General features: G+C 47.3%; 8 protein-coding genes and 1 long non-coding RNA gene across 15 annotated transcripts in view; 4 read left to right on the top strand and 5 right to left on the bottom strand.

The window, feature by feature from the left end:
- Positions 1 to 22,238: 22,238 nt before the first annotated feature.
- Positions 22,239 to 27,002, bottom strand: LOC124474728. Its single transcript, XR_006956853.1, has 3 exons — positions 24,133 to 27,002; positions 23,332 to 23,382; positions 22,239 to 22,368 (listed from the first exon to the last, which is right to left on the bottom strand). It is a non-coding gene; the product is annotated as an uncharacterized LOC124474728 (long non-coding RNA).
- Positions 27,003 to 28,684: 1,682 nt separating this feature from the next.
- Positions 28,685 to 35,380, top strand: marchf7 (membrane-associated ring finger (C3HC4) 7). Of its 2 annotated transcripts, XM_047030490.1 has the most exons (11): positions 28,685 to 28,760; positions 30,650 to 30,864; positions 31,725 to 31,850; positions 31,965 to 32,142; positions 32,312 to 32,470; positions 32,657 to 33,743; positions 33,889 to 34,058; positions 34,243 to 34,346; positions 34,497 to 34,598; positions 34,949 to 34,997; positions 35,135 to 35,380. In XM_047030490.1, exons 1-11 carry the CDS (start codon positions 28,739 to 28,741, stop codon positions 35,221 to 35,223), a joined length of 2,301 nt encoding a protein of 766 aa, XP_046886446.1. In that variant the 5' UTR covers positions 28,685 to 28,738; the 3' UTR covers positions 35,224 to 35,380. The 2 variants fall into 2 exon arrangements, with proteins under 2 accessions (XP_046886446.1, XP_046886447.1); XM_047030491.1 differs by lacking the exon at positions 34,949 to 34,997.
- Positions 35,381 to 35,441: 61 nt separating this feature from the next.
- On the bottom strand, positions 35,442 to 50,121 carry ly75 (lymphocyte antigen 75). The gene is made up of 35 exons (XM_047030485.1): positions 49,915 to 50,121; positions 48,710 to 49,078; positions 48,032 to 48,202; positions 47,589 to 47,744; positions 46,917 to 47,036; positions 46,610 to 46,744; positions 45,863 to 46,048; positions 45,599 to 45,753; positions 45,321 to 45,419; positions 45,093 to 45,181; positions 44,716 to 44,888; positions 44,233 to 44,432; positions 43,978 to 44,120; positions 43,812 to 43,890; positions 43,579 to 43,650; positions 42,957 to 43,080; positions 42,697 to 42,732; positions 42,299 to 42,468; positions 42,131 to 42,189; positions 41,973 to 42,049; positions 41,614 to 41,750; positions 41,379 to 41,484; positions 40,889 to 41,043; positions 40,563 to 40,692; positions 40,139 to 40,359; positions 39,899 to 40,061; positions 39,633 to 39,797; positions 39,368 to 39,490; positions 39,106 to 39,291; positions 38,793 to 39,016; positions 37,936 to 38,113; positions 37,631 to 37,792; positions 37,413 to 37,529; positions 36,947 to 37,150; positions 35,442 to 36,708 (listed from the first exon to the last, which is right to left on the bottom strand). Exons 1-35 carry the CDS (start codon positions 50,012 to 50,014, stop codon positions 36,533 to 36,535), a joined length of 5,160 nt encoding a protein of 1,719 aa, XP_046886441.1. The 5' UTR covers positions 50,015 to 50,121; the 3' UTR covers positions 35,442 to 36,532.
- Positions 50,122 to 52,914: 2,793 nt separating this feature from the next.
- On the bottom strand, positions 52,915 to 68,861 carry pla2r1 (phospholipase A2 receptor 1). Its single transcript, XM_047030496.1, has 30 exons — positions 68,475 to 68,861; positions 67,167 to 67,547; positions 65,979 to 66,146; positions 65,372 to 65,536; positions 65,114 to 65,230; positions 64,706 to 64,858; positions 64,408 to 64,613; positions 64,117 to 64,260; positions 63,647 to 63,757; positions 61,229 to 61,341; positions 60,919 to 61,088; positions 60,097 to 60,305; positions 59,298 to 59,443; positions 59,110 to 59,191; positions 58,854 to 58,989; positions 58,715 to 58,750; positions 58,430 to 58,590; positions 58,285 to 58,343; positions 58,100 to 58,203; positions 57,888 to 58,024; positions 57,595 to 57,712; positions 57,250 to 57,389; positions 56,980 to 57,127; positions 56,055 to 56,290; positions 55,543 to 55,720; positions 55,120 to 55,257; positions 54,293 to 54,430; positions 53,667 to 53,843; positions 53,411 to 53,446; positions 52,915 to 53,207 (listed from the first exon to the last, which is right to left on the bottom strand). The coding sequence occupies exons 1-30, from the start codon at positions 68,608 to 68,610 to the stop codon at positions 52,990 to 52,992; spliced, it is 4,461 nt and encodes a 1,486-aa protein (XP_046886452.1). The 5' UTR covers positions 68,611 to 68,861; the 3' UTR covers positions 52,915 to 52,989.
- Positions 68,862 to 68,928: 67 nt separating this feature from the next.
- On the bottom strand, positions 68,929 to 83,135 carry itgb6 (integrin, beta 6). Of its 3 annotated transcripts, none has more exons than XM_047030487.1 (16): positions 83,004 to 83,135; positions 80,987 to 81,059; positions 80,458 to 80,537; positions 79,681 to 79,879; positions 79,129 to 79,375; positions 78,190 to 78,355; positions 77,799 to 77,960; positions 77,509 to 77,604; positions 77,137 to 77,226; positions 75,438 to 75,572; positions 73,215 to 73,632; positions 72,887 to 73,109; positions 72,043 to 72,137; positions 70,998 to 71,114; positions 70,550 to 70,716; positions 68,929 to 69,568 (listed from the first exon to the last, which is right to left on the bottom strand). In XM_047030487.1, exons 2-16 carry the CDS (start codon positions 81,039 to 81,041, stop codon positions 69,470 to 69,472), a joined length of 2,349 nt encoding a protein of 782 aa, XP_046886443.1. In that variant the 5' UTR covers positions 81,042 to 81,059; positions 83,004 to 83,135; the 3' UTR covers positions 68,929 to 69,469. The 3 variants fall into 3 exon arrangements, with proteins under 3 accessions (XP_046886443.1, XP_046886445.1, XP_046886442.1); XM_047030489.1 differs by lacking the exon at positions 83,004 to 83,135 and adding an exon at positions 81,229 to 81,272; XM_047030486.1 differs by lacking the exon at positions 83,004 to 83,135 and adding an exon at positions 81,153 to 81,268.
- Positions 83,136 to 83,723: 588 nt separating this feature from the next.
- Positions 83,724 to 96,733, bottom strand: rbms1a (RNA binding motif, single stranded interacting protein 1a). Of its 4 annotated transcripts, none has more exons than XM_047030493.1 (14): positions 96,194 to 96,733; positions 93,743 to 93,891; positions 92,780 to 92,838; positions 92,576 to 92,667; positions 91,298 to 91,449; positions 90,905 to 90,984; positions 89,382 to 89,494; positions 88,966 to 89,012; positions 88,645 to 88,732; positions 88,271 to 88,321; positions 87,099 to 87,200; positions 86,823 to 86,888; positions 86,677 to 86,737; positions 83,724 to 86,090 (listed from the first exon to the last, which is right to left on the bottom strand). In XM_047030493.1, the coding sequence occupies exons 1-14, from the start codon at positions 96,242 to 96,244 to the stop codon at positions 85,966 to 85,968; spliced, it is 1,236 nt and encodes a 411-aa protein (XP_046886449.1). In that variant the 5' UTR covers positions 96,245 to 96,733; the 3' UTR covers positions 83,724 to 85,965. The 4 variants fall into 4 exon arrangements, with proteins under 4 accessions (XP_046886449.1, XP_046886448.1, XP_046886451.1 ...); XM_047030492.1 differs by having other exon boundaries at positions 91,298 to 91,455; positions 96,194 to 96,730; XM_047030495.1 differs by having other exon boundaries at positions 86,662 to 86,737; positions 91,298 to 91,455; positions 96,194 to 96,729.
- A 6,292-nt stretch (positions 96,734 to 103,025) lies between these two features.
- On the top strand, positions 103,026 to 109,138 carry psmd14 (proteasome 26S subunit, non-ATPase 14). The gene is made up of 11 exons (XM_047031543.1): positions 103,026 to 103,129; positions 103,685 to 103,734; positions 103,954 to 104,025; positions 104,725 to 104,844; positions 104,963 to 105,033; positions 105,193 to 105,343; positions 107,560 to 107,667; positions 107,799 to 107,873; positions 108,129 to 108,254; positions 108,380 to 108,442; positions 108,964 to 109,138. The coding sequence occupies exons 2-11, from the start codon at positions 103,687 to 103,689 to the stop codon at positions 109,060 to 109,062; spliced, it is 933 nt and encodes a 310-aa protein (XP_046887499.1). The 5' UTR covers positions 103,026 to 103,129; positions 103,685 to 103,686; the 3' UTR covers positions 109,063 to 109,138.
- An 86-nt stretch (positions 109,139 to 109,224) lies between these two features.
- tbr1a (T-box brain transcription factor 1a) lies at positions 109,225 to 112,319 on the top strand. The gene is given in 7 exon segments (XM_047031542.1): positions 109,225 to 110,215; positions 110,353 to 110,507; positions 110,602 to 110,723; positions 110,892 to 111,050; positions 111,143 to 111,204; positions 111,626 to 111,708; positions 111,711 to 112,319. Coding segments are annotated over 7 exon segments (1,419 nt in total). The 5' UTR covers positions 109,225 to 109,907; the 3' UTR covers positions 112,241 to 112,319.
- A 933-nt stretch (positions 112,320 to 113,252) lies between these two features.
- Positions 113,253 to 131,823, top strand: part of slc4a10a (solute carrier family 4 member 10a) — a 28,715-nt gene continuing 10,144 nt past the window's right edge. The window contains exons 1-11 of the mRNA XM_047031256.1: positions 113,253 to 113,511; positions 115,797 to 115,826; positions 125,656 to 125,737; positions 127,440 to 127,583; positions 127,861 to 128,002; positions 128,242 to 128,402; positions 128,616 to 128,804; positions 129,986 to 130,074; positions 130,420 to 130,577; positions 131,013 to 131,100; positions 131,212 to 131,358. Coding sequence (XP_046887212.1) covers positions 113,464 to 113,511; positions 115,797 to 115,826; positions 125,656 to 125,737; positions 127,440 to 127,583; positions 127,861 to 128,002; positions 128,242 to 128,402; positions 128,616 to 128,804; positions 129,986 to 130,074; positions 130,420 to 130,577; positions 131,013 to 131,100; positions 131,212 to 131,358 — 1,278 coding nt within the window. The 5' untranslated portion in view covers positions 113,253 to 113,463. The remainder of the gene's footprint in view (positions 113,512 to 115,796; positions 115,827 to 125,655; positions 125,738 to 127,439; positions 127,584 to 127,860; positions 128,003 to 128,241; positions 128,403 to 128,615; positions 128,805 to 129,985; positions 130,075 to 130,419; positions 130,578 to 131,012; positions 131,101 to 131,211; positions 131,359 to 131,823) is intronic.

Here is a 131,823-nt window from a genome sequence, read left to right as displayed (position 1 = left end):
AGAGATCTCTTCCCCAGGCTGCAGGATCTCTGTGCTGTAATGAGGATCCAGTGAGCAGTCCTCCCTGGCTGCAGGGAGCTCTCCACCACCACCCTCTCACTGAAACACAGCTCCACCTCAAGTCCAAGTTTGGGAAATGACTAAACAGGTGTCACATGACAGACGTTCCCATGCTGAGCTCAGACACAGCCCACCAGGAAGCAGCAATCCTCAACACTAAACACTAGAAACATACAGACTGGCTGGCTGGTTCACTGGCTGGCTGGCTGACTGACTGGCTGGCTGGCTGACTGGCTGACTGGCTGACTGACTGGCTGACTGGCTGACTGGCTGACTGGCTGACTGCCTGGCTTACTGGCTGACTGGCTGACTGGCTGACTGGTTGGCTGACTGGCTTGCACAGTGGGAGGGGAATAAAAATGCTGGCCCCACAGGACACACATGCTTTCACACACACTATCTTTCTGTCTCCCTCCCACACGCTAGCACTCACACACACACACACACACTCTGTCACACTCGCTAGCACACACACACACTCACACACTCTGTCTCTCTCACGGCTGCTGCGGGCTGATGCAAGACAATCTCAGCCTCACGTGTCTCTCCCCTACGGCCGCCTGCTGCTCCTGACCTTCCACAGGCTTCTCCCTCCCTGCCCCCTCCCTCTCTGCCCCCTCCCTCCCTGCACCCCCTCTCAGCTCTCCCTCCCTCATCCTTTCCATCTCTCCTTCCCCCAATATCCTTCCCCTCTCTCTTTCCCTCCTTCCCCCTCTCCCTATCGATATCTCTACTCTCTCCTGTCTCCCTTTTTCTCCCTCTTTCACACACACTCCTTCCTTCTGTCAGCACCTCCCTGTGACTGTGTTAGTCATTAAAAGGCGTAGCATTTCAAGCTGGCTAAGTCAGGTGGATGAGGCAGTGTAAGCACTACACACCTACACACACAGACTCACACGCATACACACGTACACACACAGAGAGACACACACGCACAGTCCAAAGAGCAGAAATTGAGTTTTAACAAGAATGCATGTCTGACACAACACCAGACAGAAAGAAACCGCAGCCCTCGCAGTGAGACAGGTGGAGACATCGTGAAACCACAGCCCTCACAGTGAGACAGGTGGAGACATTGTGAAACCACAGCCCTCACAGTGAGATAGGTGGAGACATCGTGAAACCACAGCCCTCACAGTGAGACAGGTGGGGACATCGTGAAACCACAGCCCTGACAGTGAGACAGGTGGGGACATCGTGAAACCACAGCCCTCACAGTGAGACAGGTGGGGACATCGTGAAACCACAGCCCTCACAGTGAGACATCATCAACTTCTCTGTCAACAACATCAAAACACGTTGACAATCAACAGCAAGCCTATCTTCTTTGGGGGTAGGTAGTTAGTCGGACGCAGAGAGGACCACGCAGAGAGGACCACGCAGAGAGGACCACGCAGAGAGGACCACGCAGAGAGGACCCCGCAGAGAGGACCACGCAGAGAGACCCCACAAGCCAGAGCTGTGAGACAGGGCAGGAGCGAGACACTATAGTACACAAGGAGAGCAGGGTGGAGAGAGAGACACTATAGTACACAAGGAGAGCAGGGTGGAGAGAGAGACACTATAGTACACAAGGAGAGCAGGGTGGAGAGAGAGACACTATAGTACACAAGGAGAGCAGGGCAGAGAGAGAGACACCATAGTACACAAGGAGAGCAGGGTGGAGAGAGAGACACTATAGTACACAAGGAGAGCAGGGCTGAGAGAGAGACACCATAGTACACAAGGAGAGCAGGGTGGAGAGAGAGACACTATAGTACACAAGGAGAGCAGGGCAGAGAGAGAGACACCATAGTACACAAGGAGAGCAGGGTGGAGAGAGAGAAACCATAGTACACAAGGAGAGCAGGGTGGAGAGAGAGACACCATAGTACACAAGGAGAGCAGGGTGGAGAGAGAGACACCATAGTACACAAGGAGAGCAGGGTGGAGAGAGAGGGCCAGAGGACCCAGGGCAACTGATACTTGATCAATTCTCACCGCTGTCTGTCCATGGGAATTCAAACAGGTACACACACTCACACACACACACTCACATACTTACACTACAGACATGCACGCGCACACACACACTGTTAAAGAAGGTTCCTCAGGATGAGAACTGAAGGAAGGTTCCTCAGGATGGGAGTTCTAACTGTGAGCACCAACAGCCGCCTCAAACCCTTTAGAAGATCTTTCCAGGACCCGTGCATACGCTCGCTCTCTCCCAATGTGTCTCTCTCTCTGTCTCTCTCTCAATGTCTCTTTCTCAATGTCTCTGTCTCTCTCTCAATGTCTCTGTCTCTCTCTCAATGTCTCTGTCTCTCTCTCAATGTCTCTTTCTGTCTCTCTCTATGTCTCTCTCTATGTCTCTCTCTATGTCTCTCTATCCCTTCCTGCCTCTCTCTCTCATTTGCTGGCTCCCTCTGTGTCTCACTCGCTCTATCTCCCCCTCTCTCATCGCTTGCTCTCTCTCTCAAAGACACATTCACTTACACACCTGGATACACTCCAGCACGTATACAAACTGACGTACACAACACGTGCACAGAGGATACACTCCAGCACGTATACAAACTGACGTACACAACACGTGCACAGAGGCACAAACGAACGCGCGCACAAATCAGCTCATAATCAACACCTTGAACGCTTAACCATCGTTTAACCAGGAGCATTATAACCGGTGGTCTCTCCCTCTTTCCCCTCTCAGTCTGTTTGCTTGTATTTCCCTCTGGATGTGAAAGCAGCGCTCCCTTCTAGTCCTCCCCGCCTTGCAAGGAACAAATGTCAGCTAATACCAGCGTAGCTGTTTGAACTGCGTCCATGAGCCCAAACATTCCTCTTGTTCTCTGTGGCTTACTAATAATAACCTGTGTGTGTGTATGTGTGTGTGTGTGTGTGTGTGTGTGTGTGTGTGTGTGTGTGTGTGTGTGTGTGTGTACAAGTGTTGCAGAAGACAGCTAACTCTACCATAATCCTCCTGTACAAGTCTTTGTTTATATAGAAAAAAAGAATCGATACAAAACGTAGACATTATTATGATTGCAATAAATGACTGCTGTGGCCAATGTTGAACATCAATTTTATAGGAACATATTAAAAACGTTTCACAGTTCCTTGTGCTCCATGTACTTAAGGTACTGAATTAGTGACCAACTCATTCCCGTTAAGAAGACAAATTAAAGTCTCCACCTTCACCTTCAAGTTACATCCAAAAACACACCTGCCTCTCTCGGTACGCTCCCCAAATAGACCAAACCGTTTATAAAGTGTGAGATGAGATCAGATGACTACATGTCTGCACAAGGCCATAAAAGTTGAGAAGACGGAGGAAAAAATAGTGCAAGTCATTGTCTGTGCTCGGAGCGAGCGACAAGGCAATACTTTAGTCCCCAAGAAACCTTGAGAGGCTCTGAGTGAAGATCCAGCTGGGTAAAAACAGTCAACAACAAGGAAGCATTGAAACCAAGGAAAAGCAAGCAGGAAAAAAACATCTTAACCCGAAGACACAAAGTCTCTGCACTCACAAATAACCGCTTTTAAACCCTACACATCTTCAATAGATGGTAAACACTGCTAATGCTTATTAACCGTGTTTTCTGAGTCGCATATATTTTGATCAAAATGGGAGAAATGTAATTAATTGCGCGATTCATTGAGTGAACCCCGCGAATTTGTAATGTAATCAAAACAACTGCTTTTCAAGCAGCCCTTGTTAAATTTAATTGGGAGGAGAGGAAAAAAAAACCTCTAGCGACGAAAGAATGAAATCTAATTAAGCCTGAAATCCCAAGCTTTCTGTTGCTCCAAACAAATGTCAGAGACAAATACATTAAAAAGAAGTATTTTATAACAACAGTGATGAGCAACTGCATCTAGCCACAAGAAGGGAAGAACAGACGATAATTGTAGATGTCCTCACAAGATAATGACTGGCGCACAAATGACTACTTACTTTTTGGAATTGTCTTCAACTCTTAGACATCACTGCTTTGACACCTGACAAAAAAAAACAAAAATCGCTATAATAAATCAGATGCATTTGTTTCCGTTTAAAATAAATGTTTTCAGATCATCGACATTGATTCTTTGACCTCGAAACCAGGGCCGTAACTACCATTGAGGACACCGAGGTTGTGTCCTCGGTATTTTTTTTCGTATTTCAGTTTTTTTTTGTGCTTAAATCGTGGTATATAAACTCAAAATAAAGTACACGTGAAACTTACTGCAGGACGATGATCTTGGTCTCCCACAAACCGTAACGTGATTTTATACTTGAAGAGCCGAGTAGCTCAAGAGTTTGGACATACGTGCTGCGCGTCATCAACAAAACGTACTGTCGTTATGGTAACCACCAAACACAAGTCGGATGCTGATGTTACCGCCATAGACATACCGCTACTGTTAGTGAATAGCCTATGTTAGTTACAGTCACTGGAAGAGGAGCGCAGCAAACTAAACATGTAGGTTAAGAGAAGTTTAAGTGGCAGATGACTGTGAGAAGAAAGATTCATTTTCATGTGGAAATATTTGTATTGCAGCAGCGTACTACTCAGATAAGGAAACATCAAATCAAAGTTTGGTTAACTCCGTCAGTACCGGTTGTCAATCAATTTCCACCGGTTGAATCAACATTCATTTTGCGATTGATATGTCATTGATGTGATTGATTGAAAATGAAATTCAGTGGCAATTGGGAAATATCAAACTGACTCGCTATCGCTCGGTCGATACGTTCCAGCCTCAGTTTGATATTTCCCGGCATGACCGAACGGTCGAGGTTAGTAAGTAGTTTATTATATGGCAAGTTTAGATTATTTTCGTTTTGTAAACGAATATAAATGGTACCTTTAGGCTAATTGTAGCTAGCTCTCAAGTCTTCTCACGGTGTGTTTCATGTGTTGCCAAGCAACTCATTACTTTTGATAGAAAGCGGACAACATGGTTCTGCTAAAATGGCTTTAATTTCATCACAAAATAACGACACAAGTGATTCAAAGAGTCTGGTCTTCATCCTCACTTTCGATGACAAAGCTTTTCAGCATCATCTGGATAGTAAAACTCAGCAGCTGATTCGTCGATATCGCTCATTTTGAAGCTGACGTCAGAGGGCAATACGGATCCGTATTGACCGGCGAGGAGGGCAATACGCGGCTGGGGTGACTACTCATTATCCAATCAGAACGCTCGTACCGTCGTTGCCATATAATAATAAAAATGAAAATGAAAATGGCCATATTTAAATAATGTAATTTAAAAAAATTCCGGGGGAGCATGCCCCGAACCCGCCTAGAAGTTCTGACTCATGACCTCAGTATTTTTTGGGCCCTGCGTACGGCCCTGCTCGAAACCCTTTTTTTTATATATATAAAAAAAATGTAAGGTAAGCTTTCACTGATGTTGAATGTTTTAACATTTAATGTTAAAGAACGTGAAATTAATGTGCTAATGCAAATGAGTCAGGCCTTATGGGGAAATGTTGTTAGTGTGAATAAAAACAGGTATCAAAGCCCTCAGCACCAACACACATCAATACAACGGACATACACATGACGTCTGAAACACAGCTAGCTGGACTGTTCAAGTGTACACACACATACACTCATAACAAAACAAAAGGCCATGTTCCCTCAATAGAGACAATCCACCCATGATCGCACACACAAATACACACAAACACACACACATTTTTCTTGCTAAACCTGTTAGAGTGAAAGCCAGAAATTGGGGCTTTGGTGTGAGGGAGGATGTTTTCCCTAAACACAAGACGCTTCTTGCAGAGTATCAAGCCCAGGCAGCCTTCTCACGCCTGCCTCCCTGTTCTCCCTGTCCTCTCTGTTCCCCCTCAGAGAGAGCGTTCTCAGAGAGAGCGTTCTCAGAGAGCGCGTTCTCAGAGAGAGTGTTCTCAGAGAGAGTGTTCTCAGCCATGTTCTCTTCCCAGGGTGACAAGCGAGGCTGAGGCTGGCTGGGTTAGTCACACAGATGTCATGGCTACTATCTCTCTCACTGCAGCAATAGTGTCACCACACACTACTCTCACACACACAGAGACGTGCACCCTAACACACCACACACACACACCGTTTCCCACTGTATTTCATCATTTCACACAGCAGCAACAGACACCTTACTGCACCTGCATCAAGCAAGCAACACTATCCTATAGTCAGGTGTGTACACACACACACACATCCGAAATACACATACATACACATCTGGTACACACACACACACACACAAACACACGTGAACCAACACACAGACAGATCCTCTAGATTCCACAGGGCTGTGATATTGCCTTAGTGATGGGGCAGGGAGGGGTTCACCCACTAACCGAGGAACAACATGACCATCAGCACAAAGTCAACGCTGTTTTACACCGTTTGTCTACCTGGGAAAACAGGAGTTTGTGTGTACGTTCATAAGTGTGTGTCTAACTGCGTGTGTGTGTGTGTGTGTGTGTGTGGTAATTCGTCAGATGGGAGAACAGGACCTCCACACCCTCGCTGGGGGAGCCGTTATACAGGACAGGAATGAGTCACATCTTACTGAACCAAACACTTGGGCTGTGGAATGATTGTACAGCGTATTTAGTGAATGGAGAATATACTGAATGTGTAGGGAGAGCTTTTCAGTGGAAGGTGATGCCAAAGAAAAATTCTCATCCTGGACGGACTATAATGTTATATTCCGTTCTAGTTAAAACCGTCTCGTTATTTATTATTATCTGGAAAAGCATCAGCCTGTATAAATGATTCAGCATAAATAAAAACATTGCACAAGACCTGTGGAATCCCTGATCTTCTAAAGAAGAGCTTACTCTGAGTACAGTGCATCACAAGTCAAATGTATTATTATTATTGAGACCAACACTGTGCTCAAAAGATTTCACAAACAGAGGGCACACATCTGCCACACCTAGCCCAGATAAATAAACTAAAATCCATAAACATAAGTAATCCACAAGTAGTGCTGTGTGTCTGCTGTGTGTGTGAACCAGCGAGGGCATGTCACCCTGTGTCAGCGCGGGGAGGAGGAAGAGCTGACCCCAGCATGATGAACCACGCTGAGAAATCTGAGCGTCCTTGAAACCAGCATTGTTGGTCTTCTGTCACACACAACAGAGAGGGGGTTGTTAGAGCCTCTCCTCTCTGGTGTGTGTGTGTGTTTGTGTGAAGAGGGGGGGGGGGGGTTCTCTAGGGTGTGTGTGTGTGTCTCTGAGAGAGCACCAGTCAGAGTTTGGCTGCAGACATGTTCCTGAAACCTTCCTGAACCAAACATCATGGCCTGACAACTCTGCCACAGAGTCGTCACACCATCAGACACAGGAAACCGATCCCTAAATAGCAATGATTCATCAGTTCATCTGTTCATCGCTCACAATGCAAGTACAGAGAACACAAAGAGCCTCTATTTCTCTCTCTTTTTTGCTGTTCCTCCCCTTTACATCTCTCTCTCTCCACTATCTTTCTGGTTCTCAGGTCCTTTTTTCCCCCCTCCCTCTCTCCCTTCCTCCATCCCTCCCTCCCTCCCTCTCCCTCTCTCTAGCTGTTTAAAGGTTCTCCCTATACTCTGTGATTTACTGGCACTGTTTAACTCCAGGGCAGCATCTTTTATCGTTACATGATCTGGAGCTGAAAGCTGACAAAATGGAACCTGTGCGAGTGTGTGTGTGAGGATGTAAGTGTGTGTGAGAGAGTGTGTGTGTGTGTGTGGGGGGGGGGGGGTTAAGCCGGGAAGGAGGAGAATAAAAAAAAACTGAAACGTTTGTCTAACAGCAATTGAAATACTCTCAGCTTATTCAAAGTGTGTGTGTGTGTGTTTGTGTTTGTGCGTGTGAGTGTTTTTTGCGTGTGTGTTAAATGGCTTCTTCCTTGATGGAGCTAGCCTCATCACTAGGGAATGGGTTACACAGCACAATGTAAAGCTCTTAGCAGACATGCTGAAGAGTCCAGCACATCTGAATGGGTAGGGGTAGGGTTAGCACAGCAGACCCAGGTAAAAAAAATATATGCTAAGTATACTAAATCTTAGCATACTTGAGTATACTTGAAGAGTGATTAATCACCAGTATACTTCAAGTTATTGAATGATTAGTTAATTTGAAGTGTGCTATTTTGGAACAACTTATTTTGTACTTAATATATTTAAGTTGTAATTAAATTGTACTAAAGCACAATTTAAAGTATATTAAGTGCACTTTTACGTGCTAAAGTGGAACAACTTCAAGTATACTTAGTACACTTTAAGTATACGGCTATGTCCATATACTTAAAGTGTACTAAGTATACTTGAAGTTGTTCCTAAAACTGGCTGAATGAGGCGTAGTGGTTGTCTCCGACGGTAGACTACCCTATGTTATTCAATATTTAATTAAGGCTACATGTGTTCATTTTGATCTGATATTAGTTCTCACACATTAAAATGTTGTGATACATCCGTAGGCCTTTAGAATTATGTCATTTTCTCACAGTAAAAGTTAAAGAACGTCGTACAAGGGTCCCTGAATTGGGGCGCGAACTCAGGATTCCAGATTCCAGAATGTTGACGTACAATGCTTTAACCAACTACACCACCGAAGACATCATTCCGTTTTGTTGCGGGTGGACGGACTTTACACGATATGGTCTTTATATCAATTAAACTAGATAACACCGATTGTTTCTTAACATTTGTGATATGTAGGTCTATTGTGAACTGGGGGAACTTTATTTTTACAAATTATTATTACTGTTGACAATGTTAACGAATCATCAACATTTGTTTTCTGGGCACTGTATAGACCTACCTAGTCCTATCATGTTACTTTCATTTCAATAAAATAACACAACACAAATGCACGGATTTATAATTATTACTATACGGATTTGGCTAAATAATAATGACTGATGGAAGAAACTCTAGCGATGCCTGGTGCTGCTTCTCTGACAATGTGAGATTTGTCTTTAACAAGAAGCGGTGGCTTCGTTCCTTCCATGGCTCTGGTTCAGAAGAGCGGCTAAACTTCGAACCAGTTCGTGACGTTTGAAGCATTGAACGTCATCTGTCACGTGGTTTCGTAATTTGATACAAGCTCCAAAACACTTTTTCGAAACTGTGCGTATTGGTTTTGCGACACAAGCATCGATGCGTCAGTGCCATACGTCCCATCCCTAAAAGATACCGCGTCCGTGTCTCATGGTCCACACGATCATATACAATTATATCTAAAACGAGCTTACAAAGAGCTTGTTTACACTACCAAAGTTGAATTAGTAATGTTAGCGATGCTAGCGTTAGCTTGCTAGCTAGCCTATAACATTTCACTGGGTCTTGCAGCTGTTTGATTAACTGAAATTATTATGAAATGTTATGTTCTACTAGCCATTTGCCTACTTTAGCAAGTCACTGTATTTCCAAGCCCTGAAAATAATTCCTCAAGTAATAAGCACCCGTTCAAGTGTTGAGCATTAAATAGAGATCTTGAAAGACGCCACTTTTTTGTTCTAAAACCGGACTATGAGCCACTTCGAAATAGAAGCCGTACAAGCACAATAAAACTGTAAAAAAAAAAAAAGAGGTACTTTACTCTACTACACACTACAGTACAGCAAATATATACCAGTACACTGAAGGCTGAATTGATCAAGGGACTTCGAAAGTAACTTAAAATATCCTAACATTTCAGCATATTAAAATGTTTATTTTTAAAGTAAGCTTTAAGTGCATTGTTACAAAGTACATTTTTAGCATGCATTTTAAAATATACAAATAATATGTTTAAACACAAAGTTCCAGTTGTACACTTTAGAAATTACATATACGTTTTACTTAAAGTATATTTTTTTATAATATAGTTACTAAAAGTGTACTTCAGTACAATTTTTTTAAAGTGTGTTCAACTTATAACGTTAAAATTGGTAAAAGCATGATGGTAGTGTACTTTTTATATATTCACAGATAGTACACTTTTTCTTAGTATATTTAAAATGTACTATTGATACTTTTTTTTCACCTGGGGATACTGACACAGACTCTCTTCAACCACTCTCTGTACATCCCTCGGTCTGTTTTCTTATGTGCGTGTGCATGTTTTGTGTGTGTGTGTGTGTGCGTGTGTGTGTGAGTAAGTGTATGTGTGTGATGTGGAGGGAGATGAAAGACAAAGAGAGCATGTGTGTGTGTTTGCGATGTGTATGTGCCATTAAGCAGACTGTCATGTTTCACTCAACATGGCTGAAAACCTCTCTTCAAGTCTGAGCTGCCCTCCTCCCCAACACCAGCTAGGACTCTCTCTCTCTCTCTTTCTCCCTCCCTCTCTCCCTCTCTCCCACCCTCTCTCCAACCCTCCCCCCCCCCCCCCTCACCTCGCATTTACATTAACAATATATCTCCGTAAAATAGTGTGACCTAAATATCAACGCCGTTCAACAAACTATGGAGATTAAACGGTATATCGTTGATCTGTTTCTGGAAGGATCCGGCTCACTGGAACAGGCAATGTGCAACTTCAGATACAAGCTACCATTGAGCGGTACATGAACGTCATTTTTGTGCTCTTCCAAAGACCAAACGCTGGGTAGAATGTGTGTGTCGGAGGTAAATGACCGTCCGATCAAATGTGACTTCAGTCCTGGGGGGTTTCCAGTTAGAGCCTACTAGGAGCCTAACAGATGAGGACTGGGTCCTGATGGGATTCTCTAAACATTTACATTTAGTCATTTAGCAGACGCTCTTATCCAGAGCGACTTACAGTAAGTACAGGGACATTCCCCCCGAGGCAAGTAGGGTGAAGTGCCTTGCCCAAGGACACAACGTCATTTGGCTTAGCGGGGAATCGATCCGGCAACCTTCTGATTATTAGTCCGACTCCCTCACCGCTCAGCCATCTGACTCCCTAAACAAGCCTCCTCTCTTCGTTGGTGAAAATGTTATTCAAATAAATGTTCTTGACTTGCAGGGGCGAATCTAGGTTCCCACTTTTGGGGGGACTAAGCCTCTTGATAAAACCTATCATTTTTCCTGTGACCCAGCAAAACTAGGGGGTATGGGTTTCACCAGAAGACATTTATGAAAATATCATTTTAAATAGTGTCCTCTAGTGGGTCTTAGGAAGTGAAATTTAGATTAAAGATTAGATATATATATTTTTTTTTTTTTTGGGGGGGGGGCCATGTTGACTTGAATAACTCATGTTTGGAACAGAGATGAACACATATTCGAAAAACTACCGCTCTTAACCAAACCAACATCGACTAATGGGATCTGTGATACGTACGCTAGCCTCTGAACTACACCTCCGCTGGACATGGTCCATCCTGATAGGCCGGACGCTCATAGGAGCTACACGTCAGTCAGCAGAACCACTGTCACGACTGTCCAATCACCCTCGACTCAGTCGTCAGGGCGGTGTGTTTGAGACCAGGAACCCTTTACTACTCCAACATTGCTGCTACACTTGTTGCAAATGTTCTTAATTTTCTTTTTCAGAACGCTAAAACGCTACCGAGTCTCATGACGAAACAGTAGATCGGCCACCATAAACTGTGTTTCGTAAGCTTTAGCCAGCTAGCTGAGCCGTAGCCTGTTAGTCCAACTTTAGCCTGTTAGCTTGGCCTTAGCCTGTTCGTCTTGCTTTAGCCTGTTAACTTAGCCTCAGCCCATTAATCTAGCTTTAGCCTGACAGTGTTGCTTTAGCCTGTTAGCTACTAAGCTAGTCTGTTAGTCTCCGTTTGGCATTCCTCTTCAAAGGTAGCATGTGTGAGTCGCGCCCACGGGTCAAACTATGAGTCTCAAATGTGTTCCGGAACACAGCAGGAGAGGAGAGGATGGAGCTCCAATGTTTTAGCGGTTAGAGTCTCCATTAAATGGATCTCCTGTCTCAATCAGGGAGTCAATAAAGACCCAGTACAGTCCAACCCTTAGGGATGTGTGTGTGTGTGAAGGGGGGGGGGGGGGGGGGTTGAAGTGCTCTGACAGGTGAGTGATTGAGTGCTTTCATTTTCCCCCAGCATCAAGATGAGCCACAAACATACACATCCAGAGAGCAGAGGGAGAGAAGGAGAGAGAAAGAGAGGAGAGGGAGAGAGACAGGTGGATAGAGATAAGGAGGAAGAGAGAGAGGTATAGAGGGAGAAATACAAGGGGAGGGAGAGAGGGGAGGGAGGGAGAGGAGGGGACGTGTGGTTTTCTAAAGGATGTTGCTGAATGCTTAAATTAGCTCTAAATGTTTGGATTCCAGCCGGGAGCTCTGACTGAGGATTTACCAGAGGTAGGACCAGAACCATGAGTGTGTATTTCCATCTCCGTATGCATGGTCACGCAGTCACACACACACACCCGCACAAACACGCATCCGCACGCACACACATGCCCACACACGCACATACACACAAAAACTTGTATTCCACACACACATACCTGTCTGCACTCCGCATCAGTAGCTCCCCCTCACCTATAGACCCCACACAGCAACACAACCCTCCCTGCCCCGATCAGAGCTCCTGTACCCAGCCAGATGCCCTGACCAGCCAGCAGCCCTTCCCCTGGAAGGAGAGGGGGAGGAGACAGTCCTCACAGACAACACTGATGTTCCCGGACCGACAGCAGCGAGGGAAGAGGTCAGTCACCCATCCCCCCATTCCCCCTCCTCCCATCCCCCAGTCTCTGATAAAGGCCTCTCTCCTTCCTTCGCTCTCTCCCTCCATCTCACTCCATCTCTCCCCCCACTCCCTCCCTCCCTCTCTCTCTCTGCCTGGTGTGAGGGGCGTCTCATGTTACAGCTGTCTCTCAGTGTCATCGTTTAGACGGGAAGAGGGACAATGGCTGAGCGCCGGGGAGCGAGCTAGCCTTTCATGGCTGCCTGGAGGAGAAACAAGAGAAAGAGGCAGCAGTCTGAGGAGGAGGGCAGCCATTCTGCAGCCAGACAGCAGGAAACACCTCCATTTCAGCTCCCAGGAAGAGATGGACTAGAAAACAGCTTATCTCTTCTCTGAGAGAGAAGTGGAAAGAGAGAGAGAGAGGGGGGGGGGGAATAAAAGAGCGATTTGCACCCTCTTCATGCCCCCCTATTGTAACTTCTATAAGGAATTGTAAACAATGTGATTTATTCTTTACAGTCACACTTGTCATGGGGATTCAAAACAAACACAAAAAAGCCACACACAAACAGAGGAGGCGGTAGAACGTCTTCCCCAGCGGAGGAGTGTGAATCCTGGTTCTGGAAGAGAGGCAGAGCAGCCCGGATATTCTCACACCAGCGTAGATTACCTGAATCCCTGTCTCAGTAGAGGTGAGGCTCACTCCCTGACCTCGCTGGCTATAAACAGACGCACCAGTAATGGCTAATCCAATGGAGGATGGTGTATTTGGCTGCTCCGTTACAAGCCAAGCTTGTGTAAATACCCTGCCATGCTGAGAGGATGGCACAGCAAGACTATTTCCTCCTTGGGGACTCAAGTTGGAGTTCAAGTTAAACACTCATATTTAATGATCGGAAGTTTGAGCGAACGTGTTGACGCTTGCGTGAAAAGTATTTCGAACGTGCACATAACTCTCACGGCGCGGGTTAAATGTCAGGAGGGTGTTTTTCAGAGAAGGTGATCGTACACACAGGCCTGGGATGCGTCTGACTGCTGCAGCCCTGCAGAGCACATCCTCTCGTTTTTACACTCCTCACTTCTCCTTGTCATCTCTCGCAGCGCTCACTCAGAATTAAATATTGAAATTCTGGCGTGGTTGCAGCAGTCTTTGCCAGCGCAGCTAAAATGAAAAGGCTTTGTGGCAGCAGTGACCAGATTTTAAATGCTGGAGAGGATCAATACATAAAAGAAGGCTGCAGAGGCGCAATCTCACTGTGTGTGTGTGTGTGACTGTGTGTGTGAGTGTGGCTGGCCATACCCATGTTTGTGTGTGTGTTTGTGCCTCTGCAATTCTGTGTGTGCTCGAGTGTGTGTGCTCGAGTGTGTGTGTTTGTGAGCAGTCACCAAGGCCTCATCTTTCCCTGGTCCAGTATCTCTACAGTCACCCCTGAATCTCCGCAGCAAGACAACACAAACCACTTCATGTCCACATCTGTACGCCTCTCCCAGTGAGCATCCCCTGCATACCAGCTATCTGCTGTTTCAGCTTAGGAATGTAAAAGAGTCGATAAGCAACGAAAACCAAGCAGGCCAGGGGTAGACGCGTCCAGAAACCCGTCTCCATTATCACAGCGGGGGAGGCTGGAGAGAGCTGAGCGGCCGTGCGCCTGCTCACACAACGTGACAGCCCTTCTCAGAGGGACGGAGGGACGGAGGAGGAGGTGCGTGACGTGTTGGTCTCGCGGGGGTGGAGACGGAGGAGAGGATGCTAGCGAGGCCTGGACAGAAGCTCTCACTCTGTCTCTCTCCCTCCATCTCTCTCTCTTCATCGTCTGGACACAGAGAACCTCTGGACTTTGGTCACAGAGAGGAGACAGCTCACACTGTCTGACGGGTGCAGCTCAGCGGTTAGAGCGTTCGACTGCAGATCGAGAGATTGCAGGTTCAAATCCACCCCTGTGTGTTTCTGCAGCTTTTGGTTCTCATCAGCTTCTTTCGTGTCTGCGTGTTTGTACGTGAAGACACTGTGAAGGTAATAATGTAATGTCTCCGTCCCCCCCCCCCCAGAGTCGCTGCATCTCAGAGGGATAACACGTGGTTTTCTAGTGACTGTCCCCCACAACCACACCAAGGTCAGTAATATGCTAATTGTCAGTTGAAGAAGAACATGAAGATGATGCGAATAGTTTCTTAATAGCTACGAAGAGATAACATTTCTATGGATTTATGTGTTTATCTGTTCATGGATCTATCTGTGGCATACCAGACAAATCCTTTCTTCACAGGCAAATCAACCTTTTCTCCTTGCTGGGTAAGGATGGAAACGGCCCTCTAGGCAGACAGCACAACACACAAATAACCTTGAGTTTCATCAAGGAACATTCTCACAGCCAATGATAATAGACGCTGGTGGGACGACCAGCAAATAAGCAGCTAATCGTCCCCCGACTAACATCAGCACGCCAACAGAGGGGAACCTGTGATTAGCCTGAGCATGTGGCCATGTTGAGTCTACATGCTAGTTTCTACACGCCAAACGACTGTGAGGCCGTGATATGGGCTGTTAAGGTAAGCCACTATCCGCCTCGCGATTATCAGGTCAACCTAAAGTACAGTGTGACTAAAATAGCCCAGTAAAGCAAGGTGAAGTAGATCATCTTAGGACAAACTGAACAGCCAAGGACATTAACCTTCAAGACACAGTTGGCAGTTCCTGTGTATGCTGGTGACAGTAATAAAGCAGTTTTGTCTGCAGAGCTTGGCCACCAGGAGCAGTATTGCGAGGCAGGCCAGAGGCCGGGGTCAGGTCTTGTTGAAGCTTTGAAAACACCTATCATGCATAGTTGCAGAACCTCTGTTCTCAGTCCTTGAATGCAATTGGTAAGGGTGAGTGTGTGTGTGTGTGTATGCATGAGAGACAGAAGAGAGAGAGAGAGAGAGAGAGAGAGAGAGAGAGAGAGAGAGAGAGAGAGAGAGAGAGAGAGAGAGAGAGGGAGGGAGGGAGGGAGACTGTTTTTGTGTGCATGTGAGGCACCCATTGTGATGATTCAAAAATAATACAGCTCAAGTATGGCAGTTGGTTGACTCACTCAGTGGGAACACAAAACACAGTACTTCCCATCTACCATTGACAGCTGTATTCCTGCCCTTTCATAGAGCTGAGATTTCCTTGTGTCTAACTAGTCATTATTAACCATTACAGTGTACTCCCTGTTCAGAGACACAACATTGAGCGAGAAAGTCAATATCGCTCAGGTCGACTTAAGAGTAATAAATACGTCTTTCTCTCATGTACAACAACAACAATAGTATGCCTATCTCATTAATCTCATACTCGCTATAGAAGCAAATAAAAAGGGTCTCTGACTCTCATCTGTGATTATACGGTACAGATAAACTGTTCGCGTGACGGCAGTTATTTTACCGTAGACTGGATCATATCAGAGAGACAACAATAACACCAAAAAAACACCAGTCAGTCCCCCTTCTCTCCTCGATCTCCTCGACACCATTTTAACAGTGAAAGATTAAGCAGGGGCCCGGTGAATCGTACGCTCCAAACCTGTCCAAGTTTCGTTCGTTTCAGCAACCCCCAGACACCAGGCTCCTGAACCTAGCTTCAACTAATCAGCTTAGTCAATAGTTAGCATTTGGTGCGACATTTGTAGACATGCAAATAGGGCTTAACTATGTCTATCCTTAATTCCTGAATGTTCGAGTCAAGCGGAAGTCAGATCTTTTTTTTCTTTTTTGTTATCTCCTAGGGAGAAGTAAAACAGACATCTAAAAAAGAATAAAAGAAAGAGAACGAGAAAGAGAGCGAAAGAGAGAGGGCAAGAGAGAGAGCAAGAGAGCAAGACAGAGAGAGAAAGAGAGAAAGAGAGAAAGAGAGAGAGAGAGAGAGGGGAGGAACAAAAACAAAGTCTAACCCATGGTGTTTTTTTTCCTTTTCCTCCTGGCCAGGCACAGGGAGACATCTCTGATTTGAGAGTGCTTGAGGTAGCACAATGTGCCTTCAAACCAACATCACAAACAAGCCCTGACAGATTTGTTCTCTCTCTCTCTCTCCCCCCCTCTCTCTATCTCCCTCTCTCTCTCTCCCCCTCTCTCTATCTCTCTCTCTATCTCTCTCTCTCTCTCCCCCCCTCTCCATATCTCTCTCTCTCCCACTTTCTCTATCTCACCCTGTCTCTGTCCCTCTCTCTCTTTCTCTCCTACGTGCATTAAGGGGAAACACAACACACAAGTATATTAGAGCTTCTCTCTAGTCTCTCCGGTTGTGTGTTCAGCTGCAGAGCACACACGCACGCACACACAGAGGCAGGAAGGAGGAAACTAACAATAGACATTTGTGGAAAACTGGGAGAGACTGTTCCGTTTCAATCCACTGATAGCACTAATGGCTTCTTAGCGGCTCCATGAAATCAAGCAGCTGTCATGTGGAGGCATCAGCAGGGAGAGGATGTGTGGTGGGTCCCTGAAGGCCAGGGGCTCCACTGCATGTTCAGCTAAACATCTGCTCCTGAACACTCCTGCTTTGCAGCAATACATAGACAAACAAAGAGGTGGGAGGTGAAATGATTAGAATGTTCTATCTCAAGCACTCCCAAATGTTTTCTCTAAACAAAGCAGCCAGGATCACATTCTAGATTGGCCTGAGTGGCTCCAGTTGGGTGCTTTGGAGCAGAATCTTCATTCAAACCGACAGAAACTCAGTAGAGGGATTTCATTTCTTTAGTCAGGCTTATCTAATCTCAACTCTGACATATGAGGAACGTATGCTTATGATGACATACACCTACTTTAACAGGGCTACTGGTTATCAATACAAATGTGGTGCAAAAGGTATCTGGACTTTAAGGCAGATCTGATGTATCGTACTTTGTTATAAGAAATGAGCTTTGGGAGAATAAGACCACACTGGTAAACTCCACACCCTGGAAATGTAATCCTATGTGATCATGTTATTTAACACGTATGGCATGACAGGCAGTCCGCACCTCAAGGAAAAGCCGAGTCTGTTACAGTGAGACTATGTTTAACATAAACGCCAACAACTGGCAGAAAATGCACATATGAAACTGTTTACTTCTACTGCACAGTTTGATAAAAATGAAACAAGATTTGTATGAGCAATCCTACGGTAGATTATCAATCTGTATTAATCCAGCTATTATTCGTGTTAATTACATTAGGATGGTGTAAACCATGATAATATATCATATTCATGTCGTATATAGTCAATGCTATGTCTCTTAGTTAGATCCAATAGTTAAGACACAATAATAAATTGTTAAAAAAAAACATTGTCATATTCAAAGGCATATTCTGAAAATAAATAAGACAATTCGCCGATAGCTAGTGAAAAGTTTGTAAAAATATAAATCAAAAGGAAGTTTGCATTCCATTTACATCTGTCATATAGCCTACAGTTATAAAAACAAAATTATATAGTCTACGTCACTTCAGGGATATATTTACTGTGCCCGAACAATGTATATATGTATTTGACAAAATTATTCCATTAACTGCTACATTGAGACCATTTCCCTCCCCTCGGAATTGACATCAACAAATTGCTTCAATTGACAATCGTGCATTGGCTACATTTTTCTTAAACTTCATATGACGTCATGATAGTAGTCTAACATTTCTTTCCGAGGTAAACTTTCTGTAGCCTGTGTAGCCTAAAACATGGGATGCGTTTTCCTTCAAGAGTAAGGTGCTTGGGGAATTTAAATCAACCAAGATGGCGAAAGGCTTGTTGTTTGGAAGGGCAGAAAAATGGAGGATATTGTAATGTACACAAAGGGATAAATTTCAACAACTCGACCAAGCAGCAGCTGCTCCTCGTTTGAGGAAGCAACAAAGATGTCGCGCGGACCAGTTGTAAAGAAGCCTCGAACTCGGCGGAAAATACCCCACCGCTCAAAAGTGTTTGACCAATTCCATACACAATCTGTTGAAAAGGAAGAAGAGTGTATTTGTCCTTACTAATTATTTTATTTTCGCATTGAGGAACTATTAGCTGGCTGGATTTTGCCCTGTCTGTAAACGGACAGCTAAGTAGACCAAAGGTAGCTGTGTGTTTCCCACCTTCATTGACTCCCACAATATTGTGTCTTTACGATTCCGGTCAAAAATTAATAACCGGATACAACAGCGCTTTATAACAGCAGTATTTCACCACAAAGTTAACAATCTGAACTTGATACAACTGTTTATTTTGAGGCATAACTGTTCAATTTAACAGCACAAGAGAGGACACAAAGACGGTTCCGACTATCAGGTCACCACTGGCATGATCCGAAGAACGACAAGCACTTCGCTTTTTAATCTAGCAAAACTTTGTATTATTCCACAATCGTAGAGTATATAAACAGCATGGTTGCTTGGATTATCACTCTAACTGTGATAACTTTCTATCAATCTGCAATTGACGATTGAGGGACACACGCAGAAGGCAACGAAACTACAGATCGCACTCGAAAGAAATCAAGCCAGCTACACACACATCGCTTGTTCTATGATATAACAGAACGTCTTTACCCGACCTCGAAATAAACAGACACCTACCTTTACTTTCGACACTTCTACTTATTTCCAACTGGATTTTAGTTCAAGTAATACTTCGGAGAGCCTTCTGGTCTCTTTTCCTTAGCGATTTCGTTTTGGTAGAGGTCGGTAAGAGATGATAAAGAAGGGAATTGGGCAGTAATTGAGTCGCGGTGTGAGTGAGTGTGTGTGTTAGTTACTAAGAGCAGATTGAAGCGGACTCTTCTCAAGGTTTATTCAGCTCCACTTCAAGGAACCTAAGTGACGTCAGCCTACAAGCTGCCACAAAGAAAACTTAAATCTGTGCCTAATATATGATATTACAGCACATGGAAAAATGCCAAATAGTTTAAATTAGACTTGAGTCAATATGTATACAGTGAGTATAACTCAGTAGAAGTCATGTAGCGTGAGTAAAACCAAAACAAACAGAATCATCCTCTTTTAACTATACTGTATTTGGGGAGATAGTTGCCCTAATATATCTATATTTAGTAATAACTCTAACGGACATGTTCTTGTCCCAGAAACCTGTTGTTCTAAAATTAGAATGATTCGATTTAGATATGTTTCTTAAATAAACTCATTATTTTAGTGTCTCTTGTTGGTTTAGGTTATTATTTAGATCCCAAATCCCAGATAAGGATGAATAAATGTATACATGTTTTCTGCATGTAATTAATTAATCTTTTTCTGATTTTTCTTTTTTTTGGGACTGCCAAGCTTTCTGGATTGTGGTTCCTTAAAAATACTTCCTTTTACATGTTAAAACAAACAACTAAAATGTTGAGTGTGAGTTATAAAAGTTTATCATCTTCAAATATTTTGACACATGTGCAACTCCTGCAGAATTTCATTAGAGTTGTGATAGAACAAGCAAAACTGTAATCTCTCTATATGTTTGTGTGCCCCCAGAGAGTATTGTGATCAAAGGGTCCTCAACCCATCCATATCATTGAAATGAAGGCACTTACAGCAAGAACCAAAAGCCCTTGGGTTTCTATTACAATGCATTAGCCTCCCCCCTCCTAAAAAACAGAAAAGAAAAAAAAGAATACAGCATAAATAATCAGGATAGTAGAGACAGATCTCTCTCTAAGCTAGAGATCAATACACTGCCTGGCTAAGTCGCCATCTGTGTCTAATTCTATCTTGTATTCTACCTCCTTCTCTGGAAACACAATCAGCAACAGGCTGAACACAGGATCCATGACCCAGACTGGGCTCTAGACATGGCTGCAGATTATTGTCATTCAACTGGAAAACAACAAGGGGGCAGGGTGTGTGTGTATGTGGTGTGTGTGGGTGTGTGTGTGGTGTATGTGTGTATGTGTGTGTGTGTGGTGTGTATGTGTGGTGTGTGTGAGAGAGAGAGACAGAGAGGGGGTTGAACATGGACTGGACAACTGTTTGCCCGCCCCACCCTTGAAAAGATAACCAGTCCAAAGATGAGCTTGCTGAGTGTAGGACTGCCCTGCTAACTGCTGTCTGGACAGTTGACTAATCATAGTTTTATTCTGTATGCTTCATGAAGGGTTATTACAGGACTTATGAACTTATAGTCACAGCCTGACAGACCACCGATGATTGAGTAATAAACCAATATTACTCACTGGTAAATCCATACAAGTGCCTCATAAAGAAGGTTATTTATGTATATACTGTACTGTATGTTTTCTTGTTTTGTTATGTTATTTATTTCACTGTAGGCATTTAATAAAAATGTGATTACAAATTAAAAGGACAAATCATGTTGGTTGATGGGTGCATTATCTCTGAACAACACTAGGCCTTTAAGTAACCGATATATTTAAATTATGCATACATATTATCTCTCAAGGCTGCAAACGTATATATATATTTCTTAAGTCATAGAAACATAGCTTTCCCAGTGTTTTTCAGACACCAGTCCTTGTTCAGCTGTCTGGTGCGTAAAAAGGCATTTTATACAAGCTTGTTCTCCATGTTCTTTGGACATTGATTTTTCTTCATCCCCCCCTTCCATTACCCAACAGGTTCCTGTCCTCTCTCTTCCTGTCCCTCCCTCCTTCTGCCCTCTCTCCTCCTGCCCTCTCTCTTCCTGTCCTCTCTCTTCCTGTCCTCTCTCTTCCTGTCCTCTCTCTTCCAGTCCTCTCTTCCTGTCCCTCTCTCTTCCTGTCCTCTCTCTTCCTGTCCTCTCTCTTCCAGTCCTCTCTTCCTGTCCCTCTCTCTTCCTGTCCTCTCTCTTCCTGTCCTCTCTCTTCCAGTCCTCTCTTCCTGTCCCTCTCTCTTCCTGTCCTCTCTCTTCCTGTCCTCTCTCTTCCAGTCCTCTCTTCCTGTCCCTCTCTCTTCCTGTCCTCTCTCTTCCTGTCCTCTGTTCCTGTCCTCTCTCCCTCAGTCCTCTCCATTCCTGTCCCTCTCTCCTCCTGTCCTCTCTTCCTGTCCTCTCTCTTCCTGTCCTCTCTCTTCCTGTCCTCTCTCTTCCTGTCCTCTCTCTTCCTGTCCTCTCTCCCTCAGTCCTCTCTCTCCCTCAGTCCTCTCTCTTCCTGTCCTCTCTCTTCCTGTCCTCTCTTCCTGTCCTCTCTCCCTCAGTCCTCTCTCTTCCTGTCCCTCTCTCCTCCTGTCCTCTCTTCCTGTCCTCTCTCTTCCTGTCCTCTCTCTTCCTCTTTTTATGATGTGGCTGAGAGCAGAGCCAGTGTCTTCACCCTCCCCCAGCAGGACCAGAGATGAGCCAGGAGAGAAAACTGTGTCTGTGTTTGTCATCCAGTAACAGGAGGGATGACTGTGGTTGTGTTTGTCATCCAGTAACAGGAGGGATGACTGAAGCTGTGTTTGTCATCCAGTAACAGTGAGGCGCAGGGATTTTTAATTGTGTTGGAGAATCTTCATTAAAGAGAGCGCATGGGGGCGAGTTAAAAAAAAGCGGGGGTGGGTTGAGGTGGGGGGGAGGTGCTGGTGTGTGTGTGAGGGGGGTTGTGTGTGTGACAGGGGGATGCTGGTTGTGTGTGTGGGGTGTGTGTGTGTGTGTGGGGGGGGTGTGTGTGTGTGGTGTGTGTGTGCTCTTAGCAGTGTCATTAAATGAAGAAGGCACTTGCAGCCAGACCCTCTTTGCATGCACAGCGAGAGTGGCGGCCGTACCTTGGTCATTTGTAACATAATAAGTGCCTCCACAATGACTGCAACACCAACACGCCCGCCACAGGGAACACAGGAGGGGGGAAACACAGTCCATCTAAAAAGGATTTTTTAAGAGTCTTGATTAGAAAGTATAATGAGACCCTAAGAACTGGTAAAAAGAAGATATCCCCCGAGACTGATGGAAAACAAATTAATGTGGTGATTTGGATTTAATTATTATTTTCTATTAGTCCACGGCAAGACAAGGGCAGCCATCAGTACAGGGAGCCGTGCTTGCATTTATTGATTTTTTGACACATTCAGGGAAAACAGATTCATCTATCCCCACACAAGCAGTAACAACACGTCGACCTTCCAGCATCTCTGAGACCTTTCATTTGAGCTCACATTTCAGTTACAGACTAAAATAGGCTTCTCACAGAAAAAGAAAACTGGCCTTAGGTTGTCTCTTAATATAATTGAATTAAAATCCGCTCTTGTAATGCCCTATAAAGTACCAACTGAACAGCAAATTCTTCAATTAGGATTAAGATAAAGACTATTCCTCTGACGTTATATTTGGTCATTCTGTGATTATCTTTGTGAAATTATTACATTAAGCTATTATGTACAAATCTTCATCTGAGGCATGTCTTATGTCATCTCTACAAAATTACACTGGATAAGATAGGACGGATACTCTAAGCAACAATTCACAAAGTCAATTAATTGCACTGCCTGCAATTCTAACACCAGGGACCAATTGCCTACAATTATACACTATGAGTGCTACATTACTATAACCAATACATTTAGATGCCTTGACACTCTGCAATTAAGGCAAGATGAACTTAGCTATTGATCACTGTCGTCCATCCCTGGCTGAAAGAAATGTGTAATAAATATGGCCGCCAGTGTTCCCCTCCCCTGTTCCTGAATGGCCCACAGAAGTGGAGCCAGCCTAAGTGGCTCATGGGAATTCATTGTGACAGTGAAGAATGTATTGACCTTTGACCTCAGCACAAGGCCATCTACAGGAGGCGGGTCAGAGGATGTTAGAGGAGAGATGCCTTTGTACCTTAAGTGTTTTTGGACCCAGCAAGCACTTTTTAGTCGTCCGTCACAATGCCTGTGGAGAATATATAGAGTGAGTTTGGTCATGATGCAAACATGCAGTGGTCAGAGTAATACAGTAGTTATCTGCTGCCTCATGGAAGGAATTATTATTGTAGTTTCTTCCTGTGAAGGGTAAGCCCAAGAGAACAAATAATCATCATTTAAGAATCCTTACAAAGTGTAAGCATGTGAATTTACAAAAGCAGTACATTCTAAGTGGACTTTCATTTGTGTAGAAAATGACAAATGAAGATATATTAAGCTCTCATTTAAAACATTTAAATTATATTTAAGTATACTATTTTTCCACTTGTGAGTGTTAATGCAGGGCAAGATGGATAGAGAAGTTAAGCTGTTTGTTGCATGATGTAATAGCCAGAAAGGAGAAATCATGTAATCATGGTAGCAGAGTTGTAGTGAATGATTCACTGATGAGACACTCAAAGACACAGGCAGAAAGATAGTGCAAGAGAGGGGGAAAGAGAACTAGGAGATAGATAATGCTAGTGTTTGTGTGTGTGTGTGTGTGTGTTTGAGTGCAAGAAAGAGGGAGAAAGAGAGAGGGAGAGGAGCAAGAAAACATATTGTCGCACTTCTTTTTCTGGGAAAGCAGAGTCATTAAATTGGCAAGCCGGGAAAGTATAGAAGCCAGACCCTGAGCCGAGAGTGAAACATCTCCTCAGAGGATGAGATCACAGCTCGTCACCATGACCTCCACTGAGACAAGCGCCCAAGAAGACAAAACAGACAAACACATCTTTACCCCGATCAAAGGTAGACAGCATGGCAGAAGATCCTCCATTTGTCAAACTTGTTCCTGACAGACTGGCCAAGAAAAGACAGATGTGTGTAGAAGACTATGTCTATACTAACCGATGCAAATCACAGGCCATTGTCCATATGACATACACTTAGCATGTTGAGAAGACAACTGGGGGATAATAATTGTTGGCCAATGCTCGCATGTGCATTGTTCTCACTGAGGGAAGAGGAACTTGTCCATTGAGGCAACATTAGCAAGATTGAAATGGAGAGAGAGCTGGCTGAGTATGGATTGAATACTCTGAGAGGGATAGTGAAACTAAATCTATGAGGACAACTAGAGTTCTGGATCTTGGCAGATAAAACACATAGTAATATGTCACCGGATGGTTAGGGGGGTCTTTAAACTACAGAAACATTCTTCCAAGATTGGCTTTCACTTTCAGTGCCCGCCAACATATGTTAGGTTAATTTAATTTGATGGTCGGTTCATATGGTTTTAAACTTTTGTTTTTTTTCAAGAAAAGTGTTTGCCTGAAGCATTTTTTTCCTTCAGGTAATCACCACTATGCCGCCAAGCACACAGGAAGACATTGACACAAGTTGATAACATTAAGATTGGCTTAGGGCATTCTTTAGGACAAAGACTGTCTTTTGTTATGTAAAGTGGTTCCGGTGTGTGGGGGCCAAACTCTTGTAGAATAAATACCGCGCAGCTATGACATCTATTTCAATTATTCAAACAGTACAGCACCTCCGTTTAAGACATCTTTAGTACAATACATCTGTGCAGTTAGAATTCAGTGCTCTCCTCGATGGTCGTTTTTCTGCCTTTTTGACAGCTCCCCTTCTTGATGTAAAATGACACATAATTTACGGCTGGTGGATCCACAAGTCTCCCTCAACTGTGAGTTTTTGTCATTGTTTCTAAAGCAGTGTTACACAGTCTTTTGTGTCAGCCTGTCTTAGTGCTTGTGCAAATTGGGCCTGTTTTAATTCAAAGTGGCAGGTCGCTGCTTCCACAGGCAGAGCTGAAGCGTTCTAGACGGCCCCTCTGTGATGCCTGGTCAGAAATAGGCCACCACAGCACCCAGTAATGATCACCACGGTGACATCACCGCTCTCGAAATGTACGCTCTCCTTTTTCCTGCGAGCTCAAGTGAACAAAGAGGAGCAGGGAGGGTCTGAGTGGGAGAGGCAGATGTCAGGAGACGAGGGCATATGGGTTTCAGCAAAACGAACACAAACAAACGTTTCAGCTTGGAGACTCACGCCAACTCAAACTTGATTAGAGGTGAAGAGCTAATGTTTCACAAGTGCCCCTGGTGAGATTTCACCTGACAAGATACAAGGTTGTAAAGATACAACGGCTGGAAGTGAAAAGTTGTTTTAAAAAACAGCACAGCTAATCGTGATTAAGCAGATCTTCTCAGATCTTTATCTACATTCTTGATGAAGGATTGGCTTCAAGCAAGCAAACAAAAAAAAGGAATCAAATAAGGTTCTGGTGAACTGAAACACTGTCGACACATGCCGACGACCTCTGTGTTCTGGACTGTGCCCCTTCAAGATGTGGTCCCAAGTGTTAACACATGTGTCTGTGGTTCAGACATTTTCCTGACTGATCTGTAAGTGTGTCTGAAGCAGGTCTGTTAACTCTGTTCAAGTTTGCTGCAGCAAGGTAACACGGTTGGTCTTATTAAACAATTTAATATTAAAGGACTATCTCTCTGTTCAATAGAATACCTGGGAATTCAAGTAAGCTGCTCAAACTACTTTGCCCAAATCACAAGTAACCTCATCTCATTTCCTGTATCCTCAAGGATAGCGTTTCAAGAATTCCACTCATGTGATTCACACCAGTTTCAAACCAGGAAATAAAAAAATTCTCCTAGAATTCCTTGTTTTTGTGCTCCTTTCTCCAAGGTTAGACTTAAGGCATCCGTTCCGTGCGCTGGGGACTCTTCCATGGTATTGTCTTCTCCACTGATAAATTAACCTTTGTAGTATATTCATGTGTCTTTGGGAACTGAAAAGGGAAATAGTTTTTTCGGGTCCCAGAGAAACCGTGGGAAAATACGGGGCTGTGGAATAGGAAAAGCAGAAATGTCCCAGGGCATTCCTGTGTGATTACACATAGCTGGAGAAATCCAGACATTCTTGGAAAACGTTCAGTGTCTTTAGAACTCTTTCCATCGCCAAGCCCGATACAAAGTCTACTCTAAAAGTCATAGGCACAGTTGTTTACAGTTGCTAACACGACACGTTTCCTCATGCTCGAGGAGGAACTAGCTCGGCCGTTCATTCACAGACTACGGGTTCACACGCGAGGTGGAAAACTCCATCTTGACGTCTTCGTGTCGGCAAGATTTCTATTCTATTTTGAAAGAGATGGTACCCCCTGATGGACAATGTCACTCCCTGTTCCCTGTTAAACATTCTGAGAAGCAGTTCTCAGGAACGCTCCTTTGTTGTCCAATCAGCACAATTGGGGGAGGAGAGTGCAGTGAATAGAGACATCGGCCTCCGAGACCTGTAATGGTTTCAGACTACTTTTCATTTGTGATGGATCCAGTGAAGAGAAACGTCCACATCGTGCCCGACAGAATGAACAGTTTCACTTGTCTTTCAGCAATCACGCTTTCTCAGGTTATCGTGTCTCCAGAACATTTCAATCTCCAGAGAAGCCAAACAGAGAATGATCCACCAGCCATCGCCCCCCAGCAACGCTTCCCAGGTCACGAGGTGTCCTTTTTGTCAGCAATTAATCAGTGGCACAACACACTCTCTCCTTCACCTCTCGTTCGCCTTCGCTGGATATACGCCTGCCGGCGGCCCCACTATGTCCATGGGGTTAATAAGGCCTGTCTCAGCCAGCCCATGTGTGAGCTGTGTTGAGCAAGCACGATGAGTATCTTGTTGACCTTGCACTGTAGACTACAAATCCAGTTGTTGTTCTACACCTATGTTCACCCTTTGAGACGAAAGTGATTTCTGAACCGCATAGGTGTAATGCGTTAAAATCATGAAATCGCACCACACGGCACACAGCTTTGTACATTTCATTAATATAAAGTTATATTGGTATTATAAGGCTACAAAAAGGTATCACACTTTAAAATTGTCAATGTGCCACAGGGAAAAAGTGATGACTTGTTAATTTGTTGTGTTCAAATATGCAGAATTGGCTGAAATACTGCCAAGATTCTTTTTATTTACCGTGATTGAAGAAAAAGCGCACCATATGAATTGTATTATAAATACACAAAACAAATATTAAGCATGAAAGCGTAGGAAGCTAATATCCTTCCTCTTATTACTTTAAACAGGATTTACTGTCATTACAGGGTCAAAAAATACTTTTATATCAATGATTGAAATTAATCTAATTAGTGCTGTTGGCAATGGCTTTAATTACCTCTCTGCCAACACAAACATGAAGCTCCATAATGCAAATAATGGAAGAGCACGATCTGTTTTCCTAAGTGCTCGTGCAAAGTGTGAAGTACTGCGCCCTCTAGCGACCTGTCTATGAACAACCGGACAATGCAATGGGTTTTTCCAGTCTTGGGTACATTGGAGTCATTTAATTGATCACATTAATGTAGTCTTTAAGTTATTGTGTTTATTTCATTTTAATTTAAATTATTTCTGAAAGCATTTTTAATTTACTGTTGTTTTTGTTCTCGTGCCTAAGACTTTTGCACAGTACAGTGTTTTTCATGGTGATCCAAATCACCAAATCACCTTTAACACCATGTCATCCTCTTCATCGTGATCATCATTTTCTACACATACATTTTCTCAACGTCTTCTTAAATTAAATCGCCAATAAGCTTGTTAACTGATCAACCTCCACTGGTCCATATGTAAGAGGCGGGTTCAAGGTGGCTAACACAAATGTTATTGGCTAGAGCAAATGCCAATAACGTAACCTTTTACGTATTTCCTTTTGGTGTCTGGTTCCATTGTTGTCACATGGCCTTCTCTGTCAGGGACAGCTAGAATCGTCCCTTCATGGATGGCGAAAATCACTGATACACTGTGACAGGGACGATTTTATATTAATAAAAAAGGCCAAAGCGTAAATACATATGCAAATACTAGCCTGCATGAAGTTGAAGTGTGTTGTTTATTGGTTACAATAACGAGTTACACCAAAAAGTGTCATAGGTCTACTATCATGATAATTAAGTAAACATTGAAAATGTAAGAAATAATTGTGCCAGTCTTCAACACAGTTGCATTTTGAATTTTAATCACAACGTTTTGCAAGCCAGGTGCTATGTCGGCCTACTGTTAAGAAGACTAGATTTAAAGACACGCGATATCCAGGTACCTGGATTCGTCAGTTTTAATTCGATTATGGACATGCCGATAACATCAAAATAACATTCTCAGATGAGCGCAAAATCAAAGATCTAACCTTATTGTTAAGTTTAGAGTGTACATTTTTTTGGTACTTTTTATGTACTTTAAGCGCTATTTTGCAATATTTACAAAACAACAGCCCAAAATACAGTTTCCGGGTCCGTATAGCAGGAGACGAGGAGGCGGATCTTCAGTGCTCTATATAAACACACAGACGCCATCGTTGTAAATTTTCAATGCAGAATCGTGGAAGTAAAGGTGAGATTGTGTGTTCATGATGACTTATTTAGGCATCATACTGTGTTCAGAATTTCGACGTAACTAGACTGCTACAAACATATTTACACGTCGAATTTACTTGACACTTGCACGATTTCTTTTTTTTTTGCATCGCACAAGCTTCTTTGCTAGAACAGTGACATTGTAGCAAACTGCACGTCTGCTGTCAACATAAAGACATGAACACGGGCTGCTTCTGTTTTCGCTAACCTAATTTTAGGCGTGCTTAAATTAGAATAATCTAGCTATATGTCGTTGGACTACAATAGTATGTTTAATTTTAGGACTATGTCTGGAAGTGTTATTCCGTTTAGTCGTTTTTGCTAGCAAACTAGCTTTGTAACATTGTGTTGAGGGCCAGAGCAGAGCAGATAACAGCTCACTGCAGCCAGATACTTCCTGTTTGTGTAATTTATCTATCTAGTTGTTCTCCTACAATCACGCTGGAACATAAACATTGATTTGGTTGTCACTTGGATTACTGTTAATAAACAACGCTTTGGGGCTAGGTCTTGTCAACAGGACACTTCACACAGCCACGTTATCGCTAGTACAGGACATTTTTACGGAGTTGTCCGTGTTGGTTGGGCGTCTTCCAGGCCAAGTGCTGTACAGAGTCAAACGCAGTCGTACATGGGGATTGCATTAGCCTAAAACGCACCGCACATTTTGTAAAAACACGTTGTAGTGAAAACAGGCGTTGGTCAGATCCTTCTGAGGTGACATCGCAAGGCCTTGCTGACAAGCCTTGTTACGTTTTCGTTTAAAGGCTCCAAAGTTTCTCAGAATTTTGCCCCCAACCCTGAAGTAGATAACTTGCCAATCACCTTTCAACATGACTGTGTGTGTGTGTGTGTGTGTGAGAGTGTATATATAAGGGGTTGTGTTTTTTGATGGGTTCCAAGGAGAAAAGTACAATTTAAGTCTTCTGCAACCAGCTGCAACTCTGATCAATCCTGTTTACAGCTAACCCTGAGTGTTGTAGCTGAGCTGGCAACTTTAAGGTTTGGAGTCGCCAGCTACACTGTTGGCAGACCTGGTTTGCGCAGGTGCACTCTGATTCGCCAGCCTTAACGGTTTGACCAAGTTTAGCATCGCCTAGGTTTTATAACGTTTTGAGTTCAGCCCAGCTCGCGCCCCTTACTCACAACGACAGTGGTCTATTTTAGGGCAGTTGTGGGCAGCAATACTATTTAAAGCAGAGCACCTCGGCCCCTTAACTAGGTCGTCTATCAGACGTCTCTGAGCCACCAGCAAAGAAAACACAAGCAACACAAGCAAGCTAATGAAACTTCGCTTGTTTTCCTGAGCAGGATCTGGGTGTGGCAGGCTTCATAAGAGGAGAGATTTGTTTCTCCCTGCCTCTCCCTGCCTCTCCCTGCCTCTCCCTGCCTCTCCCTGCCTGGTGCTTCTGTGGTCCTGCCTGGCACAGGAATGTAGCGTTAATAAATGATGTTGCTGTAGCTGTCTCACGTCCAGTCCCCTCTCTCTTTCTCTGGAAATGTCGAAATCAACTTCTCCAATCCGGTTCCAAGGACATGCATGTGACACTGAGGTGTGCGTGCGTGCGTGTGAGGAGAGCCTGCTGGAGGTGTGTGTGTTCTGACAGTGTATGAACACGCTGCTATGTGCGACCTCAGCACTCCTGCCTTGACTACCAGAGCCAGCAGACCTTACCTGACTCTGGTGTCTTCCTGGTATCAGCTGGAGGTGACACTGAGTCACATTCTGAAGCGGGTTTAAAGGTGCCGTCAGTGACACATGCAGGACTTGGTCAGGATTGCCTGAATGTGTCATGTGCCTAATTGGAAGTCATTAATGTACTTTTTGGTGGTAAAATGTTCTCTCCCTTTCTGTTGTGTGTTCAGCAGTTGGATCAGTGATGGATTCCAAACCTCGCAGACTTCCCTTCAAGGTGTCCAGCTCGTCTTCCTACTCTCCGTCTTCCTCCTCCTCCTCCTCTTCCTCCGCCTCTTCCCTGAGGTCCAGCAGGCTGTTTGGGAGCAGCAGCATCCCCAGCAGAGACGGCTACACCCACAGCTACACCCACGCCAAAAACCTCAAACTAGATGCAGACTACAAGGTGAGGAAGCACCCTTCAACCTAAACAAGGCTTTTAATGAGGTGCAATGATCTGTATTTTTGAAGACCGATATAAGTACCAAGTATTTTGTTTAGAATGTGTTTACTTAAATGTCATGCATCGTCAGAAGAAGCATTATCTTACCTCCTGGCTGCTGTCGATGGCATGCAAGGTTAGGAACACCAAGAACAGAAAAAACAACCTTTTCTTTAGTCTGACAGGAGGGGAGGGCTGGATCTATTAGTTGGCGACCCTTTCGACTCATTAGATTTCTTTTTGAGTTGTTCCCTTCCGGCGTCACTGTGGCTTCATGGTGGAATAAAACCCCTGACCTTTCGTTGTGACGCAGGCCGGTGCCCTCATTAGGCCCTGCCTTGTCTAAGGCCCTCCCCTCTCCCAACGTGGCTTGTTTTCCACGTGGCTCTTGTCTACGTGAGGGCCTGTTGTTTAAGACTCCAGGTCGTTCTAGTGAGTTCTCCATGACGGGGCCCCTCTGTCGGGCCCCAGCGCGGCGCTCACCTCCCTCGCAGGTCTTTTTATAGGCCGGGCCCAGATTCCTGGGAGAGCAGCCGGGGGCTGCTATCAGTCTGCTCGTCAAGGACGCTCCTTAGATAGGGTTACCTCCGCCCTCGCTCAGCTGGGCTCTCCAGGAGGGGAAAACAAACAGGCTGTGATGTCGGTGCACGTGTGGTAAACAGACCTGGAACTCCAGTTCTGTTCTCTCTGCAGCGTGGTGTGACTGACCTGTCAGCATGGGGTGCACACACACACACACACACACACACACACACATACTGTGCCTGCATAGACCACATACCTGTACATCCCATGACTCTCCTCTCTCTGTCCCCCCCCACCAGAGCTCCTGGCTTCAGCTCCCGTCTCGAGACTACACCCCGTCTGATGTCCGTCCCTCCTGGAAGACCCCCTCCACGACGCGTGACACCCCCTGGTCTCAGAGCTCCCTGTCCAGCCGAAGCAAGCTGGTGGGTACTGACGGACCTCCAGGGTCTGAGGAGAGGAACACAACTGAAACCCTTAAAGATCAGTTCCTGTGGTTGAGTTTGGTGGAGCAGCACATGACTGTGTCCCTCATGCAGACGGAGTCAGAGCACAGGCTGGGGACTTACTCTGGCCTGGTGGGCTCAGCTGACGATGGAGACACCAAGAGAGCCAAGCTGTCCTACATGAGCAGGACGTCAGCGTACACCAGAAGCCCTTCCTCCTCTCTGAGCAGCTCCTCCTACTGCACCCCCTCCCCCCTCACCAGCACCTCAGGTACACCTCCCCCCTCACCACCAGTCAGTAGAATCAGTCTCCTCATGTTTTGAATGCTGCTGTAGATCGGGATATTCATGGAATATGACATTTAAAAGTCTTGTTTACTCACTCCACTGTCTGTTTCCACCACAGAGGTGAATAACAAATTGTTAAACTTGTGTTTTAGATTCCTCCTGGAGGACATACCGGCCTTCATCGCACACCTCGTCTTCCTCCTCTTCCTCGGAGGCGCTGCGCTCGTGGCGGGAGCGGGAGCAGAGGGCAGACGGAGCCCTGAAGGAGAGCAGCTACAGGAGTAGCAGCCTGGGGCTGGGCTCCTCTCTGTGTAGGCCTCTACCATGCACCACCCCTCACACACACACACTGGATCTCTGGCTCTACTTAACATCCACTATCCTCACGTCACTTTGCTCCAAAGCCAGCAGAATGCTGTGTGAGGACGTTCCGTCAGACGTTCTGTCAGACGTTCTGTCAGAGCAGCAGACGTCCTCACTCTCCTCTCTCCTTTCAGATCGTCCCGACCGCCTGTCCTCCAGCTACGCCCAGGGTGCCAGACCCAAAGAGCCCCTCTACTCCTCCTCCACCACCTCCTCCTCGGCCCGTGAGGTCTCCTCCCTGAGCCGCCACCTCTCCTCGGCCTACCAGCCGTCCCCCCCGGCCCGGGACCCCCGCCCCCCTGCCCGCTCCTCCTCCTCCCTCTCCTCCTCCTCCTCCTCCTCCCTCTCCTCCTCCTCCACCCTTCGCTCCTCCCTGCAGCAGGTCAAAGAGGAGCAGCCCCCCACTCCGGCTGTCTCCTCCTCCTCCCAGACCACCTCCTTCTGGTATTCCCCGGCCTCCAGCCCCCCTCCCCCGCCCTCCAGCCCCCCGGCCCCCCGCCCAGCCCCTGAGGGTGGCGACTCTGACGGCCGTCGTTCCACGCGCCGCCTTCTCTCCCGCCTCTTCTCCCGGCGCTCCAGCCAGGACACTGCCCCCCCTCCCCTTCCATCAACTCCTCCCCCTGCCCCCCCACTCCTCCCCTCCTCTCCTTCTCCCGCACCCCCATCCCTCCCCCACTCCTCCTCCACGGATACAGCTCAGGCCTTTGCCTTCCTTCGGCGTAGCTGCCAGGGCCTCTCCCCCGCCCAGGAGAGAGAGTCCCCGCGTGGAGGAGCCAGCCAGCCCAGCCAGGAGGCCTGGGGCTCGGGCAGCCAAGGCCCCGGGGCTCCCTCCTGGCTCCGCTCGCGCTGCACTCCTCTCTTCTCCCGCCACAGGAGGGAGGGGCGTGACGAGAGCGCCCTATTGGCCAGCAGCAGTTCGGCGGAGGAGGGCCCCCGAGGTGCCCACTATCCAACCAGGAGACGGAATGAGCCTGAGCCAGAAGAGGAGGAAGATGGTGAGGGTGCCGCGGGGGTGATGGCCGCTAGCGCCGTCCTGCAGGAGGAGTTGAGGGTGGCGGGGAGGAGTCAGAGACTGGCCAGGGTCATGAGCAGCCCACTCACCCTGCGAGGCATGATGGCCATTGACATGATGGGCGTGGCCAGGAGCCAACCAGAGGGCCAGGAGAAGGAGAAGCCCGCCCCTTCCAGAGATCCAGAGAAACTGCGCAAGATCCAGGAGAGGTGAAGGATCGGTGATCTGACAGGGTTGGATGGGTGTAACACCCCCATCCTCAGTCACATTTAGATCTTCTCAATGATCCATTTATAGGAAAATTTCAGGTGACTCTTTCAATCGTTAATTGTCTAACTCCTCCTCCCCTCCCAGCCTGCTGCTGGAGGACAGTGACGAGGAGGAGGGAGATCTGTGTCGGATCTGCCAGATGAAGGAGGAGTCTCCGGCTAACCCCCTGATGGTGCCCTGCCACTGCACTGGCAGTCTGCAGTTTGTCCACCAGGACTGCATCAAGCAGTGGCTCTGCTCCAAGATCAGCTCTGGTACACCCCCCCCCCCCCCCCCCCCCCCCCCCCCACCCCCCTCTGTTATCGCCCAGTCCACAGTGTTAAACTACATTAGATGTTTTATTACCTTGAAGTGACAAACGGTGCATGTGGTAAAAGAACCAGGTGTAGGGTTGATGGGCTCAGCAGGTGATTGGTGTTGTGGTGTGTTCTGGAACAGGAAGTGATCTGGAAGCCATCACCACCTGTGAACTGTGCAAGAAGAAGCTGCAACTCAACATCGAGAACTTTGACATCAACGAGCTGTACAGGACCCATGGCAGGGTAGGCCCGCTACACACACCCACACACACACCTAAAACGACTTGTTTTAAACCTAATAGTTTGTGCATATACCAGCAAGTCAGTGTTTCCTTACTGACTATCATATTGTCTGAACTCCTTCTCTCTGCTGTCCCTTCCTCCCCCCTCCAGTCAGAGTATGAGTTCATCTCCTGTGGGCTGTACCTGGTGGTTCTCCTACACCTGTGTGAGCAGAGGTTCTCTGATGTTCTGGGAGCCGCCAATGATGCAGGGGTAGGAGAACATCTGCACTGCCTCCATCACACAACTGTCTGTTTGTTTGTTTAGGGGGGATTTGAACCTGCAACCTCTTGATGCTGTCTAATGCTCTACCCCTGAAGCTGGGTAATGCATGTAGACACCATCTGGATACAAGGACACCGGCCTGAACAGCCACATACTGCTACTGTAGATATGACACATTTTGATCAATTCTAGTAGCAATAGGATTGTTTGCCTACATTCATGACCCTCAGAAAAGGGGCCAAAGAACGGAATCACACTGGTTGAAATGCAACCAGACATGTTTGATACCCAGTGTGGCAGGTGTCCTTGTTCTGAAACTATTCTCCCCTCTCGCTCAGTTTTTCAACCTGGCGAGAACCCTCCACGAACACATGGACAATCTGGAAAGTATGTTTCTAAACCCATTCTCCCTCGTGTGTGTGATACTAACGGTAGTGAGTTAGCCGAGCGGTTGTGATGCTAGTGGTAGTGAGTTAGCCAGTGTTGTGGGCGCCAGCTGATCATGACGCTGCTTCCTGTCCCAGGTTCCTATAGCGACTCGGACGAGGAAGAAACCCATGACACCCGGCCCTCTATCGACTTCTGTGACCTTGACGACGACCTGGAGGATTGATTAGGGGAGGTGTGGGAAATGTGCTGTTTTCTAGGTGAATGGTTGTCTTTGTTTTGTCTCTCTAATTTCAATGTAGCAGATTTGTTTTTTTTGTTGCTTGGCCCTAAACAATGGTTTTCTTTATTTTACTTATTGCAATAAAGTTTTGAATGTATAACTAACATGTCTTGTTTATATAACCTAGATTTGATTGTGTCTACACCAAATGAAGACAATGATTTTCAGTGAAAGACAAACCAGTTTATTGAAGAAAATGCCAGCAAGGTTGCACTTTTGGATTTATTGAAACATTTTGCGGGTTCACCTTTTTGATATGATTTGGTTAAGAAGCAACGGGTATGTCCAAAGCATCTTTGGTTTAAGTTTAGAAAACAAATTTATATCTACAAAGCCTTTTACAGCAGTTTCAAGCCTCGTAGTGTGCTTGGCTCAGGAAGCTGAAGTCCTAGTTGGCTCTTGACCAGAACTATAGTGCATGAAGACGGCAGGAACGGCTTGTAAGGCAACACTTGTAGGAACACAACCTTTTTTTTTTTTTTTTTAAAGTGCATCATTATCAGTAGCTTTAGTGCAAAGGACAGGAAAGAGGCAGTCTTAGCTCAAACCCAACAAGATGTTATAAATCAACCGGATCGTTTTAGAACTAGGCTTCGTTCCGCGGTTCAGCCGTTATATCGGAAGATTGGATGTCCGCAGCATTTGCTGAGGAAGGGTTAACTTGGCACTCGTTTATCAAAATAAACGGCCCGAATGACCACATGGCTCTCTACAGTAATACTCCAAACCACATCAGTGAACATTTGCAGTGTTCAATATTTACATGACTGACAGTGGTATGTCAACTGAAAGCATGGTTGCTACTAAGACTTTCACTCAAATCAAATTGTGTAAGAATTATTCACAGACCAGCAGAGGAGGGAAACAATCACTATTTAAAAGTGCAATGCAGATACTTTTCTGCAAGAATTGTTCATTAAAACGAGTTTGAAAAAGTGTAGCCAACCTTTCTAAATGTACAAAAGCAATTAACAAGTTAAATCAAACGATCCAGATCTTAGGGAAAATATTAACAGCCAAGAAGCCATTTCAATCTTATGACGGCTTGTTCCACAAACACTGGACAGACCAGCTTCCTCATTAAAATTCATATTTAAAACAACTGCACTTTCAGGTCACACAATCCTGTCAATATATACAACTGAAGACACCTCTTGGTCTGTCTACCTTTGTGTGTCTGGGGGTCAAGAAAATAAATAACTTTCGGTCTCCAAAGCTGCACTGTCATGTTTGGGGTTAGTGTGGGACTGCATCACTCGTCTTCGTTGATGATGCTGGTCGTGTCGGCTTCATCGAAGTTCCTCTTGTACCGGACGGTGGAGGAGAAGCGAGTGCGGTTCTTCTTGTACAAGATGAAGGCGATAGCAGCCAAGAGACTGAGCAGGAGGATGATGAAGAAGCCCAGAGCCACGGGCAACCCTCTCGACCCTGCGCAGAGAGAGAGACACAGAGAGGGGAGAGAGACACAGAGAGGGGGAGAGACAGAGACACATAGAGAGACACAGAGAGGGGGAGAGAGAAACACAGAGAGAGACACACACACACACACAGAGAATCAGCTAGGGTGTTCTCTCTTAGAAAAGATGACCTGTGACCTATGACTAGCCTCAAGTGAAATCAGTCAGCCTTGATGTGTATGGTAGTGAAATGTGTTGGCTCCTCTCACGTGTGCTGGTCTTGCAGACGAGGCGGCTGAGGCTGTCCTTGCAGCTGACCGTGGTCCAGGATCCTGCGTCCGCAGACACCATGACCACACAGGGGGGCCCCACGCCCCGCCCAGACCCCCAGACACCTGGCCCAGACCACTGCCCAACCGGTCCGAAGTTGGAGAAGCTCACAGTGGATCCGTCCATCCAGGACACTGGCTGTCCTGGAAGAGAGACAGGAGAGGAGGGAGAGAGACAGGAGAGGAGGGAGAGAGACAGGAGAGGAGGGAGACAGACAGGAGAGGAGGGAGAGAGACAGGAGAGGAGGGAGACAGACAGGAGAGGAGGGAGAGAGACAGGAGAAGAACAAGTACAGCAGGAGGTCAAAGAGAAGGTGAGGAGTTCTAACTTGGTCAGAGTCAACGAACGCTCTGTGTCTGGGCAAGGGTCAGAGGTCAGCCCCTGACCCAGGGTCAGTGTGCGTACCCTCCGTGTCCAGGTCCAGACCCAGCCAGGCACGGCTGGTGATGAGGGGGTTCTTCTCCATGTAGTCCCTCACAAAGTCATTCTCCTCCTTGGTCTTGATGGTCAGCACCTGGGCACCTAGGGACCAATGACAGACGAGAATCTCGTCATCGTTGTCCAATCAGAAGTGACAGCAGGGACAGGTGATAGGTCATGAGGGGAGAGGGGAGGAGACGTACCCAGACCCAGACAGATGTCCTTGGCCTGCTCCATGCTGTAGACAGAGTAGTTGTAGAAGGTCATGTCGAAGGCGTAGCAGTGGTCCTGGAACTCCACCCACCTCGCCTGACCCTGGCTCTCTGGACAGTTGGTGATAGTCGGGGGCAACTGCTGGGTGGCTCCTGGCAACCCCGCAACAATGAGAAAGACACCGTTTTTAAATGGTATTAAGTGTTAAGTGTCGTTTATTAAAACAAAGTTTGAGGTGTCTGGTTGGTGAGGGAGATGTGTGGAGGGAGGGTGTGGAGGCTGTGTGTGGTCTCACTCTGAAAGGGGGTGGAGATGGTGGTGTTGTAGCAGATGGCTCCGTCCACGATGACGTGGCAGTTCTTTCTGTCCCAGGCCCCGGAGGGCGTCACCAGCACGCAGCCCTGGAGACCCGGGCTCAGACGCTGGTAGTCGTTCTTTGTCCCGTCAGACCACTCGTACACAGAGCCCTGCGCCTGCACACACACAGCATACTGTCAGCCCCTACAGCATAGTATCAGCCCCTACAGCATAGTATCAGCCCCTACAGCATAGTATCAGCCCCTACAGCATAGTGTCAGCCCCCACAGCATAGTATCAGCCCCTACAGCATAGTGTCAGCCCCCACAGCATAGTATCAGCCCCTACAGCATAGTATCAGCCCCAACAGCATACTGTCAGCCCCTACAGCATACTGTCAGCCCCTACAGCATAGTATCAGCCCCTACAGCATAGTATCAGCCCCTACAGCATACTGTCAGCCCCTACAGCATAGTATCAGCCCCTACAGCATAGTATCAGCCCCTACAGCATACTGTCAGCCCCTACAGCATAGTATCAGCCCCTACAGCATAGTATCAGCCCCTACAGCATAGTATCAGCCCCTACAGCATAGTATCAGCCCCTACAGCATACTGTTAGCTCCTACAGCATAGTGTCAGCCCCTACAGCATACTGTCAGCCCCTACAGCATACTGTCAGCCCCTACAGCATAGTATCAGCCCTTACAGCATAGTATCAGCCCCTACAGCATAGTATCAGCCCCTACAGCATAGTGTCCTCTACAAAAGCCCCCCCTCCTGGGTCACTTCATAGTCACAGAGGGTTTACAAGTGTTGACGGTTTGATATAAAGGTGTAATATTATTCTCCTCACGTCCTGACTGGACAGGCCGATCCAGAGCGAGAAACCGTCTCTCCTGGCAATGAGCTGCACGTGCGCGTCGTTCTGGGCGTCGTGCACGCTCGCCAGGTGCCCCCCCCGGGCAGCGCACGCCCCCAGAGCCTCGAACCAGCTCAGCTTGCTGCGCACCACCGAGTAGCTCAGGTTACCGTAGCGCTCGTACGCACGAGGCGACTGGGTGTACTCCGCTTTGGAGGCTGGAGGGGAGAGGTGATGTGGAGGGAGGGGTCAGTATCTGTTGACTACACAGTGTTGTGTGTGTGTTGGGGGGGGTGGGTATGCGTACCGTTGTCCAGTTTGCAGGCCACGATGCTCCGCTGTTTGAGGGGGTTGAAGAGGCGAGTGTTGGTGAACACCTCCCACTCGCCGTCTGTGTTGAGGGCGGCCAGGAAGTCTGTCTGCACCTCCGGGCGGCCTTCACGCCACTTAGAGAACTGCACGTTAGTGCCATCATACCACTTCATCTGCTGGTCTGGGGACAGACAAGGTCATACAAGGTCACCCGCTGGCTACACACACACACACTCCAACACACACACCCCACTCACCGGCATGGTCTGCAAACAGCCCCAGCCAGACAAACTGAACCAGGTTACTGAAGGGCAGCAGCTGCTGCTGAATGAACTCGTTCTCCTCGGCAGTCCTGATAGTCAGAATGTCAGCGCCCGCATCTGCAGACCCCGCGTGGGAGAGAGAGAGGGAGAGAGGGAGTGTGTGAGAGGAATGGATTTCTGTAGTTCTAAAACGTTATATAAATATCAACTACCAGAGGTCAGTGCCCGCCCTCCCTCGCTCCCTCCCTCGCTCCCTCACCTAAGTTCTTGCAGGTGTTTTGAATCTGTCCTTTGTCAAACTCGTCCCATCTGGACGAGCTCAGCTGGAAAGTGTAACAGTTCTTCTTAAAGGGGATCCAGTTGGGCCCGCCGATCTTGTGAGGACATTTCACAGCTCTGTCCTCCGGCGCTACAATGGTCTCATCTGAAATGGAAGCGTTGGAAAGGAAGTTTCTCTCTTACAAGAGTCAGTAAAGCCGTAAGTCACAGAGAGACATGTCCTGACTGGATCCAGGGGGGTCTTACTGTTGGGGATGTGGCAGACGGCTCCAGCCAGCACCTCCTCGCAGGGCGTGGCCCTCCAGAAGCCCTGCACGTCCAGGGAGACGCAGTCACCACTGGTGGGCTCCGACGACCAGCGGCTGAACAAGGTGTGGCTGTGGTCCGTCCAATGGTAGTGCACCCCCTCCTGGAGGAACACGGCGACACGGTCATCAACAACATCAACAACAACAACAACAACACTAACTAGTCTGGAGAACGTACGTCTTCGCTGGAGAGGCCGAGCCACATGGGGCTGCGTGCTCGGCTCACGTGCACACTGAGGACAGCCTGCTGGAGGGCGTCAGCCACGCTGGCCAGGTCCATGCCCACATGGCGACACGCCTCCAGCGCCTCCAGCCAGGTGAGGTTCTGGTGCAGCAGCTGGAAGGTGTGCTGCCTCACCTGGAAGGGCTCTGTCGAGATGCTGGGAGCCTCAGGCTTGTCTGGGAATGTGGCGGCAAAGAAAAACAGATTTGTAGTTTTGTGTGTGTTACTTGTCTTTTGCTATCTCCATGAAAGTGTCTGTGCTAGCTGTGTGTGTGTAATAAGCATGTGTGCTGTGTGCAGTGTGTGTGTACCTTGTGTGTGTGTATTGTGTACCTGCATAGTGTGTGTGTGTACCCGCGTTGTGTGTGTGTGTGTGTACCTGCGTAGTACTGGCAGAAGGACAGAGTCTTCTCGTCAGAGCAGGAGGTGTAGTCCCAGGTGCCCAGGATGGAGGAGTCGGGGTCGCTGGGGACGAACACGCACAGGTCCAGGCTGTCTGGGTCCAGGGTCTACACACACACACACCAGGAACACAGGCTCAAAAACAACACAGGGAGACAGGGTGCAGCTCAGTGGTTAGAGCACTCAACTGCAGATCAAAAGCTTGCAGGCTCAAATCCTCGCTTTTGACTAAGGTGTCTGCTAAATGAATATATGATGATGTCACAGAGGTCTCCGTGGGGATGGCAGGGAAGGGGAACTTGCATTGACGACCATGGGCCGGAGGAGGCCGTGAAGCAGGGGGTTAAAGTTGAGGAAGGACACCGCTGTGTTGTCCACCCACTCAGGCTCTGAGTGCCTCAACTTCAGCCCGATCCAGGAGGCCTGGGGCTCAGCAGGGAGCAGCGTGGTGACAAAGTCTAGCGGTGAAACACACACACAAAAACACAAACACATACTTTGTCAACAATCGTTGGAACCCAGTTCTAAGCCCCCCAGCAGGATGCAGCTGTGAAGATGTTTGTTACCTTCAGTCTGTGCTTATTGTAATATTGGGGTTGAGATGTTATTCTAGTTTGCGATGTGCCTGGTAAAAATACAGAATGTTCCTTGACTCTGATTGTCGTACTGTCAGAACTACGCACTTCTGATCCTTGATCTTCTGTTCTGCTTTTCTACACAGACTATTTGTACTTTGCTTAGGATAACAGCGTGTGCCTAATGAAGGCGGTGCTCATGGAGGTTCAGGACCCACCCTGCTCCACCTGGTCAGAGATGGACACCAGCGTTCCTGTCAGGGACTGGCACAACTCGTTAGCTTGTTTGAACGTGACGACTCTGGGCTTGACCACCTTGTAGCACTGGAGAGACACAACAACACATTAGATAACGACGCCAGTAACGCCTGTCTTTTATTGTATTGTTTTACCCGTCTCTAATCATAACTCACTGTGTGTGTGTGTACTGGCAGAGGTCAGGCATTGACCAACCTTGTCTCTGAAGGCGATTGAATCGTTCCTGCAGGGCATCCCCCAGGGGTGGGGCTGAAGAGGGTTCCTCTCCACCAGCGTGCTGTTGTGTCTCTCACACACAAAGGGCAGGTGGGTCCCACAACTACGCTCGTAGTCTGGTTTGGAGGAAAAGTGTGTGTGTGTATTTGAGAGTGTGTGTGTGAATAAGTGTGTGTGTAACAGAGGGAGATGTCAGTAAAACACCACATGCATGATCAGTCAAGCTCTGAGGGTCTCTTGTATCCAGACTTCATACGTCCCAACGCCCCAGTCTGAGGTGTGAGAACATTAGCTGCACAGCCTCTCCCTCTGGACAGGAAGCAGGAAGTGATGCGTACCTGGGAAGATACTGCCCAGTCTGAAGGAAGTACACCGGCCCAGGAAGTTCTGGTGGAAGTGTCTCATCTGGTTGAAACTGAGCAGACATCTGTACATCAGCCTCTGAGGTTCTGGCTGTGTATGTGGAGTGTGTGTGTACTATGTGTGTGTTACTTACGTCATAGGGAAATAACTTCCTGGATCCCTCAGATCAACCCACCAACTAGTCTGTGGCACCTGCTCAGTGATGTCACAAGACACAACAGTAAAGGCAAGGACAACTACCCACAAACACAGTTCCCCTTGTGTCCACACACACACGCCCCCACCCCCGTGCCGTCCTCACCGTGGGCAGGTGTGTGTTGATGAGTCTGGCTGAGTCGAAGGAGCGGGGCGATGCCAAACGGCTCCCGCTGGACGAGCAGAACAGGCTGGCCTCCTCGTAGGGCAGCACGGGCTCTGACACCAGCCAGAACTCTGCCCCGTCCATGAAGAAGGACGTCTGGTGGTGGCCGTCTGACACACACACACACACACTATCATGTTCCTGCGCTCTGGACATTTTTACTTTGCTTGTGTGCACACGAATGTGGCATGTATGACCCCTGTGCTGAAGTGAGTGCTGAGTTTAGGCTGGGTGTGAGAGTGTAGGGGTGGTGTGGGGGGGGGGGGGGGGGGGGGGGGGGGGGGGGGGTGTCTGGGTGGTGTCTGGGTGTGAGCTGTAGGGTTAGTTGGGGTTCTCACCAGGGTTGTACCACTCTGGGGTCAGGGCAGTCCTTCCTGTTGAGACATATCACCAATCACACCATGACCTAAGACCATCCAGTGACCTCTGACCCTTGCTCCTATGACCCCAGGTCGTCAGAGCTCATCAGAGACACACACAGGTGCTTGCAGACACACACACCCATTCTCACACACGTAGACAGAGACACACACACACACACACTCACAAGCACAGATCGACACACACACACACACAGTGTATTTGTGTCTAATCTTACCCCTGGGTATCTGACAGACCCACTCCATCTTGGCGTCACAGTGGAAGGGGGAGGCAAAGAAGGGCTTGGGAGGGGGGTCTCGAAGCAGGAAGAGGAACAGGCTCCGGAACGTTCCTCTCGTCGTCTGTGGAGGAGGAACAGGCAGAAGTCACCTCCAGATGAACTGTGGGATCCACTGATGGTGGCTGGATGATGAGCTGCTGTGTCTTTCTGACGGAGGCTGGCGCTTTAATATCCTCACTTTAGATAATAGGTGACCTGAATTCAGATCAGCCAGTTTTCAGACTTACAATAGTCTCTCTATACGGACCTCTCTCTCTCCCCCTCCCTCTCTCTCTCCTCGCTCAACTCAACACACTATTCATGTCAACAGCACTGAGCAAACAGACTAGATAATGTAATAGAAAGATGTCATGCAGTTAGAACCGGATGAGCCGACAGGAGACCGAGAGCTAGGTCAGTCTGGGTCATATCTATCAAACACGCCTAGCCCTACACCCAGGGTCAGTCTGGGTCGTATCTATCAAACACGCCTAGCCCTACACCCAGGGTCAGTCTGGGTCATATCTATCAAACACGCCTAGCCCTACACCCAGGGTCAGTCTGGGTCCATCACACCCACCTTGAAAGCAGCACAGTTGCGGTCGTACTCGTCATCATGGTGGAAGTCCTCGTGTAACACGTCCATGGAGACCTAACAGGAGAGACGAGAGACACCAGGAGAGAGGAGGAGAGACCAGGAGAGAGGAGGAGAGAGGAGGGAGGTCAGACTGTAGCCAGTAGACAGCTATCAAAGATAAGACTACTTTGTGCTCCAGGGAGGAGGAGGTGTGTGTGCTCCAGGGAGGGTTGTACCGGCCGGCCGTCGCTCCACGTCCAGGCAGGGTCAGCAGGGTCCCTCCGGTTCAGCCCCACCCAGAAGAAACGGTCGTTACTGCAACAGCAAGCAGGAAGTGACATCCACGGTCAGGGAAGTTGTGACAGACCTCATTAGATTCTCCGTGTGTGTGTGTGTGTGTACCTGATGGTGTCCCTCATGACTGAGTGCAGAGCAGACATCTCCAGGGGCTGAATGAGGCTAGGGAGGTGAGCCCCCAGACCCTCACAAAACCTCTCAGCCTCCTCCCACGACCTCTTCCTCCCCAGCCTCTCCTCGTGGAACACCTGACACACACACACATTAATGAAGGTATACACACCCCTGAATATCTTGAACAGGCAGGTAGACAGGCCCACACACCCCCCCCCCCCCACTCCTTGCAGACCCCAGCCTCACCTTGTAGCAGTAGGATATTCCTTCTCTGGAGATCCAGCCTTTTGGGCAGGGCAGCGAGGGCGAGGGGGCCGTGGGGGCCGGGGGGGCTGGGGAGCCCACGTGTGTCCTGCAGATGGAGCCGGCCCTGAACGCACCACAGTTCCTCACCTCCCACCTGCCCAGCTGGGCTGAGGACATCACCACACAGCCCCCCACCGTGGCTGCAACACACACAACAAGTTGGCTTTTCTATCCTCAATGGGCCCGACCGTTCAAAAGTGTGTTAGCTCTAACCCTTAACCCTTGATGTCATTATAATCCTAACACTAATTCTAACTATAAAACTGTTAAAAGCATTTGAAGTCAGGGGTTCCAGCTAAAAGACTGGTCAAGTCACGTCTCACTACACTTGTGACAACATTTGGTCTCCACAAGGGTAGCTAAACAAGACCACGATCCCAAACAGCACCCAAGCATCATCACCAAGCCCCACCACACACTCACTGTCAGGCTGGTTCCAGCCCCAGTTGGCGTAGCTGAGAGGCTGAGCGGGCTGGGAGGGGCTGATCCACAGGAACTCCCCGGTGTTGTTGACGTCCTGCAGGCTGGTCCAGAAGAAAAGGCTCTGCTGCCTGTCCTGCTCCCCCAGCAACCTGCTGACGAACGCCTGCTCATACCTGCCACACCACGCAGGAACCAGGAACACACAGTGAGACACAGAGAGACCAAGAGAGGGAGAAACAGATAACAGAGAGAGATAAGTGAGACCAAGAGAAGAAGAGAGTGATAGAAAGAAAGACAGAGACACAGAGAGAGAGAGAGAGAGAGAGAGAGAGAGAGAGAGAGAGAGAGAGACAGAGAGAGAGATTGTAGTCCTGTACCTGTTCCTGATGCTGAGGTTACAGCGCTCCTCGAAGGCGACCTGTTTGAGGTCCACTTTGTAGCAGGAGCTTCCATGTCTCCGCCAGCCCTGGCACAGAGATGACAACATCAGAGCCCTGTGCTGGGCTGTGTGTGTGTGTGTTGGGATGAGGGTGTGTGTGTGTTGGGATGAGGGTGTGTGTGTGTTGGGATGAGGGTGTGTGTAAGGACGAGGGGGGAGTCCTCACAGGGAGGCATCCTGAGGCGGGGGTGCAGGGCTCCTGCCCGTGCCGCTGGCAGAGGAAGGGCAGCTTGCGGTCACAGTCTTCCACCCTCCAACCATGAGACTGGAAAACACCATGACAGAGAGAGAGAGACACTCAGGTGGCAAGACAAGACTGGACATGCTCGCTGACACACACACACCCCCCCTCCCTCCCTCACACACACACACACCCCCTCCCTCACACACACACACACACACACCCTCGCTCCCTCCCTCACCCCCCCCCTCCCTCCCTGGTACCTCTCCTGAGTAGCAGACACAGCTGGTGTTGGAGGAGGGCTGCCTGGGCTGCCTGGGGCCCCAGTGTGTGAAGAGGACAGGGGAGCTGTCAGTCCACCTGAACACCGCTGGGTCCTCGCTGGCCTTCAGACCTGTCCACACGTCCACACCCCCGCCTGGGACACACACACACTGTCACTACACACACACTGTCACTGCACACACACACTCACTACAGACACACTCGTACAGCTCTTTAACAGAGGTGTGTGTAATCAGGGTTACCTGTGTGGAAGTGTGTGTGTATCATGTCCAGGCTGTCCAGGCTGTGCAGGCTGCTGAGGTTCCCCCCCAGGCCCACACAGAGCGCCTGGGCCTGGCTGAAGCTGGACGCCTCCCTGCCCAGCTGGAAGCAGCTGCTTCCCCAGGACACCCAGCCGTCCTCACACTCACAGGACACCTCCGCAGGGGCTGCAGGGACACAACCAGCACAGGAACTCAGGAGATACATACATGGTACATTATACATGAGATTATACACATGTTATATGTTATATATCCATGTGTTTCAATGGCTGGGGGAGGTGGGGGATGTGGTACCTGCAGGGGGAGGGTGGGGGATGTGGTACCTGCAGGGGAGGGTGGGGGATGTGGTACCTGCAGGGGGAGGGTGGGGGATGTGGTACCTGCAGGGGGAGGGTGGGGGATGTGGTACCTGCAGGGGGAGGGTGGGGGATGTGGTACCTGCAGGGGGAGGGTGGGGGATGTAGTACCTGCAGGGGGAGGGTGGGGGATGTGGTACATGCAGGGGGAGGGTGGGGGATGTGGTACCTGCAGGGGAGGGTGGGGGATGTGGTACCTGCAGGGGGAGGGTGGGGGATGTGGTACCTGCAGGGGGAGGGTGGGGGATGTGGTACCTGCAGGGGGAGGGTGGGGGATGTGGTACCTGCAGGGGAGGGTGGGGGATGTGGTACCTGCAGGGGGAGGGTGGGGGATGTGGTACCTGCAGGGGGAGGGTGGGGGATGTGGTACCTGCAGGGGGAGGGTGGGGGAGGGTCTTCTTGCAGATGTAGGGTAGACGTTGTCCACATGCCTCCGCTTCAAAGCTGTGCTGAGAGTTCATCACCCCACAGTCCTGCTCCATCAGAGAGGAGGAGGGTGGCATCCCTGTTACACACACACACACACTTCCTGTTCGGTGTCCGCTCTCACACCTAGCCAACAACAGCATGAACTGTAACACTGGCCTCTAAACCTCAGCACCAGGGAGAGGCTGGAGGACAGCAGCCTCAACATACTGTAACATACTGAGGCTAGACTATCCTACTGGTGTAGTCACCTGTGTTCCAGCGCAGGTAGGACAGAGGCGAGCCGTCAGACCACTGCCACCCCTGGGAGGAGTCAAGCTGGTGCAGGCCCACCCACACCCTCTCAGGCATCTGGCTGTGGCCCCCGTCCGCTGCATGACACAGACAGAGCAAAACGACAGTCACTACATTTGTTTATTATTCATTACAAAGTCAAGCGGCGAAAAGCCTGTGAAGAACTTGAAGTAGATCCTTTATTACAATGGGAAAATAATTTGTTAAAGTTTATAATCCTTTTGCTTAGATTCCGAAGAAGCCTTTTAAGTTCTCTCTCCAAAATAAACTTTACACTGATAATAATAGCCATGGTAACAGTTATTTTCAATTGTGTGTGTGTCAACAAAAACAGCCCAAGCATGCCTGGCAAGCTCCACAACACCCTGTAACGCAAAACAAAAGACATCCTGTTGAGTTTTAGATCACAGAGAGAGAGAGACAGAGAGAGACAGAAAGAGACGAAAGAGAGAGAGGAACGAGAGAAAGAGAAAGAGAGAGAAAGTAGGTCTGTGGCAAGACTGACTGTTGGAACACTGCTGCTGCTGAAAATGAAAACCACAAAACAGTTGACTTCTCTCTCTCTCTCTCTCAGGTGTGACACACGTCCACCCACTCTCTCTCCCCCCCTCAGGTGAGCAGGTACTTACGGAGGGGGAAGGAGGCTCTGTCAGGGCTGGTCATGCTGAGCAGGTCGGCCCCCTGGCTGCGACAGGAGTCCAGCGCTTCCTGCCAGCTCACCGCCGCACTGAACCCAAACTGGTAGCACGGCCCCATGCCCTGGAACTGATGGCCACAGCCTTCCTCTGTACAACACACACACACACACACAGCTGGGCGTCAGGACGAGGGTGTGTGTGAGATTTAGTGTGTGAGTGATTTGGTATTTGCGTGTCAGATTTTGTGTGTGTATTCGTGTGTCTGTGTGCGAGAGTGAGATTTAGCGGGGTGTGAGAGAGAGATTTAGTTAGTGTGTGTGAGAGCTTAGAACTGACTGTGTGTACATGAATGAGCCTGTATTAGATGGTGTGTGCATGGGTGCAGTGTGTGTGTGTGTGTGTGTGTGTACAGAAAGACAACTGTCCAAACGTGCCAGGAGTGAGACAGACTCCCCACTTGCGGTCCAGGTCGTAGTTGGAGGAGGTGGAGCACCAGGGCTGGTCGTGGTCCTGGTCGGACAGGCAGCCGTGTGTCCAGCCCCCGGCATACAGGAAGGGGAACACGCATGGTGCACCGGCAGAGTTCCCCTCGCTGGTGTGGATGACTGGAGGCAGAGAGTCACAGTGCACAGTCACGATAAAAACAGACAGTCGGATTGCTTTCGGTGTGTACAGCAACATGGAGATCAGAACACAGATGAAACAGGCAGTAGCATTTAGAGACTATACCAAGACTACATGTGAAACTGAAAGGGTTTATTAGGTGTTGAGTCATTCTGGCATTGGCATGGCAGTTGGGAACAATGTCACATGACATGGAGGTATTCCCCTCATGTTGCAAGAGAGTCACATGATGGCAAAACCCACTTCTTGGTTAAATCTTATTGGCTGGCTAATCAATTTAATTAAAAATAATAATAATTTATCGATCGAAATTCATGTAAGTGTTCATGTAACTTCAAGTGTACCGTTACAGAATAAGTACAAGGTAACAGGTGGAATTCACATAGAAAAGCAACTGCGTCAGTATGCTTGTTTACAAACAAGCCGTCTGAAGAGGAAATAATTCGAGAGAGAGAGACAGAGACAGAGAGCCCGAGACAGAGACCTACCGCGGTACGGACGCTGGCAGATGTTGTCCTTAGACCCGCCCCTCATCCAGACATCTTCCGACTCTCGCTGGGCCCGGACACTGCTCCCGGCCGTCCCCAGCGATATCTGGTATTGGGTGTACACGGCTCCCCCGCGGCAGAACCATCCCAGCAAGTTGTCTCCCGTGGAGTTGCAGGGGTACAGGCCCAGCGTCTTGGAGCGCACCTCCACGCCCAGGCAGCGGGTCGAGTTCAGGTGGAACAGCTGATGTGACGACCCCCACTTCCACTTGGCCTTTGCGTCGCACGCCCCTAGAGCCAACCCCAAGCCCTGCGGCAACATGCACTGCCCGGTGCCGTTGTGCTCGATGGTGAAGATGTCGTCTTCAGCTGGGGGGGGGCAGTGGGACAGGGTTCAGTATCCGGTATGTCAATTAGGATTTTCAGGTTATTGTATTTTTTCTGTTGTGTGGGGCGGATGCTTGGAGTTGCTAACTAGTTTTTCGGCCAAACGACCCAAAATAATACCGGTAGGACATGCTTAGGCTATGTAATAATGCTTTAAGGCAAAAAATATATATAAACAAACCAACCTTAAAAAGACAGAACGAAAAAACATGAACCAAAAACAATAACACGTAGGCAACACTGTTCTACGACTAGTATAATTGTTCCCTTATTCACTTAAATAAATACAGTCTTACTGAAGCAAAGTTGTATTACAAAAACAAACGCATCTGGTGATCGTTTGTAACTTGAGCATTAGAAACAGAGCTGTGTATTACGCGGTGACTCGCACATTTCAAGTTGTGATGACTTCAACCCGCCCTAGTCAGGCTGGCCAACCGCCTCTGCACATTCCTTTCTTTCAAAACAAAGTTTGATGTGACGATCGTCTTGGGTTAGTTTAGGTCAGTCATGCAGAGAAATTAAATAAACAACTGAATTTACGGCTACACTTGTTGTCCCACGTGCAATTCCGCGGACAATACATTCAGGACTCAAACGTTATCTTAGCGTACTTCCTGCTTTTAAAAACTGAACAAAGGATTGGGCTCCTTTTCGACATGCGTTGAATATGCACTGATCATTTCTGCCATCAAGAGTAGGCTACAACAGTCTTTCTTGAGATATTGAATATGCGTAGTTAACCGCTACATTTCATTTCGCCGACTTGTATGGTTCAATACTATCAGGGCACAGCAATGGAAAGCACCTCAACTTACCAAAACTTCCAGCTAATGCGCAACATCCAAACCAAATAGTTTGCTCCCAGACAAGTAGAAATAAATATAGGCACACCGTTCCTTTAAATCTTTTTTCCATGATTATAACACAATTCCTCTGTTTAGATTCATGTGTCTGCCGGCTTCTAGTTGTGCATTATCAGATGTGCCTGACTGAGTGAGCTGTAGTTTCACATTCAGAAGTGACAGCTGCTGTATTTACCCCCCGCCCCGCTCCCACGTGGTGTTTGACGCTGAAGACACCGTCTACGTGATTGGCCAACAGTTACGCCTCTCCACCGTAGCTTCCTCAGAGCTTGTCTAAGGAGAGGCTGTCCACTCCCGATTGTACCGAATTGTGTTGCAGTTCCACCAGAGTTCCACTGGGGGTGATCGCGGTCGAGTGCAAAATTAATAGGAGTCTATGGAGCTAAATGGCTAAATGTGTCTCTTTCGTCTGATTGTAGTTGAGAAATCTCAGATTTGATTTTAGTTTGTGCATGTTCAACATGGATTATAGGTCGAAAGTTGAATGTACGAGTATTTATTTCCTTTTGATTTCTTACAGGGTGAGTGTTGTTGTCCATTACACGCTATCATTCCGCTAATGAATGCTGATTGGTTAGTGAAGGACTGACTACGACCAGAGATCCCGCTTGATGGCATCCGAAGCGGAACCCGAATGTCAGACCATTAGCAACATTAGCAACAACATTAGCAAGCCAACATAGAGTGGAAATGCAACTGGTTCAGAACGGAAGTTTTCCAAGAGTGGCAGCCATAGAGTTAATATAACTAGAGTAAGCTACTTTTGTCTTCCAAGATGGCGTCCCCATTCATTTCTATGAAAAGTGCTCAGTGGCGCAGTGAGGCAAGCGAGATCGCGAGACTGGACGCGGCCATCTTTCCACTTCCGTGTCTTCCTGTCTAACTTTAAACAGTGGCTCTTTTTTTCCCTAGCTCCGAGAGCTCATGTAAATTGGCTATCGGCCAATGTGAACTTGTGTGCTCGTGCCCTTTTAGTATCCGCCAGCACATTTGCAGGAAACTTTCATTGACTAAGCAAATAAATGGGTTGCTAGTTTACCCATTTCGGATTGGTTTCAAACTTAGCAAAAATCGGGAAAAATTATTTTATGAAAAAGCTAGTAGTATGAGCCAGGTTCGAGAATCAAACAAAAATTATTGGGGGAGATAGTTTTGTAAATGTTGAATGGAGTTAATAGAATAAAAACGACCGGAAGAGTCGGAAACCTAACCGTACATGCAATACCACCTACATCCACCGGGGCCGTTGCTTCAAAACGAGGGGCGAGGGCTTGATGGCAGCAGAGAATGTTTAATAAAGAAACAGGCTCCGGTGGCAGTTCTCCCCTAAACATTCTCTGGCTTCATTTGGCAGAGCAACTTCCGATCACCAAACCTCTTGATGCAAATCACATCAATTATTCATTGTTGTGGCATTAACACGGACATTGGTATCTGAAATGATGATCAGGCATTAATTCGTTGACTGGGACGTAGCTTGAGTTTATTTACATAAACAGCAAGCCAGGAACATGAGTGAAAGTGTGCATTTACGTAGGCCCTATCATTAACATGAACATTATTGAAATTATACAATTGGTAAAAAAGGTAAACTTTCAAGCATCATAATGATCTTCACGGAAAAACCATGAAAATTAACACTGACATACATTGTAGTATCTAATCTACTCTTTTCAAAAGCTTTTATTTAAACGCAATAAAAGTAACAGAATAACATTCAGACCGTTTTTGTTGTTGTTTTATAAAGTGGTTAGCCAGGAAGTAACAGAGCTACGTGAACAATTGTGATAAATAAACCATAAATAAAATACCGTAATTTTCCTAGAATTGTCACATGGTACAAATTACGTTTTTCCAGAGTGTGTGTGGTTGTGTTGTAACAATACAGAATAGCATCAATGTAAAACCTACATCCATCAAAGTCATGTTGCTTCCATAAGATCAGATCCATAAGATACTGACTGGTAAGATCAGTGTTAGAGCATTTGTCTGCAGATCAAGAGGTTGCAGGTTCAAAATCCCCTGTGCTTTGGACAAAAACATCTGGTAACTGAATGCATTGTTAATCAGGTTTGGTCTATTAAGTAAAGTGCTAACAAGGAGAATTTATTAAAAACTATGTTCAAAACGTCCATATTCCCCTGTACCTTAGGATGTAGAATTAAAGCAGTGTTCCTTTTTTCTTTACAATATTAATCATACCGTTTCAACAACTTCCTGGTAACCTTTAGACAACTTCCTGTGAAACTCCTCACACTTTCAGGTACTTCTTATCACAGATATGTCACTTCCTGTGACCCTTCGTCCCCACGCAAACATCATTCCACACAAGTTTGACGTTATCTTAAAGCCAAAACAAGTTCAGTACCATCAGGATTAACGATCATAAAAAAATAATTAAAAAAACTGTTGTGTGTAATCAACTTCATTGTTCTGAGATTTGATGTGTGGTATCGCTATCAGTCTGTCATCACCCTGAGGAATACTGCTTGTCTTGAAGTCATGAAACGGCAAGCTGGACTGCAAGTGGAAAGGAGACAGTCAGAGAGAGAAAGAGAGACAGTCAGAGAGAAAGAGAGAGAAACATTCAGAGAGAGAACACAAGAGAGAGAGAGTGATAGACAGTCAGAGAGAGAGAGAGTGATAGACAGTCAGACAGAGACAGTCAGAGAGAGAGAGAGACCGTCAGAGAGAGACCGTCAGAGAGAGAGAGACCGTCAGAGAGAGAGAGACCGTCAGAGAGACCATCAGAGAGAGAGAGAGACCGTCAGAGAGAGAGACCGTCAGATAGACTGTCAGAGAGAGAGACCTTCAGAGAGAGAGAGAGACCGTCAGAGAGACCGTCAGAAAGAGAGAGACCGTCAGAGAGAGACCGTCAGAGAGAGAGATACAGTCAGAGAGAGACCGTCAGAGAGAGAGATACAGTCAGAGAGAGAGACCGTCAGAGAGAGAGATACAGTCAGAGAAAGACCGTCAGAGAGAGAGATACAGTCAGAGAGAGAGACCGTCAGAGAGAGAGAGAGTGAGCTACTCTCCAGAGTGAGTCTCCAGCTCAGTGATGAGAACGTTTCCATCTGAGTCTGTTGTCTGGGAGCTGTCCTGTCTGTAGTACGCGTTGCCAAACGTCGGAAGTCTCCGGAAGCGCGCCGCGTTTCTCTTGTAAACAAACCAGACCACTCCCACCAGCACAGAGAAAATCAAAATGGCCACCAGGACTGCAGCTAGAACAACCACATGATGAAACCCTGGAAGAAAACAGAGGGTATAAGGGAAGATGAGCCTTATGTGAACTAGTATATATATCCTGCAGTCAGTCAGTGATTACATGCAAAGAGGATGATCATAAGAATGTTTTGGGGATTTAGCTACAGTAAGAAAATCAGGACAAAAGCATCAATTGCTCTTAAAAGTTTTACTGTTTTCAGATAACAGAGGAGATAATTCCTACCATTTAGTGGTTCAACTTTCACCTCAGTGGTGGTACCTGCAAAGAACATACTTTAGTTTCAAACTGGAATTTGCATCTTTATCAGCAACATTCTACCAAATCTTGTTCAAATCCCATTCCTTACGTTTGAATCAAAAGGCAGTTAACACACTTAATCTTCATGACAGAGAGAGACACACACATAGAGGTCGAGAGACTAGAGAGAGAGACTCAGAGAAAGGAAAACGCGTGTGAGGGCACGTGAGGGCGCGCTCACCAGGGTGTGCTTCACAGACGAAGCCGAGCCGTGCGGAGCAGGTGGAGACGTGCCACACCCCGTCCACGATCCTGCTGGACACGCATGTGTCCCCCTTGAAGTCTTCAGGAGACGGAGCCTTGACGCTCCAGCTGGTGAACTCCACGGGAGAACCGTTCAACCACACCATGGCTTCCGCTGGAACAGACCCCCAAACCCAATCAATCAGTCAAGCTTATTTTTATCAATTTCCTGCATCTCCTCTCATCTCTCTTTCTCCTACACATCCCCTGTCTCTTCTCCACTATCATGAAAAAGCTGAACAAATATATCAGAAACGATGACCAAGCAGTGTGTCAGAGACCAAAACCACATCTCAGCTACCAGGATGAGTGCAACCCCGGTGACATGTCAGCTCCATGTGGAGGGGGGGGGGGGAGCGAGGGGGGGTGTGGAGGGGGGGTGTGTAGGGGGGGTGTGGAGGGTAGCGAGGGGGGGTGTGGAGGGGGGGTGTGGAGGAGGGGTAGCGAGGGGAGGTGTGTAGAGTAGCGAGGGGGGGTGTGGAGGGGGGGGGGTGGAGGGGGGGTGTGGAGGGGGGGTAGGGAGGGGGGGGGTAGCGGGGGGTGTGTGGAGGACAGCGAGCTTACCGCTGGTGTCGTACAGCATCCCCAGCCACATGGCCTGGTGGCGGTCGAACCTGAAGGTGGACCACAGCTCCTCTATCTGGCTCATGATGAAGCGCATCTCCTCACGAGTCTCCAAGGTCAGAATATCGGACATATTCGCTGGAGAAAAAAATAAATAATACTAATGTGCTCCTTTAACAGATGCTTTTATCCAGAGCAAAGGTGTGTGTGTTGGATAAGAGCGTCTGCTAAATGACTAAATGTGTGCGCGCGTGTGTGTGTGTGGGGGGGGGGGAGGATATGGTGTAAATGTGCAAGTAAATGTGTGTATTGTAGTGATTAACAAGTTTGGAACACATGCCGATAAACCAGTTTGGCTGCTAGGAGGCCTGCTGCTGCCGGAAATAAAAATAAAAGATTGTGTCCTTGGGCGAGACACTTCACCCTGCTTGCCTCGGGTGGAATGTCCTGTACGTACTGTAAGTCACTCTGGATAAGAGCATCTGCTAAATGACTAAACCTAACGTAACAAACCTGAATACATTTACATTTAGCAGACGCTCTTATCCAGAGCGACTTACAGTAAGTACAGGGACATTCCCCCCGAGGCAAGTAGGGTGAAGTGCCTTGCCCAAGGTCATTTTGGCGGGGCAGGGAATCGATCCGGCAACCTTCTGATTACTAGCCGGACTCCCTCACCGCTCAGCCATCTGACTCCTTACACAGAGGCTACAGAGGCTTAGGAAACTACCATACAGCCTATAGGGGGTGCTATTACCAAACATTTGAATTAAGTCCTTTCGGAGAAAGAGAGAGGAAAAGAAAAGAGAAGAAAGAGAAAGAGCTACCTTTGTTTCTGCAGATGCCTCGGGCCTCCTCCAGAGTGACTTCCTGGAGCATGGTCTCAAAGCTGTAGCAGCCGTCTGCAAACTCCATCCATGCTGACGGACAAGTGTCCCCTGCTGAGACGGTGGGCTTCTCTGTCTCTACAACACACACAACACTGTCTAACATGAAGGAGGAAGGTAGGACCGTAACCAGTCACAGACACGCTGCATGACCCTGGGCTATCACTTCACAGGAGGCACCTGCAGTTTGGAACTCGCTAAAACACACACATTCTTCCATGTAAATATCGCCCTGCTACAAATACAAGAAACATCCCAGGGCTATGACGATATATGATGAGATCTGTGTCTGGTCCTGTCAAACCAGATGCTGGTTAGGGTCTCTGCATGACTGAGGGACAGGGTGCATTCTGGGATACCCACTGGTAGGGGGGACGTGACACAGGCCTCCGGACAGCGGCGTGTCGCAGTCGGCCCTCCTCCAGCCCCCGCTGGGGTCCATGTACACGCAGTCGGCCTCCACAGAGTCCCCGCTGTCGGCGGCGTCCCAGTGGCTGAACACCGTGTCGCTCCCGTCCGTCCAGCGGTAGCTGAGGGAATCCTGGGAGGGAAACCAGGCACAGACAGGAAGTCAGACAGACAGGAAGCCAGACAGACAGGAAGCCAGACAGACAGGAAGCCAGACAGACAGGAAGTCAGACAGACAGGAAGCCAGACAGACAGGAAGCCAGACAGACAGGAAGTCAGACAGACAGGAAGCCAGACAGACAGGAAGTCAGACAGACAGGAAGCCAGACAGACAGGAAGCCAGACAGACAGAAAGCCAGACAGACAGGAAGCCAGACAGACAGGAAGTCACACAGACAGGAAGTCTCACACAGAGGAAGTCAGACCCACACAGTAGAGATAGTGGGCGTGGCTGCAGGGCTACGTACATCCTGCCTGTAGAGGCCGATCCAGAGGGATGCGTCCAGCCTGTTAACCAGCACGGTGAGGAAGGCCTGGTGGAAGGGGTCAGTGATGCTGACCAGGTCTGAGCCGTCCTCCAGACACACCCGCAGGGCCTGGTACCAGCTCAGGTTCCCCTGCAGCACCCGGTAGCTCCGCCCCCGGTACTCAGGACGCTCAGGCAGGGGGTGGAGGTAGGAGTGGGTGGGAGGGCTGGACGGGTCTGGGGGAGGGGGTGGTGGGGTGGTGGAGGTGGTGTTATGTGTGGGGATGGCAGAGGATGGGGGAGTAGGCAACAAATGCATGAACACAGTTTATAAATAATTTCAGTCAAAATGAGACAGACAAACATGAGGACAGACAGGCAGGCAGACAGACAGCGTGTCAGACAGACAGGCAGCGTGTCAGACAGACAGGCAGCGTGTCAGACAGACAGGCAGCGTGTCTATTGGAGAAATTAAGAATGTAGCGTTTTATAATGAATAATACTGGTGTTTAGCAGAGGAACCCCTCCCCACATAAACTATAGATGACACTAGGCTTACGTAAACAGACTAGGCTGCTCATTATCCTACTGAAAATGCCATAAATATGCTTAGTCTTATATGTACTGAGTGGGCCTGTTGGTCAGCTTAGAAGGGGTTAGGAACTCTGTAAGTTTCCACTGCTAAGGACACACACACGTGCACATGCGGTAACTCTGGGATCGATCACCTTGACACCTGATATTCAGGGGAGGGGACTTCCCACCTATATGTTTAAATGGTCTTACATGAAGACTAGACAACCAGACAACTTTGTATTGCGATCAGATTTGTCTTCTTGCCGGCAAGCTTAAAACTATTGTACCTTCTTTGAATCCGATGACTTTGTGCATTACTTGATAAAGGAATGATGTTAACAGTGTCCTACCTTGGGGTTTCTGACACACAAAACCGTAACCAGTCTCAGTGCAGACGTCATCGTACCACTTCCCTGTCAGGTGGACGTTGTGGTTGTTGGAGAGCACCGTGCACAGAGGCTCATCTGCTGCTAGAGACCCGCTCAGCCACTCCTCCTGCTGACTCACACACACACACAGAACAACACACACACACACACACACCAGCACTTAATTGCTGAATGTAGTTGAAAGTGTAAAGTGTCTGTTCTGATCAGATGATGAGCTGTGTGTGTTCTCACAGAGGGAGAGTTCTTAGGTTCCACCGGAGACCAGTTTGTGTAGCTCACAGGCCTGCCATTGGCCCATTTCATGGTGTCCTCATCTCGTAGGCCAATCCACACGCCCACAGCTCCACCCTGAAGGAGCATGGTGATGTAGGCTGAGGACAGCAAACAACAACACAATATAGAATGTTACGATATGATACGGTCTGATATGATACGATGCAACACGATACGATCCAATATATTGCGATAGAATACAAAACTATACTATTGCCCATACCAAACAGTACAACCCACAGTACAGGTGATTTATGTAGCAGGATGATAAAGGTTGTTTAAACTCAAGCGTCTGGCTGCTACCTTGCTCTATCTCGTCCTCGATGGCCACCAGTGAGCCCTGGAAGGAGGAGCAGATGAACTGGGCGTCCCGCCAGCTCTTCCCCTCGGAGGGACTGCTGGGGAGGTGCAGCAGGAGACACTGGGGGGAGGGGCAGGGAGAGGGGGGAGGAGCAGGGAGAGGGATAGGGGGGAGGGCAGGGAGAGCCGTCAGGACAATCTGGGGCTTCTGGATCACTCGGGGAGTGGTGATGTGTGTGTGTGTGTGCTTTGTGTGTGTGTGTGTGTGTGCTCTGTGTGTGTGTGTGTGTGTGTACCTTGTGTCCGTAGTACAGCCACCTCTCAGGACAGCCCCCGATGTAGTGAGGCTCTCTGGGGATCTCCACCACCGACACCGTCCGACGCTTACAAACGTAACCATGGAGACCACCACACTCCCTCGCCGTCCACCTCCCTGCCCGCACAACGTGACAGAGCATGAGTGTGTCTGAGTGTGTGTGAGAGTGTGTGTGTGTGTGTGTGTACTAACCTGACTGGTAAGACATGGTGGTACAGAGTTTCTGTTTGACAGGAGCAGAGTGGGAGCTGCCTTCAGCCCAGTGATGATAGTCCAGCTCTGATCCGTCACTCCAACTGCACACACACACACACATTAGGCCCCTCCCCCAGTGAGACAGAGAGTTATGGTGTGTGTGACCCAGAGCGGCTGATCACCTGAACTTCTCTGTCACTGAGTCTGCAGACAGGCCGATCCACCAATCAGAGCTGCCCGACTGGAAAAGAACAGATTCTCTCATTTACCGTTCCTCTTATTTCGTGTGTGTGTGAGTGTGTATGTGAGTGTGTGTGTTCCCCTTACCCGCCCCATGCGCTCTTTAACAAATCTCAGCTCCTCTCTAGAGTGGATGGACAGGAGGCTGGCACCCATCATCTGACATGCCAGTGACACCGCCTCCCAGGGAAACGGCTTTTTGGCCAACAGATATTCTGCTCCTTTGTAGAAAACCCAGGGTTCATCCTCTGCAGAAAAAATGACCCACATATACAAACATGTCCCAAGTTTGGTCAGCTTAAGAACCAGAGTTAGGAGGTTGTTCTTGTCCACATACAGGAAGTGAGGAGGTCATGTGATGATGTCACTCACGATCTGTGTACCAGTAGGGCTTGTTCAGCTCAACACCTGAGAAACAAAGACACAGTAACCTCATTCACCTGCACTCCAAAACGCTCTGACTAATCTCAGAGGTCACGTGTGTGTGTTTGTGTGTCGTGAGGAGTCACACCTCGTGCCACGTTGCAGATCCACTCATGCTGGCCATCACAGGGTTGAGGGAGCAGAGAGTTGGTCAGATCACTGAACACAGCACAACTATGACTGTCATCCTCCTCGTTCTTATCCTCAATGAACGACGACACCACCTGGGAGGGGGAGGGGAGGACATTAACATGGTACGGGGCAACCCACTATGTGTGAGTGCATGTGCCCGTGATAAAACTACACCATCATAAACAAAACAAACAACAACCAGAGAATCTTACGGGGGTCCGGTCTGACCACTCCCAGGTGCCAGTCTGTGGATCTCTCTTGTTCAGGCCCACCCAGAACCAGCGACCCTCTGTTCTGGAGAAACACCACCACACACACACACACAACACAGCTGCTTGGTTCACCACGCCACCCGGTTTCAGTGGTTCAGTAGAAGTACAGGACAGACAGAGCTCCTAACCCTTCGAACATGCCCTGCAGCAGCTGGCGGACAAACTGCTGGTCCTCGTAGTGGTGGAAGCTGGCCAGCTCAGCACCCACCGCCTGGCAGAAGTAGTCAGCCTCCACCCAGGAACGCTTCATCAGGATCTTCTCACTGTGGAACGCCTGGGGAGGAGGAGGAGACAGAGGAGGAGACAGAGGAGGAGACAGAGGAAGAGGAGACAGAGGAGGAGGAGGAGACAGAGGAGGAGACAGAGGAGGAGACAGAGGAAGAGGAGACAGAGGAGGAGGAGACAGAGGAGGAGACAGAGGAAGAGGAGACAGAGGAGGAGACAGAGGAAGAGACAGAGGAGGAGACCGAGGAGGAGGAGACAGAGGAGGAGAAGACAGAGGAGGAGACAGAGGAAGAGGAGACAGAGGAGGAGACAGAGGAAGAGACAGAGGAGGAGACCGAGGAGGAGGAGACAGAGGAGGAGACAGGGAGGAGGAGACAGGGAGGAGGAGACAGAGGAGGAGGAAACAGGGAGGAGAGGAGGAGACAGAGGAGGAGGAAACAGGGAGGAGAGGAGGAGACAGAGGAGGAGGAAACAGGGAGGAGAAGAAGAAAGAGGAAAAGGAGGAGAGAGAAGTCACTCATTCTTCCAGTCCATGGTACACAGCAAGAGAGACAAAGAGAGAGAGAGACAAACAAAAGAGATAATATCTTCACATAGCTAGAAGGCATCAAAGGATAACAGAAAAGCAAGGGGGACAGGAGATGGGGAAGAAAGAAGAGAAAGATAAAAAGAGAGAACTCAGACAGAACAGTGTGGGCAGACCTTGTAACAGTGAAGCAGACCAGAGTGAGATTCCCAGCCCAGGGGACAGGGGGCGTACGCGTCGATGTGCTGCACTGGCAGGTGCACTTCCTGGTAGCTGCTGATGCTTTGCTTACACACTGACAAGGCCTTCTGGGAAATGCAGTCTTTCACCTCCCAGTGACCCAGGGCCTGGCCACCCGACATAGCAACACAACCACCTGAACTAACTAGAGAGAGGAGGGGTGAGGGGAGACAGGGAGGGAAGGACTCAGACATTTAAATTACATTAGGCAAAACCTACCATTAAGGTTACTAGCAAGTAACTACATAGCAACCCCCATAGCAACAGTTTTTCCATTCTTCTCTGAGGGTTAAGGCTGGTTATAGGTGTTGATCGGTGGGCATCTGGAAAGCCCTCTGTGACAGTGCTTGTAAACAGGGCTGAACAAACACAGTCAGCTGTGATGATGGTGTGATGACAAGGAGGGTTTACGACAAACACTGGAGGGCTAAACAAACAGTTTGTCCAGCCTCCTTCATTCTTAGACTGCTCACCTGTGAGAACATGCCGCAGGGACAGTGAGTCAGAACCAACTAAAGGTGGGTGCGTGTTTGGGTACCTCCTGTGAGGGTTGTGTGTGATTGCATACAGATAAAAGGATAGATAGGAATTTCCCCTAGGGGAAATTGAAAGTGTGTTTTGTGCATTTGAGTGCCTGTGTGTGTATTGTGTGTGAGAGTGTGTGAGACTGTATGTGTGCTGTATGAGCGTGAGTGCGTATATGAGAGTGTGTGTATGTGAGACTGTGTGTATGTGAGAGTGTGCACAGGTTGTGGGACCTGGTTGGTGCTTGTTCCAGTTGGTGTAGGTGAGAGGGAGGGAGGAGCCGTTGTGCCCCAGCCAACTGTACTCCCCGGTGTTGTTCTGGTCTTGGAAGGCCGTCCAGTAAGAAGTGCTCTCATTGGCTCCCAGCTCGTTGATCAGACTGTTGACAAACGCCTGCTCGAACCTGTCAGGGTGGGATGACATGGTGAGGAGGAGGACACAGGGAGGAGGAAGAGGGGGTGAGAGGAGATGAGTGAGGGGTGGGATGGGGTGAGAGGAGATGAGCGAGGGGTGGGATGGGGTGAGAGGAGCGCTGTGTCCCACCTGTCCTCCAGGGTCAGCAGGGGGGCCTTGCAGTAGTACCCACGGACAGCATCCTGGAACGTCTGGGGGTGAGAGGTCACCGTGTAGCAGGAGTGACCCCACCGCTTCCAGCCCTGAACACAACATCACCACGGTTACTTTACACATTACATTCTTGTTATGGTTAGGACTGTTAGTGTGTTTTTTTTATTCAACAGACCCTTTTATCCCCATTGACAGTGTACATAGTGCACATAGAAACGACAGCAGGAGATCGGGTTCGAACTGTGTTTCTGTGGTCAGAGTCAAGCTCTGCATTAACCAGCCACATCGCTAAGGACCTCTGACAGCACCTTCGTCCTGCCGTGATGGAAACACACTTTTTGACGCCACTTCCCTTCAGAGAATCTACAGGGTGATATTAACCAATATCACCAAAGCTGAACACACTGGGAGATCCTATTACAGTTTAATGTACTCCCTTGCCCCCTGTACACACCTGAAATAAGTCCGTTTGTTAGGAGCGCTGTCTACAGCGCCACCACTGGATAGAGTTACTGTCTAAATACACCGACTATCTGGAGCAAGACTGTGGAACTAGCCAAGAACGGACAGCTGCTACTACAAACTAACAGAGCAGCAGAGAATAGAGAGAGAGAGGGGAGGAGAGAGACAAGAGAGAGAGATGGAGAGGGGGAGAGAGAGAGAGAGAGAGAGAGAGAGAGAGAGAGAGAGAGAGAGAGAGAGAGAGAGAGAGAGAGAGGAAATGAGGAGTAGACAGGAGGGGCTGGAGGGTTAGGGAGGGGCTGGAGGGTTAGGTGGAGGCTGGCTCGGGGGGCAGGGTGGGGGCTGCATGCGGATATGAATTGGTGGAGCTGTGTTTTCACAGGTGGTCTCCATTTGACCCCTCTATGCCCCCAAGATTAACCCCAATGCACTTGGTGACCAACCACCCCAGAGCCAGAACACTCGCGTGTCGAAGGAATGCACAACAAAGGAGCTGTTCACTGAGCCCTCCTTTCAATGAGGAACAGTGGAAGTATTAGGATCTGAATCAAGTGGCATGAATTAGTATTAGTGATGGTATTAGTAATAGTATTAGTATTCATTATCTGAATCAGGTAACATTTTTTGCTGTCACTGTTGTATGTAAACTCATTTGTTTTCAAATAAGACTCAAGTTTCTGGTCAAGCGAAGCTTAGGTTACAACAAACGGCGCTTAAAAGAAACAAGTTCTAAAAACGGATTCCATCCTCAGAGCTGTCGAGCGCGTCCACAGACTCTCTTCAGTCCGGAGCACTGAAGAAGCCTTCATGACTCCAGATGTCCGTAAACTAGATTTCTGCTCGTCACAATAGTCAGACAGCACAGTAGGCTACGTCTGTCAGAGGTTGTTGAATCAGCTCATTGTTCGTCAACACAAAACAGACTTTCCTGTCACTACAAAAACAAAACAACAAATATGACAGACAAATTATTTGTACAACTAGCAAGCAAGCTGACAGATAATTGAGTACATTATAATGTAGCTAAAAATGGTTAGCCTAGCTAACGTAACTGCTAAAATCCTAGCTAGATAGCTAGAGCTAGCCTAGCTATCTAGCTAGCTACTTTTACCGTGAGTTGGATAACGTTACCTTCGTAATTGTAGATGTTGCTCGAAACGTACAATTTAAACCCATTTTCCATTTCCACAATCGCGCTTGAAGGCAGCACCGTAGACATCGGTAATTATTATTTTGGGAAGACAGTCCAAACTCCTCTTAAAGAATGGCATTTTGTAACTGCTCTCTACCGGAAGTTGGTCACCTGTCTTATGCATTATGCGGAAGTGGTGCGTGCATTGTGGATTGAAGGGGGGGAAGGACTTGTGCAAGTTAAGGCGGAAATGTAAGTTGGTCTTCCGTCAACGTCCCAAGCGTAACTTTTTTCGTTGCGGTCATGATGAATTCAAAGCAAAATATCATTTTAAAATGTTGTTAGAATTGCAACAAACATTTAACAACAGTATATATAGATATTTTAATAAGTTAATTGGTTTGGCAGCCCACCTGTATTACCCTAGCGGACCACTAGTGGGCCGCGGGCCACAGGTTGGGAATCGCTGCTAACCGGTTAAGCTAACGACCCAACTAACGGCTAACGACTGACGATTTTCAAATGTCAACGCTCTTGACTAAATATGGGTATCAAAAGAAGGTTGGTGCTGAATTTGCTGATCAGAAGATGAGATATAAGAAATATGTTGAGAGAGCATTTCAGAATTCAGACTGTGGCTTAGCCCAAACTGTAGGCTTACTGTCGCAGATCCTTATCAGACTGTGGTGGGGAAAGTGTTATGTTGTTTGCGCTGAATAATGATGGGTGTGTGAGTGTGTGCATGGGTTAGTACATGTGTGTGTGTGTGTGAGTGTGTGTGTGTGTGTGTGTTGACCTACCACAGGACAGCCCTCGTCCCAGTCTTCTGACTGATGGGGAGGCAGCAGACCAGGTTTCCTGCACACTGCAGGCAGCCATGTGTCACAGGGAGCCAGGGTCCAGCTGCCTTCCTGTACACACACACCAGACACACACACACACACACACCACACACACACACACCACACACACACGAACGCACAAGCACACACACCGCACACCATAATTTGCACTGCCTCCTCAAATGAACCACATTCTCAAAATATGTTTCTTGGCTCTAATTTATAGACACGGTTGGAGAGAGAGAGGAAATGCAGGAAATGGCCAAGGCCGGAATCGAACCCATTCTCCTCCGTTGGGGCCTTAGCAGCACGCAGTCTTACCCAGTGAGCCACTGGGACCTCTCCTCACATGCACCAGGACAGTGGTAACAGCTTTGAGTAGAGAAAGACTGTGTGTGTGTGTGAGTGTGTGTGTGTCAGGGACCCACCTTCCTGTCAGCCTTGGCGCAGAGCAAGCCGTTACCGTGGTGATAGACAGGCTGTTGAGGGTGCCAGAGGGTGAGGGTGACGGGGGAGCCATCTGACCACTCCACCTCCGCAGACCGCACCCTCTTCACCAGACCGATCCACACCTCGAGTGGGCGTCGGACACTGGAGAACACACACACACACAGTCACAACGATAAAAGGAACTACGCTAACAGCAGTAGACTACAGTAACAGTAACTGGTTTCTAGGGTGGCGGCAGTTACTACATTAACAGTGGTTTCCAAGGGGACAGCAGGCGGTAGTTTCTCACGGTTTGCCAGCAGGCGCAGCAGCAGCTTGACCTCAGAGAGGGAGTGGAGGCTGGCGAGGCCGGCTGCCTCCGAGTCACATGCCTCCAAGGACTCCTCCCACGATCCTGCCTCCACCATCCGGTAGCAGAAACCATTGTGGGACACCCATCCCTCCAGACACTCTGTACGATAGTACTGCCAGTTACCTGTGGAGGGGCTAAATCAGTGCTCGGTACTATACGCTCTCATAAAGTGACCAATCACGTATCAAGGACAGTGGTCCTGATCCAGTTCCTACTTAGCGGTTCGGCCCGGCGGGTGTTGTTAGGCATCTTCTTACAGATGTAGGGCAGAGCCGACTCACACGCCAGGCTGTGCCACGGGGAACGCCCCCCGTGAGAGAGGTACACCCCACACTGCCTGTTGTCCTTCAGGGGGGTGGGCGACAGCCCTGGAGACACACCACAAGAGCCAATATTCACTTATTAAATATACAGTCTAACAGTGTCCAGGTGGTCTGTCCTGACCTGGTCTGTCAGTGACCTGTTCTGTCAGTGACCTGTTCTGTCAGTGACCTGCTCTGTCAGTGACCTGCTCTGTCAGTGACCTGCTCTATCAGTGACCTGCTCTGTCAGTGACCTGGTCTGTCAGTGACTTGGTCTGTCAGTGACCTACTCTGTCAGTGACCTGCCAAGCCTCACGTTACCTGAGGTGAAGTTGACCAGGCTGAGAGGAGAGCCGTCTGACCACTGCCACCCCTCTCCCTCCCTTAGGTGGTTCAGTCCGATCCACACCATGACCCCCAGGTCACCACCAAGACGCTCTGAAGGGAGGGAGGGGGGTGGGGACGACAAGGACAAATATGAGTATGTGTGTGTACCCTGGAAGTATCTGTGCTTGACAGGTCAGTATACAGTTTACACAGTGTGTGTGTGTGTGTGTGTGTGTGTGTGAGAGAGCCTACCCTGGATGTATTTGAGCTCTTCCAGGTGTGTGATGCTGAGCAGGCTGGCTCCCTGGGCCAGGCAGGAGGAGTGGGCCTGGCTCCAGGTGAGGATGGTGTACAGGTTGAACTGGTAGCAGGCCCCCAGCTCCTGGCTCGCGTCCCAGAACGTGTCACAGCTGGAGTCTGCCACACACACACACACATGTTACCTCGGCTAGGACAGGTGTGTGTGTTACCTGGGCTGGGGCAGGTGTGTGTGTGTTACCTGGGCTGGAGCAGGTGTGTGTGTGTGTGTGTTACCTGGGCTGGGGCAGGTGTGTGTGTGTTACCTGGGCTGGGGCAGGTGTGTGTGTTACCTGGGCTGGGGCAGGTGTGTGTGTTACCTAGGCTGGGGCAGGTGTGTGTGTGTTACCTGGGCTGGGGCAGGTGTGTGTGTGTGTTACCTGGGCTGGGGCAGGTGTGTGTGTGTGTTACCTGGGCTGGGGCAGGTGTGTGTGTTACCCGGGCTGGGGCAGGTGTGTGTGTGTTACCTGGGCTGGGGCAGGTGTGTGTGTGCGTTACCTGGGCTGGGGCAGGTGTGTGTGTGTGTGTGTTACCTGGGCTGGGGCAGGTGTGTGTATGTTACCTGGGCTGGGGCAGAAGCCCCACTTCTCGTCGTAGCGGCTGGTGGTAGAGCACCAGAGGTAATGATCCTCTCTGCCCTCAGTGGTGCACTCTGAGTACCAGCGGTTGTTGTACCTGAAGGGCAGAGCGCAGGGCGTGCCGTGGGCGTTCCCCTGAAGAGGGTGGATCTCTGTAAGGGAGAACAGCCTTCATGAAGCTTGTCACCATAGCGATCTACCAGGGTCCTAGGGTTCGATTTACATTTTGAAATCGGCAAATTCCCCCCCATACCCCTTTCCACACAAACACTGTTAAGAAAATTACATTTAACGGCCGCATCCTCACTTATTAAAAAAGCTTTCACATCCACATTTGAAAATCAACGTATGCCCCTGCGATCAACAGTCACGTTTAAAGTGAGTGTGCGTTTTGAGAGGCACTGTTTGTATGTCGCTTTGGATAAAAGCGACAACAACGAAACCAACACTCCTCTTCAACGACATGGACACTAATTAGTTAAACAGACGGTTTTATTCAGAGACATCAAGGATCAGAAGTGCAACAGTGTTTTGGTGGCGATTCAAGGAATGGTCTTAAAAGACATGCATGTTTGTTCATTGGTTGACTGCCCCAATCAGTGTTGCCAGGTCCGCGGTTTTCCCATGGAAGTGGGCTACTTTTGAAGTGTTGCTGCGGGTTGAATTTTTTGTCCGTTCGTTCGTGTACACCCATTTTGTGTGCAAATTACATGAATAACTTTAAATATCAATCCATATTTTAAATGAAATAATTTATTTATACCCAAATCCTACCAAACTGACTCCAAATCAGCATGTACACACATGGACATGGGACACGCCCACATACACACGCACTGTGCGTGTGCACACGTGCCTAATGCTCTCAGTTGGTGTTACTTTGTAGATATTACAATACATTTGGCAATGAAATAAATGCCGTTGGACTTTAAAAGCAGTGTATATGGTTTGGCAGGGGCATATTTTGAGTTCTGATATTGGGCTGGTTTTATTGGCCATTGGGCTGGTTTTGGGCTGGTTTTGATTGGCCATTGGGCTGGTTTTGGGCTGGTTTTGATTGGCCATTGGGCTGGTTTTGGGCTGGTTTTGATTGGCCATTGGGCTGGTTTCGTCACACAGACCTGGCAACCCTGGCCCCAATCCAAACTTTGGTGATCAACGAACCCACTCACCTTCGTACGGGTAGGCGCACGGGCCCTCTCCGAGCGTGGATAACTTCCTCCACTTGTGGTAGGAGTTCTTCTTCACAGCCACCAACCGTCCCTCCACTGACAGTTTCAGCTGGGAAGCCCCGTAGAGCGTGTTTCCCTTACAGCGCCACCACAGGGTCCGGAGAGGCGAGTCGCACTCGAAGGTGCCTAGCGGGTTGGTAACGTCGCTGATGTTCAGGCCCAGACACAGACTGCTGCCCAGGTTGAAGAGACGGTGGCGGGAAACCCACTTCCAGAGCATGCGCTGCGTCGGCCGATTGCAGCTTTCGAGGGTCAGGTTGGAATCACCGGCGCTGACGCAGCGATTTAGCATGGAGCTCTGCAGAATGAAGAGGCCCTTGTCTGGGGAGGAGGGTGGATGGATCAATAGGATACATTCTTATGATAATAGATGATTCTTTGGCAAAGATACGTCCAGCGTTGCGCGCCAGGATGACAGTGTGTGTTATCAGCAAATCTGAGCCATTCTGAAGGATTAGGCTACCGGACAGAGGTCCTGGTTCATATTTCACTCATGGAGAACAGTGCTTCATGGTCTAGACATGTAAGGCCCCTCAAAACAACCTCTGCTAGGGGCCATAATAGTGAAACTGGATCATGTCTTGAGGCACAAAGACATGTCCAAAAAGGAGGGGCGGTTATCGGTGATATGCACGTTGAGTAAAAAAAAGAAACAACTACTAGCCTATACGTAAGAATATATGTTTAACAGCTTGCATTTTACCACGTATTAAACATCTGTGTAGGCTTACTGATGAACATTCACCGTTAAACATGTAGGCCTGCCGTCATGATTTGTGTACAATTGATAAGGTCAGCAAATTAGAAAATGTATATCTAGTGTTTGTGTTCAGCTAGTGTGTATTCAGTTTTGAGATTTGCGAGTGTGTCATGAAAGTCAAAGTGCGTGCGTGCGGCTGTGCGCGTTTCGTTGTGGAACAACTTTCACTAAACCTACTCATTGTAAGGTCTCGGAACGCACAGATTTGTTGGTTCTAATAGTGTCATGACGCTGTAACCTATGACTGAAACGTAACCTACTAAATGAGAATTACAACATGTGGTTATTCAGCACAGCGCATGCCATCCAACAGGCTGAAGGCTAATGCAAGTTGTTACAGAAACCTACTTGCTACTTTTATCATGAACCATGCACCATAGTAGTAGAATGTTATTTTATATATTCACTTTTCCAGGTGTGCATGATGGTTAACTCGCAGTAATGTACTGCTCAAACGAAAACATTTATTGTGAACCGGGTAAACTTACTGTATAATTCAGAAAGTTGATTTTTATCCAGAACTTCATCTTCACTAGCACATGCACAGTGATTCACCAAAAACAAAGCCAAGATACAACTCAACAATGCTGAAAACTCGATGCAACGAGACCGCTGTTTTCTCATGTCGACGACTAGTTGCAATATAAAGGCAGCGGTTCGTACATTCCGAGGATTTCGAAGTCTGTTTCGGGTTGTTTTCTCCACAACTTTCCGCAGGTTTTGGAAAGCGCGACGTCACATGCCAGTAAGCCCACGCTGCTGTTTCAGTGGCTACTCGGGTCTGTCTCAGCGGCCAGTCAACACAGAACTTTTTCATGGGCGGGGGACAGACAAAACTGATGTCGAAAATCAGAACATTTCTAAACAATACTCAATACATTTCCACTAACAAGTTCTAGCCCCACTGTTATGGACTTAAACAGTCTAGTAAAACAAAATCTCTTGACTCAAAGTTCAACTTTATTACTGCGTCACACAACATGAAAAAACACGTTCACTTCATTTCTCTCAAAAAAACAAAATACAACATCGTCACTCAAGGCACAGCCTCGATTTAAATCCAAGACAAAACATTACACACAAAATACATATTATTGCAGTGGTTTCCCCTGCTAGCTGCGCCTAGCCTATTCCCAAATCCCAACAGTGTTCTAAACGAGAGAAAAGAAAAGTCCAGTGTAAGACCATCATCCAGACAAACCCCGTTAAGCAGCAAAGTCATCAAGATGGATGCTAAATGCTACTGTAGACATTTAGTATCTCCAAAATTATAAATATATTTTGGTTACTGTCCACATTCCTATGAATATACTCTTACTCACTCACTCACTCACTCACTTTCTCACTCTATCTCTCTCTCTTTCAAGCACACACAAACACACACACGCACATCTTACGTACAAAATTATTGTTGGCTGTCAACTGTCTTGCTTGGCACAGACATCAGTGCACTTTGTCGGTTAACCTCTCTGCTCTGAAGTCATCAGTAGCGATCCATTGAAATACATTTTTCTATTCCAGTGTTCTTATAGGTGACGTTTTTAAACGTTGATGTGGAGCTTCGAAACAGAGGGTTTGTTCCCTGCGAGATGAAAAGAAAGGTGAAACTGAAATATGGCCTGGCAAACTGTAAATACAACTGTAGACTGTATGATTGAGTGCCAAGCTTGTACACTTCGTCACCTGAGGTCTAGAACAAGAGGTCATGCTAACACGACCAACAGGGGGCAGTGTTCAAAACAAAGGGAAGCTTAAAGAGTCTCCGTCCGCTACATGTCCCTTGGGGGCATGCCTTATACATGTACAGAGATGGCAAAAGTACACACATCCCTCACTCAATTACAAGTACGGATACTTGTGTTTAAAAAGACTGGTACAAGTTGAAGTACTGACTACACTTAGTCTGAGAGGATAACAGTGTAGAGTAAAGCAGAGCAGAATACAGTGGAGTATAGTACAGTCCTCATCAAGTACTTACCAATTATTTACAAAGTTTAACTTTTTTTCGAAACTTTTTTTTGGGGGTGGGACTTTTCAAAACGTTAAGTTTTAGAACTTTTTTCCAAAATATTTTGAAATACAAAACAATGATTCGTATTTTCACCTCAGCAACACTCAAAACCAACATAATCTTCTTCAACAAGCCTGAGCACTTTCCATAGAAACCGACTGGAGTCATCTTTAACCAGCTTTGATGCTGGGTTTATTTAATAATAGGTCTGGCTGGAACTCCCTTTTTCTCTTCCTGCTCCCAACAGTCAAGGTCACATGTGTTTCCCTCTCCTTCAGAACAAGCTGTCATCTCACCTCAGCAAGGTGAGATGTGCTATTTTGAAGAAGCAGAGAATGAAACACTTTGACTGCTGGAAGGAGGAAGACAAACAGGGAGTAGAAGTTAGAACCTGTTATCTAGTGGCTCTGCATGGCAACTATTTCTGCACATACACAGCATCAACAAAAAAGATACATTCACCTCCTGGACAAACTCCTTTTAGAGCGCCACCTGGTGGATTAATTGCACAGATATAAACATCACAGATCAAAGGGGAAAGTGAAAACCTACCGACTGCCATTTTGCCTTGGCCCTCTCTGCCTCGAACTTGGCGACCTCCTTCCGGTCGTGAACTGAGACCAGAATCTTCCACACACCCAGAAGGATCAGGCCGATGGTGAGGATGGACAGAGACACCCCCAGCACTATCATGGCTATGTTGGGGGGCTGTGGGCAGTCTGGGGGGAGAGAGGTACAGAGTGGGGGAGGGAGGTGGGGTGTGGGGGAGGGAGAGATAGATGTCCTTAGCTAAAAGCAAGTTGCACAAAAATCGAATTCGAAATAAATGCTGTGTACTATACTGTGTATGGAACACCATACACAGTATATGCATATATACAGTGTGTGTGTGGATATATCTATGTGATTAGTGTGTGTGCAGGAGGACCCCACACAGGTCCATGGGCTGTTCCTCTGGCAGTGTGACAGCTAGAGGTGACAGTCTCAGAGGAGGCCGTACCGTGAAGCAGCAGGTTGTAGACGGTCGTACCAGAGTCTCCGACCTCCACACTGAAGGAGACCCGACACTCGTTGTCGCTCTGCAGGGTACACAGCATGGCCTGACTCCCATCATACCCTGGAACACAGATGTGGAGATGAATCAGCCATATATCAGCTTTCCTCTGTGTATTGTAGAAGCTTGTAAGAGGATATGCTTGTCGTTTTTCGGCTGCCAGTGTAATTTCCATATCAAAGGTAAACATATTTTGGTGTGTGCGTGTATTTATATGTGTGTATAAGATAGTGTGTCTGTATATCTATGTGTGAGTAAAAGTGTATGTATGTATAAGTGTGTGTGTATGAGTGTGTGTGTATGAGTGTGTGTGTGTGAGTGTGTGTGTGTGTATGAGTGTGTGTGTGTGTATGAGTGTGTGTGTGTGTCCATGTGGATCCCACACCATTGTTATACCTTCTTATCGTCGTGACGATGATCAGATATGCCTCTCTGCTTACACTAAGAGGAACCAGGTTCAAACTAACCCTGCCTTCAAGAAACCCCCCAGGTCCTTCTCTATTCACTGCTACCACAAAAGGGTTGTCTGTCCGACAAGGTAAATAATATGTTTTCTATTGTCCGGTGTCAGGAACCTAGACCCAGATAGTGTTCTGTGGGGGAGGAACAAGGGCAAGGAGGGACACTTGAGTCGAAGCATGTTGGCATACCTCTGGCTCCCTGACCCATGGGGGAACTTAGCGTGCTAGTCTGTTTAGCCTCCTTCCAGTGTTCTGACCCATGGGGGAACTTAGCGTGCTAGTCTGTTTAGCCTCCTTCCAGTGTTCTGACCCATGGGGGAAATTAGCATGCTCTGTTTAGCCCCCTACTAAAGGAACAATGGATGTGGGTGCCCATGATGTGGAAACAAACTCCAGGTTGGGCATTAGTTGCGGAAAAGTGAGTAGTAATGTGTCTCTTGCTGTTGCTGTTCTATAAGTTGTGTGTTTGTTCCAGTTCCCATTTCTCAGTCCTGGTGTCCCCATAGCGTTGGAGGAGAGACGGTATGTACCTGTGGTCTCGTTGACAAAGACGTTAGAACCACTGCACTTGTGGAAACAATCCGCTGGGGCTTTCTCTGCCTGGATGTGGCACTCCACACAGACCCTGAGGACACACACACACACACACAGTCTGAGAGCTTGTCCCTAAGGTCCAGGAATTTCTATTCACATGTGGAGAGTAGAGGAGGAGGAGAGTAAGAGCCTGGGCTGTTTCCCAGAGTTCCCAAAGGCTGTTCTGTCTTTTTCTCTCTATCTCGCTTTCTCTCCCTCCAGTCTCCCTCCAGTCTGCCACAAAACATTGGTGTCAAATAGACTATGTCTGACAGGTCTTTTACAATGGAGAAAGGAGATTCTTTAGTTCAGTGTTGGGGGCATTAGCAGTCTTTTGATGCCTCCTAGATAGAGCAGGCAGGCGGGAATAAGAGAGGCAGAAACTGATATCCTTGTTCTCCGAAACAAGCGACAAACATGCGGTCGGAGAGGAGGAATTACCTCTTCCATCGGCAAGATGACCTGGTGACTCCAGGTCATCATATGTGTTTGTAGAACCCTTTTTACAAGCAGTGTCACAGAGGACTTCACATACGCCCACAGACCTGCAACCTTACCAACCTCAACCCTCGAGGAGAACTCCCAGGAAAACTCACTGAGGAAGAAACTGGAAGACACAATGGGAGAGCGAGGGATCCCCTCTCTCTCTCCCTCTCTCTCTCTCTCTCTCTCTCTGTCTCTCTCTCTCTCTCTCTCTCTCTCGTCACACTTTACTTAAAAATAAAAATAAACAAATAGTATAACATATAGTTCCCGTCCTCCGGAGTGTCCTGACTGGACCTGGTGTGGGGGTGACCTCACCTGGCTGAGCTGCAGCTGTCTCCGCAGGTGGGGCACTTCTCACAGGTGTCCCCGGAGGCTCCAGGTATGGCACACACACACCTGCCGCACACACACCTCCCCCTGCCACTGCACAGCGCTCCGTCCTCCGACACACACCTCTCCGTGCTGGTGCTGCAGTTACAGTACTCCCCTGTCCATCCGCTCTGACACACGCACTCTCCACAGTCACAGGCCCCATGGCCTACACACACACACACACACACACAGACACATGCGCCCAGTGTTAGAAAGGCCTGGAGGAAACAGGGCTAACATCTCTGTCCCTCCAGCGGTCTGAGCGACCCACCTCCACAGAGCTCCCCACGGAAGCGCACGCAGGAGAAGTCATCACACTGGCAGTACGGGCCGTACACACGCCCAAAGCTGGAGGGCTCGCACACACACCTCCCGCAGGAACACTCCCCCTGTCCTCCGCATGCCTCCGCCTGCCCCTCCGCCCAGCAGTCACTGCTGTGGGCGCCCCTCTCCTCGCACTCACACCTGGAGCCCACGTAGCCTGGACGACACACACACACCCCGCACTCCAGCGCCCCCTGGCCCTCGGAGCAGAAGCTGCTGTTGGGGGCCGAGGTGTCCTGGCAGGGGCAGGAGCACAGGGCCTCCAGGGTGACCTCCAGGGAGTCCTGCACGCCCACAGGCTTCAGGGAGAAGCGCCGCGGCCCAGACAGGCAGGCTGGCAGCTCCACGGTCACGTTGAAGGACACCTTCAGAGGGGAACAGAGTCGAACTGGTTAAACTCACTCCTCGGTATGAATACAGCACACCCGTGCCTTCGAAGAAATACAGTGCCCTCCAAAAGTATTGGAACAGTGAGGCCAATTCCTTTATTTTTACTGTAGACTGAAAACATTTGGGCTTGACATCAAACGATGAATGTGAAACCAGAGATCAACGTTTCAGCTTTTATTTCCAGGTATTTACATCAGGATCTGATGCACAAATTAGAAAATATCACCTTTTTGTTCGAACCCACCCATTTGTCACGTGAGCAAAAGTATTGGAACATATGACTGACAGGTGTGTTTTGTTGCCCAGGTGTGTCCTATTACATACATTATTCAATCAATAAATACCACTGAATGTCTACACTCAGGTTCAGATTGGGTAAGATAGGTTTTGTCTATGCAGACTGTATTCAGAGGTGAAAACAACATGAAAACCGGAGCGCTGTCTTTGGGTGAAAAACAAGCAATTGTGAGTCTTAGAGAAGATGGAAAATCAATCAGAGCCATTGCAGAAACATTGGCCATAGCCAGTACAACCATTTGGAATGTCCTGAAGAAGAAGAAAACTACTGGTGTACTAAGTAACAGACGTCGAACAGGTAGACCAAGGAAAACATCAGCAGTTGATGACAGAAACATTGTGAGAGCTGTAAAGAAAGACCCTAAAACAACTGTTAGTGAGATCAGCAACAACCTCCAGATGGCAGGAGTGAAGGTATAACTATCTACTGTTCGCAGAAGACTTCATGAACAAAAGTACAAGGGCTACACCAGAAGATGCAAACCACTCATTAGCAAGAAGAATAGGAAGGCCAGGCTGGAATTTGCCAAAAAGTACAGAGATGAACCTCAAAAATTCTGGGACAAAGTTTTATGGACTGATGAGACAAAGATTAACTTTTACCAAAGTGATGGAAAGGCTAAAGTTTGGAGAAAGAAAGGAACTGCTCATGATCCCAAACACACAAGCTCATCTGTGAAACACGGTGGAGGTAATGTCATGGCTTGGGCTTGCATGGCTTCTTCTAAGACGGGCTCATTAATCTTCATTGAGGATGTAACACATGATGGCAGCAGCAAAATGAACTCGGAAGTCTACAGAAACATTTTGTCTGCCAATTTAAGGAAAGATGCAACCAAACTGATTGGCAGAGCCTTCATCATGCAGCAAGATAACGACCCAAAACACACTGCCAAAACAACAAAGGAGTTCATCAGGGGCAAGAAATGGAAGGTATTAGACTGGCCAAGTCAATCTCCAGACTTAAACCCTATAGAGCATGCATTTTACCTGCTTAAGAGGAGACTGAAGGGAGGAACCCCACAAAACAAACAACAACTGAAAGAGGCTGCAGTGAAAGCCTGGGAAAGCATCAAAAAGGAAGAATGCAAAAGTTTGGTGACGTCAATGGGTCACAGACTTGCTGCAGTTATTGAAAGCAAAGGATTTGCAACTAAATATTAAGTCTTATTCACTTAAATATGTTTTAAGTATATCTGTTCCAATACTTTTGCTCACATGACAAATGGGTGGATTCAAACAAAATGTGATATTTTCTTAGTTGTGCATCAGATCCTGATGTAAATACCTGGAAATAAAAGCTGAAACGTTGATCTCTGGTCTCACGTTCATTATTTGATGTCAAGCCCAAATGTTTTTAGTCTACAGCAAAAATAAAGGAATTCGCCTCACTGTTCCAATACTTTTGGAGGGCACTGTAGCCGGTTAAAGCAGTGTTTGTAAAGGTGGCGTTGTGTGTGCACAAGGTCAAACAGGAACTGACCGTGGCTCCGGCCTTGACGTTGGAGCAGCGTTTGAGGCCGGGCTGGGCGTGTCCGTCGGGGCAGGAGGAGGAGAAGCTGATCTGAAGATCCTCCGTGTCGCCAAGCAGCTCCAGCTCGATCTCCGAGCGAAGCTCCTGGAGGACGTTGAGAAGAAGCACAAGATCAACACATCTGAGGACGAGGACATGAACCACACAGATCAACACATCTGAGGACGAGGACATGAACCACACAGATCAACACATCTGAGGACGAGGACATGAACCACACAGATCAACACATCTGAGGACGAGGATATGTCAAGGGAAAGCTCTCCGGAATCTCTCTTCAGATGCCCAGAACGGCCTTCAGAGTGGTTTAGTAGAAGCATTTTATAAACTTCATTAGTTCGTATGAATTCATAGTTTGATGAATCTTATTAGTTTGTAGGTGGTCTGGACTGTGTATTTGATCCCAGGACAGATCAGACCTCAGCTAAACAGAACAAAGGCCTCAGTCAGACTCAGTGAGAAGCTGGTAAACTTCCCCCAGCCAGTCAGGTCCACACAGGACCTGCAGCTATTTGCATGAGTCAGGATCAAAGCTTCTCCAGGTGAGGAGCACAGGGTCTGAGGACACACCTGCAGGTGAGGAGCGCGGGGTCTGAGGACACACCTGAACTCCCAGCTGGGACAGGGGGCTGACTGAGACTCACCCCGAAGCTGCTGTGGTCTGAGGTCACGGGAGGTTTAGTGGTGCCAGGGGATGCTTCAGCTAATCAGAAAGCTCAAGATATCATCCTCAAACCTCAACACACTGTAGAAATATGACGATTGTCTGTCTCTGACCTCGTGTGACTCTAACCCTGGCTGCCTCTAACCCTGGCTACCTCAGACATGGCTGTTGGGGTTGCAGAGGAGGCATCTGATGAAGTGGGTTAGCAGCAGCCCTGCCCCTCAGCCAGGAGGGGGTTAGGATGGAGGAGGGGAGGGGGGAGGGAGGAAAGGAGGAGAGGAGGGGGTTAGGATGGAGGAGGGGAGGGGGAGGGAGGGAGGAGAGGAGGGGGTTAGGATGGAGGAAGGGAGGGGGAGGGAGGAAGGGAGGAGAGAAGGTGAGGGAGGGAGGGAGGGAGGGAGGGAGGGAGGGAGGGAGGGAGGGAGGGAGGGAGGGAGGGAGGGAGGGAGGGAGGGAGGGAGGGAGGGAGGGAGGGAGGGGAGGGGAGGGGGAGGGAGGAAGGAAGGAAGGAAGGGAGGAGAGAAGGTGAGGGAGGGAGGGAGGCTGGAGCACACAAGAAAAAGCTAGAGGGGGTTCAATCAGCCAGGGCATGTACAGGCCTGCTGACAACATACTGACGCTCTGGACAGAGAGAGACAACGTGAGAGAGAAAGAGACAGAGAGACAGAGAGAAAGAGAGACAAAGTGAGAGAGAAAGAGAGAGAGAGAGAGAGGGTGCAGGAGAGAGAGAGAGAGAGAGAGAGAGAGAGAGAGAGAGGATGCAGGAGAGAGAGAGAGAGAGAGAGAGAAAGAGAGAGAGAGTGCAGGAGAGAGAGGGGAATAGGTTGGGGAGAGAGACTGAGTGAAAGCAAGCAAGATAGAGCAAAATGGAGCGAAAAACATGTTATCAAACACCAACGAACAGAATCTGTCTCACTATAAAACACACACAAACACACACACACCCAAGAGAAGCGCTGCGTCCAACGAGGGCATTACCCTTACTTTATATGCTGTCACAATAAGTTCCAGAATGTTCCCTGAATCAGATTCCAGTATTCCGACCGTGGCGCCAGGTATGAGGTTTGCATAGTTCTGTGGGGGTAAAGAACAACCTAGGATCAGAGGAGGACACTTACGCCAGCGTACCTGTCGCGACCCCCCCCCCCCCCCCCCCAGGAGGAACAGAAGAACAAACGGAAAGACAGAAGACCTGTTCTGACTCGTCACATGGGGAGTGCTTACTGAATCAAATATGCTAACCTCACTGATACACAGAGATAGAGTTCCCCACAGTCGCTTCTCTATCTTTCACCCACACGAGGGTTTTGTTTTCTCAGCGTAAATGTCACACGACAGAGAGGGAACTGAGCCCACCTCGTAGTTGTGTTTCTGCTTCTCCGTCACGGCAAAGATGAGAAGGATGTTGTTCTCCACCAGCTTGTCAATCAACTGGCCGAGGGTTGGGTATTCCTGGAACAAACGGGACAACAGTAACACATACTGCAGAGATGCTAACAATCTGATATGTACAGCCTTGTTTTACAAGCATCACACAGAGGGCTTCACATACGCCCTGCACATAAACCAACTCAAACCCCTCAAGCCATCTCTTCAACGCTTAACAAACAAACAGACAAATGCTGTGCCTCCAGGAGCCTCCTCACCTGAGAGTCGGACATGGAATACTCGTTGTTGCTGTCCAGGTGGCACGCGCCGTCGTTGGGGATGACGATGCCCGCCATCCTGCTGTCCATGCCAATGTGAGAGTCTGCGTCGCTGGCAAACACCAACAGACGCATGGAGTCGTTCCTCCAGCCGATCTTATCCTGCCCAGACAAACACACAGGAGCTGTGGGCTCTGCAGACAGCTGGCTGAGATGGGTTCACTCTCCTGGACCCCTGAAACCCTGTTAGAACTGAACCCCTTCTGATCCTTGATCTTCTGCTGTACCCTCCATAGGCCTACTTTGAACACTATCGCTTTGGATAAAAGTGTTGCTGAATGAATAAAAGTGTAATGTTGTATAGATGAGTGCGGTGGAAAGTACCGCTCACCCCACACACAGCCGCCTGCATGATGGCGTCGAAGCCACACTCGGGCACATCGATGTTGGCGGACACGCGCTGCTTGGTGATGATCTGGTTGAACTTCTCCGTGCTGCTGGTCAGAGGCAACACGTGCTTGTAGCCAAACGTTGGCAAGCAGCTCTCTTCCACGCTCCTGGGAAACACCGGAGAAGAGCATTCAGTATCATGTCATAATAATGATCATGTGTTCATTTAGCAGATGGTTTCATCCAAAGCGATGTCACACAAGTGGGTTGTCACCATATGGTGGTTAATTATGTTGGTGAATAAGCTGGTTATCACTTCACTATATGCCACACTCTTCAGCACACGTTTTTATGCGTGTGTATCACTTTATAACGCTGCAAAATAACACATTTCCACGGTATAATCGACTGAGAACATGACCCGCAGGTTTACTGGGGACAGATATAGGTCAGCATTTGATAACGAATCAAGAAGTTGCAGGTTCAAATCCCTCTCTCCCAGTCCCTTTTCATGATCGAATAATATGGCATCTGCTAAACACTGCTGTTGTTTCAGTTATCAGTAACCGGTTTGTCTAGTGTTTGCCTCTGTATGTAACGTGCTCTCCCAGGAAGTGGGGACTTCCACCAGGAGGATGTGGTGTGAAGGAGGTCCAGTTCCCTCATCTTCCTCTGGACACATCCTCCTGGGGGGAGGGAGGGAGGGAGGGAGGGAGGGAGGGAGGGAGGGAGGGAGGGAGGGAGGGAGGGAGGGAGGGAGGGAGGGAGAAAGGGAGGGAGAAAGGGAGGGAGAAAGGGAGGGAGAAAGGGAGGGAGAGAGGGAGGGAGGGAGGGAGGGAGGGAGGGAGGGAGGGAGGGAGGGAGGGAGGGAGGGAGGGAGGGAGAAAGGCGCTACGTCAACAAATGTTATTACTAATATAATTGTTCTTATTTCTGCTACCAGCACGGGTTGGCAAGCTCCTCAGGGGTGATCTTGATGAACGGCAGGACAGGTTTCTCCACAAAGGAGCCAAAGCCCAGGCGGAACCTGCTGGTGAGCTTGGTCATCTCTCGGGACAGCGAGGAGCCCAGGTCCTTGATCGTCTCCAGGTCGTCGATCATGGAGGCGGAGAGATCCATCAGGTAGTAGATATCCACAGGATAATCCTCTGTCTGACGCACCTGCACCTGGAAAGTCAGCTCACTGCCTGTCCAAAATTATCCAAGTTAACGCCTGACTAAAAACGCAAGAAAACAAATAAGCTTATGACTGTTGTAATTTTGAATGGTGATATGGACACTACAATCTAACTCCTTGACAAATTTCCATAATCGCTATCAAAAAGTTCAAATCAACTTTACAAGGCCTTTACGCAGGTACCCCAGTTCAAATCTGGTTTGGGCCATTCCTTCCATATCTTCCCCCTCGCTCTCTCCCTGCATTCTACTTTCTTCCACCTCACAGTAAATACAGCTTAAAAAAAAGGCCCCAAATGATCATGATAAGAAGTACCAGGTCTGAGTTTGAGGGCCATCTTCTGAGGGGAGATGTGGGTGTGGTTGCGGTTCTCCTCAGATCTTCCCAGCGGGATCTCTTTGAGAACCTCGGCGCGGGTGAGCGGAAACTCGAGCTGTTGCGGCGTGCACCCCCTATGAAGTAGGACGTCCAGCGTGTCGCAGCGCTCGCTGACCAGGTACGACTCTGTGAAATTCTGAGAGGTTTCAAAAGACGACACGACAACAATCTTTAACCTCCTGACCGCACCCTGACACAGTGCTGATGGGATCGACATGGCTGTTGGTTCAGTGTTTGTAAAGTAGCCACTTAGCAGATGTTTACATTGAACCATGGTACACAGGGGGATTTGAACCTGCACTGAGCAGTCAAATGCTCAACCACTGAGCTATACCCATCCCCATTCTCTACAGCTGAGCTATACCCATCCCCATTCTCTACAGCTGAGCTATACCCATCCTCATTCTCTACAGCTGAGCTATACCCATCCCCATGCTCTACAACTGAGCTATACCCATCCCCATTCTCTACAACTGAGCTACACCCATCCCCATGCTCTACAACTGAGCTATACCCATCCCCATTCTCTACAACTGAGCTATACCCATCCCCATGCTCTACAACTGAGCTATACCCATCCCTATACTGAGCTATACCTTTCCCTAGTGAGTTACACCCATCCCTTAGCTACACTCACCCCCGGGGTACACCCACCCCTGAGCTGAGCGAGTATCCCCCATACAGCTGTCTGCTGCCCAGCCTGGGGTAGCTTACCTCCTGGGAACACCAAGCACAGAGGGGCCCCTGCTGGAGGCAGGCGTCACAGGTCGCCGCGCTGCCCAAGGAACATGCTCCTGCAGGGAGCAACATGGAAGTGGTCACAGCGTGGGTTAGCTAGTCTCACAGCGTGGGTTAGCTAGTCTCACAGCCTGTGTTCTCCCACGGCTGCACTTAACAAGCTGGTGCTCGCTGAGTCTGGAAAGGACTGACTATCACTGATCATCTCTGAGATGTGAGAGAGAGAGTCCACACCCGGATAATATTTGACTTGTTTGTTTCACCACAGAAATGTAAATCATATTCTGTGCAGGATTTTGGTAAGTAAGCTATTTACAGTAATGATTTACTACTGCTTCTTAGTAGGTGTTAGATGTAATAGATGTTATGCCACTATGAAATACATTTTAACATTAAAAGGGAAAACTGAAAGGCTTTATGCAGAATAAGTGATTAACTGTGACCTTCAAAAGGTAAGTATCTTATTGGAGATAAAGAATGTAGGACAGATCCATTATTGACTCACCCTCCACGTTGTTGATCCAATACTGAAGAATTAGACTGAGTAGTACAAGCCCCATTAGTCCTCGCGGTTACTGCTGCAATGTGAGAGATCAAAACGTTTGTTTACATTGAAAATCCTTAATTAATATTAAACATAGTAAAGGTTCAAGCAACATTTTCGGGCGCACCGGCTGGTAGACGACAGCAACCACCTGTAGCTAAACGTTGTTCAGAACGTTGTCTTCTTTGCTCAGGCATTCTTACCTGCCCAACCTTTTATGTTCACTTCCGTACAGGTGAGAACTTAGACTGAGAGGTAATACACGAGCAAATCGCAAAGGCGGGAGGAGAGGATTCACCGGCAAATCAACAACGAGTAAAATGAACCGCATTTATTAATCGGATAATATGAATTGTACTTATTTATTTAATGCTGAAAAAATGTTATAGATTTGGAAACAATTTAGTAGATTAACCCCTGACGTAGATACTATAGTCGAGTTAAAATAACATTTAAAAAGCTTTATAAACTATCAAATCACGTAACCTACTGATACTTACTAAAGGCCTAGGCCAGATAAGGTAGTTTGAGACTTTGAACAACCGGATGTATGAAAAATCATCAGTCATTTAGAATTCAAATCCCGGGTTCATGTTAATCTTCAGATTGTGATTCATCTACTGTGGCGTGAACCTTTTATTTGCTCTGTCCTTGGACTATAAATCAGAACATGTTCACACTGTTCTCGATAAAGAATGTTGTAACGGATGGCAAAAAAGTATCGTATTCTATTGTGAGAGATTATTTTTATTATTTTGCAGTAGGCACGTGGCAGAATCCGCTCTATTATCCTACAGAGCACTGCGATAAGTAAATAAGCTATGTTATCATCAGTGGACAATATACGTGTCATATTAAGTCGCAGTAAACTGGATATTTAGTTTACGAATTTGATTTTCTGTTGTTCTAATCGAGGAAAGTAGCTCGCGTGAGTATTTTGATGTGGGTCAAAGTAACCAGCCCTTTAGCGCGTGAGATTCTGCTGCTTAGACAGACCACACCATGAGTCAATATGACTACAGGAGCCAGACACGCCAACAAAAGAACTGTTAATATTTTACATTTCACAAAAGAAAAGGCCATTGTCATATTTATAGGGATTATTTCAGTTTGATAATTAACAAGTGGATGGGAAATACTGTTTGAACAGGTTGTGTTGTAAAGGGTGTCCGTTTATCTGCGTGAATGTGTATGTATTCTTCTATGCATATTACCGGTGAATCATTGTGGAGTGTGTGTGTAGCTTTGGGAGTGTGTGTGGAATCATTGTGGTGTGTGTGTGTGTGTGTGTGTGTTTAGGGGAGTGTGTGTGGAAGGCATGCGTAGGTGGTGAAGCACTGACAGCTGCAATACAGATTTCTCCTCTTGTCCAGTGCTAGCAGTGTCTAATGCAACACCACACCCTCTATCGCAGTAAGCCCCATCTGTTACCCTGCACCCCTCTCACATCCCCCTCTCACACCCCCCCTTCCCCTGCTTTATATTCTTACATATACATACATACTTACTGCTGTGGTCTATTCTATCGCCTTCTTTACTAGGATTTTCTCTCCAACGTATTTCTCTTTCTCACTCCTCCCTTCTCATTTAGACCTGTGTTATCTTATCTCCCGTCTCCTCCTCTCCTTTCCCGTCTCCTCCCGCCTCTCTCGTCAGTCGTTTCTGGACCCGTCACCTCTGAGGCAGAGCTACTCCTTTCCCACGTGTGTCAGGTCACGTCTCCACACACGCCAGGAAGCTCAGATGGGACAGTCCCCCTGACAGAGGCTCAGGGTCACATGAGACAAGGAGAGCAAATATCCCCAAAACACAACGACATGGGACACGACAGGACCAAGCATGAAATCAGTCACCTAAACAACAGTTCAATCCCAGATTCTCAATCTCCAGATTCAGTTTCCCAGTGTGTGCTCCTCACTAGGTGACGGTTGCAAGGTGGACCGGCAGGGGGGGGGGGGGGTGTAGGGAGAGGACTCACCTGTAGGGGTCTCCTCTGCTACCATGCTGTACCCGTGGAGACGAGAGTCCGTGTCGCCGGGTAGGAAAGGAACGGGTGAACCCCGTGAGGCGTCCAGGCCAGAGGAACTGTCTCCCTGCACGGACGGAACTCTTTATGAGGCATCACACAGGCCTCTACTGCCCATGCCCACTGGCTACTGTGTGTGTGTGACATGTTTAAGCTTGTCTGTGTGTGTGACATGTATAAGCTTGTCTGTGTGTGTGTGTGTAGGGGGCAGGGAGGCTGTGGGGCAGATGAATGACGGTAACAACTGCTCGGCTAAATAACAGCCGCCTTCATTAGACAGAGACGGCCAGAGACCTGGACTGACAGGCCCAATGTGCTGCACTGGCACTCTGCTTCTGCTTGGCCTCACAGGCGTTTCAGAGTGTGTGTGTGTGTGTGTGGCTGGGGAAGTGTATGGATGTGCAGGTTGTTTCTGCTGACTGTGTGTGTGTCTGTTTACTCAAGCATGGTGAGTTAATTGTCTCCAGAGGAGAGGAGTTAGTTGAAGAAAGAAGGGACATTATTACTCTGCCTGCCTTCCCAATAGTGGTATGACTGGAATGTGTGAGTATTTGTTTGTATTCACGTGTATAAGACTGTGTGTGTGTGTGTGTGTATATGAGAGTGTGTGTGTGAGTGAGAGTGCGTGAGAGAGCGAAAAGAGACATGTACATGACAAATGACAATTGAATATTTCTATTATTTTTTATTACAGAATGCTACAGAAGACGAGGTTATTACACTTAATTCCAAAGTTAACCCTTCTCCACATCTACACCCCCAAACTGACCTTGACCCCGCTACGGGGAATAACACCACGTGTCTCTTCAGCTGTGGAGAATTAGAGAGAGAGGGGGGAGGGGGCATCATTGCTCTTCATGTTTAAAGAAGTTGATATCTCTGGTTGTTTGAATGGCATTACTGTCTGCCGGGGGTGGAGTTAGTGTAGTGGGGGGTAAATTTGCACCCCGGATCTTTTTGATCCGTGATACCGGTTGGAGATGGTGCCTCAGAGTCTCTCGCGTCAGCCGCACTAAGCTACCGGCTTAGAAGGACGATCCATTAAGACTGATACTTCAAAGGATATATTACTACGTGATCCCCCGGTGAAAAAAAGTGTCCGAAAATAATGCTGGTTACATTTGCGGTGCAGGGATTAAAAATCCCTAAATCACTAGTTCTGGACCATACTGCTGACCTGGAACGTGGATGGCAGTAAATGTTTTAGCAATAAGAGGTTGAAGGCAGTGTTTGACGTCGTTGTTGTCACCTTACAGTAACTACACAACCCCCTCTGCTGTTGTAATGTAAGCAGTACACCAATCAAATCATACCCCAAAAAAATTGTTGTAATGGAAAACTTTTATTTTGAGGCTTTAATGAAGGAAATCACAAGAAGACTGGTAGTTCTGGGTGACATGGAAAACAATGATTGTAACAAATCGTTACAGAGAAACAAAAATACTAAGGTTTTTTTTTTTTACACCGGTTATATCACCAGCAAATGTTCCTGACATACAAAACACACAATAGAAAAACGACTCTTGATTTTCTAGGTTTCTATTTCCGTTGTTTATTTAATTGTTTTCTTTTTTTCACCCAGCCTATCGAAAGAGAAAAAGCTTTTTGCGTTGTCATCCTTACTACCAGCATCTAACACAGAATGGCACTTGGTTCAGACATTACTAGCTAGCTTATCAACCGCATTAACGCAGTGAAAGCAATCCAAACATCCATTGTTGGGTTCCAAGCAATGGTATACCAATAAAAAGCGAATAAAAGTTTGTATCCCGCTTAAATCCTGTTGTTATGCTGTTACCATTCCTCATTTATTGCACTAGACTCGGCAACTACTGCTGGAATCAGTTTGCTTTTTAACTCACCAGAAAACAATTTTACACTCCCCTTGTAAAAAAATAAAGATACTAAAAACGGTGAAGAGAACGAGAAGGTGAAGCGCTGTGTTTTAAAAAGGACAAAGGAAGAAATTGAAGTCAGAAAAGATGTATCTTAATTGGCCAGCTCCTGAGCTCAGCTCCCATTCCGCTCAGACAAGGCGGGCTAGTCCTGCGAACCCTGGCCTTCCAGCCGACATCAAACTGAGGTAGATATTCGGCCAAATTGACCGCCAGAGCAAACGTCTTTTGAAAGACTCAGTATTAATATATTTTTTTGTAACGAATTATAATTTCATGTGTGACTAAAGCTTTTACTTAACATTACCTCTCAAAAAGATATATAAAAAAAGATAAAAGATATTGCCACGATGTAGCGTTAGCTAATTTCATTCATTTCAAGTTTGCATATATGGATGTGTTTGGATATCAAATTGTCTTGTGGCCGTGTTTGTTAGCGTAGTACATACTGCGTTGCCCCTACATCCTTGATCGTGCCAAAAATTAAAGTAAATTAATTTGGACTAATAAAAATATTCCAACCCTAGGTAGGCCTACTTTGTGAGTGAGTTTCTGAATGGTTAATGTGACAAAACAGAAGGCACATTTTCCAACCTATCATCCATTTGGAAAAATGTCAGCATTTATCACATATTTATCCTCCTACGTTTGATTTTCACTAAAGCCTACAGGCCTACTTCAAAGGACACCTGAAAGACCATATTGAAACCAGTAACACCTCACCTAATAAACACTCTTTGCAAGCAAAATGTTTCATATATCTCACTAATAAACTACCTATAAAATCACTGAAGCCTTGGAAAAGAAAATAATCAGGTTCATGCATTTAGAACATCACATCACACAGTGGGTGTACCACATCCACTTGAGAATCCCAGGTAGAAAATAATATTTTTTTGTTGTTTTTTTGTTATCAAAATAAAAAATAATATTCCTGTCTCTTTTTTTAATGGGAATAATAACCGTTTTTTTTTTTTTTTTGTCCATTTACACGTTTGTCAGTCTCCATCCTAGACGTTCTACATAATTCCAGCACGCACAGATGTTTGGTTGAAGCTGTCCGAAGACTTCCTGGGTCTGGTCCGATCAGAGGAGTCTGAAACCGTTCGTGGTCGTACAACCTTCATCACTGCACCAAGGTCATCTGCCACGGTCAACACACCAACAAGATTAACACCACACACACAACCGTGCTACAACCATCATCACAGTCATCAGCACTGGTTACAGCCATGGGGCCACCAGACACTGGGGATGCCACTGGGTCAATGCCCTCAATAACAGGCAGGGTAGGTACTGTTGCTGTGAAGCACTGTTTGTCATATTTGCTTAAATAAACTTCACATCTTGATTTGGACATCTAAAGGTTTGACAGTAAAGTGAAATCAATCCAAAATCTGTGGGCGTCACAGGACTGTGATAAACACGACCAAACATTTAAGGTCAGACCGGCACTAATGATTGGATGGCATTCGGACCGAATGCAATGATTGGACAGGCTACTTGTCTGTCAACCTCCCGGCAGTAGTAAGGCGTGGCTTAGAGGATTGGCTTGGAGGGAGGGTGTGGGATATTTTGGTTTGAATCCTTCTGCACTCAAGCCAAAATTGCTAATTTCACAAAACATACCTACCCTGCCTTTAAAACACGTTTTTCCATTAATCACCCTACTGGATGTTTAATACTGATTCATTCAAACTACACTAAAATCGTACCTTACTTTTACTTGCTTTGTTGGCTGTAAGGAGAGGAGTTATTGGATGAGTCCACTTGCTGTTGTGATGCGCTGTCCTGGAGAGGGAACAGTTGAATGTTAGTTACCACCATCACGGGCCGTGAAACACTGTGTCTTGTGGAAAGAGAGGTGCTTCCTTACGGTTGTCTGTATGTGTTGGTAGTGGGGGACGTAGCCACCATGAACAGCAGCGTTGGCAGAAATGTACTGAAGCATGAAAAGAGAGAGAATTAGACGTTCGTTTATTCAAGGCCTAAAAATTGTAATCGTTCATAAGGCATAGGTATAAAAAAAAACTATCTGCCGACCTGCTGTTTTCCAGTACGATCCCTTTAACTCTGTTTACAATCTTTCTGAAGTATAGGATCTCATTTGATTTATATATATAGCACATGTATTTCCCAGAATGCTCCTCACCGCCCCGCTGCCACCCAATGAGAGATGACCCATCTGCTGAGTCATCATGGCTGCCGGCTGCATCGACATGGAGTGGTCAACAGAGGGAGACATCACAGCTGCCTGAAAGGGAAAGAGAGCGATAGGGAGGGAAAGAGGGAGAGACAGTGAGAGGAAGAGAGAAAGGGAGAGAGAAAGAAAGAGGGAGGGAGAGAAATTGAAGGAAAGAGAGGGAAGGAAAGAGAGAAAAGAAAGAGAGGGAGTGAGAAGTATAGAAGGAAGGAGAAAGAGGAAGTTATTTTAGAGACAAGCAGGCAAAAAGCTATTGCTAGACGCCTTCGCAAATGTTCTTTTAATGATGGCCGATTTTCTGGGTCAGACTCAACAGTGGATTTAAACCTCAGCATTTTCATGAAGGTTTGCGAAGAGAAATGCGAAATGGGGTGTGGTTGGTTTGGAATTTGTTTAACAATTTTTTTGGTGTCCCTCGCTCACACAAGCCAAGCTTAATAGGAGGTTTTCCCTATAAAGCAAAAGCCCTTGAGGGAATGTACCATTTCCAAGTATGAAGAAAAAAGGGAGGGAGGGGGTGCGGTGGATACAACATAGACACTTGTTCTACTGCAAACCATCTGTTAACAGGAGATGCTAGTGGCCTCAGTCATGAGACCACGTCTGCTGCTGGCATTTCCTGTTGGCTGCTGGGAGCTGAAGGCCAGACAGAGCAGGAGACTCTGCTGAACGACAGGCTACTGACTCAGGTGTAATTCAACTCACATTGTTCACAGCTAAGAGGAGAGGAGAGAGGAGGAGGGGGGAGGGGAGGAGAGGAGAGGAGGAGAAAATGGGAGGAGAAGAGGAGGGGAGAATCTCCTTGTTTTGTTCTTCCACAACAGCACCACCACAAAACGAAACAATAGGAAAGAGATCTCAGACTAAACCATTTGTGTTTTTTCCCTAAATAAACATCAGATCAGTTTTCACCCAGTGGAAAACGTGATTCCTGGAACTGAACTCCGCTAGCTTCTTCTCTCTTCCCACATTGGGTTAGGGTTGTTCAGCCAAGTCAGCAGCCAAGACCTGATTAAAGTAACATGCTGTGTTTTTCTACCGGCCGCTGTGTTGACTGCCGGACATTTGCCCTTCTCACCAAATACAGTGATGACACGAGTGGGACAGGACGATTCTCTTACCGGGTGCTGCATTATATAAGGCTGGTGCTGCATCCAAGAATGATTCTGGACCTGGTACACCAGAGAGAGAGAGAGAGAGAGAGAGAGAGAGAGAGAGAGAGGGAGAGAACGAGAAAGGGGAAGGGTGGGAAAGGGGGAAGATGGTGGAGGAAGGAGGGGGGTGATACAGGGGAAAGAGAGAGGAAAAAAAAAAGGTTGGCAAATAAAAGCGGAGGGGCAGAGGAGAAGGAGGGAGAGGTGGGACAAAGGGAGGGACAACAGTTAAACCCTGTGACAGATGTACACTGTCTGCTCAGCTAAGCACATTCACAGAACACTGAATCTGGTTCCATGTGGTCACGGAAGGTTCTGGAAGAAGTCGAAAACCACGGTACCTGATAGGAGGAGACTGGAGACATGTAAGGAGACATGGTGGTCTGGGCGATCATCCTATTGGTCAGGGCGTAGGGGGACGGATAAAACCTGGGTGAAGGAATTCATCAAGATATCAAAACGTCTGGTAGACACATCCAAGCACTTCTGAATACAGTTGAAAAGTATTTGAATCACGACAATTTTGACAGGTTAAAACAAAAACAAAATAGCTGTATCCGCTACAAAAAAAGATGACCGTAACCCTAGATTGGGGTAGGTAGTGATTTTCCCATTTCAATGAGATCTTGAGACCTCTTCCTCCCCCCAGCCCTGGAACTCACCCATTCTGCATGGCGGCTGAAGGGTCATAGGTGAGAGTCACTCCACCCTGGAGGAGACACACAACACACAACCACGTTCACCACCAGAACCCAGCTCTGAGCACACACTCACTTCATTCAAATTCCTTTCAGAGGTTGTGTGTTCTAACGCTCTTGTTGCTGTCTGAGAGTTACCAAACTAAATGTTGTTGTATTGTATACAGACAATAAGGCATCTACCTTACTGTCACACTACGATACCTCAACACCACAAACCGTAATAACAATGTGTTGATTTAGCAGATGTTTTATTCAAAGCAACGTAACCTTCGAACCTGCAGCCTTTAAAGCACTACCACTGAGCTATATTCTCATTCAAGGATCTACACTTGTAGCGGTTGAAATGTGACGTGGTAACAGTAGTCAAGGCTTCTCACCAGCCGCAGGTCGCCCTCCCTGGTCCAGGTGCGCCCGCTAGGGATGAAGGGGCTGTGGCTACTCCTCTTCCTCTGACCGTCTGCAAACTTCACCAGCAGAGGCTCAGAGGGAGCTGTGGAGGAACACCATCATCATCATCACCCTCATCATCATCACCCTCATCATCACCACCACCATCATCATCACCCTCATCATCACCCTCATCATCATCACCCTCATCATCATCACCCTCATCATCATCACCCTCATCATCATCACCCTCATCATCATCACCACCATCATCATCACCCTCATCATCATCACCCTCATCATCACCACCACCATCATCATCACCCTCATCATCACCCTCATCATCATCACCCTCATCATCATCATCACCCTCATACTCATCACCCTCATCATCATCACCCTCATCATCATCACCATCATCACCCTCATCATCACCACCACCATCATCACCCTCATCATCATCATCATCATCATCACCCTCATCATCACCCTCATCATCATCACCATCATCATCATCACCCTCATCATCATCACCACCATCATCACCCTCATCATCATCACCCTCATCATCATCACCCTCATCATCATCACCACCATCATCACCCTCATCATCATCACCCTCATCATCATCACCCTCATCATCACCACCACCATCATCACCCTCATCATCATCACCCTCATCATCATCACCCTCATCATCATCACCACCTCCATTACTATCACCATCATCACCCTCATCATCATCACCCTCATCATCATCACCCTCATCATCACCACCACCATCATCACCCTCATCATCACCACCACCATCATCATCACCACCATCATCATCACCCTCATCATCACCCTCATCATCATCACCCTCATCATCATCACCATCATCATCATCACCCTCATCATCATCACCCTCATCATCACCACCACCATCATCACCCTCATCATCATCACCCTCATCATCATCACCCTTATCATCATCACCCTCATCATCATCACCCTCATCATCATCACCCTCATCATCATCACCACCTCCATTACTATCACCATCATCACCCTCATCATCATCACCCTCATCATCATCACCCTCATCATCACCACCACCATCATCACCCTCATCATCATCACCCTCATCATCATCATCATCACCCTCATCATCATCACCCTCATCATCATCACCCTCATCATCATCACCACCTCCATTACTATCACCATCATCACCCTCATCATCATCACCCTCATCATCACCACCACCATTACTATCACCCTCATCACATTATTATTATTATGATGATTATCATTATGCTCGTAACAACGATCATTTCATCTGCCGGTTTGATTCCCAGCCATGAAAACGATGTTGCATCCTTGGGAAAGGCACTTCACCCTACTTGCCTCGGGTGGACTGTCCCTGTACTTACTGTAAATCGCTCTGGATAAGAGCGTCTGCTAAATGACTCAATTGAATTTAAATGTACTGTGTGTCTAGATATTAACCAACATGTGTCTAGATATTTACCCAGAGTTCCAGGAGCAGTCTTGATGAACTTCCCGTTGAAGTGAGAAATCACTGCATTACACTTGTCAGTGGATTCCATCCTGGGAGAGAGACGAAGGAAACTTAGTTGACACATTAAAAGACTGATCGCCCTGTGAATGCTGTCCCACTGCCAGGAGAACGACAGGCAAGTAGCCTGTCCAACCACTGCATTCAGCCCAAACGCAACGACTGCTCGTGTTCATCACTGTCCTGTGATGACCGCAGATATCGGATTTATTTCATTTCCCTGTCAAACCTCTAGATTTATGGACTAATATCAGGAAGTTCATGTCAGAAAATGCGACCGAAAGTTCTTCTCAAAAAACGTGACCCATCCTAGCTTAGCGTGGCTGTCGGGTGCTTTGTGCTCACCTGGCGAAGCCCACCCCTCGGCTGGCCCCGCTGAAGTCCCTGAGGACGCGGGTGGAGACCACCTGGCCCAGGGGCCGTAGCAGGCCCTCCAGCTCAGCCTCGTCCACACACACGGGCAGGTTGGAGATGTACAGGTTGGTGAGGTCCTGCTCCTGTTGCTAGGGGTAGAGAGAGCAGGTTCACATATACATACTCACACACACACACACACTAACACATGCTCACAAACAGACGATCACACACACACACACACACTAACACATGCTCACAAACAGACGATCACACACAAACACATACAGAAACACAATCACACACTCACAGGAAAAACACATCATAAGAACACAGCTTTGTTCAGCCCCCAACAGTGACAGATCACGGTGAACACCGCGCAGGCCTGCTCTGGCTTAGGCTCCCCAGGAGCTGGCTGTGTCGTGTTTCCAGAGCGGCTGGTAAGACCACTAGTTTCTCCCTGAGTAACTCACACCTACTGACTTCACATCAGATTGTTCTGAGGCTTCCCGGCCCAGCCAGCCTGGAGGCGTACGAAGCTGTATGCGGCCTGTGTTCTGCTAGCCTCTGCAGAAACACAGGAGACAGACACGGCATGCTAGGTCCCTCTGGGGAAAGGCTAGCCCTTTATCAATGAACTCCCTGCTCTGCATTTAAACACAGGAAGAGAGAGGCAGGGACCAGGGGAAATGCGCTGACTGGGAGAAATTCCACTTTTCACCAAGGAGAACTCTCCAAATGTCATCTGGTCGGAGCAGAATAGCCAACCCTTCGCTCTGATTAAGGAATCGAGCGAAATAACTAAGCCATACGGCCTCTCGTCAAACTGTGAAGAGGTTAGCGTCCAGAATGCTAACTGGGTGTGGCTAGGTTATATAATCACAGCACTGTGAATAACTGCTTAGCTTAATTAGCATGAATGCTAACAGCTAATACTGAGTGCTAAGCTATGAAAGGGTGAGTGGGATTTTGGGAAACGGGTGAGAGAAAGAGGCGCGCCGGCCGTGTGATAGGCTGGTGATCTGGCAGTGAGGGAGGATATTTAGTTTCAGCAGCAAACATGAGGTCACTAGCAGAGCAGATAGGCATCCAGGGTCATGTGACCACCATGCTGTCACGCACGTCGCCAGCTAACACAAGCACACTCAGAGACAGATGCTGACCAGACACACACGTGGACAAGACAGACACAGAGATAGACGTGGATGAGACACAGATGGATGGACAGACAGAGACAGGCAGACAGGCAGGCTAGAACTAATTCCTCACCTTAGCCATCTGGGCTTGTATCCCGCTGGTTTTCAGGGCATGAACTGCTTTCAGGGCGGCCGCTGGGCTTTCGAAGTCTACAAACCCGTAACCTGCCATACAGGAGAACAGGCGTCAGCACACCATCGCATTACATTACCTTTAGAACTCTTTCCTGCCACTCAGCATGTTCCTGACACCCAATCCAGGTACAAACACACTGACCTTTACATTTATTTGTTGTCTTATCGAGGATTGCCTTAGCGGACACAATCTTCCCGTATCTGTGAATACAAAAACGACGACGGAAAAGTTACAACCTGTGTTCCTTATTCACTTTCATGGTGTAGGAAATGAGCCTTTGTCTTTAGTGCACTTCGTCCACTCGTCTTGGCCGCTGCAGTACAGTTGCACACCAGCCAGTACCAGCCCAGGGCCCAGGAGACTGGTACCAAAACAATATACCTAGCAACAGAAAGCTAGCATGCTATCCCTCTGTGTGTTACTGTATGGAGGGGGAAGGGGAACAGTGAGAGACTGCAGATCAAGAGGTTGCAGGCTCATCATACAACGTCCCTCTGTACGTTGTTTTGGATTTTAAAAAGCGACGGCTGGATGAATACATTACTATTATCATCATTATTAGTGCATCATTTCTACCCTACTTTAAACTAAGTCCAAACCCAAACTGTCCACTAAACAACCATGTTGAAGCCAGCTTCTGTCCAGTACATTTAGCAGAAGGGATATTTTTAGGACATGCATCATGCTATCTCCATTTGAGCCGTATTGCAAAAGAAAGAGTCTTTCATTTCTGCTTTCTACCGAGCACCACTGGGAACAAAACACGAGCAAAACAAAAACAGCTGCTGTTGCCGCTGGTAACATGGTTGAATGCCTCCCTCCATATGCTAGTAATCCAGAAGGGCCACATGAAGGGGGATAGCCACCTAAACATGGCAACCGCTGAACCAGAGAGGGTTATGGGAGAGACAGATAACATTTGATAGCTGTCTCATAACAGTGTACATTTTGCAGGGTTCTGATTCATGGTATTTGTATAAAAAGCACAGCAAGTTCTTACCTCCCTAGACAGTGTTTTTGTTCTGTGTGAGTGTTTGTGTGTGTGTCCTTGCATGTGTGTGTCTACGTGTGTTTCTGTGAGTGTGTGTGTGTGTGTGTACTCACTGCTGGCAGAGCTTGACCAGGTCCAGATCAGTGGTGGCAGGGGGCAAACCGCGGATGTAGAGGTTGGTCTTGCTGAGCTGGTCCCAGCCTGTGGTGCTGCTGTTACTGCTGCTCACTGTACTGGGGCTTCCTGGGGCCATAGGGTAGGACTGCACCCACACACACACACACACACACACACACACACACACACACACACACACACACACAAATAATTCACAAATGATGTCATCTCACACCCACAAACTAATGTGGGTCAGCTCAACCCACACACACACACACACACACACACAGACACACACACACACACCACACACTCACCCACACACTTCAACCTACATTGACAGTTTCGTTAACAACCACCCTGCACAATATCAAGAGTCTTTTTATGGTCCTAAAAGGTTTCGGGTTATTTACATTTACTCATGTAGCAGACGCTCTTATCCAGAGCGACTAACAGTAAGTACGGGGACATTCCCCCCAAGGCAAGTAGGGTGAAGTGCCTTGCCCAAGTACACAACATCATTTTGCACGGCCGGGAATGGAACCGGCAACCTTCTGATTACTAGCCCGATTTCCTAACCGCTCAGCCATCTGACACTATTATTCTTGATAATAATCAAAATCATAATGATGCCTTTCATTAACAGTGAGCTCTTCATTGTCGAGGCGTTCTGAGGGCGTTCTTTATTTATTTTTAAAAAGGAAACAATCAAGGAGTAAATAAATAGTGGCAAATAAAGAAACATCCATAAAAACATAGAACATTATAAGTAACATTTTAGAAAGGACAGCTAGACAACACTCTTGATCTCTCTTGGAAGTCGCTTTGGATAAAATCGTCTGCTAAATGAATAAATGTGATCTCAACTATTGAAGACAGGAATGATCCACTCAGCTGGGGGGAGATGACTCAGCAGCAGCTCACTGGGACGGTCACTCGCACCCAACACCTGATGTCCCCAAAACACAAGGACCAGAGTGCTTCTGTGCTGTGTCTCCCAAACACCACAGCAGTGTCACACAGGGAACTTAACAGCCACATGCTCAACCATAGCTGCCAAACCCGGTTCCTCCTCTACAAAACATTTCCTTCCTCTTACTCATTCATGAAAATAACTCCTGCCCAACCAGCTTGCTGGCCCCACGTCATGGCAGCGGTCATATGTCATCTGTGATTGGCTGGCGGCTGTTCTCTAGCACAAAGAGAGAGTGTCCCAGGGTGGGAAAGAAACAAAACTACCAGAGGAGAAACCAAACACACACCGAGCTAACCCTAAATACCAGAGGAGAAACCAAACACACACAGAGCTCCAGCAAAGAGGAACTGTTTAACGTTCAGTCAGGGGAGACGTTAAGGGGTTTGTGAATAGTTGGTGCTGCTCACCTACACACTTCTTACCAACCTCTGATACAACCACACGATTACTAAGAGTAACTGACGAAAACTAGAGAGAAAACTGTGTAATCCACTGTGAACGACAAGGTCTACATGTGGACACATCTAACACTTGATCTTAACCAACTAACACCACAAATGAACCTCAGATGAACCACCGCCTCAAACCTAAGCTAAGCAGAGCCTTATGATAGGGTTACTCATTACACAAGGCCTTTTACCAGACCAGCTGCATGGTTTCATCTTTCCGCTTTCTAAGTCACTGAACCACCGACTCCAGGATCAGGTGAGATCACCCATGAGGGACAGGAGACTGTCCACAGAACACACAACAGCCCCCTCCTTGTTAACACATACAAACCTGACAGGACACGAAGGAAAAAAGCACCTGCATTAATATTAACACCTGAGAAGGCATCATTAAGGATGCATGAATGCTTGCATGCGTGTTCAGTCCAGAACACTGACCCGCATTGGCAGAGACACGAGCGGAGACTGTGCACTCAGGTGATGTGGCATGAAGAGGAAACCTGAAGCCAATGTCCTGTTTAAAAGCAGGATATTGTGCTGTCCGTTCTACATCAAATTACAGTAACTGGTTAAGCGACTGAATTGTAATCGTGTCCGGAAGTCCCATTAAGGGTTTATAGCTCACACGAAGATAGAAATGTATCCGTAGTCGTAAGGGAGTAATACGTGCTGGATGTTATCCTTTAATGATCAACAAAACAAACTGTACACTTGTCCCAAATGGACCATTTCTCCCTCTCCCTCTCCCGTGTCCTCCTCTCACCCTCCTACCCCCCTTGTTTCCTACACCCCTCTCCCTCCCGCCGCTGAATAGGTGCATCATTCCCACATCTGTCACCTTAAATTGGTAGGAAAAAACCCATAACGGTCACAAAAGCACGGTTCATAGCTATATTCAGTATAGATACATGTATATTCAGATCATGGCTGCTTGTTTTGTGTTGTCGTTGTAGTGAATGTCTGTCTTGTCTCCTTGGAAAAGGCACCGGATAGTGCTATGCGCACACAGCTTTTTGGCCTACCTGCTTGCGATAAGCGGTCTTCAATGGGTTGGCAGTATTAGCAAAAATCATCCTGAATATTATTGTTGTATACTACTGATTGAAACTGTTTCGCAATCTGATAAAGCTACATTCGGGGTTGTTTAATAAAATCCAAAAGCTGGTTTAGAAAAAATCCGCATATTGACAGTTTCAGAATAAATATCCGGTGTACGTAAAAAACCTTTTCGATATCCTTGTCTCGTTGTCACATCTGTACATTTGGGTAGAGTTTACTGTAATCCCCGCCGTGTGTCCAACCCTGAAATTCGTTCGGTTCATTGATCTATGACGTCCTGCTGACCGCTCTAGAGTCCCACCTACTACAGACGAAACCATTTACACTACAAACGGAGGACACATTGAAAGGCGCGTGAGATAATACCGCAAACTAAATCAAATTGGAACATTCTGTGCTTTTCATAATTGAACGGCGCACCATTGCATCGTAGGACATTAGTAATAATGACATTTTCAGGTAACAGGCAAGTTCGTAGCTTTAAAAAAAACGTGCCAGGTTCCCCGCTCGCTCAGATTTATTCTCGCCCGCGCATACCGAACATTCTTCACCCCTCCCCCAACCCCTCCCCCCCAACTACAGCGCTGTGGTTAGGGGGCGATGAGAACTGACAGGTCAGCTCAGGATGGAGGGTCCAGCGATAAAGATGTTCAAGATGGGCGTAGGGAAACAACAGGAGAACATATGAGTCTCATTGACTTTTCCCATTCGTGTGGAAGTGAAAGCCAGGGTGAATGTACCCTTCTGTATGCCGTTTCCTTCAGCAGGAATTGGTTTGTCTCAATCTAAAATGGAAGTTGGTGTCAGGATCACCCCACGGTGATGCTTAACCGATGTCAACAATTAGACTGGACGCGCCATCGTTTAGCAGGAAACAAGCAAATTCAATTCAAATACAATTCGCGTCAGATCAATAAAATCTGCTGAGTTTATTATTTCACATTTATTTACAATAATGCACCCGGAGGCTGACATTCTAATCCTCGTGGCCTTTTGGATGTTTTGATCGTGGCGTGAATTATTTTGCCATAGAACATGTACTGCGATGTGTAACTAAATTAAATATGTTTTCTACCTAGGGGTAGATCACGTGTGCAGGGACAACTAGACACATTATCTCCCTCATGTTTGTATTCACATCACAGCAGACATATGGAGACAATATTTATAACAGACGGTCATGCAGATCCAAACTGTTAACAAACACTTAAAGGACATAAGAAGTTGAACACCAAGTATGCCAAACCGGCAGATTGGCCTATAAGAATGCATAGAGCAACCCTACATAGGTTGGCTAGACTCAGGATGTTTTTGTAATATGATCTATGTTCTCTAGAAGCATTCCTTAGGTATAGCCCTCCCCCCATTCGTTTAGCTTTATTGTTGTCCCAACAAGCCTGCCCTATTATCAGTGCATTTACAGTTGAACAATAACAAACACACAGTTGTCTGCTGTAGTTATAGTTCTCTTCCCATGTTTTAGCCTTTCATACCAGTTGCTCAAACACAGTATATAGACCTGCAGTACAATCCAGTTCCTAATGCAAGATAACTCCCGTGACAAACTGAGACGTTAAACAGATAAACAAAACTCTCGTACAAGGAGAGATCATTCACTTTGGTTTTCCTGAAAGCTTTGTGGGCTGATCTGGAAGGTTTCCTGAATGATCAAGCCACTCACCTCAGTGTGGTCAAAGACTAAGGGGGAAGTGAAGGTGCTCTGATAAGAGCAGGGTGGGCTGTGGTGGATATCCTGTCTACCATACCCAGCATTCCTGTTCTATGGAGAAGCAAAGAGGAGCATGCATTACTGGCATACCAAAGAGAACATTGAATAACAACAGCAACTACAGGGCAGACGTCATTCAGAAAACATCTATGAAGCAGATCTTTGGCCCCTTGTCACTGGTTTTACCTTTGTGCTTTCTGTACAGTTTCGTGGACTAAGAAATTTGATTTTAGCTCTAGCCTATCAACGAACTCTGGAACATAAGCAGGTTAGGCCTTCAACACAATCTATATTCTCATTGCAGCCATTATGAAACTATGCATTCAGCGATGATGGGGCGGGTGCATGTTTCTTCAGATGGACTGTGCCGAGATACAAAACCGACACACATCAATCTTTGTTAATGTCGGTTTCCTCTCCAAAGATGGGTGTTTGTTTCTCTACCACACACGGCCTGGAGGAGCAGCTCTGTGGAGCCAAATCCCCTCTGTGTGGAACCCTCCATCCAGGCTCAGATTTCTCTCCTCCCTAATGTCCTCTGCCGTCTGGATTATAGTGTCAGGGACAGATCAGGTTACAAAGCCGCTTCTGATGTTGCCAGAGGAGTGAAAGGTTGAACACTGACTGGGTAAAGGGTTGCCTACAGCTGCCACAATGTGGAGAATGGTTTTCATCCTTCTGGTCAGCTATAGGTTATATTAGATACAAATGATATCATAGATAATATATTAGACAATACTATATATCTACAAACAGTATATGTTGTGTGATTTTTCATGTCTGAGTTATTTTCATTGTAAATCTAGCAGGATGTTTTTTTATTTTAATGTTGTTTAGGACAGGATTTCTATTGAATTTCTGAACTAAAATGAAACTAAAATTATGTTAAAATATAGCATTTTTAACTACACCAGCTGTATTATTCCAGCCTTGTATTAATTCACTCATTCAGTGTTAGATTTGAGTCTGACAGGAACTCTGCACTACACTGACCCAGTGGCCTGTGTGGTTGGGAAATGTTCCCTCTTCAGGTTGTTACTCACATCTCTGGCGCCTCTTCTTTTATGAATTAGCCCGGTGACTAATGATGCTGCTGCATACTGTAAAACACACACTGTTATTAGGAAAGCCTTTGTTGTTCCTTACATGGACACTTCCTTCCAGGCGTAATTGGTTACAACCTCAAATGTGGTTGATATCCAGTTCCTCTTTCCTCATCCAAGACTGCCGTGAAGAGTTCCTAGGAACTGACTCATTATCTTGTATACAGTGTGTGGTATACACATTTCCATGAATAAAGTGTAGGCCGTTTCACTCCAGTAAACTGTGAGTCCTACAGCATCACTACAATGCAGACCTTGACTCGCTTTCTTAAATGAACAGAAACAGTCTGAGGGTGAAACTAACAATGAATCTAGTTTTACAAATATTGATGTTGTACACACACAGATCTATCTGGTCGGAGGATAAGAGGACATGGGAGTTTGGCAGCCTGGTTGTGGGAGGGCGAGCCTGGGATGTTTGACCCGGGATTTACACGCCCCTCAAAGGGGCACACAGACCCCTAGGGGATAATGAAATGTACTAAACCAGATTGAGGAAACCGAGGAAGCTTCGAAGGGTTAAAACCGGGGGATGAAGGAACCATTGTTTGCCTTCATCCTCTCGATCGACCAAAGCTCTCAAATAGTCAATCTCTTCCGTCAAACCTCGGTTAAACGGCACATGGAGGCTTTTGAACCGAACACGAATACTAAAACAAATACCCACCAATAGCCTACCCTTTCGCTTCCGCTAGAACAGCCATTCACGATATTTTCCACTGTGTGGCCCACTTGCACAGCTCAAATATTTTTTCGGACGCCCAACACATCCGTTCACTTAATGGCTTATCACACATGTTTAACAACACCACTGGAGCCGAAAGGTTGTCTTGCACGGCTAAATTTATTTGAGCAATCAAAAAAGACAAAGTGTTCATCAGGGCCACAGTAAGCACACATTGTGAAGAGAGATAAACTACGTAACTACCACAGCCAGGCCAGTTCTAGAACTGCCGGTGAAGTTAGAAACGTGACTTTTAATAACCAGAACAGGTTGTTAACCCTTGGGTATTGCTCTCTTATTTACCACTCAGAATAATCTGCTTCTCGATTGTTTTCATCAACCGATAACAGGTCGCCCTGACGGAGATTTCTCCCGGCGTTTCCAGATTTATTTTAGAAACTGAGACTAAACTGAGACCAATTATTTATGGGTAAAAATTGTACTGTGGCTAAAAATTGTTAACTAGCTATCCCAGCTAAAGTTAGGGGTTACTGCTCAAATCCTAGATAGCTAGCTAGCTAGCTACTTTTACCGTGTGAATTAGCGGATAAACGCGTAGGCTACTTTCGTAATTGTCGATGTAGCTCGAAACCTACAATTTGAATCCCTTTTCACTCTTGCTTGAAAGGCAGCAACATAGACTCCTATGTACATCGTTGAATGTCATTTTGAGAATATAAAATGTGTTTGAAAACTAAGGTAACTCTTTGCTACCGGAAGTTGGTGACCGGTCTTATTGAAGTGGGCGTAAGAAGTTGGTCTTTCGTCAATGTGCCAAACATAGCCTAACTATTGGCATTCTAATATAATAATAAATATTAACTTGGAAGAAATTAAATGTTGAATGTTGCCAAAGAGTTAACTGGTAAAGGTTTTAGCATTAGCATATATTTTAAGAAAAAAAGAAAAGCGTAACCATTGGCGTTTTGGTCATCATGAATTCAAGGCAACATTTATATTTATAAAATGAGTGAGAAATGTAATAATTATTTACCAACAGTATATATAACAATATTTTAATTTTTATTCATTTTTCATATGCTTACTTTAGTTTTCATTGGTTGGGCGGTCCACCTGTATTACCCTAGCGGACCACTAGTGGGCCGCGGCCCACAGGTTAGGAATCGCTGCTTTAGATATTACTGTATTGGAGAAACTGGGAGTACTTCTACCATGAATGTTACAATGCTTCCATCTACTGGTTAAAGTGATATAATTCTCTATCAGATTTGCGTTATACAGTAGCAGTTTGCCAATATAGAAATGTGCTATACAGAACAATATATGCCTAAATTATGCAAGTTTAAGTAGTCTATCGTTTACAAAACGCGGATTTAAAGCAGCTCTTTTGTTCAGATTGTATTCAAACATTCACTTCTGCTCATTAAAATATCACAACCACTGATTTATAATGTGTCTGGAACAAGTTGACGTCTACATGGATTTCTCTAATTAAGTCGCTTGGCTGTAGTCACACTCTAACAGAATGTGAAACTGCCACTGCGCTTTCTGCATGTTAATTTAATCCACACATGCCAGGAAGAAAGACATGCGCTCGTTCCCTCTGCATTTTCACACGAACAAAAACCAAACAACCCGATAGACGTTCATTATTACATGAACATCAAGTCTACTTTGTAGTTGGCTAGCAGGAGGAGTGTGCGGCTAAGCGATGTAAACAGATGGTGTGGTGACCACAAGGAGTGTCCTAAAACGGGTGACTCCCCCGCCCCTGCTGATGTGACGTGACACTGAGTAGGAGAGGATAAGGAGCTGAGCGTTCTTAGGGGAGGTGTCGATGAGGAGATAGTCAGAAGGTTGTACAGGTTAGCATTCCAACGCCTTCATGATTGACTTGTGTGTGTGTGGAGGAGGGGGGGGGGGGGGGGAGGGGGGGGGGGAGGGGGGGGAAAGTAATATTTAAAGGACTGGCAACGCTATCATACTGGAGCTGCCACACATATTAATCACACATGGTGCTGTTTTCACGGGGTTCTTTTGAGACGGATTTGTTTAAATAGGATACCCACTTTGTTGTTCATGATCATGACTCAATTTCTCAATATTTTATGAATTTGCATTTTACTACAGACTTTATAAAGTCTTCTGTGATGTAAAGATATTTTAGGAAAGGTGAATGATTGGTAACAACATGTCCTGACCATTTATCTTTTATTTTAGCGTAAACTGCACAATTTAGCAGCTTTCTTAGTAATGCCTGATAACAGTGCGACTGTCATTCACGATATAAACAGTTGAACATGCATGCCCCGAGACAATTTGCAGTTGAAGCTATTTAATTCTTGATCGACAAGAAAAGAGTCTTGACGAAATGTGATAATTGTGTAGCAGAACACTTATAACAGTGATCACAGCTGTGAAATTGTCATAATGTGATACCTCGTCACTACTTATGCTCAATTTGCTTTCTTTAATCCCTGTGGGAGAAATCAGGAGTTTCTTCAGTAGGTGGAGAGATTGAGAAATATGATACTGATTAATACAATATTGTTTTCAGTTACTGTACAAGAGTGACAATGATTTTACCTCCTCTGGGTGCATGCTATATTTCAGTACAGGTATGGTATATTCATACAGCTGGTATCAATCAACGTAACTTCCGTTGTAAATATGTAGGCTGGATCTCAAGGGACTAAAATGACGCACCGAAAGATGCAGCTTTCCAATTAAAAGGTGTGGAAAAGCACTGGGGCAAGATAAGAGGTGAGACGTGTGGGGATGAGCATAAAATCTAAACGAAGAGTAGGGCATAGAAACAAACATCCATCTCCCGGGGACGCTTTACGAGTTTAAACGCTCTGAGATAGACAGTAGGTGACTATGCAATCTGAAATGGAAGGTATACACACTGCCAGTGTGATGTCATTGTCATCAAAGGTAGCAAAGAAAGGGTGTTTCTTAAGTGAACTAGTAATTAGTCCAGATCCTATTGTGGGCAAGCTGGTGATAGGACCATTCATTAGATGTCCTCCTCCAGCTGTTAGACACATGTGGGATATGTAAATAAATCGACCCTTCCGCCCCACCCATCTATATTATTTAAATACAGTACGTGAAAATTATAAATTTTGTCATATTTTCTAAATAACATAGTATCCGTCGATGAAGTAACCAGTTTTTAATAGGCTTTTTTTAAATAAAAAATATTAAAAAAACAAAAATATCTGATTACGGTGTGGAATGTATCGGAAGCTGTAACCAATGCGACGGAAGTAAAATTGTTTAGAATGCATTCTGGCTGATTCATTGTAGCCAGCAAGCTATCAACTTGCCGGAGAACGTTTCTATATCGAAGCTAAATTTGTTGCCAAATTGACAACAGGTGAGCGTAAACTCTACATGATTTATTTACCACATACTTTGCAATGCAAAACAAGTTCTACTGACATAATCTTCGCTTAGAGTGTGTTTTATTTAACTTTCTAGATGTGCCGAGGTGCTACCTATCTGGCTAGCTAGCTAAGGTTAGCTAGTTGGCTAGATAACATTATTTCACAAACTGAATGAACAATATTACGATCATACACTTAGCTTCTAATATTTGTTGTCATGGTGTCACGTGGTATTAGATTGAGGGGACTTTCAACACTTACGGTGTTTAGACTTTTCATACAGATTTAAGCGACCGAGGAAGCTAGCTGGGATGCCATTGCTTGCCATGTCATTTTCACCCACCTGAAAATGGGCAGCTAGCTTAGCTATCCTAGCAGCTACGCTAACTTGTCAGCAGAGAAGGCTAACAGCTAACTGGCTATTTATCGTGTGTGGCCTAGCAAACGTCACAGTCTAGCTAGCAAGAAATCAGTAACGTCAGGGTTGCTGTACTAACAAGATGTGACAAATTTTATTTGAATCATGCAATTTTCCGTTTGTGTAGAGATGGACCGGCTGTTAAGGCTCGGAGGTGGAATGCCTGGACTCGGTCAGGTAACTATCAGATCTTATCCCCCGTGTTTATGTCCTGTCTAGTTTGTGAAATTAATACACTGAGTCAGTTCAGGTTTGTTTGACTTTTGTTTCTCAAATTCTTATAATACCTATAAAGGTTAGATACACTCTGTTAGTTTTAGTTGTTGAATGCTGCCCCACTAGTACCGATGATTGTTGGTATCAAATCAACGGAGCTCTTTTTTTCCCCATGCTCAGGGTCCACCAACAGACGCCCCTGCCGTGGACACCGCAGAGCAGGTGTACATTTCCTCTTTGGCACTGCTAAAGGTAAGTAACCTGTCCGGACTCGTACTGGGGAAATATACAGCTCAGTGGTTAGAGTATTGGACTGTAGATCCACCACATATAAAAAATGTCTGCTAAATGAATGCATTATTTAATTAACAATTGACAGAGAACAAATTAGTTGCTACTTTAATACAACAGTTCTACATATAATTTGTATGGTTTTTAAGCACTGTTTAGGCTTGAAGTAAATATAGTACAGTCTTAGAGATTACAAAGTAAAGTCTGTCATTTTTCTGAGACTTGTAGTTCAAAATTGTGAGCCTAACAGCAGTGTCATGGTAACAACAACACTATAATGTTCCTCCAAAAGCTTGGTTTAACAATATTTTTATGTATATAATAATTAGATATAATTTAATTTCCTCAAACAAGTTTTATTTATAATCTAACTTTTTTTACATGTAAGTGTTGAATGTACATTGTTTCTATATAAAGTATAATTTCTTAGGTACTATTAGGGCTTTCACACTTGTGAGGAAGGGGTGAAACTTCTGTACGTTACAAGAAAATAATAATGCAAATTCTGTCTGTGCTTTGATGCCCGGTTGGAATCAGCAAGTCAAGTAACGGAGCATGGAAGTCCTCTAATAAATATGTTCGATGTTATCTAATAAATAAAGATGCCTCTGCTGGTGTTTAGTGTGAGCAGGTTGTTCATGGTGTTTGTAATGTGGTCAGATGCTGAAGCATGGCCGCGCTGGCGTCCCTATGGAGGTGATGGGGCTGATGCTTGGGGAGTTTGTGGACGATTACACCGTGCGAGTGATTGACGTATTTGCTATGCCCCAGTCTGGAACTGTAAGTTTTCCATCATCTTATTTAACAGCTTCGGCTATGTTCTGTGAAGGTTCTTTTAGGATGTCCCCCCCCCCCAACCCCCCAACTGTGTTCTGAATGGATTTTTCTTATCCAATAGGGTGTCAGTGTCGAAGCTGTGGATCCCGTATTCCAGGCAAAAATGTTGGATATGCTAAAACAAACTGGCAGGTGATAAACCTATTTTGACAACAACAATAAGAAATAAAAAAAACAGGAGCCATATTATCTTTGTCAGCTTGACGTTCCGTGATTCCCCTCACTCCCCCTCTGCCCCCATCTCTCTCTCCCCTCTGTGTCCTCCCTGTCCCCTACTTGTCTGTCCCCCAGGCCTGAGATGGTGGTGGGCTGGTACCACAGTCACCCCGGCTTCGGGTGCTGGCTGTCGGGGGTGGATATCAACACCCAGCAGAGTTTCGAGGCTCTGTCGGAGCGGGCTGTGGCCGTGGTGGTGGACCCCATCCAGAGTGTGAAGGGGAAGGTACGGAGCACAGCACCGCACCAGACCACAGTACCAGACCACAGCACCACACCAGACCACAGCACCACACCAGACCACAGCACCATACCAGACCACAGCACCACACCAGACCACAGCACCACACCACACCACAGCACAGCACCACACCAGACCACAGCACCACACCACAGCACCACACCAGACCACAGCACCAGACCACAGCACCACACCACAGCACCACACCAGACCACAGCACCACACCAGACCACAGCACCACACCAGACCACAGCACCACACCAGACCACAGCACCACACCAGACCACAGCACCACACCAGACCACAGCACCACACCAGACCACAGCACCACACCAGACCACAGCACCACACCAGACCACAGCACCAGACCACAGCACCACACCAGACCACAGCACCAGACCACAGCACCACACCAGACCACAGCACCACACCAGACCACAGCACCACACCAGACCACAGCACCACACCAGACCACAGCACCACACCAGACCACAGCACCACACCAGGCCACAGCACCACACCAGGCCACAGCACCACACCAGACCACAGCACCACACCAGACCACAGCACCAGGCCACACCAGACCACAGCACGAAGCACTAGGATCTGTCTCCAGTGTTGTTTTAGTTGTGACGGGGTTATGGGTGCTGTGTGGTTCGTCTTCTCTGGGGGGGTTGGGGGGGGGGGGGGGGGGGGGGGGGGGGGGGGGGAATGAATGTTTAGTGTGACTTCAATAATTAAATGATGTTCATAAGAGCTTCTTTTAAAGAGCTGTGGGCTCCATCAAATATACCATGTCATGTATAAACCGCAAAAGGGTGCATATTTGAATCAAGATGTCTTCATCTTGATCGTCAACACCTATATGATTAACACCCATCCCCCCCCACACCAGTTTCTTTTTATATTCCTTCCTTCCCCCTCTCTCTTTTATTTTCCCCCTCTCTCTCTCTCTCTCTTGCTTTCTCTCCTCTCTCTCTTCCTTTCTCTCGTCTCTTTTCTTCTTCTGGCCCCATATGGCCTTCTTCATCTCCTGCCGGTGTGACAGGGAGTGTTCCATTAACACCTCCACAGCGCTGGGTGTGGGTGTGAGAGCCAACTCAATCTCAATGTGTGATACGCGCCGAGAGAGAATCCACCACTAGAAATGAGAACTAGCTTTCCCAGGTTTTACATTGGGATCCTTTTTTTTGTTCTTTACATCCATTCTTTTAGAATTCTATCAAAAATAACTAATTAGGAGTGTGAAAGTTGTTGTTTGTACTGCCTCTGATTGTGCAGACCATTAACCAGACATGCATATTCATCCAACAGCCCATATTATCACAAAAAAATACCAGCATTTCCTTTCCCCCCCCCGAAATACTGTAAATGCTCAAATTCAAAGACGTATCAGTGAATAATTCATAGGTTAGGTGTTTGTGCATGTTCCAGACCTGCTGTAGGAGAAGCTCTCCCCTCTACAGAAAGAGACCATGCGAGTGCAAAGCGCACAACGAAAAACGTGTAGGTGCCACGTAACTGCGGTGTATTCCTCCCCTCTATCTGCGGCCTGTCATAATGTTTCTTAGTAAACGTGATCTGGATGACGGTTAACTGCGTTCAGCGTCGCAGTGGTATGGATGTGGCATCGGTACCGTGCCGGTTATATGGACCAGATAGGGGACAACAACTAAGGCTTACCTGGCGTGGTGACTGCATCACAACACCGGCAGGGGGAACGCTGCATTAACACAAATGTTTTAGGGTACGTCAGTCGTGACAGAGAAATCAGTTGGTGATTTATGGAGCCGGGTTCCAGGGTGACATCTGGTAAACAGCTCATAAATAAGTCATCGCTGTCTCCAGAAACGTGTTGCTAAATCCTCGCTAAATTTCGATAGTGCCGCAAACCGAGGCATCTTCTCATGCCATGTCTGGCTGCCGTCCCTGCCTCCCAGTGACAGGGAAGCAACGGCTTCATCCCCCAGGCTGATGGCCAGGCAGTGCTGGTGCTCTACTTCAAGGTTTTTGTGTCATTGGGAGTACACGAGTCATGTGACAGGAAGGGGCAGTGAAAGTGACAAGCGGTGTCCCTGGTTCAAACTCTCCCTAAATGGAACAGCTGCATTGTGTGTGTGTGTGTGTCTGTGTGCAGACGGGCATGCCCTGATCTGTCCTCTACAAGAATGAGTCTAAACACATTCAAATGTCCGTTGCAGGTTGTAATTGACGCCTTCAGACTGATTAACGCCAACATGATGGTGCTGGGCCATGAACCGCGACAAACCACCTCTAACCTGGGCCATCTGAACAAGCCCTCCATCCAGGTAGGCCGGAGTCCCCCAGCTCGCTCCCTACGTTAGGCTGCTGCTGCTGCTGGGAACCATCACTGTACACCTGAGGCTCTGGGCTTTCTGCTCATTTGTGTTTCTCTCTCCCTCCCTCTCTCTCCTCTCAGGCCCTCATACATGGACTGAACAGGCATTACTACTCCATCACCATCAACTACAGGAAGAACGAACTCGAGCAAAAGGTTCGAACAAGTTTGACAGAAACAAGGGTTTTTAAGACTCCTTTAAATGTAAGGGGATTGGCGGTGGTAATTCACCTGAGTCAAGGTGTGAGCCTGTGTGATGCAGGACCTTGTAGTCAGGGTCGTTTGGCACTAGGATGCATATAAAGGGTGACACATTGAGTGGTTAACCCTAACCCTTTGCATATTTAGCGGAGAATGACCCCCCCCCCCCCCCCCCCCCCCCCCCCCCCCCCGTATGACCTCTGACCCCAGATGCTGTTGAACCTTCACAAGAAGAGCTGGATGGAGGGCCTGACCCTGCAGGACTACAGCGAGCACTGCAAGCTCAACGAGACTGTCGTCAAGGAGATGCTGGAGCTGGCCAAGAACTACAACAAGGTAAGCAGGAAGTGGAGCCTGATTGGTTCAACGAGTCACTTCCTGAAGAGGAAATGGTGAATAATGGTGGCTTGTGGTGTCCTGGAGAATAATTGTGATGTTTTGACACTCAACCATCTGTCCAGGCTGTGGAGGAGGAAGACAAAATGACCCCAGAACAGCTCGCCATCAAGAATGTTGGAAAGCAGGTAATTACGTAACAATGTGTTCATTTAGCTGAAGCTTTTGTCCAAAGCAACCACAGGTGGTTGTATTCGAACCCACAACCTTTTTAACTGCAGTCAAATGCTCTTCCACTGAGCTATACTCGCCTACCTGCCACTGTAGTTACTCTGAATCTGATCAACTGAAATGAATGACTGTCGTGGGAGTTTGCGGTCCTGTCGGTTGACAGAAAGGATGCTGACCTCCCTGCAGTGTCGGGGTTTGTCCCAGTCCTGATGTCTGTCTGTGTCTGTCTGTGTCTGTCTGTGTCTGTCTGTGTCTGTCTGTGTCTGTCTGTGTCTGTCTGTGTCTGTCTGTGTCTGTCTGTGTCTGTCTGTGTCTGTCTGTGTCTGTCTGTGTCTGTCTGGTGTCTGTCTGTGTCTGTCTGGTGTCTGTCTGTGTCTGTCTGTGTCTGTCTGTGTCTGTCTGTGTCTGTCTGTGTCTGTCTGTGTCTGTCTGTGTCTGTCTGTGTCTGTCTGTGTCTGTCTGTGTCTGTCTTCCTCAGGATCCCAAGAGGCACCTGGAGGAGCATGTGGATGTCCTGATGACCTCCAACATCGTCCAGTGCCTAGCCGCCATGTTGGATACAGTAGTCTTCCAGTGAAGAGCCTTTGTTCAGAACTGTTAATATCCCAAACCCTTGTTTTTCTTTTATATAAAATAAATGTGTATGAAAGGTCTGTCATGGACTATTGGTGGATTCTTCTTTCTGGTTTTGCAAGGCTGAGAAGTTTGCTTGAGTGCCCATGTTGTTGAGCAAGGCTGATAAGTTTGTTGAGCTCTTATCTATATTTGAATTGGTTAGTTTGTTGGAAGGAGAGAGAGAGAGAAAAAGAGAAAAATGCTTTGCTGCTTGAACAGCTTTTTTTTGTTTCTTTCTTTTGGAGGGGAGGGGTTGTGTACGCCTTTCATATAAGCTACATTGTCGCTTACTAACGAAGTGTGGCACTTGTGTGCACTATTTGTACATCGCGCGGTGTTTTCTGAGTATGAAAGGCATTAGATTGGATTCAACATCTTAAAATGTGAGGTCCTTGTCGAGCTTTTACCGCTCCTTTTGTTGCGCGTGCTGCTACATTCTATTGCGTTTCATCCAATAACCGTTTAGCTTACCTCGGGAGGAGTCAGGTGAACATCAGACCAAGCCTGATTTGGTTTCTCAACGCCATTCTTTATTGTAATGTGTGAGTAAGTGTGATGGACATTTTAATCGATGGAGGTCATTCTTTGAAAATAAGTATTTTATTGACAAACGGATGATCTTTTCCTTCCTTGGTAACGGAACCCAAGGGATGCATGACATTTTTTTTTTTTTTTTGAGAACACACTCGTGCACCATATGCAGTCCCGTCAGAAGGAAATCTCACAGACTCGTCACAACATCCATGGAGCCACAGAAGAAAGGCGCTCCTTGTCTGTGCCCAGCTGAACTCCGCTCCGCCTCGCACGATGTATCCACAGCATCTGCCACCCGGGTCTTCCCACCCGGCAACTTCGACTGGTCAAATGCCACACTATTCGCTAACAGCGCAAGGGACATTTAACGGCCTCTTGGCCTCCTCTGCTCAAGGCTTTCCGGCTTCTAGTTACTTTTACGCACCGCCGTACGGCCGGGGACCTCGGGGAGACGCTTTACATCAGTCTGCGTCGCAAACGGGAATGTTTTTTGGACAAGCGCAAGTCTATCTCTGTAACCGAGCTTTGTGGCTTACCTTTCACAGACACCAAACTGAAATGATCATCACTAAACAGGGTCGGTAAGTATTTGTCCGATATCCCGTTTATAACTAAGGAAGATTGTAGGCTATACAAGTATGGGAAAAAATATAAATCATGGTTTCCTCAAAAGAAAGTTGCTTGAAAAACTAATATTTCAGTCTTCTGCTTTCCGTAGACGAATGTTCCCAATTTTAAGTTTTAATATATCTGGACTTGATCCAACTGCGCACTATAACGTTTTCGTGGATCTGAGCCTCGCGGACCCGAATCACTGGCGTTTCCAAGGAGGACAGTGGGTGCCTAGTGGAAAGGCGGACACAAACATAACAGGTAGGTCTAATCTACCGAAGATATAGCTTTTCACCAATTTCTGTTGAGAAAACGGCCGTAGGCATTAATGAAACTGTGTGGATGCATTTTACAGGGAACAAGACGTACATGCACCCGGACTCTCCAAACACTGGGGCGCACTGGATGCGTCAAGAGATTTCGTTTGGAAAACTCAAACTGGCAAATAACAAGGGGGCGATGGATGGGCCGGGACAGGTAGGCTATGTGGACGACAAAAGTGAAGTGTTCAAGTTTGTAAAACGAAATTTAAAAATCTGTGATTTAAAAACATAAATAACACCCTTTGGCCTTCGACGTTCAGAAATGTGGTTCTTTCCTTCCGTGGTTCTTTCCTTCCGTGGTTCTTTCCTTCCATGCGTCCAGATGGTGGTCGTGCAGTCCCTGCATAAATACCAGCCCCGGTTGAATGTGGTGGAGGTGAAGGAGGACGGCAGTGAGGACACCTGTCACTCCAGAGACCTTCAAACGTTCACTTTCCCAGAAACACAGTTCGTTGCCGTCACAGCTTATCAGAATACAGACGTAAGGAAACAAAAGAGAAGCCAAGGCCATATTTGATTGCCACCATTTTTCCATATTGCCAGAAATAATTATTGTTATATATTTGCCTACAGATAACGCAATTGAAAATTGACCACAACCCATTTGCTAAAGGCTTTCGGGACAATTATGACAGGTAGGTCTATTATTCTTAGATTCTTCTTGTTTTTACGGTAGTGAATTGAAGCTGTTGAAAGTAATGCAATACTGTACTAAATCATTGACAGTCGAGGACTAGGCCCATTTTCTTTTGCATAATTGTACTTTTTTGAATAAACACATTTAGCCTATTTAATGTACATTTAATTTTCCTTGAAACCTTACAAGCTAAATAAAGGTGAAATAAAATAAAAATAAACAAGCCATCGATACATTTAACACCGTCACAAGGGTGTGCTCGAGGCCTCTTGGGCCATTGGGTAATCCGCACGCGCTTAAATAACAATTTGTCCATTGACTAACCTATAGTTTCAGGAATTTGAATATATTTCATTATTGGCCGGACATATATTTGGTTGGATTTTCATAATATCGTACTGTTCTCTTGTTCCGTACAGATTCTATACCGGTTGTGACACTGACCGGTTGACACCTCCAAGTGACTCATATGCCAAGCTCGTACCCAGTGCTAGATATGCCATTGCAACTCCTTCCTGCAGCATCAGTTTTACAACACTTACAGCAGGTCAGGTTTTAGCCCACTTTCTGGCTTCAGTTATGTCCCCTTCAACCAAACCAACGGCATGCTTTCGCCGCAAACGGTCCAGGACAACCCAACGGCCCCACCGAGGTGGTTTGGCAACGAGAGACTTGACTTGGCCTCACGCGCGTACGAGGGGCCTTCCTCCTTCGACTTGGCCACAAATGCCGCCGCTTTGGCCTCATATGCCGCTGCTGCCAAACCGCTTCAAATCCCCTCCACAGCTACCGAGTGCACAGGGGGAAATTTCGGTTATTACGCCGAAGCCTCGGGTTTTACGCGTCCTTCCCTCCAGTACTGTGGCTCGTCAACCTCTCCACTCGCACCTTGGATTAACGGACACACCGGCGCGGTGGACTGCGTGGCGGATGTGGAGAGTGCGCGTCCGGAGGATGGTTTGCAAACAGATGTACCTGGTGACACCAAACAAAGTGACCTATCAGAATGCAGATGGCTTGGAACCTCATCCTAATCACAGCAGAGACTTGATATTTTGATAAAAGTGGGCCATCCATGGTTTTCTTTCACTTTGGAATTCAATCTTGCTTATGTCAAATAAGAGTTGCTAATTACTATCTTTGGTAAATGTTTTTTTGTTTGTAAAGTGCTTATAGATTGACCTGTTTTTTGTCCTTATTGTGTTAAATTAAATTATATAAAGTTGGGTTTTAGACCACGGTTATTTTTCATCGGATATGATGACATTACATTTAGAATGTTTGAAACGCCGTTTGTGAATCCTCGCAAAGGAAATGAGATATCGAAAACCCTGGCGTTTTCTGATGTAGGCCTTCACATGGCCTTTATCTCCTCAAATGTGTTTGATGAAAGGCGAACTTCTTCCCCACTTCACCACATGGGGGCGCCAGTGTTTAATTAGTGGCAGCAGGAGAAAGGCAGAACAGAAAAAAGCTTTGATGGAGGGAAAATGAGTGCATCCTTTTGTGACCCACCATATTTATAGATACAGCCTAACACAAAACATGTTATGAGCCAGCTCTATTGTAATCACGAGATCACAAGATTACAATAGGACCATACGGATGCACATATAAAAATGGATGAGGACATTAAATGATCGAATCATATATGATGGGGATGAGTGTAAACTATAAACGCCATACGACATAAGCTACGATAGAAATGAATAGGCTAAAAGTCTGCAAAATGACCACATCTAAATATCAGTGCTATGTAGACGTGACGAGATGTCAGCAGAGATGAGATCTGCTCCTCATAATAGACTATCTTAAAATATGCTGTTGGACAGACTCGTTTTATGCCCATCTATGATGCGAATCTCATCTTGTATCAAAAGAAAGAAAAACTGTTTATATTTTGGCCTTTACTCAGAGGTAGACTATATGACATGTCGGGATTTTAAAACAATTACTCTATGAAACGGTTCAAAGAGAGCGAGCTCAGATTTTGCGTGGCTCGTTATTATCTCACGTGTGGCCAACCTCGTCGTAGGAACGTAAATTGCAAGCTCCCAGCTTGAACGTGTGAATGGGGAGTTACTCTCCTCAACGTTTACATTATGTAGGACACAGACATGATGCTTACTTCGATTTTGAAAAAAATAAAAATAACTAATAGATTTACGTGAGGAAGATCACCTGCTATAGCCAGCATAACGGGAGAACATAACGGGAGGAGCACAGAACAACTGCAGGCTACCGAGTGACGAGAAAGATGGACATAACAGACCAAGGAGCCCAGATGGAGCCGCTACTACCAACGGTAAGGATGCTTATCATTTAAATAGGATGCCTATACAAAATTGTAATGAAATCGATATTTTGGTGGATGCGCAAATTAATTTCCATGTTGCCTAGGTAGAGATTGTAAGATATGGTGTGGTTCATATGACTCATTAACTATGACCCATATACAATTAAGCTCAATCAATTCGCTCACATCAAATTTTTAAATTACCAACAGCATTTCAAAGCGATAAACGTTTCGGTATTGTGTCTAGGTAGTATGTCACTGTATTATTATTTTATTTTAAAGACAATGGTTTTATGTTCAAGATGGGGCCACGCAACGTCTTGCGCACTCTAGGCTAGATTGCACCGGAGTTTCTCCCCCGTTTTAAGGTCTGCCATATTGGCTCTTTCATAATTGCCAAGTAGCCCAAGCTTAATGCAACTGTATGGACATGCTTTTACACTCCTTACAAAGACCCCCACCACAAGACCGTTACATTTTGTATAAGGCACAGTGGACTAATGATTACATTATAATTATATAGACCTAACTATCCAAGTCAGATCTCAATGATCCATAATCGTCAGCTGTCAATTATACTTCGACGTTGATTGGAATTCCATAGCGTCATTCGAGACGCCGTTCTGAAAGGCGTTCCAGCGGGAGGCTGAGATTGCAACAGCTAATGAGAAATGGTCTCTCTGCCGGGTGAACAGTCATCTAATTTGAGCTTCATGCTGACAACGGACTCATGTCGACGCCGACTGTACAACATTAGCTCCCGGGCCCGGTCTAGCTTTCTTTCGCCTCTCTAGATGCTCTCTGGCCGCACTTGAAAGAAACTTGGTGATTTACCAGTTCGATCTGTGCCTATCCCTTCTTATGACCATGTAAGGCAAGCGGTAAACTGCTGAGGAAGGAAAAAAGGAGCCAATTTGAAATTGTTAAAATAAATCCATATCCATAGTTTTCTAAAATACTGTCTGTTTGAAACCTATTAAACACAGTTCAGTTGTACATGACTGGCCTCACATTCAAGTCTTGCATAGACATATTACTTTATTTTTTAGGAATTGATCGTACCTCGGTTTATATCGCAAACATTGGCTTAACTAACTTTAACGTTGATGTGCACAAGCGCTGTAGTTCGACTGGTAGGATAGGATAGAATTCGATAGGTAGGATGATCATTGGCCACCGGTTTTACAATCCAGATTAATGTTAGTGTCCAACGCAGCGGTTCCGACCAATCAGTATTCAGGTGGTGTGTTGAGAAATTGCAGCCACACAGAAAGTCAGGCGTTTCATTTAACCGTGTTTCATTTAACCGCCGTCTTAAACAGAAGTCTCCAACAGGACAGTCTCTGATTGTCTCGAAATATGGCCCAACTGTTCATTTAAGTACTACACTTAACATGTTATTCATTTACCCGTCGCTTTATTCAAATCATGACTACAAAGTAGGCTACAACAGAAGGCTGTAGGCTCAGTAGTGCATTGTTCCAACAGGATTTCGATCAGGATTTTCTGAACTGCCAACCTATAGGACAGCGATAGTTTTTGAGGTTTAGTAGAGGGACAGTACAGACAGCAGACTTTAAGAAGACTATCCTACAGTACCTATAGGAAGGATTTTACGACTGCTTCTCTGCTCTGTGCAATGCGGTTAGCGTGTGGTTGTACAGTCAATCATTCCATCCTCACTCGCATGTGCTGCATCCTAAAGCGTTGTCATGGTTATCTAGGGGATGTGCGATGGAATGTGAGGTGAGCATAAACAATGTCAGTGGATCAGGCCTGTGTCGTAAACATTTGATTTGTAGGCTACCATCTATGGAACCAAATCAGTGACAATGTTTTAAATTGTAAAAGGCATTGAATAGGCCGACTTAATATTGACATTTAAACGCCACCGAATTTGTTGGTTTTAAATTCACCTCGTGAAAATAAAAAATATTCAAATTTCAGTTAGGCTTATATTTGAATTTCTGAAGCTTAAATTTTTGGATCAGATTTTCTTTTGTGATTGCACTGAAATAAATTCATATTTCTATTTTGAAGAGGTGAAAAGCCATTTAAATGATTATTTTTTAACCAGAGCACCATTGGCTGATATTTATTTTTGTTTCTCACAGAAGCGTACAGTTTTGTTTCGACAAATCCCCTTTGACAATATTTAAGTGCTATAATATTGTTTTAGTGTTGCAGATATGTTTCTGTAGGCTCCTTTGACCTGGAGACCTTGAAAGACTGCAGAGCGATGTGGTTCTCATTACTAGGACACCCGCACTGATGTCTGTGATTCTCTTTTACAGGAACAAAGTTCCCAAGGGGACAAGTCAGTGGTGAGTACTTCTGTTATTTCCCCCCCAATCGACTCCCTTTCGCTTGAAGGACTTTTAACCTCTGCTATCAGTCAAGTTGATGGATAAATAACAGTTTGTGAATCAGGCAAGCTGTGCCAGTTAATCTGATGTTCTCTCAAGAGTGTGGATCTCATTTCCAAAAGGAGCAATAGGCCTATTTTCAAGCCTGAGTTGGGATATGTTTGTTTTGTGGAACAAGCTGGAGGGATGGAAGAGAGAGATGCGTCGTGTTTGGTGGGAGAGAGAAACGCGTTGTGTTTGGTGTAAATGGTGCAGACATGATTACAGAACTGATGTTATCAGATGCAAGTGTTTATTTAGTTTGAGAGGTGAAAAAAGTGTATGAGAAACAACAAACCACAATGCACAGGGTTATGCACGACAATCTAAAACAGCTGGGGTTACGACAGCAAGTAAAGTATCTTGGGGATGCAAAAGTACTGATAAAAACATTAGATACTCTTGATTTTACTCATCTAGCACAGGTCTATCATGCCTGAACAGAGTTTTATTGGGAACCTTCCTTCACAAGCCATGTTAACACCATCCAGAGAGTTCTACTTAAGAGAGTGTTCTCCTATTGGGACAAGTGGTTCTAGAATGCCCCTGTGTTCTGAGGACGCGTGGGAGTGTGCCTGGACAGTCTGGACATGGTTAGAGCAGGCCTGGCTGGACAGTCTAGACATGGTTAGAGCAGGCCTGGCTGGACAGTCTGGACATGGTTAGAGCAGGCCTGGCTGGACAGTCTGGACATGGTTAGAGCAGGCCTGGCTGGACAGTCTAGACATGGTTAGAGCAGGCCTGGCTGGACAGTCTAGACATGGTTAGAGCAGGCCTGCATGGACAGTCTAGACATGGTTAGAGCAGGCCTGCATGGACAGTCTAGACATGGTTAGAGCAGGCCTGGCTGGACAGTCTAGACATGGTTAGAGCAGGCCTGGCTGGACAGTCTAGACATGGTTAGAGCAGGTCTGCTCCCAAGGACACCCTGTTCCTGGACTGAAGGGAGATGTCTGTCCTGCTGAGTGGACCGATGGCTCCCCACAATAGCTGTGACATATCTCTGCTTCTGCCCCGTGTGTGTGTGTGTCCATCTGTGTGTGTGTGTAGGGCAGTGGGCTGGGGGGGTGGAACGGAGAGAAGGAAGAAGAGACCGGAGTGAGAAGAGAGAGGGGAATGAAAGCTGTGTGAATAGAAGAGATGAAGCAAGAGAGGGAGGGGTGTGAGAGACAGATGGAGAGAGAGAGAGAAGGAGAGAGAAGGAGAGGGAGAGGGAGAGAGAGAAAGAGAGGGAGGGAGGGAGGAAGGAATGTGTGCTGTGTATGAGAGTGTAATGGAAAGAGAGAGAGATGGAGAGAGTAGTTGAAGCTTATCAGTGCTTCTGAAAGTGTTTATCTCAAGTCGAGTTCTTCTATCCTATCCCAGGCAGGCTGTTAGACATGAGGAGAGGGACTGAGAGGCAGTACTGCTGTTAATCAGCAGTGTAGCAAGAGTAGCATACTCTTTGTAGCGCTGTCTATTTTTAGCCCTGCATGTCCTGCTGACGCTGCAGAGAGGCAGCTCTGCCTCTGCCTCAGGTGAGGGCTGGATCAGAGGCAGCTCTGCGTCTGCCTCAGGTGAGGGCTGGATCAGAGGTAAGGCTGCGGACATCAAAGCCTCCAGCATCTCCGAGTTCAGCCGCTCTGCCTCACGTTCCGTCGTAACACGGGCTTCCAGCGTGGAACCCTCCGGATGGACCCCCCCCACCCCCCTACCTGGTGCCCGGAGCAAGGAGGAGGAGGAGGAGGAAGCTAGCTGGTTTGGTTTCCCGTGACTTAGACGGGAGCCTCCCTTTGAAAACAGAGCCCGAGCCCTGCACAGCACCCGTGATGTCAGCACGCTAATCTCACCAGGGGATTGGTGGATGGAGGCTTGTCAGGCACATCGGAGGCTGTCTGGATGAGAGCCCCGGCCAGGCTGAGCCCAGAGCTGCTCTACGCAGACCAGAGAGAGGACCCTCCGCCTGGGTGACAAGCAGGAGAAGGCTCCACCAAGGAGAAAACCTCTGTCCGAAGGTCAGAGACAGGAGACAGACAGATATCCGAGGGACTAGGGGCCTTGTGCCTCCACCTCTCAACGTTCAGCTACCCCGGAGCAGGGAGCAGGGACTGGAACATGCTCGCTGGTGGTCAGGACCCCCAGAATGGCTTCATCTGTCAGGTATGGTGCTGAGATCAGTCTGGGGAAGGGAGCAGACCTGATGCTCTCTCATGCGTGTTTGTGCGGTCGAGTTTCCACATCTGGCTCCTTAAAAGGGTCAGAAATCTAGTTTTATACAACAGCTGGTGCCGGGTTTGTATGATGGATCTGGTGTGGTTAGATCTATCTGGTGTGGTTAGATCTGGTGTGGTTAGATCTGGTGTGGTTGGTTGTGATGGGACAGAAACGGTCAGGATGGGACTCATACGGGTCCAGAAACCCAGTTGTGTCTCCGTCGTTCACTGAATGAGCCTGAACCCTGACGGGGCTCTGAGGATATGTAGTGCCTGTGTCCTGGGCAGTCTTGCAGCGTGGATGGGGGTTATGTTTACTGTTTGCGATGCTGGTGTGGAGGGTCATGTGTGTGTGTGGTGCTGGTGAAGAGGGTTATGTGTGTGTGTGTGATGCTAGCCCAGGGCTGATCTGGAAGGTTCTGATGAGGGACTCGTGCCAGATGGACTCTCATTCTCTCAGCTTAAAACCTGCTGCTTTCAACCCATTGATCTTTGAGCGAGGCGAAGGGTAAACAAGTGTGTAGTTTGTGTGGGATGTATGTGTGCTGTGCATCTGTGTTTGTGTGGTGAGTGTGTGTGTGTCTTTTCTGGCTAGACGTAGATGGGTTATGTCATAGAGGCACAGACACGATGTGTGTTCTGTGAGGACTCCTTCCTCCTTCTCTCTCCCATCTTCTCTCCGTGGTGCTGAGGCTGATCCTGCTGCCATCGCCACGGTAACCGCAGCCATCTGCAGGGATCAGAGCCTCGACCAACCAATCGCGCGGCTCCCCCCTCCCCTGCTAATCCGCCCCTCGCCCGCTGGTATCTGGAGCTATAGAATGAGCACACTGCCCGATCTGTGACAGACAGATTAATGGCAAATCTCCTATACTCTGAAGATGCTTGAAGAACCACATGGAATGTGGTGCCATGACTAGCTCAGCCCTGGCCTGACCTAGCGGACCTCTGCACATCTGCTCCTAATGGCAGGTGATTTAAAGGTACGGTATGACTTAGACTGGATATCGTATGAACGTAAACACGATCAACCCTGCGGTTCCGTGCGTCAGAGAATACCCCGAGAGACACCGGGAGGGGGCTGGACACAGGCACTCCTGGAGCCTGTCTCTGAGAAGTCTTCTGGAAGCATGTGGTGAGGATGGTTCTCTCTACGATAACAGAACCTGAGCTAGACCCACCTTTACGTCAACATAGGAGACCTGGGCTGTGTTTATTGTTCCACTGACTGGAGAAACAGTTCCTGCTAGTGCTGTCAGTCAGCCCTGCTACCTCCTACTCACTGGAGTCATCGCTGGAAACAAAGAAGATGTCATATTAAACAAATAGCTCAGGGGTAGAGCACGGGGCTGGTTATGGCTCAGTGGTAGAGCACGGGGCTGGGTATAGCTCAGTGGTAGAGCACGGGGATGGGTATAGCTCAGTGGTAGAACATGGGGATGGGTATAGCTCAGTGGTAGAACATGGGGATGGGTATAGCTCAGTGGTAAAGCATTTTTTACTACAGATCAAGAGGTCACATGTTTGAATGTAATGTGTCTTTAGATAAGAGCATCGGCTAAATAAACAAAATAATACGGTAGAGACCTAGACATTCACCTGGATGGTGAACACCATCCTGTTGTCTGATCAAACTAAATAAAACAACATCCACATCAGACGGGCATGGGCTTTTTTCAGTTTGACGACTCGCTTAGTTCCAGTATGAATCAATAGTGAATGTTTCCAGTATGAATCAATAGTGAATGTTTCCAGTATGAATCAATAGTGAATGTTTCCAGTATGAATCAATAGTGAATGTTGATCCATCTGTAGATCCTGTGAAGGGGATGCTGGTGAACGAGGGCAGAGAAGGTGCTGCAGAAGAGCTGGCGGTCATGACGAGTGTCTGGTGTATTTATTTGTAGGTCTCAGCAGATAGTTGTAGAGAGTTCTATGGCACCTGCACGTTGCTGTTGAGATGAACGCAAACGATTGACCTGGAGCACAACATGCAGCACAGGTGACATGCAGGTGTGTTTTACTGGGAGGAGCAGGACTCCCAGTCAGGGAGAGGTGTGTTTGTGTGTGTCTGAGTTTGTGTGTGTCTGAGTGTGCGTGTGTCTAAGTGTGTGTGTGTCTGAGTGTGCGTGTGTCTGAGTGTGCGTGTGTGTGTTAATCCAGGTATGTCATCTCCCGAGCTCCTTCCCCCTCTCCTTAGTGCTCACAGACAGCAGTGATCATGTAGATCATCGTCCTCTCGTCCCCCAGGCCCCTACGCTCCGGTCCCAACCATGCCTCATCACCAGAAGTGGTTCACTACGGACAAATGAATCGCCTGGATCACTCTCTGGCCCACTGTGTGTGTGTGTGTGTGTGTGTGTGTGTGTGTGTGTGTGTGTGTGTGTGTGTGTGTGTGTGTGTGTGTGTGTGTGTGATTTGGGGCAGTGTCGCATGGATGGATGAGGGATTGAAAAGCACCACCTGGAAACTGGAACTGTTCTCTGTCAGATTCTAGGCCACCTGCTCTGCTCCTGGTGAATGTTTTAATCCTTTTGGGGATTTCAGTCTTGGAGGATTTTGTTGTTATTCACTGGTTTGTTTTGTTGCTGCTGGGGGAAATAGAAATGGCGGAATGTAGACACTGAAGGGGAGTGTAAAGAGAGGTGGAGTCTTGAGTGAATAGCACGTGTTAGCACTGTCTAGAATGAGCCAACGTGCTGTCTTTCAGTTAGGATATATCTATAGATATATAAACGATATATAGATAGATATGTAAATGATATATCTATAGATATATAAATTATATATATATATTTTATATATATATATAGATATATAAATTATATATATTTGAAAGCCCTTGTTTAAGTTCAGATACAACCCATCCTCACCCCATCTCCAGAACCAATAAGTGGATTGGAGTCTTTCAGGATTAAAAGGCAATTGTGTTTAAAGCTTGTGTCCTGCAATGTGTGTGTGTGTGTGTGTGTGTGTGTGTGTGAGATCTGCTAAATGGATATCATGGGACTGAACTCTGTTTCTTCTGTTCTGCTTGTGTGTTCGGATGCCCTGAGGAATGACACAATCCCAATGTCAGCCCACCCCTCCAAGGTCAACATGGTGCTCCTCTCCTCCAATCACAGAACAGGCCCTGCAGGTTCCATGATCCAGTCCTCCAATCACAGAGCAGGTTTCTCCAGGTTGCCCCTCCCAGGATGCTATCTCATGCAGCCCGCTGCCTACACAGCTAGAAATGTTAGCATATGCCCTGTGTTCATGTCTCTGGGAGCCAGTTTGCTTATGACTGTGTGTGCGCAGGTCTGCGTGTGTGTCTGTGTGTGCGCAGGTCTGTGTGTGTGACTGTGTGTGTATCTGTGTGTGCGCAGGGCTGTGTGTGTGTGTGTGCGCAGGGCTGTGTGTGTGACTGTGTGTGTGTCTGTGTGTGCGCAGGTCTGTGTGTGTGTGTGTGTGTGTGCGCAGGTCTGTGTGTGTGACTGTGTGTGTGTCTGTGTGTGCGCAGGGCTGTGTGTGTCTGTGTGTGCGCAGGGCTGTGTGTGTGTGTGTGTCTGTGTGTGTGTCTAGTGTCACCCCTCTTCCACCTCCTCAAGCGTTGAGCAGAGTCACATGACCCTGGTTAGTAGCAGAAGTGCATGCTGGGATCTGGTTTCATCCTGTATTTTTGAACGGAAGAAAAGTATAATGTTAGATGCCCCCTTCAAATCTGATTCCAGGTCAGATTTTACGTTATGCTGTGCTATGGTGAAGGGCGGGATTTGGGGGAGATTAATCTGATCACAGATTATTGTGCTGTAATGAAAGCGGGGATGTGTACTGGAAACTGTCCCTTGCTTAGTCTTGGTTTGGATGCCGACCCCTGGTCTATAAATAGACACAGAAAACCACAGGCAGAAGTTCAGTCTCATTTGTCACCTCAGCCCCAGATGTACTGTATTATTTAGGGTGCTTCAGTTTTCATGCTGTGACTGCATTGGCAGGAGAACAATGTTCACATCAAAGATGTGCAGTTACATTGTGTTACTGACAACGGTTCCACTTCCACAGTATTCTGAAAATTACATGACATTTGATTCTGCTTTGACCAGTTTTGTTTTAGCAAATCAGGGCCAGATGAAATGCGATTACAGATGTTCACTGTATGTGTGTGTGTGTGTGTGTGTGTGAGAGAGAGAGAGCACTGTATGTCTCAGGGAATGCAAGGCAGCTGTGTGTGTGTGCGTGTGGGTGTGTGTGAGAGAGAGAGCTCTAATGATATTACAGAGGCTGAGGGCCTTTCCCAGGAGTCCCCCCCCCCCCCCCCCCTCCACCCCTCCTCACCCTCCCTTCCTCCATCTCCCACCCTCCACCTCCCACCCCTCCTCCATCTCTCCCATATCTGGTATGACAGTGCAGGCAGAAGCTGTCTCCACCCTGTAGGTCCTCAGGTGAGGGCTGTAGCAGGCTGGTACACTAATCTGGTACCGTTATTTGTGGCAGCCAAACATTGTGCTGAGATAGCATTGATTGTGTCCAACCAGACGACATGGACTGTGATGGGGGTTTGAGATATAAAATGGCATACCACCAGCGGCGTAACAAGGACTTGGCGGGCCCGAGTGCAGATCTCACCAACGGGCCCCTTACCGACCTATCGTCAGGCGAAATTATTGAGTGTCAGTTTAGCGATGCGCAAGGAAATGTAGGCTACTCATGATGTACAATTAAGGGTAACGACTGCTCCTTCTATGTGAAGATAGATTACGGGTTTTTTAAAGTGAACGGCTCTGACTCGCGAGTCTCTGGCCCTAGATTATTCTTGCTACAACACGGAATGAGCATAATGGAACAGTCAGTCATGAGCCGACGTATCTGCGACATTTGAAATAGAGCACAGAGATGAGAAGAAAATCTGATCATTTACCGAGGCTTATCCGACGTTATGAATGACGTTTCGATCTGTCATGTGTGCTATCTGGGTACTAGTAAAAAAAAAAACAGTCACTTCGATGGTGAATATTTGATTTTATGTTCGTTAGATATGCTAGTTTACATTTAGTCTATCTAGCTTGAGCTATTTTCCGACTACATCCTGCACATAGTTTTCTATATCTAACCTGGCCGCTGCCTGGTAGCCTAGGCCTATATGTGCATTTTTATGACTTTTAATAGCCATGTCAACTGCATACACCAGACAGTAAACGTTATGTAATTATTAGCCTACCCTGGTGGCTGAGTTTCACACTCATTGCTGTTGCCGGGCTGGGGGTCAGACGTAGCGTCCTCTTCAACACGCTTTGCCACAATCCAAATGAGGATAGTTTTGACAGCTTTGCCACCCTTACATCTTGCTCTTTTCGTTCCTGCCGCTTTCTGGAGCCACTTTTATGTTAAAGGGCATGGCATGGGGTAGCCTAATTCGCTTCAAAACGCTAATGCAACACAACTGTAGTATCCCAACAACAACTGTCTGTGGTATTCCAACAACTGGATGGGAACAATCGTGTGTGGGTGGGCGGGAATCTTTGACAACAATATTACCCAGACATCCTTGCTATTTTTCGAGGGCAATATTACTTAATAAAAACGACATTTGTTTCATTCAGCAAAAGGCAAATGAGGAAAAATTAATTATTTGCTGTTGTTAACACTGACTGTTTTTAAAATGTTTATTGGGCAGGTGATAGCTCATAAGTCGGAATAACTGACACCATAATTGAGAAATGTTTGCGAATTTATAACAGTGGATCATATGTGAGCCTCTAGAGCGGTATTACAGTGGTGCAAAGGGCCCGGTCAGATTGCCTGAAGGGGCCCGGTCAGGTTGTCTCACTTTTACGGTGAGATCAAGGACGGGCCCCCTTTCGCCACGGGCCCTAGTGCAGCTGCACTCCTTGCACTCCCTATAGTTACGCCACTGCATACCACCTAGGTTGTGCATAAATGCAGGGTGACGCACAGCGATAATAAGACTGAGGTGAACATCCTGAGTCTTTGACCAGTTATCTCAGACCATTTATGTGAACGCTACAGTTCGGTCCAACTCCTAGGATTCTGTGTATTTTTTGTAATTATGTTAAGTGCCGACAACATGTAGGCCCATGCCGATTACATCATCAAACGAATACAATATGGAGAATGGTCAGGACCTAGCAGGGTTCAGATTTACTGATTTGACAGTGACGGGTTTGTGTTTTGAGATTATTATGAATTAATTTTGATGGTGTGAGAAGGGCCATTGTGGTATGTTTTAAGCGATTACAGACGGCGTCGTGCCAAGGACCGGCATTAGCGTTGAGCGTCAGCCTTCACAATCATATTACACAGACTCAGCAAACAGGGGGAAAGGCACCGATATAATTATGATGGAAGGTATAGATGGCAAATTAAAGATATATTTCACCTTGGATCGATCTTTACAAGTACAAAAGCTATGAGACACACAAAGTAGGCATGGCTTCGTTTTTTTGCGTGGTCACCCGTTTGGACAGAAAGTCGAGTCATGAAACCTAACGCAGAGAGCATCTCCATTACTGTAGAGCTAGCTGGCCTCTTAGTAAGTAAGAGTATTACTATCGTACAGTAGGCATCCGTTCCGCTGTTTTACCGACCGTCTACTGAATGCACAATTTCCCCCCGCTGTAGAGGTAAAAGCTAGCCCGAAGATCTGACACAGATCATCCTCAACACATGGGAGCGTTTCCGGAATCTGCCAGCCACTCGGAGAAACGAAGGAGGCTGGCGGAGTTAGTGGGCCACGCTGGTTACCATGGCGACTGTCTTGCCGAGTTATCCTCACGTAACTTGTGTTTATTTCCGAAAACGTCGTCTCTGATGAGCTCCGCCGCCAAGACAGAGCCAGGGGGGGCTTACGTAACATCGGGATGCTCGTGATTACGTGCGTGCAGTGTTGGGAACGGGAACTGTGGCCTTGGCATGTTGAATGGTCACGAGTCACGACTGTAGCTACAGTTCCCTCTTTAGAGCGAGACCTAGAGAAACGCAGTCCTTGATAACTACTGCATCATTACTGAGCTCCAGTATGCATGTGTGATGAGGTTGATGGTGTGGACGATGACTTCAGTGGTGTGTGTGTGTGTCCTTGGGGTCTCTATAAGACGTGTGTATGATTGTGTGTGTGTGTCCTAGGCAGGGCCGTCCTTCCTATAGGGCACATAGGTGCTGGTGATAAATCTTGCCCAGTGGTCCTGAGGGTCTTTGAGTCGTGGGTGTGTGTGTTGGTACAGGGCTGAATGCATGGGCGTATCTAGCCCTATTGAAGCCCCCCCAAAAGTTTCATTAGCCCCCCCAACATTTTTATATAAAAAAATATATATTTCATTTTTCTTTCATATTTTAAATCTAAATGTGTTAATTTCTCTTTCTAAAACCCACTAGAGGACACTATTTAAAAGGATATTTTCACAAATGTATTCTGGGGGGGAACAGGCCCCCAGACCCCCCTAATTTTGCTGGGTGACAAATAATAGGTTTTATCTAGGGGCTAAGCCCCCCCAAAAGTGGGTTCTCAGATTGGCCCCTGGGTGAATGTGTGACTGTCTCCTGTGTTTCCCCTCCAGAGGACGGATGAGGAGGCGGTGGTGGATCGCGGGGGCACGCGCTCCATGCTCAACACCAACTTTGAGAAGGAGGAGCTGGAAGGTGAGACTCTATCGCTGCCACTCTCATGCGCGGCGTTGCCATGGCAAACCCTTAGGACGCCGCCATGGAAACATCAATAGAGAATTGGCAGAGAGAGGGAGAGAAGAATGCTTCCCAGCGAACATGCGCACACACACACACACATTGATGTGTGTTTTTGTGTAAGTGTAGGGAATCTAACCTAAACCACCACACACACTCCATATATTCCAGGTATGGGCTTTTTAAAGGGAGTGGAACCCACACTCAGGGAGGTGGCGTTCTATGACATCAGCATGGGCACAGGCCTTGGGAGATGTTCTAGTTTAACACAATGCCTCTCATCTTGGGTCCTTGCCATTTTTAGACTGGCACATCCCCCGCTACCTGTAGTTTTGTTACTGTGAGCACTCAGATCCGGTTCTGCTTTCCTTATCCGTTTTCACCACACCGACGTTGTTCCCTTGCTTTTCACATGGGTGAATTTGATCTTATTTCCAGGTTTCTGTTTCTACCCAAGAGACAAATTATTTAAAGGTTTTGCTGATATATCATTATTTTTTTTTTTTTTTGCACTCACACACAGTTTTAAAACATGTAGTCATCTCCAGTTCATGTGGAGTCAGTTCCACTATGCTGTGCTGACGGCTCATGTCTAGCTCCAGAGATGGAGGGCTGTGTGGATAGAAGTCATCTTGTCCGAGTCAGCGCTCTCACTCAGACGAAGCTGGGGGGCAAGCCCTGGACACCAACCAGGAAGTCAGCCAGCCTCACCCTCACTGTCCCTGCCCCAACCAGGAAGTCAGCCAGCCTTACCCTCACTGTCCCTGCCCCAACCAGGGAGTCAGCCAGCCTTACCCTCACTGTCCCTGCCCCAACCAGGAAGTCAGCCAGCCTTACCCTCACTGTCCCTGCCCCAACCAGGAAGTCAGCCAGCCTTACCCTCACTGTCCCTGCCCCAACCAGGAAGTCAGCCAGCCTTACCCTCACTGTCCCTGCCCCAACCAGGAAGTCAGCCAGCCTTACCCTCACTGCCACTGCCCCAACCAGGAAATCAGCCAGCCTTACCCTCACTGTCCCTGCTCCAACCAGGAAGTCAGCCAGCCTTACCCTCACTGTCCCTGCCCAAACCAGGAAGTCAGCCAGCCTTACCCTCACTGTCCCTGCCCCAACCAGGAAGTCAGCCAGCCTTACCCTCACTGTCCCTGCTCCAACCAGGAAGTCAGCCAGCCTTACCCTCACTGTCCCTGCCCCAACCAGGAAGTCAGCCAGCCTTACCCTCACTGTCCCTGCCCCAACCAGGAAGTCAGCCAGCCTTACCCTCACTGTCCCTGCCCCAACCAGGAAGTCAGCCAGCCTTACCCTCACTGTCCCTGCCCCAACCAGGAAGTCAGCCAGCCTTACCCTCACTGTCCCTGACCCTTGGATGCACACGCACACACACACATGCTGACACACACACACGCTCACACGTACACACGCAAACACACACACAGGAAACGGTGAAAGGAAGAGAAGGAAAATTAGAAGGATGAGGCAGGGAGGGAGGGATGGAGGTCGATAGCTTGAACCTCCTCCTGTTTCAGCAAGGGATAGTAATCACGACCATCCATACAGTGATCATCAACATTACTTCCTCCCGGATGATCTGATTTCCTCAACCAGGGGGATTGTGGGTATTGTAGTTCCACAACGTTGACTGAGTGTCTGTGTTTGTGTCCAGGTCACCGGACTCTCTACATAGGAGTCCACGTCCCACTGGGCCGCCGGTCTCACCGACGCCACCGTCACCATGGTCACCGGCACAGGAAAAGGTCCAGGGAGAGAGACTCCGAGGTGGATGATGGGAGAGAGTCACCCTCCCACAGTAAGACTAGGGGGTGTGGCCTGTCCCAGGGGGTGTGGCCTGTCCTAGGGGGTGTGGCCAGTACTCTGTGTCTGCGCTGGTTGATGTTGTCTTGAGTTCTTTTGTGAGGTGTGTGTGTGTGGTAGTTCATGGAGATGTTAAGGGTTGTTAAGATGGGGTGTATCCGAGTAATGATTGATTTATTTTCCTTCTGTTTCTCCTCCCTCATTTCTTTCCATCCTTTTGCATCACATGACACCCCTCCCTCTCTCCCCCCACCATCATCCCTCCTCTGCAGTGGACACCCCTGCCCAGAGGGTGCAGTTCCTGCTGGGGACGGAGGATGGTGACGAGGAGCACATCCCCCACGCCCTGTTCACAGAGCTGGATGAGATCTGTCTCCGCGAGGGAGAGGATGCAGAGTGGAAGGAGACCGCCAGGTAAACAGTCATGTGACGGGCCCCTTAGCCAATCACAGCTACTGAGGCGTACGTAAGGTTCTGTCACTGCACGTTGTTTGACCGTCACCAAGTCTTTCTACTGAGCTTGGACTTAAAAAAGGATTTTGGCATTTTCACCTCTGGTTTCGGAACTGTTTTCTGGGACTGTTAAAGAGGAATCACACGCGTGTGGTGTGTGTGTGGTGTGTGTGTGTGGTGTGTGTGTGTGTGGTCTCCAGGTGGCTGAAGTTCGAGGAGGACGTGGAGGACGGAGGGGAGAGGTGGAGCAAACCCTACGTGGCCACGCTCTCCCTCCACAGCCTGTTTGAGCTGCGCAGCTGCATCCTGAACGGCACCGTGCTGCTGGACATGAGGGCCGGCTCCCTGGAGGAGATCGCAGGTACTGCAGCCCTGGACGCCCACCACAACACCAGCCTGGGTGTCTGGGTTAGGCCTGGTTGTCTGGGTTAGGCCTGGTCAGGGTTAGGCCTGGTCAGGGTTAGGGTTGGGCTTGACGATGTGTTGGACTTTGGTTTGACTGGGTTATAAAGTGTGTGTGTACGTGTGTGTACGTGTGTGTACGTGTGTGTACGTGTGTGTGTGTGTTCCTCAGACATGGTCCTGGACCAGCACGAGGTCTCGGGGCCCCTGGGCGAGGATGCCAGGCGTAGGATACGAGAGGCCCTACTGAAGCAGCATCACCACCAGAACCACAAGAAGCTGGCCAATCGCATCCCTATCGTACGATCCTTTGCCGACATCGGCAAGAAGCAGTCGGAACCGCACTCCATGGACAAGAATGGTGAGGCCTGTTACATCATCTGTTACATCATCTGTTACATCATCTGTTACATCATCTGATCAGCTGCTGTTCTTCAGTGTGTGAAATCTCCTTTAGTTGGTGTTTTGTCTGTAAGAGTGCGAGTGTGTCACTGCATTCGTGATGTGTCTCATGGTGTTTTGTGTGTGTGTATACTTCTATCTGTGTATCTGGCATGTGAACACCTCCAGAGGCTTCCTTCCTGTGGCCCTCGGAGCCCAGGGGCCCTCCCCCCAGCAGGCCCCTGTCTCGCTGGCTCTGGCCGCGCTGCGTGTGTTTCCAGGCGTGTGTCTCCACCCCTCCCTCCCCCCTCCCTCCCCCCTCCCTCCCCCCCGGGCGTCTCCCCATCAGAGCCCAGGCTGACCGCCTCAGTTTCCTCCAGGCTCTGGCTCAGGGCTACTCCCCTGTCCCCCTGCTGGATACAGACCAGGACGTTTACACAGGCAACTAGACACAACGCCTTCTCTGACTCTAACACTCATGTGGCCGTCCTCAAGTTCTCATGAGTAGATGCTAGCTTCTCTGGCACTGAGAGTGACTGGATGAACTTCTGAACGTAGACACAGTATATCACGTCGCAGGATCATACCGCTGCCCTTCCACTGTGATTCAACCCAGAGATGAGTCACAACCACTCCCATCCATTCATAACCTCCATCTGGATGTGTACCAGCGTTGTGGTGGCTTCTTTACTAAAACGACTCTAACTCCCATCTGTTTGACTACACTCACACTGTGTTTTAGTCTGGTCATAGCTCTCACATTGATCCAGACCTGGGACAGTTGCACTGATTCATTGTGAGAAATATGGTATGATTGACACCAATTTACTGGTTTGGTAAATAAGGAAATGGGTCGCAGGTTCAATCTTTACGCTGCTTGAATGAAAGTATATTTTACATAAATACATGATAAATATTGAACCTTAGTACCTTACATTTTACACTTAGTATTTCAATGTATTTACACACAGTCATTGACCCAGATCTGCATCATGTGTCGCATGATCTCACACTAGCCGTTTAGGTGATCATGTACCAAGTCCAGCTACCTCTGGTACCAACTGTACCTTGTTACTCTGTCGTCCTGGTTTTCTAGCAGCCTGTCCAAACACAGACCGTGTATGTGTAACTGTGTCTGGTCTCTCCTCCTGTGGTCTCCAGGCCAGACGGTCTCTCCCCAGTCCCAGCCGGCCAGCATGGAGGTCAAAGGAGACGTTAGCAGGGAGAACAGTGCCGTGGACTTCAGCAAGGTGAGACCATCTAGCGCTGAGTAGCTAGCAACGCACAGGCTATAGGAAAGAAAGAACTGGGAGGTTCTTGCCAGATTTGTCGACAATATTTCATCAATATGAGATTGTACTTTTTCTTGTAGGTTACTGTTTGATAGATAATTATATTATAAATGCCCTGGTGTCAATTTCTAACCAAGAAGAATTAGCAATAATGTGACCCACATGCTGCTGTAGCTTAGCACGTATGCTAACAGTAATGTGACCCACATGCTGCTGTAGCTTAGCACGTATGCTAACAGTAATGTGACCCACATGCTGCTGTAGCTTAGCGCCTGTGCTAACAGTGCTGTCCGTCTGCTGTAGATAGACCTCCACTTCATGAAGAAGATCCCGGCAGGTGCAGAGGCCTCCAACGTCCTGGTGGGGGAGCTAGAGTTCCTGGAGCGTCCTGTGGTGGCGTTCATACGCCTGGCGCCAGCAGTGCTGCTCAACGGCCTGGCTGAGGTGCCCATCACCACCAGGTACATGTTAGCATCACCACCAGGTACCTGTTAGCATCACCACCAGGTACCTGTTAGCATCACCACCAGGTACCTGTTAGCATCACCACCAGGTACCTGTTAGCATCACCACCAGGTACCTGTTAGCATCACCACCAGGTACCTGTTAGCATCACCACCAGGTACATGTTAGCATCACCACCAGGTACCTGTTAGCATCACCACCAGGTACATGTTAGCATCACCACCAGGTACCTGTTAGCATCACCACCTGCTCAACTGTTGGCACCTGATAAATATGTTATAACTTTTGTGCATGTTATAAACATGTTATAACTCTGATGTTTTTATAAACATGTTATAACTCTCGTGTGTGTTATAAACATGTTATAACTTGTGTGTGTTATAAACATGTTATAACTCTCCTGTGTGTCCTCCGTCTGTGTGATCTGTCAGGTTCCTCTTCATCCTGCTGGGGCCTCTGGGTAAGGGACCCCAGTACCACGAGATCGGACGCTCCATCGCCACGCTGATGACTGACGAGGTGGGCGGGCCTGGGGGCTGGGGGCACACTGAAGCTCAGCTTATTAGTCCCAGAGAGGCACACAAGGGCAATCAAGAACAGAATGAAATTACTCTTAATACTCCCTCACAGGTCTTCCATGACGTGGCGTACAAAGCCAAGGACAGGAAGGACCTGGTGGCGGGCATCGATGAGTTCCTGGACCAGGTTACGGTCCTGCCTCCAGGAGAGTGGGACCCGTCCATCAGAATAGAGCCGCCCAAGAACGTGCCCTCGCAGGTCAGCCGCTCGCCCTCGCACCCACCCCCCCACCCCCTCCCCCCGCCCCCTGGGAGAGCTCACACTGATTTTAGGTTTAGATTATTTATTATTGTTTTAGATTCTTTAATAAAGGTTTATATAGGAAACTGTAAAGAGGGGTAGGACCAAAGAACACTATACCTGTACTAAAGGCAAATACACAGGTTCTCCTGATCCTGCTTCTAATCCTGCAGCTCTGCAAATGTTCCAGCGTCTAATTCAGGCCTGTGGTCGAGCGTCTGCGCTCGACTCCGATCCCAGATCCGCTGGACTCCCAGAACACTCCCCAGAGATCTGCTCTCAATCCTTTTTACATCTGTTTCTGCCCTCACTAATACCAGCTATTCTGGGACGGGAGGAACATTCATCCATCACATACACGGTTCATGTTAGTGTTGGCAGAAACAACGCTGGTCTTTACAGCGTACAGTAAACCCCCTGTGG

This window comes from Hypomesus transpacificus, chromosome 12 (assembly GCF_021917145.1).
Source record: "Hypomesus transpacificus isolate Combined female chromosome 12, fHypTra1, whole genome shotgun sequence".
NCBI lineage: Eukaryota > Metazoa > Chordata > Actinopteri > Osmeriformes > Osmeridae > Hypomesus > Hypomesus transpacificus.
Note: the sequence above shows the minus strand (reverse complement) of the source record. Positions and strands in the feature narration are given on the sequence as shown.

Excerpts from the sequence above, each read along its gene's own strand:
- marchf7 (XM_047030490.1), top strand. The coding sequence starts at position 28,739 with ATGCAGAATCGTGGAAGTAAAG. Across the intron at positions 28,761-30,649 it reads GCAGAATCGTGGAAGTAAAG|CAGTTGGATCAGTGATGGAT; the intron begins GTGAGATTGTGT and ends TTGTGTGTTCAG. Across the intron at positions 33,744-33,888 it reads CTGCGCAAGATCCAGGAGAG|CCTGCTGCTGGAGGACAGTG; the intron begins GTGAAGGATCGG and ends CTCCCCTCCCAG.
- ly75 (XM_047030485.1), bottom strand. The coding sequence starts at position 50,014 with ATGGAAAAAAGATTTAAAGGAACGGTGTGCCTATATTTATTTCTACTT. Across the intron at positions 43,651-43,811 it reads CGTGGAGCGACGGCCGGCCG|GTCTCCATGGACGTGTTACA; the intron begins GTACAACCCTCC and ends CTCTCCTGTTAG. Across the intron at positions 42,050-42,130 it reads GGAAGTTATTTCCCTATGAC|TTTCAACCAGATGAGACACT; the intron begins GTAAGTAACACA and ends ATGTCTGCTCAG.
- pla2r1 (XM_047030496.1), bottom strand. The coding sequence starts at position 68,610 with ATGAGAAAACAGCGGTCTCGTTGCATCGAGTTTTCAGCATTGTTGAGT. Across the intron at positions 63,758-64,116 it reads GCGCCAAGGCTGACAGGAAG|GAAGGCAGCTGGACCCTGGC; the intron begins GTGGGTCCCTGA and ends GTGTGTGTACAG. Across the intron at positions 58,204-58,284 it reads TCAGTGACAGAGAAGTTCAG|TTGGAGTGACGGATCAGAGC; the intron begins GTGATCAGCCGC and ends GTGTGTGTGCAG.
- itgb6 (XM_047030487.1), bottom strand. The coding sequence starts at position 81,041 with ATGGGGCTTGTACTACTCAGTCTAATTCTTCAGTATTGGATCAACAAC. Across the intron at positions 77,227-77,508 it reads AGCAGAAACACAACTACGAG|AACTATGCAAACCTCATACC; the intron begins GTGGGCTCAGTT and ends TTACCCCCACAG. Across the intron at positions 73,110-73,214 it reads CCGTGGGGAGCTCTGTGGAG|GCCATGGGGCCTGTGACTGT; the intron begins GTGGGTCGCTCA and ends GTGTGTGTGTAG.
- rbms1a (XM_047030492.1), bottom strand. The coding sequence starts at position 96,244 with ATGATTTTTGCTAATACTGCCAACCCATTGAAGACCGCTTATCGCAAG. Across the intron at positions 93,892-96,193 it reads AGACCGCTTATCGCAAGCAG|TCCTACCCTATGGCCCCAGG; the intron begins GTAGGCCAAAAA and ends GTGTGGGTGCAG. Across the intron at positions 90,985-91,297 it reads CGAGGGGTGGGCTTCGCCAG|GATGGAATCCACTGACAAGT; the intron begins GTGAGCACAAAG and ends TCTCTCTCCCAG.
- psmd14 (XM_047031543.1), top strand. The coding sequence starts at position 103,687 with ATGGACCGGCTGTTAAGGCTCGGAGGTGGAATGCCTGGACTCGGTCAG. Across the intron at positions 105,344-107,559 it reads TCCAGAGTGTGAAGGGGAAG|GTTGTAATTGACGCCTTCAG; the intron begins GTACGGAGCACA and ends TGTCCGTTGCAG. Across the intron at positions 108,255-108,379 it reads TGGCCAAGAACTACAACAAG|GCTGTGGAGGAGGAAGACAA; the intron begins GTAAGCAGGAAG and ends CCATCTGTCCAG.